Source organism: Microchirus variegatus (assembly GCF_963457635.1).
Source record: "Microchirus variegatus genome assembly, chromosome: 17".
NCBI lineage: Eukaryota > Metazoa > Chordata > Actinopteri > Pleuronectiformes > Soleidae > Microchirus > Microchirus variegatus.
Window position 1 is genome coordinate 12,988,319 of NC_139818.1, and position 121,896 is coordinate 13,110,214.

At 42.2% G+C, this 121,896-nt stretch overlaps 5 protein-coding genes across 5 annotated transcripts; 1 reads left to right on the top strand and 4 right to left on the bottom strand.

Annotated features, from left to right (window-relative positions):
* Nucleotides 1-10,520: 10,520 nt before the first annotated feature.
* mmp21 (matrix metallopeptidase 21) lies at nucleotides 10,521-15,276 on the bottom strand (the record flags this gene model as incomplete). The annotated part of the gene is made up of 7 exons (XM_083903359.1): nucleotides 15,121-15,276; nucleotides 14,134-15,025; nucleotides 13,611-13,750; nucleotides 13,390-13,531; nucleotides 13,019-13,276; nucleotides 11,842-12,014; nucleotides 10,521-10,826 (listed from the first exon to the last, which is right to left on the bottom strand). Exons 1-7 carry the CDS (start codon nucleotides 15,271-15,273, stop codon nucleotides 10,521-10,523), a joined length of 2,064 nt encoding a protein of 687 aa, XP_083759485.1. The 5' UTR covers nucleotides 15,274-15,276.
* A 385-nt stretch (nucleotides 15,277-15,661) lies between these two features.
* On the bottom strand, nucleotides 15,662-18,982 carry uros (uroporphyrinogen III synthase). Its single transcript, XM_083903434.1, has 10 exons — nucleotides 18,948-18,982; nucleotides 17,671-17,760; nucleotides 17,408-17,491; nucleotides 17,223-17,319; nucleotides 17,055-17,129; nucleotides 16,617-16,691; nucleotides 16,423-16,506; nucleotides 16,203-16,288; nucleotides 16,032-16,130; nucleotides 15,662-15,948 (listed from the first exon to the last, which is right to left on the bottom strand). Exons 2-10 carry the CDS (start codon nucleotides 17,731-17,733, stop codon nucleotides 15,826-15,828), a joined length of 786 nt encoding a protein of 261 aa, XP_083759560.1. The 5' UTR covers nucleotides 17,734-17,760; nucleotides 18,948-18,982; the 3' UTR covers nucleotides 15,662-15,825.
* A 355-nt stretch (nucleotides 18,983-19,337) lies between these two features.
* Nucleotides 19,338-22,533, top strand: bccip (BRCA2 and CDKN1A interacting protein). Its single transcript, XM_083904249.1, has 7 exons — nucleotides 19,338-19,510; nucleotides 19,834-19,908; nucleotides 20,534-20,614; nucleotides 20,706-20,792; nucleotides 20,877-21,064; nucleotides 21,631-21,799; nucleotides 21,972-22,533. Exons 1-7 carry the CDS (start codon nucleotides 19,370-19,372, stop codon nucleotides 22,140-22,142), a joined length of 912 nt encoding a protein of 303 aa, XP_083760375.1. The 5' UTR covers nucleotides 19,338-19,369; the 3' UTR covers nucleotides 22,143-22,533.
* Nucleotides 22,534-23,313: 780 nt separating this feature from the next.
* Nucleotides 23,314-30,315, bottom strand: dhx32a (DEAH (Asp-Glu-Ala-His) box polypeptide 32a; the record flags this gene model as incomplete). The annotated part of the gene is made up of 11 exons (XM_083903666.1): nucleotides 23,314-23,512; nucleotides 23,742-23,932; nucleotides 24,017-24,207; nucleotides 24,710-24,850; nucleotides 25,052-25,243; nucleotides 26,344-26,493; nucleotides 26,627-26,720; nucleotides 26,801-27,040; nucleotides 27,135-27,510; nucleotides 28,165-28,358; nucleotides 30,055-30,315. 11 exons carry the CDS (start codon nucleotides 30,313-30,315, stop codon nucleotides 23,314-23,316), a joined length of 2,229 nt encoding a protein of 742 aa, XP_083759792.1.
* A 4,179-nt stretch (nucleotides 30,316-34,494) lies between these two features.
* Nucleotides 34,495-121,602, bottom strand: adam12a (ADAM metallopeptidase domain 12a; the record flags this gene model as incomplete). The annotated part of the gene is made up of 23 exons (XM_083904303.1): nucleotides 34,495-34,564; nucleotides 34,660-34,841; nucleotides 43,307-43,567; nucleotides 45,557-45,671; nucleotides 45,934-46,069; nucleotides 46,287-46,395; nucleotides 47,396-47,473; nucleotides 48,029-48,227; nucleotides 49,548-49,656; nucleotides 49,757-49,952; nucleotides 50,331-50,420; nucleotides 54,244-54,421; nucleotides 63,978-64,126; nucleotides 65,986-66,070; nucleotides 67,744-67,913; nucleotides 68,341-68,412; nucleotides 69,820-69,885; nucleotides 75,053-75,239; nucleotides 76,502-76,578; nucleotides 82,177-82,255; nucleotides 103,580-103,653; nucleotides 108,128-108,249; nucleotides 121,497-121,602. 23 exons carry the CDS (start codon nucleotides 121,600-121,602, stop codon nucleotides 34,495-34,497), a joined length of 2,910 nt encoding a protein of 969 aa, XP_083760429.1.
* Nucleotides 121,603-121,896: the final 294 nt, after the last annotated feature.

Genomic DNA, 121,896 nt, shown 5'->3' on the forward strand with positions numbered 1-121,896 from the left:
CCACTAACCCACCTCTCCGTTTCCAGGATAGTGTGCAGAGAGAGTGTGGTGTACCTTCAAGGACGAGTCGAGCAAATGAGAGCTAATAGTGTGTTTGTATTGTCAGAGCTCATATGCCCACAGATTTGCTTTATTTATGGCCCCACTTCATCTGTCAGCCAGCCATTGAATAATTGAAGGAATTATCAGGCCAGGGAATCCAAAGCCCCTCAGAAATGTGTCATGCCCCCTAAACAAAGCCTGCAGAAAGAAAAAAAGTGAAAGAGGGGCCTCCTAATTCAGACCCGCATGTGTACAGCCATGCAACACAACCCTCTAATGTTCCTCCTACACACACACACACACACACACACACACACACACACACACACACACACACACACACACACACACACACACACACACACACACACACACACACACACACACACACACACACACACACACACACACATAAAGTTAAAAGACAGCGGTTGATGATGCCACAAATGGCAAGCTATGACTGGCAGAATATCAATAGCTCATAACAGCGGGAGCCCATGCCTGTCAGATAAATTTCTGATTCTCACCAAACACTGTGCTCCTATTTTTCCTCTACATCAGAATGGGTGATTTTGATGTAGCTCGATTCCACCGTGCAGTTTTGGCGAGTGTCCCTGATACAAAGAATGTGACTGACGCAACATTAATCTCCAAACAAAGAGACTGGCACAACTTCTCCCCGCACAATTTCAGGGCTGTGAGGTGGCAACGTCACTCTGGATTTCTCACCTCTCCTTCTCGGGGGCTGTTCCACTTTCCCCCCCGAATTCTCATTTAGATCAAACAAACAAACAAAAAAAAAAAAACACTCCAGAAAGGAGGTGAAACGAGTGGCGTTTAAATCTGTGACACACATGCACATCGGGGACCTCCTTCTCATTTTCTAAACACAGAGTTGTGGCAAGAACTTTTACATTCGCCATAATAAGGTGTGACCTACATGAGTGGGAGCCAAAGCTCAGACTCCGGCTCGCAGCAAAGATCCCTGCTTATTGAGTGCTCCAAAAAAAAAGAGGAAAGAGCTGCTCCTCCACAGAAATAATTCTCTCGTATAGCTGACGTACACACACACACACTTCCTGGAGCATAGGTTTGGAATCCATACCACATCCTTCAAGGTGAAGTGCATGCAATATTTATTTTACTGATGCACTGTTTGCTGTATTAAAAAAAAAATGTTCCCAACACCAGCCAGAGTTTGTAACATAATATAATCTCTCTGACACTGACGTATGAAATGCATTCCTGCGCTGACATTCATGAATAATGGCAGCTGTTTGGAGAAGAACAAGTCTGAGATCTATTTTCAAATAGCTCTCAGCTACGGTGCTGAAAAAACAACTACCCCGCTGTTTGTGTTGAATGGAAATGCATCTTTCATGAGCACAGGGTATACTGTAATGTGTACAGTGTGTTTAATGAAAATACATACATGTATATAAGGAAGGAAGGAAGGGAGATTTGCAGGGAATGATTTCTCGCAAAAACAAAGAAGTGGGCGCTTTACACCGGAGCATGGATTTTTTTTTCACCTATCACAGGATGAAAACGTGTTACATGATATTTTTATTGCTGAGCAAATGTGCGAACATTTTGTGAGGCTCCCTCAGAGCGTAGTCTGTGGGTGTGGTGGTGATAGTCTGTGTCCAGGGTGAGTGTGAAAGGGTGCTCTCTTACCCGTGAGGGCCGGTGTGGGGCCTTGTCAGGGGTGATGAGCCGGGGCACATCAGAGGAAACTGACACTCTGACGAGACCAAGTGAGGACAACGCGACAGCTTTTTTTTTGTTTTTCGTCACACTATACCGTGAGGCTGTAGAGCTGGTTTTGTTGTTATTTTTGTGCATAATTCTTGTTGGCTGTACTCACAATGTTCACTCATCATCAGCGTTGCGGGGACACGGTAACACTGAGTCAAAGGAGCATGTTGTACGATCGGACAGGTTTTTCCCATGTCATCTGACTCATTCATTGTCAATCGTTTCCAAAAACTATGATGAATTACAGCTGGAAAGATAAATCTCATTCACGATGGAAGACAGTGGGTCATTTGCTCAGGCTCAGTTTGATTAAGGCCGAGTCAGGATTATAAAAACATGTTGAATTAACACCTCGTTAAGAATATTTCCGTCCTGGATTAAACTGCTGTTCTTCATCCTTATACTTGATTTATGTTTTTACTCTTGCTTTAATTCATGTGTTGTTAGACTGTTCCATAATTTCACCCCTGAGATTGAAATACACATACTTTTTAAAGTTGTCCTGGCAACACTGCCTTTTTAATTTAATTTCCCTCTTAGATTTTATCCTCCCTTGTCTAAACTGGACATTTTAGAGCTTCACTTCATTTGTGTGGTCTCTATATCCTGCGTTATGTATTAATCTTCTTGCCCTTTTCTGCGTTATATATATATTGTTTGAGTATTGCTTTTGTTTCCCCCACACCTCTGCACAGTAACTCAAATATGGCAAAAGTTACGGGATCCTTGTTGTCATGGTTACAGTAGGGACCACTTCAGAGGTAATTTGCAAGAAACAGAAAGCACACTCTTGTCCTGTGGCAAAGTCTGACTAACATCTGTGGTGTTGCTTGACTTCCTCCTCTGTTCGTTTTTGACACAGTCATAATTGCTGCCACAACAGGACTTAAATTATAACAAATATAACAAATTGTGTTTTCAGCAATTTTCTGAAATGACTAATCTTGTTGTTTTCCCTAGGAGAGCAGTAACACTTAGGTAGTTTATACAAAGCACTTTGATTTGAGGTAAAAAACCAAAGCAGAGCCCACTGGAAACGTTGTACAGAAAACAGACAGTTTAATTAGTTTAGCTGTTCGTCCTCATTTTCTCCTCCGCGTACATTTGATTAACTTCAGGGTTTGTAGCCAACGTGCTTTTGTGTCTCGCCTTTGTTTGCCAGGGTCACTGTGTTCACAGATGTCACAGCTTGACAAATATGATGTTATTGTTATGATGATAAAAATACAACCCTCATTTGCAAGAAAACGCTTGTAGTCTTGATCAAGAAACGCCGCTGAAGTCTTTATGGCTTCAGGAGCTGAGAATTAGTGCGGGAACACATGGACACAACAGCTCACAGATGCTGTCAGTGAGAGGAAAATCTTCAAATTTGTTGTAGACACTGATGAAATGGAGGGCTAAAATGGAGGTTTTGTGGAATTTCACATATTGGCTTTTGAGCCTGCGGGCTGCGGCATTGTACATCAATGAGGGTGGATTGAAGGAGAAAAGAAAAAAAGCTGAAAGTTTCAATTCAGTTAATATTCCAGAGAAAATGTTTCTGTAAATCTGGGGACGACAGCAAATGTGATGTTGTTAAAATATGCCATTTGCTTACATTTGGAATGGATCTAAATTTAGGCCATATGTGAAACCTGGACACACATGCACACAGACTGTCATGTGACAAAAAAATGTGTGACACCGATCTGACCATCACATCTCCTCATCCCCTCCCCTCGGGTTCAACTCCATCTGTTCCTCTGGTAAAAAAAAAAAAAAAAGGGAGAGGAGAGGAGAGCAGGCTGGAGGAGAATGGTAGGAGAGAGTGAGAGGGAGGGGACAGAGAGAGAGTGGGGGGACGGAGGGAGGAGGAAAAAAACCCCGAAAACCCCATTGCTCGGCCACTTGACAAATTCCTTGTTCTTTCTTGTGCTCCTGAATGTTTGAGTAGTCGCTTTAAGCAGGTGTGTTTTTTCTGTGGCTCAGAGGAGAATAAAAGCACCGCTCGCATGCAGACGGTTTTGTTGACAGGTGGTAACAGCAGCACACACACACACACACGCACCACATTCTGTATGATCACTGCAAAACACAACATCCATCCATGCATTGTCTACTGCTTTATCCTCCACGTGCGGGGCTGCTGGTGCCAATCCCAGCTGACATAGGGCGAAAAAGGCCAGGGGTGCACCCTGGACAGGTCACCAGTCCATCACAGGGCCGCCCGACACACACACACACAGAGCTCACATTAACACCCGCGAGTGATTTAGAGCGCTCACACACAGACATGTGAAGGTAAATTAAAAGACTCCACTCCACAGCGAGTGGAAGAAATTAATCTAAAAGGCTTATAGTGGCAGCAGTCGTCCGTGTCTTCTATCGGGCTAATTAAAGGCTTGCTTCACCTAAATTACCAAAACCAGAAACACATTTTCTCATTTAGTGCAAGTGTTATTTAGCTCAGGAGATAGTATTGATTTCATTTGCCGGCAATAATATGTGGGATTCGCTATATGCTTCCCGATGGCTTCCCATCAAATTTGGGATCCAGTGCCAGGTTTTCATCGTCACTTCCAGAACTGAGTTACTCCTGCCTTGACCCTGTGATCTATGGTGTATATTTAATCACATTTACAGTTTTTGTTGAGTTCCTTTTATTTAGTTTTAACAGCTTTAAACAGCATACGTCTTATTACCTGTAGCTTTAAAAAAAAACTAAAAAAAAACAGAGAAGGTGCTTGAAAGATAGTGTGTATATACAGTATATATGTGTGTGTCTTTGAGGAAAAAATGACAATCTGGATAAGGAATAGTAGTAAAAAAAATTGTCCACACAGCTCAATACCATTGAAATAAACAAGCAGTTAATATTGACCAATTATTAAGCACAGACTCTTCTTATTTGCCACTGGTACTCAGGACTTTCAGGATGTCCAGGCTTCTTTTCATTGGTGCTCTCCCCTTTGCCATGGCACGCACGTTTCCTGTCACTTTCCCAGGCTTGAAACCGAGGTGGCAGCCAAAGCTGTCCTCTTCTGTGTGGCCATGCGTGGGACAGCCTCCTCTTTGTGACCTGTGGCTGTCACTCAACGCCGATGTTACCAGGGTGACCCCTTCTTATTGTCTCCTTAAACTCCTCCTTAGCCCCAAAGGTCAAGGTTCACGTTGCGGCGGCGGGTTGGAGAGATTCCTTTTGCCACATATGGAGGCAAATTAGCGGTGGCGCCGCCTGCACTGACCGGGCAGATTGCTTGTGGTATGACAAACAGACAGATCCTCTTCCACGCCCACGCTATTTGTTTACCAGGTATTTAGTCGATACCTAAATGCTGCATTATGCATGAGGCCACACAATGCTTAATTACACTAGCATGATTCGGATTCCTCATTCAAATTAGTCTGTTTGATAAATGGACTATTCTCTAGAGAAGACATGTAATTACTGTACCATTTTCATTTGGCATGGAGACGCCTGCTTACATATGTAATTGAGGAGGCATGCAAAGTCAAAGATGCTTGTTGTGTTGTTTAAAAAAAAACAAAAAAAAAACTTGCCTTTCTGCAGAATAACACATTTTCTTTCACCACGCGAAGATTCTTTTTCTTTATTCACGGTATAATGGCTGGCATGAAAGCAGGGCTTCTAAATCCTATTTACCTCTCACAGTATTAAAGAGCAAGCTCTTGGATTGAAACTATTTGATGATAAAGCTTTTGAAATATTGATTTGAATGTTGAATTGAGAGACAGTCATGAAGGCGTGAGTCTGTGTTTTTTCCCCCCTCTTTTCATCCCAACTTTTTTTTCCTGGGGAATCAGGGAGCAAGAAGAGAAGCAGAGAGGCAGAAGGAGAAACACGTGTGGGGAACATCTGTGTGTGTGTGTGTAGAGAAAGTGCATGTGTGTTTCTGTGTGTTTCTGTGTGTGTGTGTGTGCAGCTGTGCCTTTCCTCCATGTCTCTTGCTGAGTGAGGTGAGAGACTGCTTGATATTTGAAGCTCTGTAAACAAGCCAACAACAAGCCTTGTTAACGACTCCACTCAGAGTTAATGCGCAAAGCAACTTTCAGCTCAAAATCCGCTTTTCGGGCAAAGTCTGAATTCCACGCTTATTACTGCAGAATAAATGCTGATCTGCACTCTACCCCAGTGTGGCTGTTGTGTTGAGTGTTTGGCAGCAGCTACAAATTCCCTTTCAAACACAGTGAATATATAGTGGGGTGTAGGAGACGGTGTATGTGTGTGTGTGTACTTGGGTAAATGCATTTCCATAAAATGTCATTCCAAAAGCAGACACAGACGCATCAGCATTTCCACAGTAGGCCTCTGACAACAAGTACAGGAACTCTGCTTTCTGCTCTCAAAATACACCTAAAAATATTCAAAACTCAAATATAACCCTGACACCCACACACACACACACACACAGAGACGTACACAAAAACACATTAACAACCCCGATGTACTTGAATTACATTTCGTAAGCATTGTTCCAAACCCTAAATTTCTCATTCTGAAATAATTATATTAATAATAAAAATGCAAATTGTGATTTGTTTTCAAAACCAGAATCTTATTAAAACGTCGAATGCTTCACTGGAGTAAATAAGAAAGCAAAAGATGTTTGCCCTGAATACTCGGGAAAAAAACACATGCATCATATATATACTGTATATATATAATATATATGATAGAAGTAGCTGAACCTAGTGTGTGATGAGATTGTGCCCCCTACTGGCTTTTCTTATGCATGAGACGAGATTACCTACATTTTCCTGCACCACAGTTATAGAAGATAGTGCTGGTGAATGTGTATTTTTACGTATCAACAAGTACTTAAAGGTTGGCATGGATGCATGAAAACATCTCTTTTAATTCCTGTCATTATTATGCATTTTTGTTCGTTACAGAATGCAGAGAATCTATCGAACATTGCGGTTTCAGGTGTCTTCTTTGACAGCTGTAACACTAAAAAAAATACTAGATTTTTTAGACTCCATTTCAACAATAATAATTAAAAAAAACACTTGGTTAAAGTCCAGCTCATTGTGAGGCAGTGGTTGCCATGGTCGGGGTGCATGGCACTGGCCTCGTCCTGTAATTGCTGTTGTGTTGACAATTCATGACAGGATTCAAGGTCAAAGTGGCGAAGAAACCAAGTCAGGTTTTGCAGATTTGTCACATACTGCAGCTGCAAAATGTGTTCAATCCCCCTTTGGTGAGAAGACACAAGGAAAATAAATAGATCTGAATTTCATTTTGAATGAAGGGTTAGGAAATACCAAGGTACATAACGGGGAAATAGAATGCAGGAAGCTCTTCTATCCTCATGAGTCCTCTCCACTGTTACGAATCAATACTCCTGGAGTAATGGAATTGTTCTTTTCTTTTTTTGTTGTTCCTTTTCCTGATGAGGTTACCACTTCACTTTGCTTCATTTCTTCAGAGGCGCAAACTGAACTTGACTACAAAAGATTTGTTGTTGTTGTTGTTGTTGTTGTTGTTGTTGTTGTTGTTGTTGTTGTTGTTGTTGTTGTTGATGAGTGCTGTGCAAATGTGGATAAAGCCAATAGTTAATAGAAATGATTCACCATCCTTCCCACAAAGTGTGACTCACAGAGAGATAATGTCATTAGTACTATCACAGAGGAAATGCAGGGATTGTTTTCTGTATAAATAAACGCACACTGATGCGATTTTTCATCCTTGAACTTGTTGTTAATTCAACGGCAGAGATAGAAGTGGAAGAATATCTCAAGCTCTGGAGGTTGAGTGTTGACGGTTCATTTAAATTCAATGTTATCGACTCTTCTTGGCAGAGTTTTTTTTTTTTTAAGTCATATGTACGTGCTGCGGGAGATTTGTCTCATTTTTCCTGTTTCTCAAGTGCCTCCCATGTGGATTGTTGTGGCATGACACAGGTTTTTTGGTATTTCTCTGGGGCTGCTGCAGCTCAGGCTCCATCAGCATGACTGATCTCATTTATCCTAGTCGCATCCAAAGAAGCCCGCGGTGTCTTCGGTGGCAGGCAGCACTGTTAGTGCAGGAAAAAAAAAAAAAAAGCACAGATCATTGAGCTGTGCAGCGTGGCAGCTGGGGACTCACATTCTCTGTATGCAAAACTCCAGGGTGCAGGAGATGTATGGCGCTTCATAATGGGATAAACAAATAGATCACAAACCTCCACTGTACTGCATTATTATCCCCTGCACTGCGTTTCATATTAGTCTATCAATAATTCTTGCTGGGATGTCAACCACCCAGTAATGAACTTCAGCAACAAACATATTTGGTGAATCACAGTCAAAGACACGAGAATTCATTCTCAATCACAATATGTTTATCATTTTTCATATAGAAATCCCTGTACGAGGAGACGGAACAGTGTAGGCCCCAAGATGAGAGGGGCAGCCCCTGATGAGGGCTTATTTCTGTCAGTCCACAGCAATGATTTTGTGAAAACCCCGTTCTATTTTATGATACACTGGACTGTTGTGACACTGTAGTTGGAAACCCCCTGACTGGGCTTTGACAGATATGAATATTTCTAAAGCCCTTGTTGATACCAGTCTTTAGATATTATAGGGCTGCCAAATGCTGATGTATTAGGTTGAATTTTTGGCCCGATATGTTTTGGTGGTTTAAAAGGGCATAGGAAGGTCATTCATTATCCTCAGGTGTGTGGAGGAAGCAGACATGGTGTTTGTGTATGTGTATAGTTTGTATCCTGATTTACCAACGTTGTGTAACAGAAAGTAATGTGGATCTGAAGTGTACCTGTGGCCGGCATGTTCAGGATTAGGATTAGACATTGATTACTTATTTGATACTGAACACGCGTTCTGGAAAGTTGGCCAAATCTTCACACAAAGGAGCCAACATTTTTAATGGTAAAAAGACCGTGCAGATGGGTTGAATACAGAGGTCAAATTCACTATCATTTATCGGTGCGTGTGTGCAAAAAGTTTCTAATTCTAATAAAATTGCTTTAACATTTATAGACCACCAGTTATCATCTGTCTCTTCTGCTTTCAGGCCCAGTTGTTTATGCATCAATTCAGTTCATGTTTGGCCATTTATTTTATAATTGCCTCTTGGAAAATGCCTCTCGGTAATAATGGTTCTTTGCAATGCCAGGCTTTTCAGAATATCTTTATAGCTCAGATAAAATTCAATCATACTCACGTTTTCCCTTTCCATCGTGTAGCTGAAGCCCCCCTGCCTCTACCTGAGACCTCAGAGAAGGTGCGCTCAATGTGCTTAGTGCGCGCATACTTCTTCGCCACAAATTAGTATTTTGTGTATTTTTATATGTAAGTAATATCAGTCAATTTCCAGCATTATAAAATGCCAAAAATCAGTCTACCTCAAAACTAGGCCCAATGCCTCTAGCTATTTGTTTCTGTTGAAGACCCACCACACATAATCTCTTGAAATGCCTGTGTATATATCCTGATACCCACTGCTACTTAGTATTTTAAATGTTTTACCAAACCCTTGAAATGCCACGAAGATACAAATGTATTCGCAGAAGAAAACAAGTGCACGTTCTTAGCAGAGAAAGATTAAGGACATGTATTTGTATGCTGTTGCTGCCTCCGCAGAGAAAGAAACTCATTCTGTAAATGTGCGAGGAAAACTCATCACCTCGTGACATCCATCTCTGTGACTTACATTTTCACCCCTTTTACTTGTAATTGATTTCTTCTTCAATTTATTAATATAGCCTATGGAGTGCCTGGAGCACAACGCTAGTTACCCGAGGTCCACCAGGGCCCAGATCTCCTCAGATGAGCTGCATTAACAAGAGCATTCGAGTCACGTATTGATTACGGAATCAATGTCTGTTTCTCTGCACCGTGCTCACATGATTACTATAAAATGAAGCAGCATTAAGCCGTGAGATGAGTCTCCCTTTTCAATCTAAATTTCAACGGGCTCTTCTTTGATTGATTGTGTGTAATTTAAAAAAAAAAAAAAAAAGTGTCACCAAGTAGCTGTTCTTCATGACCAAGTTTTGTTTAGTTTTTTAATTGATTAAGCTCACATCAAAGCATAAAACATATTGCACTGCGAGAAGTTATATTATTGTCTGCCTGCTGTCAGATATGGATATATATGTTTCTGCAGGTGATTTGAAGGAAAGTGAGACTCATACGTTCTCTGCAGATATGAATTCAGATAGTGAGGATTGTCAAGGGACCCTTTATATCTGCGCTTCTGTCATTGTCGCATCACTACGAGTGGCTCTGGTAATAAGTTTGTATCCTTCCTCGCAGGCACTGAATGATTCTCAATCATAAATCATTGCCTGGGATACATTTGATGATAAACGTCATAAATCACGACAAGATACTTCTTTCTTTTCTTTTTTTTTTTTGGTGCACATTATGTCAAACGAGCACATGCATCAGTCTGTACGTTTACCCATTTAAGTTTATGAAAACATTTGATTAAATCACGTTCCTTCAAACGATATAGGCCCAGTGTGTAAGTGTGTCACAGCTTTAATTGAATTTCTCCACTTCACAGTGACGCACGTCAAGTTTTACAGAAAGCAGCTCGACAACAGCATTGATAGCTTTCGGCTACATTAAACATTGATAAGTAAAACTGTGTGTTTAAAAAACTGGATTCTGGATTTCTTTATCAGTGGAGGGTCCTTGAGATTGTTTTCATGCTCGTATGCACGCAGTCGAGCTCATCGGAACACATCAATGGAGTTTATTAGATTTCAGCGGGTTAGTTTGAGTGCAGTGGGATGAACGTTGCAGATGTCAAACCAGTGCTCATCCAGCTCCTTGTGTGGCAGCAGGCCATTTCGTGATAGAAAGGGCCGGCGCCAGCGATTGCGGCCGCCCACCACCTGCCAGAAACGCGTGCCCTTAAGTAGAAAGATGGCATTGTGGGTGTAGGAGAAGTAGGCGGCGTCGATGTTGCCATCTGGATGGTCTCCGCTCGCCACGGGAGGGAAAACGTCTCTGATGTTTTTGGGGAAGCCTCTTGCCAAGCTGTTGGCTTCGACATTGAATGCATACACCTGTTTGAACAGATAATTGTTTTCCCTCTCTTACTGTAATCAATTCAATTACATCAGGAAAAAAAATCACAGAAGAGGTGTTTCTTTGCAAGAATAAATTCCCTCACAATGCAGAGAAACAATAAATCCGCTTGGGCTTTGGTCTCGTCACAGCTTTGGTTATTGTGCATCCAGTTGCTCTGCAAATGTTATTGTTATATTCCAAGGAGGACTTTGCTGATATGACACTTAAGTCAGAAGCAAATTAAAATTGACATACAGATGTTTTCTCTGCGTTAAATCTTTCTGCCTCTGAGCTGAAGTTACATGGCTGCTTCATTATGTGCCGTAGAAACCAACTCCCTGTGCTGTAATAACAGGCCCCAGCTTTCCTGTGTGTCCGTTTGTGGTAATTTAATTAAAAACAACTTTAGAAATTTTTTTTTATATGGCCCAATAGATTCATTAATTGTGAGGTAACATGACAGGACCTGCCTCAAAGCTGTAGTGAGTGTCTTTTAAATAGGAAAAAGCTGATTGAGCTGATCAGCTCCACATGACTTTCTTTCTTTGTGCTCCTCGGCAAAGTGGTGTTTAGAGCTCATGTCGATTTAGTTTATGTCAAGACAGACGGAGGCAACAGCAACATTGCGCTAGTAAAGCAGACAGTTGCAGATGTTAAACCCAGTCAATCAGCAGTTTGATGGGTTTAACATCTGCACATGTGCTCCGTACTACTTGACAGAGCCAACAAACCTCACCAAAACGTACACACTGGGGGCTTTAAATAATGTTCCCTGGCAAATTTGCAATTAATCAAGTAATAAAATAATTGTAAAAGTTTCCTTTTTATTTATTTATAGATTTTATTTAGAGCTGGAGCGTACTTGACATTGCCCGATAAGCAGTTGATTTGACCCACGCTGTCACTTCACCGCTCTTCTATCTAACCTATCTAACAATCCCCCCATGTTAAACCCTTTGTGCCGTTCAGTTTTCAATTTGTCAAAAGAGAAGATAAGGAAAGCGTCCTTACTAGTGTGTTTTTGAAGAAGTAGATGTGGGAGTCTCTGCGGTCATAAAAGGCTGTGTCAATGGGACTGGCGACGCCTGGGAAACCACCGGAGATCGACCTTGGATAGCGATGCCCTTCTGAGTCCTGTTTGAAAACCTTGTCATTCTCAGTGTCGTACCGCCAGAACTGAGTACCTGCACCAAAGAGAAACATTTTGTCAAGATCTCTTTATATCAGTGGGTGTCAAACTCAAATGACCTGTGGGGCCAATGGGTGTCGAATCTGGTTAAGAGGGGGTCTTTCTAGAGAAGGAAATACACAATATTCCATCATGATATCGCAATTAAGATATTCATGATGATATCACACAGAATGTGGAATGATGTATACTTACATTAATGGTGCAATGTTCATATTAAGACAATTATAATGTGGACAACTGTAATTAAAACAAGCTTTGGCCACTTGCCACTGTGTTTAAAGCAGTGGTCTCAAACTCCCGGCCCAGGGGCCACATGCAGCCCTTCCATCGATTTCATGTGGCCCGCCACTGAAATGTTTGTTTTTGATATTCACATATTAATTATTTATTATTTACATCATTAATATTTTTTTATTACGAATAATATGTCTTTGCGTGTCAAAACAAACACCTTTTACCTTGAAATGATGTCAAATATTGTCCCAGATATTTGGGCAAATGTTGTTGTAGCATGATCGAATAATGTGATATCATTTTAAGCTAACGTCGCCCACCCAGACTCAATAGTTGTTATTCCTCACACAGTAGGGCTTTTCTTCACTTGACTGCCGCCTACTGATCAGACTTGAACCTCACATATGAGGTCATATGAGTTTGAGACCCCTGGTTTAAAGGAAGACGAGGTTGATGTTTTCATTAGCCTCTTTTCCACCTAGAGGGGGCGGGGCTGTGTGCTGAAGAACGCTGATTGGTGGAACACATGCACGTCATCAGGAGGTGAAGTGGAAACGGCACCTCCTATAAATAAGTTCCTGGAAATAAAAGTTCCTGGATATGTTGGTGGAAAAGGGGCTATTGCAACATGATATTAAGTGGTGGGCCGAATGTAATCGATTGAGGGGTTGCATGTGGCCGTGGGCTGCCAGTTTGACACCTCTGCTTTCCATAGATTTGCTGCACCACTAAGTGCAATATCTACAGGTTAAATCATGTTACCTTTAAAGAAATAAACAGCATCTCTTGCTCTGGACCACACATGGACATATGCATCCACTCCATCCACAGGAATCCCACGCCAACCAATCTGAAGTGTGACCGGGTCACCATAACGTGTCCGGTTATTTCTGTTCTCATACAGCCAGTACCAGCCGTCTCTCATGAAATACGTGTTGAAGCGGATGGCGACTTCCCCGTACGGTGTCTTCTCCTTCCTGATCCAGTCAAACACAGTGTTGAAACGACCTTTACAGCCCCCTGGAGTAAAGAAAATCAATATTTATTTGTGAGTGTATGTGTCTTTTTAAAGAAAAATCCTTCTTTGGACGTGCATGTCACTGTGTCCACTAGATGGTGTTGTAGCCATGTACCATAGAGGTGCTGTATTGCTTTCCTGTCCATCCAGTCCATCTCAAAGCCAGAGCCATGTGGCAGATAACTGGGCTGCATTATAGATCCAGGTCGGTATATGTGAGGGAGGCCTAAGACGTGACCGATCTCATGAACTGCCACCTTACAGATGGGGGGGGGGGGAACATATGTCAGAATAACATCACCTTCAAAGATTACAGCTCTACTGTAGTATTCTTACTTTGAGAAGACTGATCCCACTGGCAGCACTGGGAGCAGTGAAATGTTCATCATCGTCAAAGTGTATGTCACCCAGGAACCACGCGTGAGCAAATTCTTGACCGGTGCCATCAAACTTCTGGTTACACCCAAGATGTCTTCCTGTGTGGGACATGGGGACAAAGAATTTTAAAAAGGGTGGATATAACAGCTAAAAACGTGTTCATTCTCAATATTCAAGCTACTTATACGCAGTATACACGGTTATATACGGTTATAATTTAATCACATGATTATTTTGGAGATGGTACTTAATTCATTTCGATGCACAATTATTTATTTATTTCCTTTTTTCAGTATAGATTCTCCTCCACTATTTGAAGGGAATGGTGAGGAAAGAGATATTCAGCTGCTGCATTTTTATTTCACTGTATGTTCATGAGCAAGTGAGTTTTAAGAGAACTGCACGTGCCATTTATGTAGAAAATATACATAATAATATCTTCCAGACCACATGTGTTTCATATGTATTGCTTAAGAAGTACCTGTACCAAAGCCCAGCCTGATGTCAACATCCTCCAGTGGAGAACGTGTGTCCTCCACAAACTCCAGCGGAGACACTTCGCTCCACATCCTGAAGGCAAGTCTGAAGATGTACCTCTGCTCGTCGACAGACAGCTGACTGCTGTAGCCTTCTCCAATGAGCCTCCACCTCAGCACTTTCTTAGAAAAGGCCATGTAACCCGTCTCGCTCAGGTCTCTCTTGCGTCTTCTTTTGGACACGACAGCTGCGAGGTGACTCTTCCTGCGTCGCACTGCTCTGCTCTGATGCACGATTGCACCGGTATCAACCACTTGACTGTCCTTGACAATGTCATGCGTGCTGTTGAAGTTGAAGTTGTCTGTGTAGTTTGTGCTGGTGTCGTTGAAAATGCCTGTGAGGACACTTTCTGTGTCGTTAAAACTGAATGTGTTGTCTTCTGAGGAGTTTGCTGCACCAAAAGATGTAACACTGGTTATGTCATTTTCTGTACTGTTGCTGTCAGTCTCATTAAAAGGATCATAAGGATTGCTTTCAGTATCTAAGACACTGCTATATTCAGAGGAATTCAGGTCCACCTCCTTGTCAGGGACGCCACATCTTGGTTTGTTCATCGCCAGCTTTGTTGCCTCATCAAACACGCCTGTGACGGGCAGGCCCGATATCTTCTGGAACTCTACAAGTGCTGAAATAAAAGCTTCGCTCTCTTGATTCTTTTGGACATCTTGATCATCCTCTTGAGGGGAATCCCTTGAATGGGACACCGATGTTCCCTCCTGGATCATGACTTGAAATTCATCTGGGAAATCATCATCATTGAAGTCTGTGTGTGCACCTTCAAACTGGACCTCCTCCCAGTTCACTGGCTTCATAAAACCATATCTAGAGAGAAATAACTATTACAAGACATGGGTTTTAGTTACACTCTGGATCCAGTCATGTAACGCACAATATCAGGTGTAAGAAAGCTTACAAGACGGTGAGCAATTACCTCTGCTGAGTACTCATCAGTTATAACCTCAGCCTCGTGAGAACTGAGTGTCCGGACGTCAGAATGGTCCCGATTGTGGAAGAGTTTCTCTGCACCAGCTGAGCTGATGCTCGTCAAAAAAAGCGGAATTATCAACTGGTTAAATGTCAGCATCGTGGCATTGGATAACTACTGTGAATAAATACGTGATAAGTGATGTGGCGGCTTGTGAGAAGCCAGTGTTTTATAGGGCTCTCCTGACACACCTACCCAGAAGGTGCGACTCACTGGTGGCATCCCACTTTTCTCACCCTTGAGTGAAGAGCAAACAGGGCCTTTTACTGTCTGCAACTGATCGACCTGAGTGCATTGTATGAGTGTGTGATACGCGCTCCATTGGTTTTAAATGCACTGAAGAAAGAAGTGAAACCTTTTGCTTTCATGTGAATAATGACAGTGTTTCAGGGCAATCTTGACCTCCGCCAACACACACACATAAAACCGAATAACCACTTTACAATAATCACACTGTGCAAACTTTATTTTCCCAAATATACAAAACTGACGTGGCATAATATTGACAATACATTCATTTCCATGTTTTTGGCTTTTATAATTTCTCAGTGTAAATACACATGATAAAACGAGCAGATTAAATAATGCAGACAAATAATAAGACAGATAAATAATATACAAAGTGGACGGGATTCGATCTGTGGTGGCTGGTTACTGAAGAGCTTTGGCCACCGCTGCTGCCAGGTGTTCTGCTGTCGGCTTTTCCGCAGTGCAGCTGACACACAGGCCTTCTGCTGCCATTGCATCTCGTGTGGTTGGGCCTATGGCTCCAAACTGGAAACACAGACATTTGATTTAAAGGCACTTTCAGAGACGTTTTGGAGCTCTATTCATCGCTTTTGATGAGGAGGCTTTACCTTTATCTGACTCAGTCGTTCACCCGACAACCTCCGCACCACTTCTAGGCAAAATTTCACTCCTGATGGACTGAAGAAAGCTATGCTGGCAGGAGTTCCCTGTCAATGCACAGACAAATGAGCATTTTTGACATTAAAAAAAAGTATTATTTTAAATGTTTTTAATTGTACCTGCTCCGTGAAATAGTTCTTCAGATTTTTCTCCAGATCCGGATGTTCCGCTGTTTGATAGACAGTCAATGTCTCTAGGGGCACTCCTGGAAACAAAGAAACCAATCCCTGCTGTGTTAAAAGGTACCGCAATTATTATTTTATAATTAATGTAACCCTGTGGGACTCTAACCACCTTGAGTTTTAATTGTGGAACAAAAAGGGGGGAAAAAAATCTTACCGTTTTCCCTCAAAGCCGTAGGCAAGACTTCTCTTTTGATTGAGCCACAGGGGAAAAAGAGTGGCAGAATATTTGTGTCCTCTCCTGAGGGTGTGAGGAGAATTAAGTGAAGGGTCATATTAGTTCTCTGATCCTTCACAAACCTTCAATTAAAATGTGCCGCATTGATGTAAAATTACAAAATCATAGCGTACGTCCAATTATCACGCGCGAGAGCACGTCTGCCGTCCCCGTGTCCTCACCCACAGGGTTCAGACCTAGATTTTGTACTGTGAATAAAACACAAAAAAGGTATTAATGAGATATGTAATGGTGAGATCAGCACACAAAACAATAATTAGGAAAACTGACAACAAAGAGATCAAACTGCTGACGTGTGTACCACATACAAAGGTGAAACACACGTCAGGATTGCGCTGCACCTGCGTCGCAGCAAACTGTGACTTGTGGACAACCCATTTCCAAATGACTGAGGGCAGTAACATCATTTGACACAGTCCTGTGAGCACCAGGTGCCTGCAACTCTCTAACTCTACTTTTAGAATTGACATAGGTTTAAAAGAAGCACAGTGCAAAAAAAGATGGACATTTAAGAACGGACAGAAGTGTTTTTCCAAATGTGAATTAATTACCTAATGCAGCCGTTGCCTTCCCGACCACATAGATGGACTTAGTGTTCCATTTATCTTTCACAGAGCTGTTCCACTCTAAATCAAAAGTAGGAAACAGAAAACCTTTTTTATCAAAGTAGAAGTCATTGTTAAGTTTCAGTTATCTGTCCGAGTATTGTATCATCTCACCTGCTCTTCTTTCTTCCGTCTCTAAACACATCCTCACAGCTTCCACTGCTCTTGGACTGGTAAATACAAGACCTCCATGTTTCTCTGGTTGGAAAAGCTGTAAAAAAAAATACAGCCAAGATCATGAAATGTGAACACATAAATAACGAAGAAAGAAATTATTTATTTTAAACAATATCATTTACCGTATCTGATAAGGTGTTTAGTGAAACAAACTTGAAGGACAGCACAGGAATAAGGGTGGCTTTGTGACCATGTGACGACAGCTCCTAGAGAATTGAGATGAGAGTCAAACAATGCAGTACTATAGTTGTTTATACATGTGCTTTTCCAACTCAAATATCCCTAAACATGTCAACATGTTTATATGATGCTCATACTGTGATACTGCAATATATGTAATGTAAATATCATTTAAAACATGTTAACGTGGAAAACCTGCATCTACCTTGATGTAAGGATCAGGTCCAGACTCTCCATCTCTAGGCTCCTTCAGAAGCAGCACGTGCATCTCGATAATGTCACGTGAATAGGCAACCTGGATATGCAAGTAAACAACACCACAAACAATTATGGAGTATGAATGCTGCAGTCAAACACTCAGCTTAATACATAAACACTGATGAGAGTGGGTGTGAGATACACAACAAGCTCAGCTCCACCCTAAAACTGTCATATGCCTCCTGCTGATAACATTACTGACTGCAGCCAAGCTATCTGTCACAGAATTTTAATGCGCTCCTTACAAAGGCTTTTACAGTAAAAAGCCAGCGATCCAAGCTGATTTGTAAAGGCATCGCCATCCGGTTTTCAAGATAAAACACTGTATCTCTGAGTGCACGTTTTGCACACAAAACAGAGGGTTTCCATTATTTTTCCATTCAAAAACTTTTTGAAAGGAAAAATAATGGAAATCCTCCCAACTATGTTTTTAGAGACCTATGGTTGGACTTTGAGTAACTCTGTAAAGGTGAGTTCTGTCATTAAAAGTCCAATATTCACTACTGCCAAAAAAACATCTAAAACTGTATGGTACAATTGTGTCATTTATAGTATGCTAGTAGTCATCATAATGTCCTGAACTTGAACATTTTGATTTTTAACTCAAAACATCTCAAAAACTGTACTTTCAAAATGTCTGATATACAGTACACTAGTAGATATTAATGTGCTGAACACAACTTTTTAATTCTTATTCAGAACTGTCAGAGAATTGACTTTATACAGTTGCTCAAAGTCCAGTAATAAGGTCTCTAAAAGATAGCTGTGAGGATTTTCATTATTTTTCCAATTCAAATAGGTTTTCAAACGTGAACTCTGAGACACTGGGGCTCTCAGTGTTTTATTTTGAAAACCGGATGTTCGTGTCCTTTACATGATCGCCTGCAAATTTACTGTTAAATCCCTTGTAAAAATGGCGTTAAAATTCGGCGTCAGATAAATAAACGAGTGTCGTAGCTTGAGTCATTAACTGTTGTTACAAGTACTGCACTGTATGTAAGGAACAAATAATAACCAACAAACCCTGAGGTGTGCAGTGGAACATCTAATGTCTTCTCGTGTTATTGTTTACATTGGTTAGACTGACTGACAGATCAGCTAAAGAAACCACCCCTTTAGCTGTACATACCCGTTATGTCGAGCGAAAACAATGTGTATATTTCGGTATAATAATAATAAATTTTTGACAAAAGCAGACAAAAATATTATACAAAATGCGTGTACCTTGAGTTGCTAACACAGCTGAGCGGATATCCGACTCCGGACACTGTAGGAAGGGTACACATAACAGTGGGGATTTGACTAGCCTCTAAAAAGATAACGTTTATGTACAGATAAACACGACTAGATAGACGATTGTTGTAAAGATTTTAATGATATATTATGCGAATACAAATGTATAACACCAATATTGTATGTCTGTTGTAGTTTGAAGAATTGCAACCCCTCTTTGTAAATGGTTTGTTCCATTTTAGTACTGGGTGACAAGACGACATTCCGGCTCTGACGTTAGCTGCGGCAAATAGGAAGTCGTCGGTATTCAGAGCCGTAATGGCGGCTTCACTGTAGTATATTCTCAACGCTGTGTTGCTGAACTCTCACCTCGGCCCCGCCCACTCCGTTGACACGCGTGTTATCCCTGCAGCATGGCTTCGTCTGCTAAAAAGAGAGCGGTTGGTTTGGGTGAAAATCCCGAGGAGAGTGATAACAGCTCGGATGAGAATGTGGAGGACGATGGCGACTCTGGAGATGAGGACAGCGAAGCATCAGATGAAGAGATCAATGAGGTAAAAGCACTGGATATTCGTTGGTTGGCCTTGCTAGGTAGCTGCTTAGCTAGCTTACCCAGCTGTCGACATGAGCAGTAATTACTGTCAGGCAGGTTTGAAATGTGTTTATTAGATACAATGGGATAACTTTTTTAAGTTACATTGATGCATGAGTGTAATGTTAAGTTTGCAACTTTGCATTGTAATAATTTGTATAAATCGACTTTGCTTCATTTGAGTGTAATGGGATATGCTCGAAAAAGTACATTAATAACAAACACACATGCCGGTTTCAGTTGTTAATGTTGTTCTGCGTTGTTGTTGTTTTTTTATTTATGCAGGAAGTCATGGTGGACTTTGAAGCCCACACAATTTCAGACGGTGACTTCAATGGCATTAAGAAACTGCTGCAACAGGTTTGTACTGACTGGTCACTTTATTAGGAACATCAGGCAAATTCAGAGCTGTGTCTACTGTTCTTCCCAGAAGTTTGATGCACTTGAAAGGATGCTAGTTATGAATGCATCGTTAATGTACCACTTTCCATTGGTTCTAATCGACTTCGATTTGGTGACTGAAAGTACAATGAAGTCTCTCTGATGTCCATTCAATGAAGTTGATTTGTGACACCATTCCTAATCGTACTGGAAATAACCATTCGATTAGATTTTATTGATGTCACACTGTGGAAATTCACTGGATTATTTACTTTTTTTTTCTTACACAAGGCTAGCCTCAAGCTTCAAATTAAGGATCTAGGCTGTTTTTATTAAAGAAAAAAACAGCTCATAGTGTAGTTTATTCTCAGATATGTAATTTCTCAGTGGAGCCATTCTAGCCATTCTCCTCTGATCTCTTTTCAGCCAGTTGTTTCTGTCACTGAATGCTTTTTGATCTGTAGCAATTGATTTTCAAATTGCATTTCAGAGGTTTTCCTTATTATGTGTTTAGTCACTATATGAGTTTAGTACTTGATCAAATGTAATGAGTTTGGCCAAAGCATGACCCCACTGATGTTACCTCTGTCATGTTTGGATGCAGCTCTTCCTAAAGGCCCGTGTAAATACATCAGAGATGACGGACATCATCATCCAACAGAATCATGTGGGAAGTGTCGTTAAGGTGAGCTGCTAATTTTTTCTGCGCTCATCTGAAATCTAACAGGTGAACTTTCAGATGTTTAAACTCTGCCTGTTCTTTTACTTTGCTCCAGCAAGCTGATGTACCGGAGGACAGTGATGACGACGACCCGAATGAAGTATTTGGTTTCATCACGATGCTCAACCTAACGGAGAGAAAGGTAGAGACAGAGATGCACCTTCCTGAATAATGAACACCGTGAGCTGCGGCCCGTTTTATTTGAAGTGTCTTATGTTGTTGACAGGGTGTGCAGTTTGTGGAGGAGATGAAGGAGCTGATCTTGGATCAGTGTGAGAAGAACTCCACCCCCAGCTCAACGGTACAGCTGGAGCAGATCCTCGAAGACACCAGCAAGCCCGTGGGCTTCCTGCTGAGTGAGCGCTTCATCAATGTACCGCCACAGATCGCTCTCCCTCTACACAAACAACTCCAGTAAGTTCTGCTCTGTTGACGTCGGTGCTAAATCTACTACGAATAGCCAGCTGAATGACCTTTTTATAGGAATGGAAATAAAAGGCATCACCATATACTTAGATTGTGTCAAATATATTAATTTTAATTATACAACATCCATTTTTACTGCTTGCATCTGAGCTCTGCTGTATTTATATTCAAGCTGCATGTATGTACTGAAATAAAACTGCTTCAAAATTACTTTTAATTTGGGATGCTATCATTACTAAGCAGTCTAATTCTGAGGGACTTGACTTTGTGCTAAGGTGGTGTTTTAGAATAAAGAAACTCAACTGTTTTTCCACATTTGTTTTCATCATGGAAAATTAATGTGACATTTCCTTGTCAGGGTCCTTTGTATGGTCTTTATTTTCCTGTGTAATATTCATGAGGTGATAATTTGTGTTCAGTTTGTAATGATTGTGAGTCCAATTGCTGAATAAGTATCTGTAGTGCATCGGTGCTTTTAACTGTCAAAATTAAATTGGTTTTTGGAAACCTTTAGTGTTCAGGGAAGTAAATGAATACTTCATTTTGTCCTCCAGGGAAGAAATAGCTGAAGCTCAGAGGACAAATAAGCCCAGTGAGAGATGCCACTATTGTCTCATGATCAGCAAGACCTGCAAAGAGGCAACCAAGAGTATTCCAGCGAGAGGAGGTGCTCCCAAAGAGGAATACATATTTGTTAATGCAGAGGAGGAGTTCTTCTATGAGGTAAATGTTTAAGAAATGTTTATTCATCACGCCCCATTATCGATTTAGCTATTTGTGAGTTAAATTGCCAAATTTGCTCTGTTGCAAATTACCTTTTCAATAAAATAAATAAATAAATAATGAAACCTTTGCATTCATGTAGTAGTAACCGTTTCCTCAATCCTCCATACAGCAAGCCATCATGAAGTTCCACTACTCGGTTCAGGAGGAGGCAGACACCTGTTTGAGTGGCCGGTGGTCATTTGACGACGTCCCCATGAAGCCTTTCAGGACTGTGATGCTGATACCCGCAGACAGGATGCCTGCCATCATGGACAAACTCAAAGAATATCTAACGGTGTGAACTTAAACAATAAACCAAGTCACTTATGAACACACTGAGGACTTTCAGGGTCATGGAAATGGTTCACTGCTCTTAAGACTCAACAAGAAATATTTGTAATGGTTTCTTTTTTCCCCCTCACATATCGTAGATTTAGATATTTAGAAATTACGCAGGAGAAAATGACAGTATATCTTTGCCCACAGTGCAGATTAAATCACAAATATAAGCATTATGTTAATGACAGCTGAAATGGATAATGAGTCTAGTCTCATACAGTAGATGAAAGTGTGTCATTTACTGACACTTTACTACAATAAATAACCGTTCCTGATATCTGACATCACCTGATTGACAGTTAATTTTCACAAGTTTTGATGTGGTTTTTTGGACATTAAAATATCTACATTCATTTGTTGTGCGTTTGGGCCAATAACGCCAGTCTCTTGCTCCCATGATACCGATTACCTTGATAATCACAGGCTTTCTTATGTGAATTTAACTAATCTGCAATGTCGTACTACTAACCTGAAGAGAAATATGTATGGAAATCTGAAAGAAAAGTCCTCTTTATATAAAGTTACCAAGGTGAAAAGCAGGTGAAAAAGGAGACAAAAGACTTCTCCAGCAGCTTGCATTAATATATCAAATCTAGGCCATCTATTTGAGTCTGCATCTTCCTGGTTATGTGCAGAGGAGCTTTAAAAGGGATGTCTTATTTTAAAAAAGCAACAGAAAACAGCCATCTGCAACACCTCTGCTCCTCTTCAATGCCTAAAAATCTTTGAGCTGCTGGGATATTGCTATTTACACAGACAATATTCTAATATCATCCTTTAATGAAATGGAATACAGAAGAGAAGACACTGCTGTGTAAACAGCATTTTCTGATTAACCCAAATAAGGTCATTTTTATTATGTAAACATGAAAAAATCGTATGTCTTATAATCTTATAATGTCTTATAAAGTCTAGCAATGTTATTTCAGAAGTTAAAAACCCATTTGTTATGTTTTTCCACCGTAAAATACCTCATCAGACAATTACTTAACCCACTGAATGCGACGGAGTTGCATCACATCAACTTTCAAGTCATAATTCATCAATATCACAGTCTCAGGTTTGCTCTGACTATAAGTATTATATGTGCATTTTTGCATTGGAGTCCAGATTCTCACAAGTATCTATTCAGTTCATTGGATCACACATCTGTCGTACGTCTGCGGTGTCGCTCCGCAGCCGCTATTGGTGTCGCCGCCGATTGCTGCCGCTTTCTCTTTCTCCTCTTTATGTTTTCTGGATGTGTCCGGGTCCAATATGCCTTGGAGTATGTCTTTGCTTTCACTGGGCGGAAGGTTGTAGAAGAAGTACATCGGTGCCATTTGAATGAACCTGAAATGCCAAATACGAATGAGATTATTTGGAAAAGATGGAAAAACAACAAAACTTATTTCTTTTATCCTAAAATCAAATTGTGGTAGAAAGACTAAAATTAATCTGACACATTCTGCAATAACAGAAATATATCTCCAGCTTAATGCCTATAATCATTAATAATGTAAACTAAAATATATTATTTGTGGCGTGATCTGGCAGTGGTCTTAAAAAGTGACAGACTTACACTTGAGGGGACATTTCTGAGACTGTTCTTATGTAGTTGTTCTCTGACAGAGTGTACTCGTGGAAAACAACCCACTCTGGCAGTCCAAGCTTCTGCGACTGAGCCCCGTAGATGGAGAGAGGGTGCACCTGGGCCATGTGCTTGTGTGTCAAAATGAAGTAGTTTCCCGATCCGTCCACATCTCGAGCAATCTGTGAAAAAAGTGCGAACATCTGTCTGTGTGGCTCAACTTCATCACAGGAAGCAGATTCATCAATAATTTAGTTTCCACATACCTGCATGAAGAACCCGGCCATCAGAGCCCTTTTGACGTTGAGGGTGTTTGTCTTGGTTCCAAAGGAGGGCTCGGAGATGGGAAGTTCAATCCTGTTCAAAGTGTCAGTCAACTCTGATCTAATGGCCTCGGATGTTTTCAGGGCAGAGTGATCCAGGAAATAGGTGTCACACCACTTCTCAATGCTAACATCTGGGGGAAAAGACAAAGTCGATGTTTCTCAAATGGGAGATCAGATCCACACTATGGATAACAAATTTAAACCTGATGCAAAAAAAAGTATGACTGAATGGAAATGATAATGAGGATATGATCAAAGTCGTTGCAACTTTTATTCCAATAAACAGTTGCATTAGCTTTTTGCCAAGATCTTGTATTTATGATGCCGTTGGTCCACTGTGTTGAGTCTGCTCCAGCACATTTCAAAGATTCATATGTAGCAGCCAATACGCCTCCTGAAATAATTTGAGTCTGATGAATTCTGACATCTACATCCTGGATTATGCTTGTCAAACCTGGCTAATTCAGTATATTTAAGTAGTCAGCTGACCTCACTGTACAGCAGACTGGCTCGTACTGTAGATTGGAAATATTAGAGCATGGCCAGTGTATGATAACACTACTTTCACTAGGCTTTTCAGATCACTGCTGTGAGGATAACTTGGATCACTTCTGTTCCTTCAGAGTGTCTTACGTTGATCTCTCTGGTTTTGTTTGAAGGCGTTGTAGATGTTAATGAGGGTGAAGTGATCGCCTTCAGGGTGCTGGAACTTTCTGTGGCACCGGACCGCCTCCAGGGTCAAACCAGCAGATGGCTTCAGGAAGCAGCTTGGAGCTAAAGGACAAGGAAATGATGACACTCGCCGAGACAAACCATTCAGACCAAATGCCTTCTGGTTCAGTGTCCTGATGGGAACGGCTACTTTCTACATCATCCACATGGTGAGTCTATGAAGTAAACAAATGATCTTTATGCTACGTGTTACCAAAACTTGTTCTTAGTATTAAACTAGCTGACCACGCGGCACATACATACCAGACAGCATTGCTGCGATTGTCAGCATCTCACTCGCACAGTCGAACTCGCACGACGCCAGCAGAGCTTTAGCCATCTGAGGGTCCAGAGGGATTTCAGACATTATGATGCCAATCTCTGACAGGTTGCCATCATCATCCAAAGCTGCGAGGTAGTCGAGCTCCTCTAATGCCTGCATGAGACCCTCAGGATCTGCCAAAATTAATGCAGAAGTATGGTTGTGTTTTTTAACAAACTCACAAAGCAGTTGTGATGCCACTGAACCAGTTGGATCAATTAGCTAAATGTCTTTGGTCAGCACAGCTTGAAGGTCCAGTGTGTAAACTGTAAGCGATATTATTTTCATTTGGCAGAAATTGAAGATAAAATATTATGCTTAAATTGTTTTAAGGAAAACCCTTAACCAATAATCATTTATATTTATATCAGGAGCTGGGTCAGCACTACAGAAACTGCCATTTTGGACCACCATGTTTTTACAGTAGCTCACATTGGACAAACTCAACATCTTTTGAGTTTTGACACTTGAAAATGAATGGTGAAGTGAGGGATATTCAGCTCGCAAAATTTTACACACTGTAAAAATACCTAGGATTTACTTTGGGTATTACTCATTCTTAAAAGTCACTGTGGCAAATTCTTCATTTCCTGGCTTAAGCGCCTCCTAGTGGTAGCATAAAAATTATTGTATTGTATTATTTTATCAGGTCATAGTTTTTCAGTGCTTCAACATTGAAGAATCTTCTCAGATGAGAGGTGAAACATCCTCAAGAAAAACTTTGTGTTTTGCATAAAGATACATGTATGACATTCTTTAGTCTGCACCAATTTCTGATTTTGTTTCCCATAAACAGACATGTGTCCTCCAGATTACAGTTTGCAGCATTAACATTCTATTTCCACTCCAAAAATGATCCATGCATATTTGGGCATTTGTCATTGTTGTTCCAAGTTCTGCAAGAACCAAATGAATGTTGTGTGTACTATCTCTTCGTTGCACTTGTTTGACGCCATCCTAATGAGCGACATGTTGTGTAATCGTTAATGAGTTGGCCTCTTGTGGCCTTGTGCTGTTCATGTGAGTTTAGGTCAGAGCTCAGACAATAGTTAGCAGCATGGTCTTGTCAGCTCAGCTAAATCAAGGCTGACTGGGCCCAAACAGCTCCACAGAGCAACTCATCTCTACTTCCTTCTGCCAAAAAACATTACTACACATGCACACACATTTCTGGTTTTGTTTCAGGGTGGGAACCTGTGACCCCAAAATGTTTGTGTGCATTCTGTTCCCTCACCTGGTTGGTCAATAAATTCACACTGTCCAAGGCCAGCAATCTCCATCCTTTTTAGGAAAAGAACTGTTGGTGTAATGTTGGACTCTAGTATCTGTGAGGGATTCTCTGCAGGAAGCTCACTCTCCTCTGGATACAGGCAGAAACATTTACCTAGGGGATAAATAACCTACATCAATAACCCCAAAATACCCAAGTTTCTTTTGTACAGTGTGAGCTTAACTTTAAAAGAAACAGAAACGAATGTTTATACTCTTTTCTTCACCCAGCAGATTGTCATACATACCTGTAGGTCCAGACAACTGCTTGCGTATGCCAGCCTGACATCGACTGATGGGTCGAACTACCTCTGAGTTCGCTCTTATTCTTGGATTGTACACCTACAGTAGATGATAAAGTCAAAATACTATTTAATATCAGCAAAAAGAACTCTGGCCTCTTACAGAAAGTAGTAACTTACCATCTTTTTCTGGACTCCTGTGTCAATGACAAAGTTGATGGACTCAATAGCCCACCACATATCCTCCCCTTGTTGTGTCGAGAGGAAAACTCTCCTGGGCTTCTTGGAGCCTTGTTGGTTGGTCATGAATGGCAGTAGCCCTTCTTGGCCTGGGTTCACGACCAAAGGCACCATTTTACCCAAATCTGCTCCTAGTCTGGTGCATTCTCTCTCAAGTATGCTTTGGGCACAGTCCACCTCCTGCAGCAGAAGAGAACATTTCATAAACACATCTTAGCTTGGAGCCCAATTATACCACAAATGGAAAAAAAACATTGAAAATAATGTGTTTTACCTTAGCGGAGGCAAAAAACACAACCACGTCTCCATCCTCTTTGGCTTGATGTATCTCCAGCACCAGTCTCAAGGCTAAGTAGAAATATTCTTTGTTGTCGCTGTTACTGTGGACCACCTCGGCAGGATGTGAGGCCTCCAGCCTGATGAGCGGGATTCTGCCGAAGTGGCCCAGCAGCTTGTCCGTCATGCGCTGGACGGCGGTGATGACCACCACTCTGAGTTCGGGCCTCTGTAGCAGGATGCCCTTCAGGAGACCCAGTAGTATGTCTGTGCTTACTGTCCTCTCTTGGGCCTGGTCAATAACTATGGCCCCGTACTGCTCCAGGAAAGGGTCTGACATCATTTCTCTGAGCAGCATATCATCAGTGCAATATCTGAGAACATTTCAGCGGCACAATTGTCAACTTTAACCTTTTCACATCTACAATAACACATTTTAATCTACTTTGGTTGTTGTGAATACTGATATAGTGTTCACATCCAGCATTTCTGGCCATAATTCATAGCAGAGTTGTGTTTCTGTCCTGCGGGTGAGATACAGATTTCACTCCCTTAGCTCTGTTGTTAGTCTCCAACCAACACCTCAGAGAAATGTAACTGCCAAATACTACTGTTTATGAAAAGCAAGTGGCTATAACGGTTTAACCTTAGCTTTTTTTGGCCTGAAACAAGGTCATGGCAGTGCTGAGACTGAACAAACAAGACAAAGGCGGCACAAAATATTGGTTCAGTTTATAATCTTCTCATGAATGTACCATTTAGGAATGAGGCATTTTATTATCTGTTGGGAGAAGGGGCACAGGGTTACTGTGGATTGTGCATCATAATTTATCATAATTTCATAATTTATGTTGTGAAATTTTATCGGCACTGAAGCTAAATCTGTGCATGTACCGTGATTGATGTGAAGGAGGAGCACAGGCAAGGAGCAACTCGAGAGCGACAGACAGTTTGTGGATGATATTCGAGTGTCAAGTGCTGCTGCTGGCTGCATGTGAAGCAAGACACACTGAGAGCTAGTCACAAACCTGAGAACAGTGTCAGGGGAGCAGCAGGTCTCCAGGGGGATGGTGTACCCCACTTCATGGCCTATGTTTACATCCATTTCATCAGCAACACGCAAGGCCAGATCCACAGCCTGCTGCCTGTGGATCTGTGTGCACACAACCATGCCGTGCTGGTACTGGGCTGACAGACAGAATTCTGCACACCACTGAGGGATCTGAAAGAGAATAGCCAATAACTGTTGTTTACCTTGCCTCACTTGGTCATGTCTTTAAAAGGCTTTGGATGACTAATTCCATTTAAAAACACTTTTTATGTACATCAACTTGGCATTGAGTGGCAGGCATCTTTTTTTTCGGGATTGTGCCAAGCTTTTGTTTGAGCACACACAGTGACAGGAGATATCCTATGGTATTATCCCCTCATAATGTAAAACTGCTTTGGCAGCATGTGTCGGCTCCAGCGGATCAGGGCTTAGCAGCAGGAGGTCCCTCTCTAACACTGATGCTGAAGCCTTTGTGTCGGCTGACTGGCAGGCATCTGCCTGTGGGCAGCTTGTTCACGCAGGCTCATGCCATTGTGACACTTCAGTGTTAAGTAAATTTAAAAAAATATAAAAAATCGAACCTGTATGAAAGAAGTAGTCTGAGCAACTGTGATAGAAACAGGGTTAAGCTTTTGGTATGTGGATCCAGTCTCATGAGGAATGTGGGAAAATAAAGGGACATGCCATTTATTGTTATGTCTTACAAGCCCAAGCATTTTGATAATGAGGGTATATCAGCTGAATATACACATATAAAAGTTTTATAAAATCCTTCTGAAAAATATGACATTAGCACCTGAGACCATGTTTAATACTTTATATTTACAGCACTGTGGTGGTACCCTAAAAGTCTAAGGGCACCACCAGCTGTGCCGGTCTCATTCTGTAATCTCTGGCATTTGGATGTGAATGGTGTGACTGGAAGATGGTGTTATTTATGAGTCCATGAGTTCAACTCATACAGTATGTTATGCTCAGAGGTGGAAAGTAATGAGTTACATTTACTGGCATTACTGTAATTGAGTAGGTTTTTTGTGACAGGTGAATGGTGAATTGGCATTAATTTGGAGATTAGAGTCACTTTATTGTTAATATCAGTTCTCCTACAACAAAATTGAGTTAGACATCTAACCCTAAAGTGCAAATAGTTACCGTCCAAATCAATTCAATAAGTGAAACAAGCAGGTCAAATGTAACTAATTTGCAAAATTCAGGCAGAGCCTCGGCCGCCATCTTTAATGACAAGAAGGCTGTGACCTTTGGCCCATTTTGACTGATACATTATGTGTTTACATATTGTATTTCGTCAGCACTTTCATTTGTAAAGGTTTGTCTTTAATGAAAAAATAATTAATGTGAGATTTGTGTCCCCTTGTCCTCTTTGCGCGACACTAGAAAGAACCCCAACCTTGTTGTTAAAGTAACTAAGTAACTTTTACTCTGAGTACATTTTAAACAAGCTACTTTTTTACTTTAACTTGAGTACATTTTTAGACTTGTACTTTGATTTATACTTGTACATTTTCAAAACAGTGGTACTTTTACTAGAGTATAATCTTGCAGTACTGCAGTATCTGATAATGCTCCAGGATGTCTTGAATAAACCTGGTGTTATTGATTATTTCTAGACATAATAGTGGGACAAACACGGTCCCACGGTTTAATGTAATCCGCTCCAGGTTTGTGTTGTTTTTGTTATTCTAGAAACTGCAAATTTCCAGGATTTCCTATATGTGATCTAATAGTGAATGAGAAATAATATGATTGTATGGTCATTATAACATTGCTTAAACAACAAATCTAATGGTGGCCTCATACTTTTCCCCACAATACTGTATTTGACACTTGATATTCAAACACCATTTACCTGTGTACTGCTCCCAGTCTTTGCTGTCCCACACACGACAGTCAGCTGGTTGTTTACCAGCGCGTCCTCAAACTCGCACCTGACCTTCCACACAGGCAGCTTCCTCCTCTCCTTCAGTAATTTGTAGTAACGCGAGGAAAAGGGCAATCCGTCGAACTGATTTAACTCCAGCTCATCGCCAAAGCCAAACGACTCTTCCCCGGGACATTCGACATTCTGGGTGTAAAAGTCTCCCTCCGCTGAGTTATTGTCCTCAGACATGTCACATTTATCCTCAGTGGGAAAAGAGCGCTCGACAGTTCTGTAAAACAAAAAAAAACAACAACCTCAAACTGCGAGTCCATTCATATCAAAAGATTTACTCTAATATCCGCGCTTTACTGCGGAAACTGTGTGACTTCATTAAAGTTTTTAAAGAGTCCAGTTGAAGGCTGTGACTGACGCGCAGTGCGCACCGGTGCGTAATTTCTCCCCGGCGTGGCTTCACATGTCTTTTGATTCGCTCATAGCTCCGTGGTTCTCAAACTGTGGTACGTATACCATCAGCGGTACGTGAGCTTCCTCTAGCGGTACTTGGAGGAAAAGCAGAAATACTGTTCTACTGTATTGACTATAAAATAATATACAAAATAAATAGTACATTCAATTATAATAATTGGAATCAACTTATCTCATCTGATTTCACTACAACAGTGTGTGACGTTTACTGAGGAAGAGGATGATGATGGGAGAGAAAATGATTTTATTGGGAATAAATCTGCCTCCTGTGAAAAGTCTGTCATTGACTTTGCTCGACCTATTAGCGCCGCTGTCTTTTAACGTTGGTGATAATGGTGTTACTTCAAGAGTTCAATATTTTGGGCTGAAAAGTTTGAGAACAACTGCTTTGACATATTAATATTTTTTTTTGTGTAAGACACATTATGCAAATCGATAAAGAAAATACAGATGATGACCGTCTTCCTGCAATAGTGCAATGCACAATTTCCATGAAATAAATAATTTATAGTCCACTTAGTCACAATAATGAGATAGTGTCTTACATAAGAAGGGACTTTTTTAATGATCTATTATGAAAAACACCTAATTAAATCATAAATTGAATTCATAAATCATTTAATTTAATTTAATTCATTAAATCATAAATGTGGATTCTTAAAATTCTCAAATTCATTTGTAAAACCATATCATCCATATAATTCTTTATTTTTTCTTGTTAGATGAAAAACACTTCCTGTATGGATCGACCAAATTTGCCCTTTTTACTTGTTCCAGGCACTATTCCATAGCTCTTAATTTCATTATTGCATAAACAGAACCCCTTAAGGTACATGAGAAAATAAATATATATTTCAGTTTCTAATTTTTTTGCATTTTTTTCACCTCTTGAAAGGTTTATTCTAGCATTTATTTCCTCTTTGTTATTAAGGGCTTAAGAACAAAGGGTGTCACATTTTATCAAGTCCTATGAGACATATTTTGCAGTATGTAGGTGATCATGGGCTTTACATTAACTGATTGCTGTCCAAACAAAGTAATCGTTTTCATACAAATATAGTTGAGCCATTTATGATTAAAATACTCAGATAAAATCAGTTAAAATCAGATGTTGGCTATTTGCATTCCATCTCCCTTAATCCCCCTTTTTAATGACAACTACCGCTCTGAGTGTGATGGTGTGATGTCGTCCGAGGCAGGTTTCGGTGACTGTGTCCTTGTTACTGTGTGAACGAGCTTTGATTTGATATCCCCACATTTATTTTCTGTACTGCATCCTTTCATATTACTTTTAGACATCTTCAGATTGTTGAAAAAAGGTCAGATCACTACAGTTGTCAAATTAAATGGTTAAACCATAAAGAGACTGCTGTAAAATGTTAAATTAGACTTATTATATAAAGTACAATACCATGGTTAATGGTTAATTTCCATGTTCTGGTTGTATTTCAACTCAAGCTGAAAAGAAAGCCTAGAAGCTCTTGAGAGAAAGGTTACCTTTTGTAGATACAAAGCGATTCTGGCTTTATAATTTGTAAGACTCCAGCTCCTTTTGTGCATCAGTTACCTTTATCATAGAGTTGGCAAATTCATTTTATTTCACTCTGCTTGAAAACACACATGTGGTGTAAAAAATAGCACTGGACACACATACACAAAAAAACAACATCCAAAAATGTTTGTCTGTTTTAAAAAAACAAACTGTTTTTACTAATACTGTTGGAGTGTTCAAAATACCACGATCAGACACCGACACATAACGTGTTTTCTTTACATATAATGGTATCAAACTGTTGCCATTTGAAAAAAAAAAAGAAAAAAGCATTCCATTCTATGAAAACGTGTCCAGGAACATCATTTACAGATGTAGTGTACAGACTCAAATGCAGTCTGGACACAAAGCACCGAAAAAGCAAAGTAACAAAGAACTGAATGTAAAACTAATTTGCTATTCAAATAAAACAGTATCAAAAAGTTAACACACATCCCAAGTTTAGTCCATGTCAGTTGTCGGCCGATGTGTTTATAAAAAGCAGTGCTTAAAGGAAACGTTGCTCATTGTGAATATGCCGCATTGTAATCCAGAAAAAATACAGTTCCACTGCCACATCTGATTTATGCATCAACAGGATGTCAATAAAAAACTAATCCCTACAGCTAGAGACATAAAAACTGCAGTGGATGATTCGGACGGACTGAACTCAGTATCAGTGACAGAAAGATCTGCAGTGTGTCCTTGATGAGTGATTCTGTCCTTTCCCCCATCATCAAAAATTGAAAAACCTTTGGAGCCAGACACCCGGTGTGGTGTTACATACCAGTGCCTCAGTGACATAAAGATGCCCACAGCTTTGAAACAGTCCTTCAGTGGTTCCATGATACAATCCTGGAGGCACGCAGACGAACATAAAGGGAAATTTCCAACGCACGTGAACTTCTTCCTCGGAGCGCTTTCCTCTCTCTGGGGTACAAACGCTTGCTTGATCTCGGCTCATTTTAGATCCATGTTCAGTTCATACCTCAGTACCCAGAACCCTCAAGTGGGCTTCTTGGGTCTTGTTAATGCAAAGGACATGGCAGATCAGTGACATTTCACAATCCCACTTGTCACCTTTCTGCAATATTAATGAAGAAGGAGTCAGACCTGCATGACAGCTACATTTCCAGGCCCCTCCGATTCCTACACAGTCACATTGCAGAGCTGCTAGAGTAATAATAATAATCATCCATCCATCTTCAACCGCTTTATCCTCCACATGAGGGGAAGGCGGGGTACACCCTGGACAGATCGCCAGTCCATCACAGGGACACATATAGAGACAATAATGACAATAATAATAATAATAATAATAATAATACAGGTGTTTTTCTTTTTCAATGGCTGTAGCAAGACTACACACAGCTTCAATTAAAAAACCATTGAGCTGCAAATGAACGAGAGGTGTAAACTCTCTGTTTTCATCTGTCGTGGCACAGTTTCCCTTCTTCTCCTCCACAAATACATGTCAGGACCACATGACAATAAGTCTACCCTTATAGAGAATGTAAACGTGGTATATAATTGGATACAGCCGAGGTGTGCGAAGGAAAGAGAAGAGGGAGGCGGCACTGCGACATTACAGATGTCAACCGTCATAAAACATGAAAGAATCATGGCCACACAGGACAGAGAAAGAAAAAGAGCAAGTTGAAGGGAAGAGGAGGCGGAGGCAGCAATGTAATATTATGGATGTCAACTGCCATAAAACACCAAAGAAGAAGAAAGTATATCATTTGATTTGTTCACTTTATAAATAATTAATAAGATGTATAACATGATTGATAAAAGGGGCAACAGTGAGTATTTGTTGCATGCCAAATAGTGAGCTTGTTTGCTTAACCTTTTATAATTAGTAAACATTTTCATGATTCATTGTGTGGTAAGAAGCCACATAATCTTGCCAAATAGTGAGACCATAAGGAGTGAAATCTGCCTAAACTTTATTTCTTTATTAATTATTCATTAAGTGTTGTTGATCAATTTGTAGACCGTCTATAAAAGGTATTATTGTTGTAAAGTGGTACCGACATTTTCACACATCATCTCCAGTCACTCTCCTTCATGAAGATCAGTTGACATGGTTAACAAAAAAAAGAGAAAGAAAAGTGAAATAGTTTCAAACAACAAATTTAAAATTTCTACATCACTTCATGTAGTAAAAAAGTGTCTGGCACAGTGCACTGCGTGGCAATAAATACAGAATATAAATACTTTACATGTACCTGAGCTCAGACTCGTAGCACCATTCAGAGACAGAGCACCAAAGGGACACGGCAGGTGTCCTGATTCAAAAGTTCAGGGATGCCACCATACGTTAGTTTTTTTGTAAGGTTTTCAGAGCTTTTGTATAGTGCAATATCTTTAGTGTCTCAATTACAACAATGTCCCTTTTGGCCAAAGTCTCAGCTGCTGTATTTGACGTTGGCAATTTTGCAAGGCTTTGGTAGTGCTGGAGGTTTTTTGGGACTGGGTCTGGAGAGAAGGAGAAAAGTATCGAAATGATGTCTTTTGTGAGGTATACAAGCTTCATTGTTGTTTACATAAATTCAGGCAAGACGAGTACCCACCTGTTGGGGTGTGGGGTCGGTCGAACAGGTCTCGGTACACAAGGTTTTGGTGTTGGGCCACAAACAGCAGAAGGCCCTTGGACGATGGTATGGCCCTTCATTACATTTGGACTTTGAACCAGGCGAGAAGTCCTTGGATCAGCAGGAAGGGGCTTTTGAGGAGGACTGGGCTTCTCCAACTCCTGACAAAGGAGAGCCACACAAACATAATGACAGAGATTCTCCAGCAGGTGGCACTCACAGTCAGACAGTGAGCACAACTTGGTCAATGGCTTGTGTCCTTGTCTCAGATGCTTCGGGGCAGTTCTGCCCAAGCAACTAATTTGCAATGTGGTTTTAATCTTTCCTAGAGGACTGAGGTCACTAAAAAGCCCTACTACCCGGCCCCCATCTGGTCTCCATTCACTTCCTTTTCACCACGGTTGGAGGAAAACCCCCTAAAACATCACAGAGAGGAAGGAGCCTCACGGTCAAATCTCAGATGTCTTACCTTTTATATCCGTAAGTTTAAATGTCAACAAGTATCATGCAGTTTAAAATACTGTCCGGCAGTGGGGCCTGGCTCGTGCTCCAGTCTAAAATACCAGGACAATACCAAGTGAAGTGAAGTGCAGTGCAGGGAAATGAATGGAGCATGTGCTATAAGGTGATTAAAGGCCAAAAAATGTTCCTGCAGGTTCAGCAGAGAGTAACTAAACCCATATCTCACGAACCCAAGTCGAAAACCTGCTGGCTCCATCAGGTTTCCATGCCCCCAGCAGAGAGCTTCCTGTGTGTATGTGTGTGTGTGTGTGTGAGAGAGAGAGATGGGGGAATGGTGGAAAGGCTTTGTCAAAATGTCTCAAAGCTGCCAAACAGCTGCTAAAGATACTGCTGGTGAAGTCTGGAGCCAACAGGAATCACTTTCCCTTTTCGACAATGAGCATCTGAGAGCAAAAATCAACGTCTTCTTGTCTGGGGGTCAAAACACAGCCAAGCACCGCTGCGTCCTCACCTGTTTTACAGGTGTGGCAAAGGCAGCAACGTTTGAAAGAAGTGAGTGTCGGTGTTGAACGTGTATATTCAATGCAAAGCACAGAACAAACTCGGAGAGCTGTTCATTCAGGGAGTATCTGTTCATTCAGTGACAGTGGTGAGCACTGGTGACTCACAATAAGAAGGTTGGTGGCTTGAATCCTGGTTTGATTGGGGCATTTCTGTGTGGTGTTTGCAAGTGTGCGTGTGGTTAGGGGCTAGGTTAAATGGAAACTCTAAATTGACTGTAGGAGTAAATGTGAAGGTGAATAGATGTTTGTCTGCCTCTCACATCAGCTGGGATTGGTTTTAGCTCTCCGTGCAATCCTCAAAGGATAGAGAATGAATGTGTTCCACGCTTAATTTGGACAATCTAAATTGACTGTAGTGCGAACGGTTGTTGTGAAATAGCCCCGTCTTGGACCGGGGACCTGTCCGGTGTGTAACCTGCCTTTCACCCTGTGTCAGCTGGGATTGGCTTCAGCTTCCTCCATGACACCCCAGGGTGGGTTTCAAAATTAAAAACTAATAATGCTAAAGTAAAATGTTACCATGACCATTTAGAAATAAGCAAATAAAACAATACTGCACTCTCTTAAGCCTCTTTTACACCAAAATGAGTGGGTATACTGTACGCGGGATTTGAAACCAGGGTGAAGCAACAAAAAAAATGCAATTGATACCATTCCTATTGTCAGGTGGCATTAGTTAGTAAGGGAGGACATGGTGGATCCAACTGAAATAAACGACATTTAGTGCTGTCCCAAAATAAGGGTTGCTATAAACATTAATATCCACAAAGCAGACAAAGAAGAATTCAATGTGCTCGCTCAGGTCTCACTGTCCAACTGAGGCTGATAAACATCCACATGCGTGTATTGTACAGTCATTTGACCTGGAAGTGTCAATTCAACACATTGTCACTGGTAAAAAAAAAAAAAAACCCGTTTAAAGCCAGAATGAAACAGGTTTTTTTGACCTGTGGGAATATCACAGCAATGCTCTTTGTGTTGTGTTTTAAAGCTAGCATCTGTGATCCCCATTCATTAATGTGGACAGGACTAAAATGTCTGTTTAACACACCTCTAATTAGCCTGATAGTGGCGTGGCATGTCTTTGACCTCCGCTTCCCCGTGGCTTCATTCTCAGTGCGGTTCTTAAAGACGAGACTATGCTTGCTGACATAAATTGGAGTCAGCTTGGGGGTTCGTCTCAGTCTGGAACTCATCACTGATCTTTTGTTCACGTTTTGTCCCTCTCTGTTTTTACTTATTTGCTTGTTTGCACACCCTGCAGCTGATAATTACTTTCGTTTGTGCCAAATCTCTTTTTTGTTGTTGTTGTTGTTGTTGATAACCGCATTTTTACAAGTTAACTGTAAAAGGCAGCGTCTCCACATTTGAGGGCCTTGAGCAAGTATGTAAAACACATCAATTATCTCCGATTATCAAACTCTGCCAATCATTATCTCGTGCCTCACTTTGTCCCTTTTGTTACGATTCCACCTGCACCTTCTCCTCAATTTTATTATTAGTGTTGTTTTTGTGGCTGCTGCTCTTTCCCCTCTCCTCTGACTCTGCAGGGGGCGTGGCTGACCCAGTTCCCAGACACCGGTGATCGTTTGCACCTGCGTGGCTCCTCCTCACCTGCACCAGATGTGTAATCAGCGGGGCTTAAAGGCGGAGCCATTTCTCCTCACCGGTGTCAGATCGTTTTCGAACATACATGGGTAAAGTCATGCTGCCAGCTCTCTCGCTGTACTTACCTCACAAGAATACTTACCCGTTCGTCTCCGCTCCAGGTCGTCACGTCTCCTGCTGGTCTTCAACTCCCTGGCTGTTCCGGTCTCCCTATTCTCCTGGGATCTCCTGTGCCACGTTCGTGAGTTGTTTCCACTCTGGATTTCCACCGACCTGCCGAGTCACCCCCGCAGTAGCTGCAAGGACAATTTTCCTCCTTTCTCTCCATCTATCCCCTATCGCTTCCCACTTTTGGGAAGTCGTTTTATGTTATACGTTTGTTAATAAATTTATATTGTTTTGAAATAGCCACCTCCGTCTCCGTCTGCTTTCGGGTCCACGCCACTTAATCATTACATAACGATCTGACCAACATGGACCCGGCGGACTTTGACGCGTTAAAGCAGGCTATTTCCGCCCAGGGCGCATTCATCGGGCGCCATAGTCAGATGCTTTCCGAAATCTCTCTTTCACTCCGCGAACTCTCGGCTAATGCTGCTAGGTCGGCTAACCCTCCCGTAGCCTCCGCCACTTCCGTTTCCGCTAGCGCGGAGCGGATCATTGCGACTAGTAGCGCTAACATAGCCACTTCCGCTAGTTCGCCACGGGAACCTTTCGTCCCCATCCCCGAACGATTCTCCGGGGAGATTGGCAAATGCACAAGCTTCCTTTTTCAATGCTCGCTTGTCTTTAGCCTTCAACCACGCACCTACCCCGATGACAATGCCAAGATTGCTTTCGTTGTAAACTTGTTGTCGGGGCGAGCCGCTCAGTGGGCAACGGCCACGCTATCCCACGCAGCCCCCGCTTCAGTTAGCTACTCGTCGTTCACCATCCAGTTGTGCAAAGCTTTCGATCACTCTCCTCAGGAGTCCGACATTTCCTCCAGATTAATCAACACCGAACAGGGTAATTCGTCGGTGGCCGATTTTTCAATTCAGTTCCGCATTCACGCTGCGGAGAGTACATGGAACGACGCGGCGCTGCGCGCTATGTTCATTAGGAATCTGAAAAGAGAAATACGCGATGAACTAGCGACACGGAACGACGCCCACGATTTAGATTCACTCATTGCCTTATGTATCATGCTTGATAATCGCATCCAGGAGAGAGATCGAGAAAGAACGGCGAGTAGCCGGCGCGTCACTAGCTACTCACGTCCTCACAATCCGGCTCCCATTTCTCTGCCTCCTTTTCCTACCTTTCCTGGTTCACCTGAACCGATGCAGCTGGGGCGTACTCGACTCACCTCCGCGGAGCGGACGGTGAGGGTGAGAAGCGGGGCCTGTCTCTACTGCGGCGAACTGGACCATCAACGGGCAAACTGTCCAGTACGCCCAAAAGGACTAAGCTCTCCAACACACGCCGGAGTGTTGGCAGGCGGTGCCGCTTCCGGTGCCACAAAGAAACGTGTGATCCTCCCAGGTCAACTCCGGTGGGACCAGAAGTCGGTCACGCTCCCCTGTCTGGTCGATTCTGGCGCAGACGACTGTTTCCTGGACTTGGACACTGCCCTCCAGGCCGGGATCCCCACGATCCCGCTCGAGACACCGAAGGAGATCCACGACCTCGACGGCAAGATCTTGGCCACAGTCACTCATCGCACCAGACCCATCGCCCTGGTCCTGTCCGGCAACCACCACGAGCTGCTTCAATTATTCCTGATTCCGTCGTCTTCCTCCCCGATCGTGCTGGGCCTGCCCTGGCTGGCGCTCCACAATCCCCGGTTCGACTGGTCGTCTGGGCAACTCTCCAGCTGGAGCGTTCCCTGCCACTCCCGCTGCCTCCGCTCAGCACTGCCCGCTCCTTCGACCACTCCGGTTCCGGTTCCCAAGCCTCCAGATCTTTCCACGATTCCGGCGGCGTACCACGACCTCGGGGAGGTGTTCTCCAAGGACTTGGCTCTCTCCCTTCCTCCCCATCGACCATACGACTGCGGCATTGACCTGCTTCCGGGGTCCACATTACCTTCCCGACGGCTGTATAATCTATCCCAGACCGAACGCTCATGCATGGAGGAATACGTCAACCAGTCTCTGGCCGCTGGTCTCATTCGTCCCTCTTCATCCCCTGTCGGAGCCGGTTTCTTCTTTGTCCAGAAGAAGGATGGTACCCTGCGCCCTTGTATCGACTATCGTGGTCTCAATGAGATCACGGTCCACAACAAATATGCTCTGCCTCTTATGGACGCTGCCTTCAGCCCTCTGTGCAAGGCTAAGGTTTTCTCCAAACTCGACCTTCGCAACGCGTACCATCTGGTTCGTATCAGGGAGGGAGACGAGTGGAAGACCGCCTTCAACACGCCAATGGGACATTTTGAATACCTGGTCATGCCGTTTGGATTAACGAACGCTCCAGCAGTCTTTCAGCACCTAGTCAACGACATTCTGCGTGACATGCTGGACAAATTCCTGTTCGTGTATTTGGATGACATCCTCATCTTCTCGGAGTCCGAGCAGGAACACGTCCAGCATGTCCGCATGGTGCTGCAAAGACTGCTGGAGAACAAACTATATGCCAAGGCAGAGAAGTGCGTCTTCCACGCATCATCAGTTCCTTTCCTTGGTTTTATTATCGACCAGGGTAAGCTGTCTCCAGACCCGGCCAAGATCAGCGCGGTGAGGGACTGGCCGACCCCCTCCAACCGGAAGCAGCTGCAGCGGTTCCTAGGTTTCGCGAACTTCTACCGGCGATTCATCCGGGACTACAGCAAGGTGGCTGGACCCCTCACTCGACTCACCTCTCCGCTGCAACCATTCTGCTGGTCCGATGACGCCGAGAATTCCTTCCAGAGACTCAAGGTACTGTTCACGTCTGCACCAATCCTCTCCCACCCTGACTCTTCCCTACAGTTTGTCGTCGAGGTCGACGCCTCCGACACTGGAGTTGGAGCCGTTCTTTCGCAACGCTCGCCTGCCGACCAAAAACTGCACCCATGCGCTTTCTTCAGCCGACGCCTTTCCCCTGCCGAGGCGAACTACGACGTGGGGAACAGGGAGCTGTTGGCGGTCGTGCTGGCGCTTCAAGAATGGCGACATTGGTTGGAAGGTGCGTCTTTTCCGTTTATCGTTTGGACAGACCATAAAAATCTATCATATTTACGAGACGCTAAACGTCTCAACTCCAGACAGGCACGTTGGGCCCTGTTCCTGGGGAGATTTGTGTTTACCCTCACCTTCCGACCTGGGTCAAGGAACGTTAAACCAGACGCATTATCTCGACTATTCTCACCTGATCCACCTTCTCTGTCTCCCGAGCCAATCATTCCCCCAGCCTGCATCGTGGGAGCTGCTTCCTGGCCGGTGGAGGAGAGGGTCCGTCTGGCCCAACGAGAGGAACCAGACCCAGGAAACGGCCCTCCCAACCGGCTCTTCGTCCCGGGCGCGGCACGATCTGAGGTATTACAATGGGCACATGGCTCTAAGCTCACATGTCATCCCGGCCACAATCGCACTCTCCGGTTCCTCCGCCAGCGATTTTGGTGGTCCTCCATGCCTCAGGACACTGCCGAGTTCATCCGAGCCTGTCCCGTCTGTGCCCGAGGGAAGACCTCGAACCGCCCTCCAGCTGGTCTCCTGCAGCCGCTCTCCATCCCACGTCGTCCCTGGTCCCACATTGCGGTGGACTTCGTTACCGGGCTACCACCGTCTCGCCTAAACACCACGGTCCTGACGGTGGTGGACCGGTTTTCGAAGTCCGTCCACTATATACCGCTCACCAAGCTCCCAACTGCCATCGAGACGGGGGACCTCCTAGTCGAACACGTCTTCAGACTCCACGGGTTCCCGCAGGACATCGTATCAGACAGAGGGCCTCAGTTCGCTTCCCAGGTCTGGAAGGCGTTCTGCTCGGCGTTGGGGGCGTCCACCAGCCTCACGTCCGGGTATCACCCCCAGTCTAACGGCCAAACAGAGCGGGCCAACCAAAGTATGGAGAGTGCCCTCCGTTGTGTCGCCGCCCGCCACCCCGCCTCCTGGAGTTCCATGCTTCCATGGGTGGAATACGCGCACAATTCCCTGGTCTCCGCATCTACCGGCATCTCCCCATTCATGGCGACCCTGGGCTACCAACCACCCCTCTTCGACTTCCAGGAGGAGGAGGTCGCCGTCCCTTCTGTCCAGACCTACCTTCGCCGGTGCCACGCGGTGTGGAGACAGGTCCGGTCATCCCTTCAACGATCTTCCATCCAGAGCCAGAGGCAGGCCAATCGCCACCGCATCCCGGCTCCAGACTATCGCCCAGGACAAAAGGTATGGCTGTCCTCTAAAGACCTTCCCCTGCAGGTCGAGTCCCGGAAGTTGGCACCTCGTTTCATTGGGCCGTTCATCATCGAGCGGATGGTCAACAGGTCCGCCGCCCGCCTGAAGCTTCCTAGAGCTTTACGAGTCCACCCGACCTTCCACGTCTCACTCCTAAAACCAGTGGAGGAGTCGGACCTGGTCCCACCCTCCAACCCTCCTCCTCCACCCAGGTTTATCGACGGGGGGGAGGCCTACACAGCCAGGCGTATCCTGGACAGCCGACGCAGGGGCCGGGGTCACCAGTACCTCGTCGACTGGAAGGGGTACGGCCCGGAGGAGAGATCTTGGGTCCCACGCCATTTCATCCTGGACAAAGACTTGCTGAGGGACTTCCATCGGACCCACCCGGATAAGCCTGGCCTAGCGCCAGGAGGCGCTCTTTGAGGGGGAGGTACTGTTACGATTCCACCTGCACCTTCTCCTCAATTTTATTATTAGTGTTGTTTTTGTGGCTGCTGCTCTTTCCCCTCTCCTCTGACTCTGCAGGGGGCGTGGCTGACCCAGTTCCCAGACACCGGTGATCGTTTGCACCTGCGTGGCTCCTCCTCACCTGCACCAGATGTGTAATCAGCGGGGCTTAAAGGCGGAGCCATTTCTCCTCACCGGTGTCAGATCGTTTTCGAACATACATGGGTAAAGTCATGCTGCCAGCTCTCTCGCTGTACTTACCTCACAAGAATACTTACCCGTTCGTCTCCGCTCCAGGTCGTCACGTCTCCTGCTGGTCTTCAACTCCCTGGCTGTTCCGGTCTCCCTATTCTCCTGGGATCTCCTGTGCCACGTTCGTGAGTTGTTTCCACTCTGGATTTCCACCGACCTGCCGAGTCACCCCCGCAGTAGCTGCAAGGACAATTTTCCTCCTTTCTCTCCATCTATCCCCTATCGCTTCCCACTTTTGGGAAGTCGTTTTATGTTATACGTTTGTTAATAAATTTATATTGTTTTGAAATAGCCACCTCCGTCTCCGTCTGCTTTCGGGTCCACGCCACTTAATCATTACACCTTTATCACTTTGCATTTCTACCTTTACTCATTTGTCGCTCTCCTCTCTTGCCCCTAGAATATGACAAACCGGATCAAAGGCAAATAAGAATCTTTGAGAATCAGTAAGTGAGGAGATTTAACACAAGGAACCTCTGGCTTTCTCTTCCCCTGAACTTTTACAGTCGACAATGCTATAACTAAATCCTATACTAGGGCAGCAACTTTATCACCAGGTCATATTTGGACATACTTGCTCACTCCAGTCACTGTTTCATCTTTGTCTCCCTTCTCCTTTAAGAGTTTCTATTATTTATGTGGTGGTTTGTGTTGTACAATTCAATTTGGATGGCACTACTCCCTGGGTTAACCTCGTTATTTTATGGCACCGTGCATGACTGTCAACATGCATATACTTTTATGAGGCACGAAAGAACCATGAAAACAGTTGACATCACCATCATCTGAAGGTGGAGTGAAACATGGTTTGCCTGCTCTGTTGTTATAAACTGTAATAGTGAGTGAAAGCCCCGAAGACCCAGTGGAGTTATTGCAGCGAATAACATCGTAAAATAAAACGGTAAACTAATGGTAACGTCAGACGTTACTCACCATGACCATCCTGCAGGAGTTTTGGTGTGGTGCACTGCGAAATGATGCCCCCCTGTGTGCGACATGGTTATGTGGTGGAGGACCTCGGTGAGGTGGAGGCACCAGCGGTCTCAGTTGTCCAGGACCGGGAGACAGGGACACGGAGAGAGAGAGCGGGACAGGGTGGCTGAGGTGAACTGGAGGGCACTGGGGCAGTCTGCGCAGGCTGTGGGAGGGGTAGGATGCTGGTGGGTGCACCGCCTCTGGCCCTCGATGAGGAGGCTGCAGAGAGATGAAAGACAGCGCCCAAGGAGTCAGTCAGACAAGAGCACGTCTGCTTTTTATCAGAAACAGACATGTTAACCTCCTCCTCTTCCTCCACTCGTCTTCCCAATGCTGTCAAAGATAGATAAATCAAACGCTCCTGTCTCCCTGCATGCATTTCCTTTCTTTAAGCTGCAGTGCTTAACTGCGATTTTTGTTGTTGTTATTCCGTCTCTGTTTTGTTTTACTTGTATGTGTCCCTTTGTGTGTTTAAGCCATCAGTGCAGGGTGAGCAGCAGTTCAGTGTTTATCCCTTCAAACTGTTAAACAAACAGGTTTTTGGACCCACAGAATTCACCTCTGAAGCTTTTCCTCTGCACTTTTTTGTGTTTTTGGTCATACCATAACCTCTTTGCAGTCGTCTCGCTCTCCTATAGTGCAAAGTTACTGTCTGTCTTGACATTAAAGGTCCCATATTATGGAAAATCAACTTTTTAATAATTTAAATCCTTATATTTGGGAAAATGTGAAAAAAGATGACTCACTCATGTTTTTGTGGTCCTCCTCAGTCTAAGTACAGGAGATAAAACACGCGATGTTGACTTCTGCACTCATTGGGACGTCACAGTGTGCTAAATTCCTGGAATTGTTGTCTCGCGGAGCTCCGCTTTGTCCGTACAACACGTGAGAATGCTGGCGAGGGCAACGGTGTCCGAAAACCGGAAGTCCGCAAAGTACGTGAAAAGTTCTATTCTTGGCTTCACAGTGCAGCACAGAGTTCTACACAAACTTCCAGCCTCAGGGGATTTATCTGTCCAGTGGATACATGTTATATATGACAGCAATGTGCCTGCAAGAGCCTTCAAATTATCACTTTTCCAAATGCTAACTGCTGTTAGTAGCCTCTGTGGCTGATGTCATTACCTGTCCCTTAAGTTTCGTTTGACTTTTTTTTAAGGTGGACCTAAACAGGGCTGTTTTGGCAGGGTGATTGAGCTGCTGTGGTGCTTCATCCTTATGGTGTTTTGACCAAAGCATGTCACAGACATGTTCATTAGGACACCAGGGAACTAGGTTAACTTGGAGAAATAGTGTATAACATGACCCCTTTAAAGGATTCATCTGAGATCTTAACACTGCTATACTGACCAGATCAGACATAAAAACTGAGCCATAATATGAGTCCGCCTCGTATTCAGACCTGCTGAGAATTACACAGCTCAAAACTTGCACAATATATCACAGAACAGCCATGAACACATGCAGTCCTTACGCAGCACTCAACTGGAAAATGACCTCACTTGCGCCATGCTTACATCAAGCAGCCTCACATCCCTTCCTCTTCTTACCGTTGACCCCAAATGAAAACCACATGCAACTATAACCGAAAACACCAATCTCATGGTAATGTACAACAGCTTGCCACCCACCCTTGCAACACAAATGTCAATTTTGGTCTCATTTCAGCATCCCCCAACTCCATCGATCACAGGTCACTTCCCATTATAAAGCATGTCAGGGCAGTAATGCAGTAGTTAAGGCCCACAGCGATGTAGGCACACCAGTCATTACAGCAGAAATCCTTGCTCCGTCTTGCAATTATCAGTGACAAGATGATTTTATAGCTCAAGTAAGCGGCCACCATTGACATTGCTTATATGGGCAAAGACGCAGACTTAACAATTTCCCTTAATGCACAGCTGTTAATGACAAGAAATATATTCAAGTGTCACAAACACACTGTTCACCACACACTTCATTATCACTACCTCCTCAACGTGTCTATATGGAGGGGGATGATTTAATTGGATTTGAATGAGCTGCCACTTGTGTGAAAACAACACGTCAATCCTGCGGAGAATGATTTGTGGCGTGGAAACAGCTGCGGCTTTCAGGAAGAATACAGCACTGATATTCCTGTGTTTGTACACGTTGCAGTGAAGTCTTGTCTGTCTGCAATGTAGTTGTGTCGTTGAGTTTGTGATGCGCTCTGTGCGCTCCACTGACCTTAAAGATGGCGGCTCTGTGTGGCGGAGGCGGAGCTGGTCCAGACACAGAAGTCGTTCTCACTGATGGAGGCTGGTAAGGAGTGGATGGTCCGCTGACAGCTGCACTTACTGATCTGGAATAGCAATAACACATTAGAATAATGCTAATTACACACTGTATCACATTAGTTACAAAGCTAATGTATTCCAAATTATAAAATGAAAATAAATTATCTACAGTAATTGACTTCAAACTGTGACCGGTTGAAAAATGTTCCAACTCAGCAGCAACCGTGATGGATATTCAGCAGTTTCAAACATGGCTGCGTTTAAAAGGTTTTTTGGGATACAACAAAAAAACCCTGTTTATTTGTCAAGTTCTGGAAAAGAAATTACCTCAGCTTCTCGATTGGGTTCTTTTTAGTGGTGAGGAGCAGGCCCAGGAGATTCTTTCTCTTAATGCAGATGATCAGAGCAGCACCCAGGACTGTGAGGAGAGCCACCAGGATGCCCACCGTCAGGATCCCACTGCCTGTTTAAAATATACACAGAAATAAGACTTTGTCTGTCAGTATGTCAGTTTTGCTTTCTGCTCTGCAATTGCTGTAGATTCTTAAGACTCTTTAAAAATATTTTCGTCCTTAAAACACGATTTCATTTGAAATGCTCCAGCGTCCCGTTCTCGAACTATGACCTGAGCTGTCATGGATCATCCGTTTGACATGTTTTGTGTTGTATTGCCGAGTTACCTGTTAATCTGACAGGACCACTGTCCACACTGCCTCCAAAACCTGTCTTGTCACAAAATGGAGGCGCCCAGTGAGCCTCACAGTGACAGTTTTTGTTGTTGTTGCACACCTGTAATATATTAAAAAAGACAAATAACTGTTGGATCATTCGCTTTTTCACACTACAAACAAGGTCTTACATGTCTGAATTTGAGCCACTGACATCCAGTAGACCAAATTCAGAATCTTCACCCTGAGAATATTTTTGAATATTTGCTTGATAAATGCGATCAAACAAAATTGATACACTTTCAATAAAACTAGAAATGTTTTTCCTTCTGTGTCAATTCAGCTCACAGACCCCACGGACAACAAATACTCATGGAGCAGATTGCAGGACTCCCCAGCAGGATAATACAGAGCAGGTGAGGGCCTCATTCCAAGGCAACATCTTGATCTAATCTGTGCATGTGTTGGTGCCTGGACTCCTCGAGGAGCAACATCTTTTTATTTCCCCGAGTAAAACTGTCCTTGGAGCTTAACAGAAATGTCTTAATTGGAACTCTGCTCACATGAATGTATAACAACTGGAGATGTTTCATTTCAAGAGGCAGTAAAAAGGGTTTCCTCTGTAGCTTTGATGAAGGGAAAAACTTCACCAGTCGCAGAACCTGTGGGACCTAATGCTAAAAAATACACATTTCATTTTTAATAGGACCACCCATAGATGTTTCGCATAAGTTCAATAACCACGCTCCCCGGCTCAAAGTCAAACTGTGTGTCACTGCTCCCAGGATTTAGCCAAACAAAGCATGGCCCTCATATTTCAACACAAGTTTGTGGGACAAGGACAACGGCTTGAGTGGATGATGAATGGCACTTAAGGCCGAACATAAATAAAGCCATTATAACTAATTGATTGAACCTTTCAACATTGATTGATTGCGAGGCAGTGCATGCATGTCTCCCTGCTGTCAGTATAACATGTCACAGCTCAACAGATCTTGTGTATGAAGGGAGGTCGGGCATTTTAAGTAGACAGCTAAACCTGGTGAGGGTTTGTTTGAGATGGACACACATTACATTCGTCTTTCATGCTGCCAGAAATTGAAAGGTGTCCTAGTACTCACCCCGCGTCCGCTGCACTTGGCTGAACAGTCGTGCACACCGAAAACACTGACGTTCCTGCACTGGCGATTGAGACACATCTAAGAGAGATAAACGCATTTGAGCACAAGAATATTACAGTATAATTTTGAAATATTTTAAGATAAAGTGCGAGCAGATCCAACTTGTAGCGTTTTTTAATTTACCACTAAAAGACCTCTTCAGGTGTAAGCATATTTTTTAAAAACCTGTTATTATATAGTGCCGTAAAGAGTTCTGGATATATTCAGGCTGTGTCAAGACTTAACAAGACAGTAAATTAGACTAAATGGAGTTTTTGTATCGGTGAAGTGACAATGTTTAAATTAATGAGCAACGGATGATGCCAAATAGACTATAATCGTAGATCAGTTCAAGCCTGAAATGACAACAGGACACACCCCGAAGAACCACTACAACATCTTAGTCATGACTTCTTCAGATGGTAGTAGCAGCTGTGGTACAGCTACCACCACGCAAGTCAGCCATGATAGGAGAGATATATTAAAGGGGTCATATTATATCCTATTTCTCCAAGTTAAACTAGTAGTATCTCTTTAGGTCCACCTTAAAGTTAAATAACGGTGATAAAAACCATCTCAGGCGTCTGTTCTCACCATTTCCTCTCCACACTTGGTGCCCGTCAGCACCAGGCCAGGGTCGGGCATGTCATCGCCCAAGTACACGTGTGTACCTCGGCACAGTATCCTTCCCCCGTCCTTCAGGGGAATGTTTGTTTCTATGGAAACCGCGTTGGTGCCAATTACCGGGCGGTTAGCTCCTCCTTGACACTGGATTTTGCCACATTTAGCATCTCTGCAAACAGAACAAACAACACGGGAGACGAACAATGTGATAATTGAATAACATGTTCCGGTGTTTCTACCAAATGCATATATATGAGATTATTTTTACTTTCACTATTTCTATACAATTAGGGAGGTGACAGAAGAGGCTGCGTGTTTGTGTTGTTTTCAGACCACAGACTATGTAACTTGCTGCATTAAACAAAGAGACTAGGACTGACTAATCAATTATAATTTGGATAATTTAATGGGATTTTCTTTAATCCTTAGTTTATGACCACATGTTGCCATAGCTCAATCTTGCACAGTAAATAACATTGTGTATTGTACAGTCAGAAAAGAGAGCAGTTTAAAATAGTAAAAAAGCAAAGTAGTCCAGCAACTTCTCACATTTTAGAGGTCGCTGCCAATTTGGCAGTTTTGCTCTTTTAATTACTTAAACAACTAATCGCTGAATCAGCTGAATGTTTCAGGACGAGGGTCAATCATATATAGTATATTAATACGAGTCTCTTGCAATAAAAAATGTGTGATTTAAAGGTCCAGTGTGTAACGCTTAGGAGGGTTTACTGGCAGAAAATGAATATAGCACTTATTGGTATGTTTGTATACAGTCAGTCTAAAATAAAAATGGTTAGGTTTTAGTAGCCTTTTCCATGTTCTTAAGACAACTTGGGCTTTGTGTTACGGAAGCGCAATAGCCCGAATGGATAAACAAGCCATAGGGTGTGTTTCGGAGCTTGGGGGGAGCGCCACACTGACCCTGCATGTTGCATTTAATCTGGACATAAGACCTTCTTGCCCTGGAGTTGTTCATTATCCCTGACTGTGGGAGACTGGCACCATCTGTCCCACAACCTGCGCTCACATGGCGTCATCACCAATGTACTCCGTCGATCTGTCTGGTTATTCACTGTAGACAACTAGGTGCAGTTTGTGTGCACCTTCCTGTGATTATTGCTGTTATGTGCTGTCTTGGTATCTCCGTCATCTGCTTTCTTCACCTTTGCGTTCAAATTTCGCTCTTGAAAAGGCATGTCGTCCGAGGGTTTTTTTCTCCCTCCCTTGCCCCCCACTTTTTTCCTGACTAAAAATAAAAATCCTATCATATCATAACAGCGTGCATTTCGCATTTTGAAACCGGATGGTCATTATGCAGATGAAGAAGGAGGAATGTGATGTCTACCATAGTTCCCAGAAATACTCAGGGAAGGACGGGGTGAGCAAAGATGTCACTAAATGGGTTCACTTGTGCTCATAAAGCCAAATTCTTGTCGCAATATTCTCTTCTCTCCATTGCTGACATACAATTGCAGACATCAGGTCTTACCGTGCTTCACATTTGCCAAAGGAGCCTTTGGAGTCCTTGCCACAGTTGCCATAAGGGTCACCAGCTGAGTTGACCTTTTCAAAGCAGATTCCTGGAGCTGGCTTGGCTCCTATCACACACAATAATACCATTTATTTGGAAAAATGGGCGATCACAATGAAACATGTGTACTCATTGTGTGAGCGAGCAATGGAGCCCTCCAAGTGTACCTTGTCCCCACAGTGTGATACACTGCTGCTCGTGGGTCTGGCAGATGCCGTTGTAACAGTAGCCGTCCACGCCGTGGCAGGCGTGGCCGTCATGCAGGTAGACATTGGCGGGACAGTGAGGGCTGGTGCCATTGCAGAACTCTGGCAGGTCACATGAGTTACTAGAGTCACGGCATGGCGTGCCCGCCGGCTTCAGCTGCAACGTTAAAAGCGACATGAAGGAAGCTTATAGACACACTGGTGTTGCAACAATATAAGCAAAGCAGGCACCCAAGCCTGCAGCTGATTACATTAGTCCACAGCAATGACAACTTTGTGAGAAATCCCCTTAAATTTTATGATAGGCTATGAACAAGAGACTGCAAAGACACCATGGTTGGAAAACTCCTAACTCAAACATAAAACTCAAATAAAACTTGCAGGGAGCTGAGAAGAGAACTGGAGATCTATCCTCTAAATTTTATTAGTGGTGTTGATTTAAGACTCAGGGTAATGAGACAAAATATCTTAATGCCAAGATGCTTTTGAATCAACTGTCATGACTGGCTAGTATTTGATGTTTTTTATTTTTTACCTGACAGTCCTGGCAGCATTGTCCGTGTGCACAGACAGCATCCCCCTTTAGAGTGCACGTAGTAGCGTTGCAGCAGGGATTCATACATTCCTACAGATGGGAAAGGAAATGAGAAAGTACGTTAAAATTGAACTCAAAATAAAATGGATCATATTTCACCTCAGAGTCAGCGCTAAGACTTTGTTAGATTGCAAACTAGCAGGACTGCGTTCAGCAGCAGGTGGGAAAACCTTGGCAGGGAAGAGAAAAGTGCATTTTCTACTTCTCTAAAAAATAACGTTTCCATCTGACAGGACCAACGACTTCATTCAGACCTCTGTAGCCGTGACCTGGTGGTAAAGGAAATTGAAAAACCGGGAGAAAAGTAAAGAGCAAACGATTTTAAATGTTGTGTAACCTAGAGGAGTTGGCTTTTAAAAGTAATGCAAAAGTCACGCCACCATGCCAAGCACTATGTGATGTTAAAACCAACTATTTATATCTGTTTTTGGATATAAAGTTTGGAAAATGACTAGCAGGTTTGTGCACTTCTCCTTCACAGTGGATTACTTAACCTCTGTGCAGGTATAGGTAGGCAGATACAGATCCCATACATGTTGTAGTGTCATAAACATAGATGCAAATAAGTCTATCAGTCTGAAAAGCAAAGCCTCCTCCAATGATTTTAAAGGAAAATTAGCCTTCTTCTCACTTTATTTTTATCGTCAGTAAACATTATCCTGAGGAGTTAATGATCTCAGTCGCTTGGTATAGATCCTCTACAACAGACCCTGATGTTATTTTTAAAATGATGTTACCATTTAGAACAATAAGCACATACGAGTGGACACCAGTGTGACAGCTTTTACTATCCCATAGGTGAATTTCCCAGCTCCTCCAATAGCATCTTCTGTCCGAGCACTTCCCCTCCCCCTCCCCTGCAAATCTCCTTCTGCACTTGGATCCACCTCTGCACTCTTACCACCCTCTATCAGTCCACTGTTCCTATCTAGTGGAGTTCTTTCCAAGACTACTTCTATGTAGCTTATTCCTCTTTTGTGAGTCGCTTTGGATAAAAGCATCTGCTAAATGCTAAAAATTTCCAGACTCAAGGCCTGAAAACTTTCATTTTGTAACTGAGAGACTATGTCAATTGTTAAATATTAAATTTCCATTGTTCAGTTATTGTTTTCCTCATAAAAGTCTGCTCAAGTCATCCATCCATCCATCAAACCAAGCCCAACCTGAGGATAAATCTCAACATAAAATGTAATTTCTTTCTTTATAAGCACCCACAACAGTGGGATTGTAAAAAAAAAAATATTGTTAATACAAGTTTATTTGCATTGCTGCGTAGCCAAGTTGTCTGATTTTAATATCTGTTTAAAGTATTAGTGCTATAACCATGAGATCAGCCATTCACACCTCTTTCTTTTGAGCTGTGGCCAAATCTCTCTCAACTATCTCTATAAACTATCTCAAAGAAAAATCAAGACCATGAAACACGTTTAATATTAAATGTGAGAGGTGTATCATGTTTTTTTTTTTTTTTCTAAGATATTGAATCATTCTAAAAAAGAAATATTTTCTTCATGCCGGCTTTTATCATGAGCCATGCCCTGCACCAGTCTCTGCAATTCTCTGTGTTCTGATACAGGTGGAAGCAGGCACTCAGGGCTCAGCGTGTGAGCTCACAGAGAGTAGGCTGTGTGCACCCGAGGGTCAGCTCTCTTTCCCTCTTGCCATTAAAGTCTGAGCTCACTGTGCGGCTGAGTGAAGTAAGACGTCATGTAGGGCCTTCCAGACCCTTTTTCAGCCTGAAAACCATTAGGGCCTTTCTCATGGACTCTTGGGCCAAAGGACGCAGATGAGTCACGCTGAATAGAAGTAGTTTGTGATTGTGAGGACTAGAACCCAGACTTTTTTTTTCCTCCCTTAATGAGGCTTTTAATGGTGGCGAGAGGTGTTGTTCATTTTGCCTGTTGCTGCTCAGCTCTGTGGAGAGCATTATTATCGCTGCTGGGTCAGGCCTGTGGGACTTTGTTCTTTGTTTTGAAGGACAAGGCCACTTTCAGTCTGACCCTGGCTGGAGCCTGAACAGCTCACAGAAAAGAGAAACAAAGAATGGCTGGGCATGAAGGTGTAAACAAAATGATGAAAGAAAAAAAAGAGACAAAGAAGCTCACTCATGTCATGTCGGCCATTATATAATTCAAACTGTCCTTCCAAGTCATAATAGATGGCTCCTTCATATTTCATGGTTTGGTTCACGTCTCTGTCGATCGCCGTCACCATTATCTGTTCTATCGTCCCGCAGTCGGAGCTGTTGGCAACATGTGCCATCATTACGTATGTGCATGCCAATGCAAATTCTTTTAAATAATTCATAAGTTGATGGGGTGAAGCTGTCAGTGATGTTTCCACTCAGTGAGTTGTACCACGATCATACAGTCCTCCTCCTCCTCCTCCTCCTCCTCCTCCCAAACACTTCCATCAGAGCAGAGAAGGAATAAATTCACATGCTTATCTGGATGTTTATTTTCTGAAGCCTGTGTTTGTGTAACTAGAGAGCAAAAAGTAAAATCACATCAAAAAAACACACATTCAATTTATGTATAGAGAGTCTGATTATCAACCATAATCGTGCAACCATTTAGACTCGCCATCAATGACAAAATGGTACACTTTTAGAAATAAAAGTACTAAGTAGACCCATATAAGGTTCTTCGGCTTGTCCTCATAGGAGAACCTTTTTTGGCTCCAGGTAGAATCTTTCTATAAAGGTTCCACCAATAACTCTTTTAAAACCTGTTATTCAGGAAAGGGTTTTTAAAGGGTTCTCTGGATCAAAATGGTTCTTAAAGGAACCATTAGTGTTACCAAGAACCCTTGAAAAACCCTTTCTTCTAGAAGCAAATGGTTCCAGGTAGAACCTCAGCCCTTGTAGAAGGACCATTTTGGAACCCTCATTACTGAGAGTGTATATGCTTCTGTAAGAATCCATAAGACCATGTGAAATCAAGTATATTTTAAGGGAAACATGTTTTGTTTGTGATGTCAAAAGGGAAAATACTACGCCACTAACAGTCCTTAGTTGTAACAACATCATTGAGTAGTGGAATCATCATATTGGCTCATGTGTGCTACAATGAGATTGTTCAGCTTTATGTTGCATTTACCACATGCAGTACAAAAAGTCATTCCCAGGTTGCAGGAGATTTATTTTGGGGTCTCCAAATAATGTTGCCAATGTAATGTTTTTCCCACCCTTTCAAGTCAGATTTATGTGTTTATGCTTTCAACAACAAGCAGAAATCACAGATAAAGTATAAATAGCCAGAGACTTTTATATATTATATTATTCAAAACCTTTCGCCTATCATAATTTAAATTGTGAACTGGGTCATGATGGCTTTTTTCCACGACGCAAACCTATTACCAACAAGCTTAAATTCAAGAAGAAGAGAGCATTTACTCTTGGAATAATCATGTACACTTTTTTTTAGCACCTTTGCTTTTCTTTTGGCTCAGAATCAGATGTTTAATTGTCACCTTTCACTGTGTTGCTGGCTGGTTTGGTTCCAGGCTTAAAATGTTTTTTTTTTTTTTTTACAAGGATTTCTGAGATTTCAGTGAAGCGAATTATCGATGGAGCCGCAGTCGTTGGCAGTCACTGCTGTGCTCTATTTGTTTTTGCTTTGGGAAGTGTTAGTTTGTGTCAGGCAAGTTACAGAGTCCCACACCACTGCTTCTGCTTGGATCATTTCTCAAATGTGGTAGATGTAATTAAAAATGATTCATGGCTAGTACTTACTGTATAGGAGAGATTTCCTTTCTGGCAGAAGTGACATACAGTAAAACAAGAACGCTCAAGACTTATGGGATGTCTGAGATGAAAACAAAGAGTGTTTACCGTGAGTTATATCACCCTCACCTCCAGTTCGCCACAGTCGCACTCCTCTCCCTCCTCCACGTAGCCATTGCCACATTTCTGGCCACCATAGAGCACTTTGACCTCGGGCATGTTGAACAGACACATCCCCACGCCTTTGTCAAAACTGGCCGTGAGGTCCTTCTTGCTGCAGCTGCTGAACACCGTCGGGAACGGATACCTGCGAGCGACAGAGTCAGTTTGGGATTTAGGACAACAAATGCGTTCCCCTCTTCAGTGTGATGCAATCAGAGCTAATTGCTGCTTATCACAAAATCAATTAACCACTCGAGTTCAATACACCCTCCAAAACTCAATCAGCATGTGAGACGCACAGGGCACCTACTGGCGTTCTCCCTCCTCAGGGAGAGGGAGATCTGATAAGACATATTTTATGAGACAGTGAATCATAAAATCTCATACCAAAAAGTGCTTCCTTTGCAAGACTTGCAACACCCATAAATTTGGCAGAAACAGGGGGTTGTGTGTTTTTAATATTGTTTTTGGAGCAGACAGAGAGGGTGGTCTGCTGGAAGGGGGGAACGCACACAGCCCAGGGTTCTGTCTGCCAAAAGCTTTGTTACATACCTCATGTGGCTTTATTGAGCTTTTCTGTGATAATGTAGTGCCTCGGTTGACAACGTGTGCATGTGTGTGTGAAGTGTACATGGATATGCGCGGCTCGTATTTTGCTCCCCATGTGTCTCTTCATGAAAAAAGAAAACAAAAAAAAAAAAACACCATATGAGGTTTTTAATACATCCACCCACACCAGGAACATTCGGCACATGCAGGCCAGAATGGGTGAATCAGTATGTAATATTCACACTTACACTGTATCTGCGCTGAGATGAGATGAGAGCACGTGGGAGACATTAAGTGGGAGATCCAGGGCAACTTACTGTATAATCCCAAATGTTTTCTTTCACTTGGCTCTGTGAAAAGCACTTGACTTTTCAAAATGCATGCTGTGAAGTGCACCATCAATTGTGTCTTTACAGCTCCAATACCTCTGCCACCCACTTGCCCGTTTGGCCCCGTGGGCTCAAAAGGCTCATTTTCTTTCCTTAGCATGGGTCAGAGAGGTTTTTATTTTTTTGGCCCCCTGTCACAGCAGTGAGAGCACTAACTCTGCTGTAGTCAAGATAATAAATAAACTGAGCATGCAGCCAGCAACAGCAGCCGCAACCCACCCACAACAGATGGTTGTCAGGAGAAGGGAAGTCCAGATAAGCAAACTGTCAACATAGTAAATCAAACACACTCCATATATTCAGTGCATAATGTATTTTTCCAAAATGACAGCAGTGGAAATTGGCTAGTTAGTTTGCAAAGTGCTTCTGCTCTCGAAAATGACAGTGTTCAAAGGACAGCAAACATGTCATGATTGTTGCAGCACTGGCCGAGATCAATGCATCTTTTATAAAGCATGTTTCACTTGTTGTGCTTTAGAGTCGGTTTTATTCAGCCTGAGCTGCTGTGGCTTCAACGAGCAACACAAGGTCCTTGATATAGTGTGACCATATTTTCACTCCCCAATTCTGGGATGCTTACATGTGTTTTATTCGCATACACGAGCTAGACCAAGTAATCTGTCTACCTAGTCTGGGCTGATTTTGACCATCTTTTAATAATTAGAATAGGCCAGTTATTACTAATTTTTGTACGTTTATGCATTTTGGTTCTCGGAAAAATAAAATCTAGTTCATTTCTTTTTTATTTCTTGTATTATCTATTTATAATTTAGTTTCAACTTTATTTTTATAGGCACAAAATACAGATTAAAAAGGCAGATCAATTGTTGACTGTGTTGCTTAATAACTGTTTGTATATCATTTGTCATATTTTGTCAGCGATAGAGCAAAGAATAATCATATATCGGCCAAAAACAATGGCATTATACAATGATTTCTAATGGTCCGCATCAGCCAAAGACCTCTTTCATGAACCATGGAAATTTGCGTCTGACTGTTGATCAGTAATTCCACCGTGTGAGCGACCTGTCGATCGAGTGACACACTGACAGACAAACCAGTGTGGGAACATAAATGTCGTGCTTTGTGTTTTCTTAGTTGTTTCGGTATTTAGAGGCGTGGCAGAAGAGGATAAAGCTGTACATTGGATTGCGATTAAAAACTGGGACATTTTGGAGTTTAACAGACAATCCTGAAACAAACCAAGACACATTGGCACTGTACCTTTGCAAGCTGATTAATGTGACTCAATCAGAGTGTTTTAAAGAGTGCAACGTGAGGTTAAATGGGGCGTAGTTCCACTTTGTTTTCATCTCCGAGGCTCTACCTTGAACTCATGATACATTTCGTCTTGGGCGTTTTTTTTTTTCCCCCTTTCACAGAAGGAGGCATTTTTATGCCGCTCACTGTTAACAACAAGTGGTGTTTTTCTCCCTGATTGGGTTTCACATCGAGTATGAGTATGAGTATGTGTCACGACACCCTGTGAGTGTTTTTGACATGACCTCATTCCCGGCTCGGCTTTCTGATTTCTGTCACGTGTGCGGGCAGTTTACATCAACTCCTGCTGTTGACCCACAGCCCCGCTGCTCACTAACGTCAGCACTAACCTGAGGTTGTGTCAGGTGAAAGTGTGATACCTTGACACAGATCTACAGGCACTCTGGATTAAAGCTAAATATCAGAGTGGATTTGTACTGAAGAGGAAAGAGCTGTAAGGAATGTCGTAGTAATTCCTGTCTGTGCACCTCAGGGGATCATGCTGTGATGAACAGCTGTCAAGGCTGCAGTTCCAAGCGTCAGGCCACTTCCTTGACCACCGTTCTTCTTCCTGTCCCCTTTTCCCCCAAATCCTGAGCCAAAATTGCTTGCTCAAGTTGCACCCACTCCTTTTGCAGCATCCATTCTCTTAGCCCTGCTCTTCAGTTGCCAGCACATGCACTACATGACAAACATTCACATTCTTGTTTTTGTTGGGTTTTTTAGAGTTAGATACATGAGCAGCTCGGGATCCAGCTGTTCTTTATGAGAGGCAATACAGAAATAATTGGCCTACCCTGCAACAGTGTGTGGGGGTGAGAGCAGGAATAATGACTGTGAAAAGTCAGAGGCATCGATGAATTACAGTCGATGGCATTTCACAGCTGCATTCCCCTGGGCTTGGAAAGCAGTTCCAGGGCCAGTCATAGTGTGCACATCTGGGGCTCACAGCAATCTAAACACTCAAGACAACCACTCATCCCAAGGGAGTCTGCATGGGCCCCCCCCCCCCCACCTCAAAAGAAAAGACCTATCATGACCCTGTGACCTTCAGGGTTCTTCTCATCTTGTTCTACTTGTACAAAGGATGAGACGAGTTCACCTCTGTCTGATCCCAAAGACCGCATCGCAGACGTGGGATCAACATCCTCCCAGTCATCCATTCACTGGCAGATCCTGCTCAGAGGAGTTCAGAACACTCCCATTTCATCCCATTCATGTGTCCTCAGATCTGATCAAAGAAACCACATTTGGAAGTGGTTTGGGGATGCATGTGACCACTTTCCTAAACATGCATGAATGCAATCCATCCTCAGGATGGATTAGAGACCACCTCATCAGCTGACGTCATCTGACTTACTGCAGTTTCATATTTTTCCTCCACGTGCTTATACCGTACATTCGTTTATTTGCAGCAGCTGCCACAATATTAACACTGGTTGTCATCGTCAAAAACCTAATTTTGTTCTTGCAACCGGTCATTACATCAGTGTGAATTTGAAGTGTATGGATGTCAGATTTTAATCACATGTGGTCACAGGAGATGCATCCAGGATGCACTTTAATGCCAGGTGTAAACGGTCCGACTTTAAGGTCCAATGTGACCCCTCCCTTCCCAAGGGATCTGCAGTTTTGTAGTGGTTGGAGTAGTTTGTCCATTCAGGCTGCCGTAGAAACATGCCTGCACTAGAAGGTCGCCTCTGTAAAGCAAAACCTTTGCCTAAAGCACATATAAAAGGCTTATTTTAAGGCAATGAATATCAAAATGTTTCTATTTTTATTTATTTTTTACTCAGTGAATCGATTATTAATTGATTACTAAATTAATCGTCAACTATTTTTCACAATCGATAAATCCATTCGTGTTTTTTAAGGAATTAAAACAAGTTTTCAAACATTTTCAGCTTCTTAAATGTGAATATTTTCAGGTTTCTTTGCTCTGTATAACTCAAATCATTAAAACTGAATAGTTTTTTGGTTTTTGGATGAAACAAGACATTTGAGACATCATCCTTTCTTGGCATTTGAGAAGACATTTTATGGACCAAACAATTACTCCATTAATCGAGAAAATAATGGACTAATTAATCGATTATGAACATTTTTTTTTCCAGTGTGTAACTGTATGTTACACACTGGACCTTTACGGCTGGCCTTGTGCAATGGGATCCCTGAGGACAGATGTTAATACCAGGTCAGTGTTCCAGTTCTTCTCTATACTGACTTCTGCTGTTCGTCTCTTACTCACGGTCAGTGTTTGACAGTTGGTTCCTGTAGACTGTACAAAGCCATCACTGCGACTCATTAGCAGACAAACGGCCAAGCAAGGCTCACCTGGTTCAGTGGAAGGTCTGGTGATAAGAAACCATAGGACCACAGAGCTGACGTTTTTCAAACATCTCACAGAACTACTTCTTCTACGAGTTAAAGAATAAAAAGAAAGAACCCTGGAAGTGGAATGTCTGACTGTTCACAACAGCAACAACATACTTCCCTTCATGTCTCTACTATCCTTTGGTCTGCTGCTTGTCAAACACCACAGCCTCGTCAGCAGCTATTGTACGTTTCTGAAAGTTTGAGCACAAGCCACAATTGTGTTATTTAGTAACACGTCTACAGATGTGCATCACAATGCTTTTACTGCTTGTGGCACTTTTGGCAGAAATGTAGTAATGAGGGTAATGATAATCATTTCCTGTTTATAAATGTGGCTCGGTTTAAACACAAAAAGCAACTTGTTAGCGCCAGAAAAAAAAAAAAAAAAAAAAATCATGGTTTCCCCTCATTACATCGCAACATCCTCTCCACAAAAAAAAGTCAGTCAAACATCCCCTCGACATGGAATAATCCACATCAAATCTGCAGTTGTTTGGACTTCAACTATATTCTGCTGCTTGACAGATGTCATGTTATGTTACATGGTTTCTTCCGAGTTGAAATGTTGCCATGAATGTAAAATAAATTTAGCCACATCTTATTCAAACGTTGTCAGAGTCGGCACTGCACACACTGGTGCCCTGAGTAAAATCACCTGCCAAGTGTGAAGCCTGTCAAGCGACCTGTTGCACAGTTATGTGATGAACATTACACACATTCCTTGCATTTATAGACAGATAATATCGCCAATGCGTGTTTATGTATAACAAATCCAGCAAATCAGACCAATTTCATCAGCAATAAGAAGCAAATAATGAGATTTAAATACACAACTCCCTTCAGCCCATATTTAGTTGGGCAGAGCTCCTTGCTTCAGGAGAAACCCACCCAGCGTATCCAACAAAGCCAATGACATCTTTTCTGACATAAAACCCTGATCGGGCTTTAAATCAGATCCGCTGGCCGCCCCAGTGACACATTCTGCCAAATAAGTTTCCGTCATGATGAGAACATTTTCAAAATACACAACACCAAATGTGCAAAATCTTAATTTTTTTCATCATGGTTTTATGATGTTTTGGAGTGGACCTCAATCTTCTGGCATGAATCTCCATAAAAGCTAAATTAAACCTGACAACTGTGACTATGGCAACTAATTCATTCTTGCCTCACAACACTTATTGAATATGAATTTTTACAGCTTTCTTTGTGCACATAAGGACTGGGATCTGGGCAATGACATTAGGTGATATGATCTGTTATGGCCTTCGGTGCCTGCCTGTCTGTCCTATGTTTTAGATACTGAAGAGCATTTTTACATTGATTTCCCTGTGGACCCAATCTAACAAGGCCTACTAGAGAGTTCCTGTTCTTCAGCAGGGCATGGGGTCATGTTTCCATGGCATGTCTTGGATTCTGGTTTTCACTCTCTGTGATTCCTGATTATTTTATGACACAATACATCAGTATCTGTGAAAATGTGCTCCAGTCGTCACTTAGGACCTGACCTATGAGTAAATCAACCCTGGTTGAATAAAGCGTTCCTGGAATCTGTTGTAATCAATTAATTAATCAGTCTTTGTGACATGTGGCACAAATAATCAACATATTATCCATCATAGAACTTGAAAATATGTATATATACATTTATGTAATAGCTCTGTTATGCAAAGTAGTTCACTAAGCCATACGCTGTGTAAATTATGCTACATTTCCACCACTTTTTGGTGTGAATTGAGGACAGAAATGACATCATTGTCTGCATCCACCTGGGCACCAGCTCCATTGTTCAAGTCTGTTGAATCATTTATAGGGCTTTCACACTCATGTTAAGCCCATTTTCTTTTGAGTATCATAAACCAGGCACCTGATTTGTTTCCGGGTTCACATAGTTAACAGCCAAACTTTGTTCATAAAAGACCGTCAGAATAATAGCAAACGAGTAAGACAATCGACCCTAAAGACAGGTAACGATGGAAGTGAAGATGCCCTGTGGAGTTCATGTGGTTGCGCACATTATTTGTTCCTGTGTGCGTGGAGTAGCCAGCGGTGAGTCAGTCACTGTACGTGTGTGTTTTATAGGGAGATGTAATCTCAGAGGATGAGACATGCCAACATGTTCTCATTTAGACATAATGGGGTAGAGCGATGAATGATGACGGGGGGTGGGGGGGGACGACGCAACAATTGGCTGTGACCAGTGTGAGCAGGAAATAAGCAGTGCTCTGTGCAGATGTGCGGCTGGCACTGGGACAGCCAACGCTTTTATTGCCCTCCCCTCCACCGCCGCCACCTACCCGTAACCCCCAACCCCCTGCAAGCCCAGTGAAATAACAATGCACTGGATCTCATTATCTCCTCTGCTCTGTTTCTGGAGCTACAGCAAGCCCGCACGACTTTGACGGGTCGGTACATAAAGCAGTGACAATGAAGAACTGCTTGTATTCTATTTGATGAAAGGGAAGCGTCAGCGAAAATAGCCCCCCCCCCCAAAAAAAAACACACAAAAAAAACAAACCAGGTACTTGTCTCTGGCTGAGTGCAGGCAAGTTGTGCCAGCATTTTTCAGATAGGAACTGCAGGTGCTGATCATCAGTGGGATATTTGTACTAATGCATTCAAGTTTAAGAGCCTTTATGCACAATCACATTGGGCCTTGCAAAGAACTCTGCTTTTTTGGAAAAACATGGCAATCAATGCTGTGAAGCAAAAAAAAAAAAAACAGTAACTGTCAGTGATGAAAAGCATCCAGGGGATTGCAGCAGTGCCTGTGTGTGTCCAAGGATTTTAAAGCATGGAGCTTTGTGGGCTGGACCTATGGATATGGTATTGAACTAAGTGTTGAAACAGAAACAGGGAATATAGTTCCTAAACATCCTTATTTCAATGAATTGCTTTCTTAATCCTGGATTTAAATAGTACAGCAGCATTAACGAGGTGAAGAGGGGTTTATTTTTGAAACCAAAGATAAGACAAGGTCTTCCTTTTGTCAGCAACAGTGGAAAAACCCTTTATCTGTGCAAATTGCAACCAACATATGTTTGGCTTTGGCACAAAAAAAAACACTGTGACGTGCAGCTTCACACTCTGATGTTCTGAAGGAAAGGTGATATGTTATTACCAACATAGAAAAACGTATAATGGAGGGTTTTCAGATATATTTAACTATTTAACAGGAGCGGCAGATAGATTTTTCAACATTAAAATTGCATGTACGTATGTCAAAGAATAGCATCACTCAAAATGCTTGTGAATATGGAAGAAAGGGCAACAGCAGGAGAGCGACAGAGTCGAGGAGAGAGAAAGAAATCCCTTTTATTTCTACTTCTTCTATGTTTTCATTGTGTTGCCATTTTTGGACAGTGTCCTTGACCAGGGATGCCCTCAGTCAGTGCTAAATTACAAATCTTAATGTTACTGTGTTGTTTTAAGTCTATAATTAAGAATAGTGTGACCCTGTGTTTCATGAACCTGGTCCAAACCAAATACAGAGGGATGTTTCCAGCATAACCACCAGTCTGTGGCTTTCACACACCACTAGACTTTGGCTGGAAATGAAACCCAGTGTTTCCACCCAGAAGATACTTTTCACTCCGCTTGGTCAACTTTAACATGGCAGACGTTACAATCCAATGTCTAGCGATTATTCAACGGCCGCACCTCACACTTGATAAACTGCTTGAAGCTTCTAATAGTGATGGGACAATATACAATATTCTAAAAGCACTTACAGTAAGTTGTTCTCGGTGAGTTTCTATTATCCTGTTAATCATGAATGAAGAAAAACATCAATATTTCATGTGAGTGACTTCTTGAAAAATCCAGTCTAACTCATCAGCATACAGCGTTTGTGATCTATGTGTCTGTGGGGAGCTGCATCGTCCCTCATCACGTATTACTCATATATTCATCATTTTCACACAAAAAAATATGTATCCTATGTGCGATGTCTCGCTCTGTTTAAGAATCTAAAAACATTATATTAAAACACATTTTTATCAGTCATCACAATAGTGTTGTTAATCGCAAACATCTTGCTCAGAACAATCGCAAATTGTCCCATGCCTACTACAGAGTGCAAAGTATTTGTGTGAAAATGATTTGTGAGTTGCCTTGAAATATATTGTCAGTAAAGTAAATGTCATGAGTCATAAACTTTTTTTTTAAATCGTCTCACGCCAAGCTTTTTGGCGATTTAACCATTTTCTTGTCCACTTTAAACTCACATTAAACAATACACAATAACCCAGAAATCATATTTCCAAAATCAATGCACACCACATGTCAGATTTATCTAATTTCATAGGATTATTATTATTATTGTTTATTTATTTTTTATATCTGACTGTAGGTAGAGGTAAATTGTCAACTGCTACTGTTTGCTGTTTCTGTTCATTAGTCTAGTAGGAAATATCACTGTTCTGGGGGAAGAAAATTATTTTTAAAATTGTCCAAAAATTATGATGATTATCGGAATTCAACGTGCAATATGGGGATTAGTTAAACTGGACACTCTACATTGACCATAGGTGTGAGAGTGGATAGTTGTTTGTCTCTATATGTGTCCCTGTGATGGACTAGCCAACTGTCCAGGGTGTCCCCCGCCTATCGCCCTATATCAGCTGAGATTGGCACAGCACCCCCTGCGACCCTCATGTGGAGGATAAATTAGTAGAAGATGGATGGAATTCAATCTTTTTCCCCATTCCAAATGCGCTGTGTACAAACTGTCTGCATCGTGTTCTTTACTCTGTCTCACAGATCATCTACCTTGTGTCAGTATTCATAAGTGCATTTCTGCTGTTCTGGATATGCACCGTCACTGCGCCACTGGAGTCCTTTTCAGAATGAGTCATATTATTACCTTAGGGCCTCAGCACAGCTGTTGAGTCTTACATAAACCCAACAGCCAAGCTCGCCCAAGGCTCATTTTGCTTCTTGACTGATAGAAAATACATTATAAAAGTTAACGATGGCTTGACATCATGATGCAGCTCGCACCGGTTTTTGGAGCAAGACGTCACCCTGTGACTGATGAGGGCTGAAATAAAACTCCTGAATAAGTGGATATTGCAGTGGAGGAGTAAAGAGTCGGCAATGTGTGCCAAGAAAGACACTGTGACTCACCCAGTGGAGGGAGTCATAATGCAGCCACCTCGATCCACTGTCACCCTGCAGCCACACCCCCTTTCTGGCGTGTCGTGGTTCATTCCAAAGTTGTGTCCGAGCTCATGGGCCAGTGTAACTGCGGCACCCAGAGGGTTGTCAGAATGGTCCTAAAAAAAAGGATCACACATGCAGAAATTAAACTTGCCATGTCATTTAATAATTACTATGAAACACTTTAAATTGATGACACTGATTTTCAAGTATATTTCTAACCTAGAAATGATGCAATAAGCAATGTCCCATAACTAAATTTGTTCCGTTTGCAGTTCGGTTGCATGCAAACAATAGTTAATTAAAAACAGACATTTCAGATTACATACTCTGAGGAAAATGACAAAATGTTTTATGCAAGCCAACTTATTGTTCCCCACTGGACCCAATGCAGAAACATTACTCAAAACAAGCGATTGTAATTGCATATTGCCAAGATTACAAACAATGCTGCTGGATCTGTGCTTATCAGAGCGTTTCCACAGCTCCACGGTGTGCCACTGAAATGAGGAATGAAAGCGCAGAATGCAGGCTGTCACATTTAGCTTGTTCTGCAAACTTTCCCGGAGCCAGATGTGTGGCTTCATCCTCAAAAACCTCCCAAATCGAGGAGTGAGCAAAGCGAACAAAGAGATCAAAAAAGACTCTCAGAGGGCATCACAAAGATCACACAGGTAATCAGGTGAAGATAAGAGAAATTGAAAAACGGTGTGAAGATGAAGCAAAAGTAGCACACAGGGTGAAAGCTGCTGCTTACTAGAGTTTTCCTGCACGGTGTGTAAAACTTGGAGACACCAAGAGCTGGGATAAATAATATATCGACAGCTATCAGCCCTTGTGGATGCAGAGCTGTGCGTCAGAGCACCTTGTCTCTGGAGTCGTCGTCACTGTGCATTATTCAGTAGCGCTGTGCAACTCAACTTCAGATTGATGAACTGCGCTCTTGGGGCTTTTCAAAGTAACGGTCATCAGCTGTCAGCACTCGCTGCAATCTGACTACACGGCCCCGAGTTCATGCAAAACAAAACAAAAAACGGAGAAAGACCAAACAACTGATGTAAATGAAGAGCTCACGGCATGAAATTGTCTCCGTGTTGCTCCACCTCACTAAAAAAATTAATGTAACATTCAGCGATGGTAAATAGAGATTCCAGATGGTCTGGAAATGGATGTTTAAGATTTAACTGTCTGGAAAAATAACAATAAGACCCACAAGGGAAGACAATTAATGACTTTAAAGGCACTTTGTAAACAAAAGACAACAGGGTTGCGATTTTTCCAAGCTAAAGAGTCTGTACTTGAGACGGATCCCCTGTCTGTGACCTGATGTATGTGTGTATACGGAGCTTTATGATAATGACCAAGCCTTTACTTTACCATCTGGGAGGACAAGAGTGAAGAACCATCTGGGACAAGTTGTAAAGTTTACCATGAGCCAGCCAGGCTACAAGACAAATATCCACTCAAAAGCAGAGGACTGAATAATAGCACGGATTGCATTAATACAAGATGATTTGAGCACAAACTATAGGGTTACAGTTCTGTAATGGCTGATCATTTACGACATGCCCCTGCATTTTCATTCAGGCTGCCTAGTTTCTATCATTTGTTCCATTTGTTGAACCTCTTTAAGAAGCAAAGGTTTCCACTCACATAATCAATACACACTGGAGTTTATCAGCACAAATTGGAGGGTTCTATATAACTGTCTTCCTGCAGAAAGAGTCAATGATGTGTGTCCCCTGAAGTTAATATTGGTTAATATCAAGTCTGGAATCCTCAGCTCACCCCTTACACAAGAGACTCAGGGGGAGAAATATGAGAGTATTATGTCAGACTGGAGGGAGGTGGAGAACAAGGCAAAGGGTGCAGAGCAGGAAAAGAAAATAATGAAAGGATGAAATGAATCTTTCTCTTTCGAGAAGTCAAGACACACAACAGCACAGCAAATATAGTAGAATCCCCGTACACGTACCATGACTATTCCTCCAGATTGGTCAGCTGTGCACATACTCATGATGGGTGCCATACCGATGGTGGTGCCCTGGAAATACACCCCGCTAAAAATGGATAAACAAAGGTTATCATTCAGCATTCAGTGTGTCTGCACATGGTAAAGGTCCGCGGTGCCACAGGGAGCTGGTGTAGAATTTCAAATAAAAATATTGTAGAAGTTTCTCAAATGGACTGGAAACATTTCATTGGGTTTTTTTTGACAGGCCTGCACATCAAATACACGTTTAAATGTCGTATTAAAGCAACTTTATTCACCTTAAAATAACAGCTTGCTGATGTGTAATAGGGAGAATGAATCCAAAACCTTTGTTTAGGAAGGAATTCAGTGAGAAGTGTGCGACTTAATTATAGTCAGCAACTAAAACTGTCTGAATCAGGCCTCACATTCAAGGGAAATGCTGAACTGAGGTCAGTTAAAAGCAAATCATTATGGTGTGTTTTAGAGCTGCAATTAACGATTATTTTCTCGATTAATCGATGAATCGTTTGGTCCATAAAATGTCAGAAAATGTTAAAAAACTTGATCAGTGTTTGTCAAAGCTGGAAATTATGATGTTCTTGAAGTCTTGTTTTGGTCACAAACCAAAATGATTCAGTTTTAATGATTAATTTGTTATGTGGAGCAAAGAAACCAAGAAAATATTCACATTTAAGAAGCCAAAACAATCAGAAATCTTGTTTTAATCATGAAAAAAGCTTCAAACCAAGTATCGATTATCCAAATAGTTGGCGATTAATTTAGTAATTGATTAATCGATTCGATCGTTTCAGCTCTAGTGTGTTTGCTACATGTCTTGGCCAGCAAAAGTTACATAGTGCTGCATGGAAAACATGCTGGACAGGTGAAGCAGGTGCAGTGATGCTTCCAGCTCAAAGCTAACACATCTTAATTTAGTGCATTTTGCAAGTTTGTCATCCCTAGTTGCATGGTTGTACATTTAAAACTTCGTATTATAATTTTTTCCATAAGTTCTGTATATATTCAAAATATGTGAGCATCATTTTATACATTTCTATGCTTTATAAGATTTTATTTCCGTTGCAAGGAAAAGGTCAATCTTCACAGGAGTGATCCTAGCTGGAGAAAGACCCAGAGCAAAGTGTTCCCTCCACATTTATACCTGAGCAACTCCCCTTTTGCATTCCTCCAATAGACAAAGAGTCTGCCATTCCAGACAGTGTTTTCACACCTCTTTGTCTACTGTAGATATCGGGGAGCCGACTCCCTGCGGATGTTGTAGGAAGGTGTCATTTCAGGCTAGACACAATATACAATACACTATACACAAAGGACCTGGTATTCTGTGTTAGGCAGGTATGGGGTGATGGGCAGTTGTAGCTCTGAGACAGAGCAATTGAATTTATACCCTTATAACATTTATCTTATTTGATTGTTGTCAATCCAACACATCTAACCGCAAATTGTTAATGTGTTGTTGTTAATTAAAGTCACCATTTTGTTCTCTTTAATGGGGCTCTATTACCATGCAAATCACTAAGATTGATTAAATTTAATTTTTAAAAATCCACTCTGCATCTTAACTCAACTCAAGAGAAGAGTAAACAGCTGTCATGCAATAAAATGTTTCATTTCCACAAGATATAATAATTCGGTCTAATTTTGTGCTGTCAATAACTTTTGGAATTCATCCATATCTTTCAAAGAGTGTGCGCACTGTACTGGAAACATGTAAATGCTACTAAAAAAGAGGTGTACCTTATCAGTTGGGCATTGTCATGTGGCTTCTGAGGCAGCAGCTTGACCTTCCTCCAGTCCAGAAACTCGTGCAACGTGCTGAAAGGGTCCTGGCTGACAGGACACTTGTCCACGTCACTCCACACCTCCAGGCCAACCAGAGCCACTCGGATATTCAAAGACCTGTAGAACTGAGAGGTGAGAGGAGGACGGGAGAGAGCTTTGGATTAACGCCAAAAGCTTAAAAGCTGTTTCACTTAATATTTCTTTTTACTCTCTTCACTTTGCGCTACCTATCGAAACACAAATGCTTTTTAATAGTTATTTTAAAAAGATGAGTGGCTCTGAAGGATTCCTTAATCATTAATCAGTGAACAACTTTCCCAGTGAATAAATCATCGTGTGCTTCTGTTTTATTAAACCAGCGCCCACACTATGTTTTATTACTGCAGCCTCTTCATAACATTTCTCATTCACGTTATGGAATTGATCATGCATTCATAATCCAATCAGCCTCGGCTCGGCTCTCAGGTTGGTTCATTCTCACCAGGCTTGATATGACCTTGAATTAATCACATCACACAAACACCACTTCCTTTCTGTTGATTTGATTGTTACCTTGTCCACGTAATTGGTGATCTCAGCCAGCCGCTGCTTGACCCTCTCCATGTCCTTGCCTTGCTTCTGAAACTGAACAACGCAAACACACACGCGTGATGAAGAGGTGATCCATGTTCTTGCATATTAACTATCTTCATAAAGACATTATTACGGCCATATGAACACCGTAAACAGCTCTGTAAAGTTTTTCACTGGCATATTCACAGCTTTTACTTTGTTTCCAGTGGTGCTTCTGCTGCAGTTACTGTCATCTAAGAGCTCCAGTGTCTGTGGCTCTAAAGAATGTAACATTGACTTATATGCCTGATGACAGTGACGGGGCTGTCTTTTTATCCATAATTCAAATATCAGCTAAAACTTGTGGGAACGATTAAACAACAGCCTAACAGCCTAGAAGTGTACCAGACCACCTGAAGTCATAACAACAGAAAATCATCGATCAAATCAATCAATCAAAAACATCAGAAAACTAGTACTGAGGTAGTTGTCCTGCTGTGAAAATAGTGCACACAAGCAAGTTAAACCATCAGCTTAGCTTTTAGCTCTACCTGACCGAGGCAGCAGAGTTCAACCTTGCTTGACAATTCCTGTTGGGAATAGACCTCTTACCTATTTTTTTTTTACAGTGAGCAGTGTACGTCTCACAGCATAAATATGCATGGAAAATTACATTTCCAATAGAAATAGAAATAGAAAGAAATGGGTTAGAGATAGCGATAGAACCACTGCTTCCCCACGTTGAGAGGAGCCAGTTGAGGTGGTTCAGGCATCTGGTTAGGATGCCTCCTGTTTTGGGCATGTCCTTCCAGGACGAGACCTTGGGGCCAACCCAGGACACGCTAGACATATTATATTTCTCGGCTGGCCTGGGAATGCTTTGGAATCCGCCCCCAGAGCTAGTGGAAGTGGCTGGGGAGAGGGCAGTCTGGGCTTCCTTGCGAAGGCTGCTTCACCCACGAATCAACGTCAACTCTATGTATGTAAAACATACTACACAGAAGCTCTGCAGCAGACACTCCCTGTACGAAGGACAGATATGGACAAGATGCAGCAGACGCAGCTGTAAGGCGCTACACTCGCATCCTATGTGAAAACGAAGTAATGACAAAGAATGTCACATTTCTGAATATTTTCAAAGGAATGGTATGTCACGGTATTTGTTTGAACTTGAATTCTGAAAAAAAAAAAAAGTGACAGCCCGAGTCACTGAGGGTCACTTTCTCTTATGCCGCCTTCAGATCTTGAGACAATTCAGAATGTGCATAATAGATAGAGTCTCATTTGTGAGTCAAGTGGGAAGAGGGATGAAACTGGTGCTAGACAGTGAAATAGATGAGTAAGCACACGCACACATCAGAGGCAACAGTGAAGGAGTGGGAGCACTCTATCTGCTTCTCATGGGGATGTAGGGGCCTGTGACCTCTGAACCTCATTCCTGTGGGATAAGGCAACTGAGGTTGTGTGACCTCTGCTCACCTCTCTGTTATCAGCCACAATGATCAGCTCCACATACTTGGTCGTCGTCTGGGCATTGCGTTTGTGCTGCAAAAGAGAGCAGACGAGGGAATAGGTGGGTGTGAAGGAGAAACAATGTAAAAAAAAAAAGGAAAAAGGTAGAGGTTAAGTGACAAAGAGGCCAGGAAGAGCAGTAAATGGGGGAGGAAATGACAAAGTGATAAACCAAGAATTGAGGAGAGAGAAGGAGGAGGAGCAGAGAGAAGAGTAAGGACATTAGGTGGACGCACTTAACCGCAGCTAAGTGGAAAGAGCTGTCTAAATTTAGCAAGTGGCCACTCAGTGTGGCTTTTTTTTAATATACCGAAACTCCGCTCCATACAAAAGGAAGCTAAAGTGAGAATCAGCAGAAAGCTATCAGCCACTCTTTGAGTTTGACTCGCTGAGAAGAGCCACACAAACCTCTGATAACACTCAGGAACAGGAACCGGATTATTAACTAATAAATCACTATAGTGGACAATAGTTTTGCCCTGTTTGCAATGTACAGTAAGATATAAAGTCACTGTATATGAAGTTGTTGTACCCTTGTTTTTTTGTTGTTTTTTTTCTCTGCAAAAGTCAAAGAGCTTGTGACTCCACCTGCACACTTGGATAGTGGAGTATGGATCTGTGAGTGTATATGTCCAAAAGAAGCAAACTGAAAAAATCTTACAATTGCTCATTGCTGTACATTAATCTAGGTTTACTTATATTTGTTATGTCCCATTTCTGGCATAAACATTGACCTTGTCAGGACCAGTAGTCCTCATGGAGACCAAAACGTGGTTCTTATTGAGGCAATACCGAACTGAACTGTTTAAATTTAGGGCTAAGATTTAAAATGTGATTAACATAATGTTAATGTTGGACGTCAACTGGTTATGGATAAGGTTAGGGTTAACGCATATCACGCAATAACAGTGTCTTAAATTAATATATATTACCAATGTGTTAATATACTAACTTTTGCTAAAAAGATCATAAATGAACAGAATTTCATGGCAACATCCATAGTAGTTTGATTTAGATAGTCTAGTCTGGACCAAAGTAGTGAACTAGTAAACTGACCGATGGCCAGTGCCATCCCAACAGCTATGCTGCAATTGGGGTACAAATATAATGACTGAAAAGACTGAAAATGATTTAAAATGTGTAAATGTATTCAGGAATCAGAAATAATTGGAGAAATTTAAGAAATAGACCTTATGCTGATATAGTTCAGAGCTGTCTATGAAGCAGGTGCTACTTTTGTGCTGAATTAGCACCTCACTTTTGCCTCAAACTGATATCAAGCCAGTTTCACCTGCACACACACGTGCACACGTGCACACACACACACACACACACACACACACACACACACACACACACACACACACACACACACACACACACACACACACACACACACACACACACACACACTCACTCTATCCACTCACACACGCTTGCAGATCAAACTGCCCTGCTGGCTAAGTGTCACACCGTGGCCTTTTTCCAGTCTGAGCCTCTTTATCCTCGCGGGCCTGGCAGCCCAGATCCTCTCTGCTCTTATCTGCCTCCTCCATAGATAAGCCGGGATGGGCAAGTGTGCTCTAAATGCACCCAATGGTGATAACCATGTTTCTCAGAGGCCACTGCGAGGAGATGCATATGGACACTAATAATATCAGTGAAGTGATTCCCTGTTTGTTGAATTTGTGACTAGGTGTGAATTTGTTTGTTTATTTACTTGAAGCTAAGCTCTGTAGAGCTAAACCTGCCACAGGAAAATGGATACATTTGGCTTTAATGAAATAAAAAATATAAAGGAGATATACAATTTTGAATTGTGAAACACTGTACCCAACCTTTTACAATTTATTGTGCAGTGTGTAACATTTATTGATTATTGTTGTTGCTGATGTTAGTATTCCTTTATTTGAAAACAGACTCTGTCAAGCAATACTATCAGACCTGACTGAGGCAGCTTTGTCTGTATACAGCGGCTGATGGGAATAAAAAGTGGTAGAGAATTAAAATTAAATTAAAAGAGTAGTAGAATTAACTTATCAAGGTTTTTGTTGGTGCTTCTTTGTGTTTAAAAGTCGTACTTGTCAACCTGTTTGCAGCCGTCTTGCTTTACTGGTGTAACGTTGTCATTTGCCTTGACATAAAACAAATCTTTTCATGTGAGATAATGTCGCCGGGTGACACAAGATCTGTTATACTGAGATACACAGAGTTGTGAGGAGCTGATAAGCTTAATCAGCATTTTCTGAACTCATTTCTCAGTGGTTTGAATGCAACAGACATTTGTCTATATTTAGAACTTGTGCACTAAAGCCTCAACTTCACATAAATGGCAAACAAGAACAAACTGTTCTTTCCTTTGTTCATGCTGTACACTCAGCAGTTTAATATCAAAGAAATAACGTTAAGCGCTTTCATACCGTAATTTATGCAAAAAATACAATAAACTGTACAGTGAAGAGATTTTAAACAAACAACCGTGACCTTGCAGCTTCAGAGCTTTCGACCACATCTCAGTCTTCATTAAGTAAATGGAGCTGGCTCAGGTGTGGACGAGGATGAAAGGGGAACAATGGAGCTTTGTGATTAGCTTCTCTTCCTCCTCACACAGAACAGACAACCACCCTTAGTGCTCGAATGTTAGTTACTTTAGGCTTCTATCCAATCAAGTGAACTGAGTCGTTCAATCCATACAGTCCACTTCAGAAACTATCCCACCGCCGCATATATTATGTTCCACCCTGTGGTATCCTGTTTCAACCATAGAAGATAAGTCTCTCCCAATCTGCCGCTGCATGTTGCGCTGAGGTTTAACAGCTTGGACTGAAACATTTTGTGCGACAATAGAGATTTGCCGAAAGTCCTGTTGTTGACGTGAATTTCCTGTCATCCAGCCATCGTATCTCGGTAACCTTCTCTGCCCAGTGTGCCTCTCATCATCACGGGGCTCTGAGCCAACATGCCTCGTTCTCGTCAGGCCCTCGAGCGGCACACGTCGCAGCTTATCAAAGCGGCAGCAGCACACCTCAGCGCCGCTACGCGATGGGCAGAGGTGAACTTGCCCTGCGTTCATGCCGCCAAAGTCCAGTAAATATGATGTTACGTGCCCACTTTTTGGCTTAGAGGACTACGAGCTCTCATGTGGACATTCGAAAAGAACTGCACTATCTTATCGGTTTTCACTTATTTCACCACCTCAGGGATTATTATTGTGTTTGACCACCTCCCTTATTAATCACATCTGTTTTGGTTTATTCTCCATATTTTACATTCTAATGCTGACAACTCTCGCTGTGCTATGCAGGGCGTAGTATTTTAAACAAATAAAAAGGGACACTGTGATCGCATGAACAACCCACACATTTTTTTTTTACACATTGGTATAAATCATCATAATCTTTGTCTGGTTTTGTTATCTTATCCCTCCTGTGTTTCTGCAAGGTGATAATTGTGCTGTAGTCAGGATTTGTTCCCCTCTGCCAAATCTTTGCAGCCCTCTTAACACCAAGGACAATAGCAACTATTGATGCCAGCAGTGTAATCACCAGCAGGAATCAAGATGTACAATAAAACATCACAAAAATCACTGCATGCATAAACTAATAGGGAAACTGCAGGATGATTTAGCCAACACAGCCATATGCTTGGTCTGCTTTCCAAAAACTATCGACTCCCTCTCCATGCGCCCATAATGAACTGATTAAATTATTGCAAAAATAAAAGTCAGTTTTCCGAAAATGGAAAGTCCCTTACATTAACTCTTTCACACATATGAGATGTGTGCTTTCGGTTCCTGGAACATGTGTTTCATCTTTCAAGCCGCCTATCGCTGTGTAATTGGACTGACCTGATAAATCACCCGTGTCCAAACCCCAACACCCCTGCTACCTCAGTCTGTTTTCCACTTACAGGCACTCATCATCTTTAAAGCCCAATTCCTCTGGGGATAGAGACTCTGTGGAACCATTGCCCGTACGATTTATCCCCATGATGGGTGAGGAAGTAAGGAACTGAGCGCAGGCTGTAGGACGGGGTGGGGTTTCTCCAAAGCAATCTGTTTAATTCTGGATGGACGGGTCCGACTGGAGACATGATCTACAATCCTGTATTCAGATCTCGCTTTCAGGGAAAGTTGTAGCCACTTAACAGCCAATGTCCTTTTTCATGAGCATTCATCAACCCTAGCTCTCCATACACTTCAGATCACTAATGGACACAGTCAGATAAGATGGAAGGAATGAGTGAATAATTTAATCAGTAGTCGTTTCTAAAAGATATAGCCGGCCACTTACCAATATTTACATTGCAAATGAGCTTGTTAAAGAGGGCTGAGATAAGTGATTGTTCAGATTGGGGAAAAGTCAGAATCCAAATGCAGTTTGCAAAAAAGAAATACTGTGGACCACATTTTAAAAACTGCCAACCATGTGGTGAGAATATATTTCTCTTTGACTGTGAGAAATTGATTTCTGGCTTCACATCCTTTTGACAGCACTGCTGGTAAAAGCAGCAGTTTGAACACAAAGACACTGTTCACAAGTAGAAACTCAAGTTGAGCCGATATGATTTTCAGGTTATTGGTCAGAACTACTGGTTTGGATAGTGTTGAATGAAAAAGGGGAAGGTTTGTTATGATCCACAAACCCTTAACCTTACGTAAATGGTTTAAAAAGCCCAGGCTATAAAGACAGACATGCGCCACCAATGTCTAATTTTAAGATAAAAGAAGAAGAAAAATAGACGCATGTCATGTTATATCCATGGTGTGATCAGCATATAATTTAGCATGTTCACATTTGCTAATGATCATTATTTGAAACCTGAGGCTGAAGGTAATGACACTAGTTTGAAAGAAATGACTGGCAATAATTAAAATGTTGACTATATAATGACACTGCATGAACAGACTGAGGATTACACCATCTACACCACATTTTTATGACCAGTTTTATAACCAATAGTTATTATAATTTCAATTCAAACCTCATTGCGGCACTAGAAAAAAAAAGAAGGGATTATCAAAAGTCCTCTGGGGGGCTGCAAAATTTCATGGCAATCAATAAAACAGTTTCAGTCAGGACCAGATTGATGCTCTGACTAACATGCACTGCCACCCACAATGACAATGAACTAAATAAAACAATTGGGTTCTTTCAAACCACATTGTCAGTACACAGTTGCAGTTAAAAAAAAACCTTACCCTTGTGCTGAAAGACCTGAACGGACTGTCGTCTGCTCGCTCAGTAGGAAATGATATGTTGAAGTCGTGGCCACAGGTGCCAGGAGCAAAATTGAGATGTTCGGCTGAGTAGATCCAGTGAGTACCATCACTGTGATCGGCTGATGGTTCCAGTACGTAGGATTTGTCTTCAAGAGATATGAAACCCCTGCAGAGACAGATCTCTCTGTGGTTAGACATGATGCAGAATCATTTGCCATTGCAGTCAAAGAAATACATCATTCTCATTATGAAAGTGACCCTACACCATTATTAATAGTCACTACCTCTTGAATTAGTGCTTGGTGTGGCAGACTTTCGGCTCAAAAAGTAGCCGTATCTCTTAGTCTTTCCATTGTTCCAGCCAGTCTTTCCTCTTTCTTAACTTTTCTCATCATTTAAAAGCTCCGTCCGTGATTTAAGTGACAACCCCGCGTCTGATTCTCACAAAGCTTGCACAATATCCACAACCACATGGACTCGTACTAAACTCCCAAACTCCCCCAAAAGTATTAGCACTGCCAACCCAAGCCAAAGGCAATTTGTCTCCGTGAGAAGGCCAAGCATTTTGCAGCTCTGTCAAAAAAAAAAAAAGGGTCCCGTGCATGTGTCTTTGTGAAGATAGATTCAAGCAGAGCTGAAATACATTTACGGATCAAGGTCAGAAGCAAAGGTGTCACAATCAGGCAAATCACTGTGCAGACGGTGTATATAGACACTTGGCTGGTTTGTGTAAACACTCTTGATGGTGTCCAGCGATATTACAGCAATGATTTCTCCTGGTTGACATCTGCAAACACACCGTTTCCAACACTTAGACCACTCACTTGTCTTCACCTCCACACATGTCGGTGTTACTGGATTTCAACACAGTGTATAGGGTGTCATCTCAGCTTATTAGTTCATATAGAAACACGGTTTATTAAGCCCTGTTGGTACGATATCTCCGAAAGCAACCGAAAACCTAACGTGAAATCCAATTTATTATGATTTTATATGTTTAGTTGCGTCATGGTTTCCATTGGTTTTCATAACAAAGAATAAAATAGCTGATAAAATCGGAGGAAATTTAAAACATAAGGTTTTCTTTCAACTAAATTTGGGATTTGGCGTGATTGACATCTCTTGTGTTTCCCATCTGAGACAGTTACAAATGACTTGGACTTGACTACAGTGACACTTAATTCATTTGAATCTTAAGAGAAATGAAATCACTCTCAGCCTAATTTGGTAGACTTTGGCAGGTACGCCTTGTGACTATTTAGTTGCACATGCTTTTCTGTAGAAGATACTGGAAAAGTTGTATCTTGATTTTTCTTGTGAAATCTTGAATGTGAGACTTGAATTTCTCATGATTGATATTCAATTTGACCTGCACTGCCCCAAAAGTACACAAAGCTTTTGCTTTGGGCTTCCTTGCTGCTCACTTACTTAATCCCAGCACAGGTGCTGAGGCTGACGTCTGAGTTTACGTGACCCTCCACCTCACCGTGGTAGTAGCAGTTTGCCTGAGGAATCACAAACATAAAGAAGTGAACTAACGTGGAGGAAAAAAAATGTGTTTAGTTTTGCATACATTTAAATAACAACACTTCCAGCAGATAACAGTGAAATAATAGCAGGTTAATGTTGGGGGAATAGCCTTTTGTAGTTTAGCAGCAGGAGTCATTCCCACTCATCACCGCAGGCTAATGGTGACTGAAACCTTTTCCCAGCACGGTCTTTTCATGCTGTTGCATTCCCAGGTCCCCACTTTCATGGACCACCTGTCAAGCTGAAGCAGCAAGTAAAGAGAGTGAATTAAAGCCATGTTTAGTGAACCACTCCTGGCAGCAAGAAGGCCTGGAGGAGGAGGAGGAGGTGTCTGGTTTAGAGTAAAAACAGACTTTCTGCAACAGTTAGGCGACCTCGCTCAGGTGAGGTCTGCACAGCAGCCTCTCTGCCACCCTTGTTCTGGAAAAGTAGGAAATGTAAGTTTTCCACTCCTCTTCCACTCCCTCTAAATATAGAGTAGAGGCAGTAAATCTCAATGTCCGGGCTCCTTCAACATGGCTAAGCTCCAGAGGCTGCTGATTCTGCACATTCACAGTGTGAATGTGTTTCTGGTATTCAAAGAAATCCTTGCTAAATCTTGCATCACAGTGCTTTTTCACAGGGATCCTGCAATAAAAGGATGATAGGCCAATTAGTGTTCTCTCATTTCAGACTTTACTTCATGCAGAATTGTTAAATAGTCTCAATTTATGAGGTTGAATTTTACATTTTGACTTTGTCACAAAAGCTGCTTTTATCAATATTTGTTAAAAGGTATTTTGTGAGGGATGTATAGTATATTTATATACACTATGGTTTGGTATTTATCAATATGAACGTGTAGATTTAATAAGCAAATAAAATATTTACAGGTTGTTCCAGTGCTTCAGTGCAAGTCAATAGTCAAAGAGCTTAAATGTGAGTTTTATGAGACATATTACATCTTTGCTAATTAGATGAATAAAGTAGCGATGCATTTTGCCGTTTGCACATTCCATAAGAGTTCATCCAAAATAGCAAGCAGATATTACAACATAACTCATTTATAATTGCAAGCAAAGCACCAGAGATATTACCAGAATTTACTGTATACCCTGGGTACACCTCCCTTTGCTCTCAGGACAGCCTCAGTTCTTTGAGACATACACTATATGGACAAAAGTATTTGGCCACACCTGTTATGTAATTCAGGTGTTTTAATCCGGCTTTGGGCAACCCTTCAGCATACCAAGACATTTTGGACAATACTATGCTTCCAACTTTGTGGCAACAGGAAGGTCCTTCTCTAGTCCAACATGATTGCGCCCCAGTGAACAAAACAAGGACTATAAAGACTATAACGTTTAGTGTGGATGAAGTCAATTGGCACGAACAGAGCCCTGACCTCAACCCCATCGAGCACCTTTGGGAGATTGCGTGCCAGGCCTTCTCGTCCAACATTAGTGCCTGATCTATTAAATGCTCTACAAAATTAATGGACACACATTCCCATAGAAAGTCTTCCAAGAAGTGTGGAAGTTAGCTGCAAAAGGGGAACCAATAATATAACCATATTAAAGTCATGGAGATGTATTTGAATACATCTTTACAGTCCCTGTTGGTGAAATGGTCATCCGTCCATATACTTTTGTCCATAGTGTATATTTCACAAGATGTTAGACATGACTGCCACACATCACCTCTGCAGAACTGCACATTTAGATCACGCTAGGAGTCACCTGTTCTGTCACATCCCACAGGAGTTATATTAGATTTCACTTTTTCATGAAGCTGTCAACGAAGTCCAGAGTTCAGGCCTTTATCATGATGGAAGTAATGTTTGGAAGATGGTTAACTGTGGCACATGCCAACAACTAGACTCATGTGGATCTCATTTTAAAAAAATTGCCACACATTACAGCCCCACTTTCAGTCTGGCTGGTGGCTTAAGGCAGGATGGCTCTATTGATTCTTGTTGTTGACTCCAACTATGACTGTGTAAAATCTGCAGAAAACATCGACTATGCATTCTGTGTCTTCCAGACACCAGTGTTGGTGTGTGTGCCATGTACTGTAAGTATCAATGTGTTGTGTATTCCATCCTCACTGGATGCCACATGATTGATTCAGTGGTCTCCTATTATAGAAACATTAGTTTTGGAAAAACAGGATACTGTATAAAGGACATAAAGAAAACACAAAAGCATATTCTGGTAGATACTGAAATAATAGATCTAAAACCATGAGTCTTCCACCATGGAGCCTCTTTCCATATCTACACCTAGAGGTGCTTTGAAAGAGAATAATCTGTTATAGTGAGGTGGGGGAAAAAAGTGCAAAGACAGGACAATCCTACATGAAATATGAAATTTTTGTATAGTGGGGGAGGAGGAGAAGAGCTGGTATTATTACACCGGGTTAATGCTACCACCTCATGTTTCTTTGATGAGATCATGACTGTGATGCATCGATATAAGGGATAGGAATAGACTTTGTTTCTGAGCTTTTTGCAGGAAGAAATGAGAAGGCGAAGTGTCCGCCCCTTCCAACCTGAAATAAGGAAGATTAATAACAGACACATTATGGTGGGAGGCATCCTGGGTTTGAACATTCCGCAACAGAACTGAACTATACATTGTTTCTTTTTTTTTCAACCTAATTCTCCGATATTCATATATTCCCTGTAGTTTTCTTTTGTTGCAGCACGTGGCAATCATTTATTGTATTAAACGTGCATGGAATCAGTGGGAAAAGGAGACGATGTGAAACAGACAAGGGGAACCAAGGGAGGGTTGACTCATGCTGAAGTCTCTCCCGGCAGTACCTTGCCTTTGACACACAACTGAACACTGCAGATCACTATATCAGTCTCCTCCCTGCCGGCAGGACAAATAAATTAACCGCAGATCAGTCTCTGCAGATCTGCTTTTTTCCAAGTAAAAAGACTCTCCCATGTTGTGGTCATGAGAGAGGAATGAGAGGAGGGATGGAGGTCAAAAGATCGCCATTATTTCCCAACCTGGTAAATACAGGTTGCTGGCAGTGATCCTTTTGGTGCGTCCATCTAAATTCTAATCCGTCTTGTGTAGAATTGATGAGTCGATTAATCAACGTGACACAAAATCACTTGGAAGTCATTTGCTTCCATTTGCTTGAAGTTAATTTGCTGGTTCAAGCCTCTCAATTTGTAGCCTGTTGTCTCAGCGAAGCGTTGCTCTTTTTTGTCATCTGCAAACTATTTTTAACCCATTGACGCCGGGAAAGCATTGCCGCATTTCTACCATTGACGCCGGGAGAGCGGCTGCGGGTTTTATTCTCTCATAGACGCCAGTAAAGAGGATACGTCAATTTTCGGGGGTAAAAGGGTTCCTCGCGACATTGTTTTGAAATAACTTTGCACGAACATGGAGGACTTTGACAGAGGAGAGATTTCTGAGGGCAGTGATTTTGAGGAGTTTTGTCTTCGATGACGTCATTACTGACGAACGCGCTGAACAAATCGACCGGGATTTATGGTTAAGACATAATTATGTTTGAAGACGACGTGTTCGGCGATAATGACGATAAATACCACCGTAATTGACGGAGTGTTTACAACCGCGCACCAGGGGTGACAGTGGATTTACCTGCAGATGCCGCAGCGCTGTAAGCACTATCACCTTCACATGTGAAGCAGACTGTTACAGTCATTACATGCAGTTCTAGTTCTTCACACTCCATCAGGACTAAATCAAGGCACTGACACAAGTTGATATTACTTTATTTTCTTACTGTTTTTTTTAATTTAAAATAGTTATTCACTTTAAATGTACATTTTTGTATCTAAATAAACCAAATTTCACAGGAAAGCCACAGGTGTGAGCTCTCAAATACTTTTTGAATTGTGTTCCTATATCTGCTACAGAGGCTGAGAAATCAGTCATTTAGTCAGCATTGAAGCTCAGGTTTTAGACACATTTTTTCCAGGTGCTTCAGGCCTTAATGGGTTAATTTAAAGAAAATGTTTGATGATTGGCAAATGGTTTTATACTTGCCATAATCATACACATTTTCTGAAGTGACAGTTCACAAGTAGAGGCAATCTTGTTCGTAGGAGTTGGCTGGTTGGAGTGCTGTGCATAATGCAATGTCCTTGAGACTTTTTTTGTGTATTGTCGTGGACATTTCGGTGTGTTTTTTATGTTGTTCATGTTGTGTTGTAACATCCAAACTGAATGAACACCTGGTGCATGGCAGAATCAGATAAACGATGAAAATGTCCACACACCAGTTACTGCTCAAAAAAAAAAAAACATTTGTTATTTATGATCATGGGTTTTGCAGATATGAGCGATCACAACATATGATCCTGAGTGGCTGAGTTATAATTTTCATTCCCATTCACATACTGATCAATATTTTCATAATTATGTTACCAGTTAATGAGAAATATAATTAGTTTAGTCCTAAGGTCTATGCATCTCATGGACTCTCAGCATACCACATCGATCCCTTTTCTGACCTGCTCCTCCTCCATTGTGTTTATGCCCGAGAATGGCAGCAATTACCATCAGCTGTTTGAGCTCAGCCAATCACGGTCCAGCACCAGATGTTCATTTTACTGCGTGGGTTGGCCATTATTGAATTACATTCATTGCTTCTTCTTGTACACAGACCTCACATGCTGTCTATTAAAATGCTTCCTTGTTATCAGAAGAAAAATATGATATTTAATTACTTTCCAAACTGCAGATAATCACATCCTTCAAACTTGGCACGCAGGTGGAAGCTATGAGGCAGAGAAACTGTTCCACATGATCCAACCACATCATGGTCATTAATTAAGGTGTGCTGCATATGTAGTTTCCTAATCGTCTCTCTGTTTCTGAAGCAACGGAAAGATTATTTATGGGCTCAGTGGAGGATGTTTTCTAAGACCCACTGGAGAACATTTAATGTAGAGCTTAATGAAAATGAAAAATATTAATCTATAGGCTGACAACAATGAGGCACAGTACAAACAGAGAGCACTTCACTTCCACCCTGTTGAAACTGAAGACATTTGTGAAAAAAATAATGTGACGTAGATGTAGGTTTTATAGAAAGTGCAACCTCTATTTAACAAATACAATCCTAGATCGGTGCTGTTTTTTTCACAGCTAGTGTGACTTCTTTTCAAACCTCCATGCCAAACCAGTTTTAGAGATGGGTTTTAAGCTTATTTATTATAAAAGACTTGCACTAATCTCTTAAACCGAGTCTACTCGCTGACCTCTGTCCACCTTTTATTTCATCAAATATTCATCTGCTGGCAGAGAACAAAAATAGGTTCACTCATCTAACACCGGCTGCTTATTTCGCAACACTGCCCAGTTCTCTGAGGTTTAAAAGTGGGTCTAACTGCAACATACGTTTTTCTTTATTTTCTCACTGACCCCCCTAAAGGGCACACAACGAAGCAGAACCAGACATGATATGGAGTTATACAAAAGGTCAACACTCATAAAGGTTATTATTTTGGGGGGTGGGGAGAGGGGAGAAGAAAACGTCACAGATTCAAGATCAGATGTTGTATTGTGTCTCAGCTTGAAAGTAAATTGTTGTTAAAAGCATACCGTGAAGTTGTGAGAGCCCGTGACCGCACTGCCATCCTCCAGGTAATGGGTTTCTGTGTAGTTACTTGCAAATAGCCCCCTAAATGGAATAAACAAAGATGACAAACGCTCAGAAGTGACACTAAGGGACTTTATCCACACACACACACAAATCAATTACAGGATCTTCAGTCATTCCATCACTGTGAGAGCTGCTAAAGTGATGAACAGTGATTTAAAAGCGAACCCTACTCTTGGAGCGCAAAAACTAAACTGAGCAGCTGTGGACATGCAGACAGCAACAGGACACAGAGGCTGCTCTGGCATTTTTCTATTATTAAAACCCACCTTCACGCCACATGCATGCATCATGAAGACATATTCAATACAAATCTATAACTCATTCCATGTGATACGATATAACAGTAATAGACTTACACATCACTAGTGATGAGCATGAAAGCATGATCTGATAAAAATGAGACAGGTCCGATTCTGTTGACAGGAATATAGTAAATAAATTATTTTGTGTTACAAATGGGAATCGATAACGGAATAAAGTTCCTTTCGGAGGTTACCAAGTGATCCATTCACAGTTTATATGTACATAGCACAGTAAATCAACGCAGCAATGCTCTGCTGCAGGCAAGCAGATTTGTTTTGCATGCTCCCTCTCCTTTGTAATGATTTCTCTCCAGTTTCGGGGTCAATAACTATGTCAAAACACGTGCTTATTGCCTAACTTGTCAGTTGATACCCGCTAGATGATTTTGGTTTGACTGCATCTTTCTCTACGGTTCAACCGTCTTAGCTGTTGGAGCAAATAATGCACAAATAAATAAAGTGCGCTCCATTCGCTTTGCTATCGTGCAAAAATACTTTTGGGTCTTTTAACATAGAAAATAAGAGCTCGGCAAACACAGGCATCACATGATTTCTTTGGCGAATAAAAGGAATCCATGATGTGATACATGTCTTTTAATCCATGTAGTAAATTGTCATATATTAGCCAAATATAAATATATAATTAATATTAAGTATCAGCAAGATGTCAGTCTTAAATTTACGATGATTGTCTATACCAATCACTGAGTTTACTGGATATAAAATGAAATATTGCAGAAAGAATAAATTGCACACATGATGCCTCTGCCCAATGGCTGTTACCAGATGTGGACGCATGAAAGTCACCTCAGATGTGGTGAACTTTTCCCATGTTGATATAACTAAGCTTGCCGCTTGGCTTTCCTGTCATGAAGAGTGAGGCGTGATGTAGAGGAACCGGTTCGCTTCGCTCTTGGGGGAACGATAAACCGGCAGCAGAGAGAAAGAGATTAACAAACAAGTTAATATGTTGTTTCTGTTTCAGATGAGGTTCAAAGTGTCTCGATGTGTCGATGCACGTTTCATATATATAGTGGATGCATGTACTGTATTACACTGCAGGATATTAGTCGAAGGTTGGCCGGGGCCACTCCACAGCAGAGTGGAAACCTCAGCAGGCAGCTGGATTCTCTTACTGACCTAACCGCTGACAACCCAGCTGGGAGTGTCAGCTGTAACAACCTGGGGAGGAGGGGGGGTTATTTTGTTTGGGAGCTGTCAGCATGAGACACAATGCCTCCCCACCCTCAACTCCTCTGCAGAGCCAAAGAGCTGGTAATAATCATTGGATCAAAGCGAGGCCAAAGAGTCGAAAGAGCCAAATAAAATGATGTGTTTCTTCAGTCTTAATTAGGTCTGCGCTCGCAGTCGGACACATAACCTCAACATCTGCCCACAACAGACAATCCATTGTGGTGAATGTGTGTAGGCCTAAGTATCTGCTTCGTTGCTTGTGTGCAGCATTCAAGGGGAGTGTGCGGACACGAGAACACGTTGCAGACACCCATGTGTCGTCCATATGTGTGCGTTTCTGAAGGGTGGAGGGGGGGAGGGGAGGGGCGTAAAGAGGACACGCAGTTGTCCCAGGAATAAAAACCACTACAGTGCTTTTGGATCAAATCGAAGTGGATTACGACAAAGAATATTAGCTAATGTCAGCCGTTTGTGAGGAGAATGCATTTCTGCTTTTGTGGTAGCCCTTGGAGTATTCTCAAAACAGACACTCCACTGTATTTGGGTGTCAATCAGTACCCCAATGAATTCTACAAACTCGGCAACAGGGACACTTTTTCCAGACAGAGAAACCAGTAAACCACTAATGATTAATCAGCTCAGTTCCAGGCCCAATGCCACAAGCGTAATTCTGTTTGGTTTGATGTAAAGTTTTCCTGGTCCCTTCTTGCCTCATGCCCACAACGTGTCTTGAAACACCCCTAAAGAGAGGCTTCTCACTGCCATCGTTTGTTTGGTTTACTACTGTATACTAGCAACCCCCTGGATTTGTAACCGACTTGGCTTGTTGCTCGCTTCTTAGAGGAGTCACTCATGGAGTCAGAGATTATGAGTTTTCTGGCAACTGTGGAAAATAAGTAAAACACATGACGTTTTCAGACATGAACTCCGGAAAATGTTCAGATGTTGTCTGAGTCAGACGAGTTCACAATGGACGGAAAATGTCCATGATAATTAAACGAGACGACTTGGTCAAGCATGCAAGAGGCAGAACATACGTTTTTGTTTTGTTTTTTCTTGTTGTATTCTCACAAGGGTTCAACCAAAGAATTTCTGGAACTATGAGCTGTGAGCTCCATAACATGTCAGGATGCAGTTATTTGTGTTTGTCTGGATTGGAGTGCTTTTCTGAAAACGGAGATAAAATGGATATAGTGGGACATCTCATCTCATCCCCTCAGAGCAATGAACCCCCAGCCAAATATATCATGTGTCTAATTCCAGCAGGCACCCACCCAGCATGCCAGTCACAGCTCACCATTTATCAATCAGTGGGAAGTTAATGAGGCAAGTGAGAAGGAAGTGGACAGGGGTCGTGCCCCCTATTTAAAATGCATTACCCATGGGACGGTAACTCCAGCGTGAGCTCCACCTGACTGACAGAGATTTGGCATCAGGGAGAGATACAATGAGTCAACAAAAAATGCCACTTTTTTAACTCTTAATGCCTCCATATCTGCCCCAAGTGTCTCTCTCAAACTCTCAAACAACCACTACAATAGCAAGTGTGACAAGCAGGAGGTAAACATCACTGAGAGCAGTGCTATATCTCAGGAAATATGACAGGAGAGATAATTGTTAATGTCACTGCATCAGTTAGACAGGTGCAATAGCCGATTCATAATTACAGTTGCCATCATGTTTACATTTCATGTCATCTCAAGGCTGGGGTGGGGGATATTTGAAAGGAAATACATAAGGTGAAGAAAGGTTGGTAGATTAGCCGACATATATCGAGAGACAGTTGAAGCCACTTCCAGCTTATATCGAAATGCCAGTTATTAAATGTCACTTCTTTTCTTCCTTTCTTTGTTGCGTCTCATCAACACTGACAGCTCATTGTGTCCGTCTTCCCCACAGGGAAATAATATGAGGATTTATGTCTTATCTAAATGGAACAGATTAACATACAGGAACACTGTACACACCCAGACTAACAAATCCATCCCACTCCCTGCTATACATTTTAATTAGGAAAGTATGACCATCCTAAACTAGAAAAATGACTCTCTGTGGTGATTTATTGACAAATTCCGCGATCTCTGCGTTACACGTTTACTACATTGTGCTCATTTAAAAAGGGAGACTAACCAGAGAGGTGGATGAGATATATTAATTGCAGCAGGCTTGATGAATTGGAGTTGGAAGCCAATCAATCAACAGCAAAGAGGGCGGCCCCGTTTGTAGGTTAGTGCTGTATATGACCTAGAAAGAAAGTACCTGTCTGAATGTCAAACAGACCACTCAGTCGCACAGAAGAAGGAACATTTCAGCGTTTGAATCTTAAGGCAACGCTGTTTTTGATTGATTATGACACAGGATTGTGCCTATAATGTCTGCCTTGTATTGCGATTATGGAAATATAACACCAGAGCAGAGAGAGATGTAAACAAGAGTTGAGATGAAGTCACGCACATGGACACTTTTGTTCAAAACTTGGAGGAACAATAAACGGCTGAATTGATTATGTGACAACAGGCCAAAATTTAGATTTCGGATTGTTCCATGCACAACTATTTTCAGGTGCTTCAAATACAGACGCAGTGTGGCGAAGAAAATGCACAGTGGTGTATGTAGAGTCGAGCTTGCTTATGCTGTGGGCATCCTAACAAGTAGAATACCCTAAAATATTGACTAACTTTCTTTCTTTTTGGAGTCCGAAACATGACTATTAGTTGACTTGCTGTGGCCAGTACATCGACAATGCAGACGTTGTGTCCATTGGTGGAGCACAGGCTGGATCAATGTGTGCAGTGAATTCCCAGTCACATGCTCCGATGTGTCTCATTAAACTCGGACAACCTTATCAGGGAATGCTAAAGTTAACGAAGATAAATGTGAAGCTGGTGAGGATCGAGCCTCTGGAGAGCTTGTAGCTCTCTAACACTTGCGAGAACTATCCTATAGCGGCAAGCTACTTTATACAGATAAATATAAACATTGAGAGTCGATTAAATCTTCATCAAAGAAACACTTTTTTCCTATAAAACCTAATCTAGGAGCTCCAATTAGTAGCCCACATTACATTTCAACAGAGCAACTCAATGTGGTAGTAATAATGTCCCTATGCTTTTATGTGGCAAGTGGCAAGATCCCAGTTTCACTTGAAAAAGTGGAGGAAAAAGTGGGATCATGTGCATGAAAACCTACCATAGAGCCAACTGCTCCAAGCCAATAATGAAAAGAAGAGGAAAAAAAACTTGTCTGAGTGTTAAAATTTTTTCTTTTCCAGCAGCAAGGGAAGAGGGCCAGTCTTCCTGGCTGTGATCTGTCTGACATCAGGCAGCAATGCAGGCCAGTGCCAAGTAGAGCAGGGAAGCAGAATTCCCCCTGCTTTACCCCAAGCTCAAATGCAACTCCCAGTCTACATGAAGCATGTCATGAACAGACCCGTTACAGCGTGCCGGCCAATGATTTCTGCTCAGGAGGGAGGGGAGGAAGTGGAAAAGAGCAAAACAAAAGTCAAGGCAGATGGTTTTGACTTTACTCATATATGCCATGTTTGGTACAGTGATGTAGCTCCACGAGCTTCAAGGTCAACATTCTGGCAAAAGCATGTTTTGCCTTGTGTGTTGAAAACCCATGTGTGTTTCCAAGTGCAAATATGAGAGGTCCTTATTATTTATTTCACAAACAAAAAGGCAGATGTGGCTGGGCTCTATGTTTCACCGCATCACAACAGGCTCATTATGATTCTATACACTTGTGTGGCATCCCGGGGTGGCTAATTGGTCAGCAAGATGGTCAAACAGAATAGCCATTAGCAGTGGTGGCACGCAATTACTGCAATGACTGTCACCTACAGATTGATGTGGTTAAGCCTAGGCATGCCCCGTGAAATCAATAAAGTGTCATCTCTGTGAAATGTCTGCATGATGGATGACTCCACAGGATCCAAATTACAGAGACGAGATGATGAATGCCGCCCCAACAATGGATGAGATAATTGGAATTAGGACTGAAGTGCAATGCTAATCTTTGATGAAGTGTAAAGAGTAAGGCGTCGGACTATACCGATAAACACAAATCTATGGTTACAATTGGAAAATAGATCATATGTATTCCACTGTAGGAAGTACACTGAAATGAAATGCCTGTTTTGAAAGAGAATAACAGTGATCCATGTGCATCACTACAGCTCACTACTACATCAAGGTAGACAGCATAATCAGTAGACCAAGAAATAGAGAAAGCCCAGAGAGGAAACAGATGTGATGTTAGCAGACTCCCATCTCCAGGAATCATCTGGTTTGGACGTACAAATCAAAAGTCTATCACAACCAGAAAACCAAAACGGCGCCTGTTGTTTATTCAAATGCTTCGAAAGATCTGTGGTCACTGCTTTCCATCAGGAAGTGTCCAACCCTCGTGAAGATAATGACTCTCTGAGTAAGGAGGGGTTGAGGTGAGAGAGGTGTGATGCTGTCACACCACCACAAAAGGCTCTGAGGCAGATGTCACAGTCAATAGCGGCTGATAATCACGACCGCAGTCTCACTCGCCTTCACTTAATGAGATTTTGACCACAGCGCGGTGAAGAACAGGAAACGCTCAGGCCTTGTTTTTTTGGAGCGGTCACATGTGTTATGTCGCGGACTATGAGGACTTGTTTTCGATCATCTGGCCCTCAACACAGTCGCATTCTGCCTCACCATATTATGGGAACACTGGCTATTGCTGCGGCACACATAGTCTGATCATTCTGTCAGACAAGGACAAATGCAATAACAGAATAATAATAATAAAAAACACAACTAGTGGTTGTATGTCTCTCCTGAGTTTCAGTCGACCCAATTTTTTTCCACACTCATACAGTATAAAACACTTGTTATATAAATTTGATATTCAAAGGCCATTTGTGCCATTGACCTGTAGTCACCCAAATCTAAGCATTTAATATTTCAGTCTAAGTAAATAGAGACGTAAAGGGACTGCAGCGGGGAGTTGTGACAAAGCCATTTTTAAGCATTTTTAAAACAATGTTTTGATGATGAGTAGCAGTGCATCCACCATTCCAGAGGGGGAGCTGTGCCTTCTGAGGGCTGACGTGCAAATAACGTCACTTCCGGGTACTTGGCCAATCACAAGACAGTTGAGAAAGCTCTTGTTGGCTGGCCAATCACAACACAGATCTGTCTTCTGGAGGGAGATTTCGGTCTGAAACAGTTCGGCTGACGAGAGCTTCAGTGAGGAGAGATTTCGATCGGCTGGTTTGAAGCAACTTGGAGGTTTTTTACCATATAACAAGATAATGTATTTAAAGGTGAAGTAAGTAGTTTATAGTGCCATCTAGAGGAGAGACTGAAATGAATTTACAACAAAGACGTCCTCGTCTTTCTCCGTGTCAGCAGATGAGGTTCGTGAGGCGAGGGAGAGGGCGAGCTACCGCGGCCGTAGCAGACGAAGCGGAGAGAGTGGAGGCGGGACTTCCGCTACAAGTAAAGCGACGCTTGATTTGTTCTCTCGCGTTTGTCCTTACAGGCTCCTGTAGAAACATGGCGTCGTGGCAATGCAGTAGCGGCCCGCGACCATGTTATTTTACATGACTTTTTGAAACACTACGAAAATGAAACAAAGAATATCATACAGCGACTAGACAATGCAGGAGCACATATGTATAAAAAAGTGGATTTTGGGTTATATAAACCCAGAAATACTACACAGTGTCCCTTTAAGTAGACCTCCATAACTCACATGTGTGATAGGACCACTCTATGGGAGCTTTAAGATCAAGATTCGATTTAATTCTCAATCTTTTTTTAATTATCTCTCTTTTAGCACAGATGGGTCTGCCATTTTCAGACTTGTCTAGTTAAGTCTCGGATCATTGGTTTTCTGTCATGATAACACATTTACTTTTTTCGATTGTCGTGACTGTTATCCATCCATCTTCTACTGCTTTGTCCTCCACAAGAGGGTCGCAAAGGGGGAGTTGTGCCAATCTCAGCTGACATACGGAGAAAGGCGGGGCCACACACCGGACAGATCGTCTGTCCATCAAAGGGTTAAATCGTGGTTGAATCCTTTCCTTTCGAAGGTTGAGATTGTGACGTCATTTCCACCAATATTTGATGTATGAATCTTGTGACATTATGAAGCTTTATGAAGTCACAGTGTATTTGACACTGACCACCAAAAATCTGATCACTTAATCCTTAAGTTTAAAGGAAGGTTTAAACCAAATTGGAAAATATTCCTTCATGGCTTTCTTGCAATATTGGATTCACAAGACTGAGACTGGCGGACATCTTGAAAACACATTGCATCAAACATGTTTATTTAATTTAATTTCTCATTGGTTGCCTGGTTTTGTGGCTTATCGTTACACACACACACACACACAAGTCACTTTTCAAAGCTTGACTGATGTGAAGTGTGCTGGGTTTTTTTTTCTGCAGTCCAGTCTCTCCTCTGGTTTTCTTTGCCTGTTGCCAGTCATCGATGTGTGACATCATGACACACATCTGGCTCTCTTGTGTTTTACTTACACCAGAACGTCTGTCACCCTAAGGCGAGTGTGCACATGCCAAATGGAACAAATGGTGTCCATGACAATGATCAAATCATGCACTCGCTCTTGGTCTTTCTTTATTCTATAGGACATTAATAGTCATTTTATTGCTCATGATATCACTGATCCCCAAGGACAAAGGGAAATGTAATCACATGTGACTAATCAACAGCGGTTGATTTGCACAGTGAACTCTAAATCCTCCACTAGGGGTCAAGTAGAATACAAAGCTTTAAATGACTGCAAGTAATAATTCGATTGAAATGAAAACAAAATAATATACATTTCTGAGCAACTCTACCGCTGCAGACCGGTGTTTTTGGGGGTTTTTGTTCTTTCTTGCGACATTGGCCAGTGACATCTTTGTCTGAAACTAATTATACTGGCTGCAAAAAGCAGCACTCTGTAAAATCGCCTTTGTTGCTGTGGATCACTGGAGGGGGAGATCCTTCATCCTGCTTTCTACTGCCATCAGCCCCCAGGGTTTCTGTTCCTCTGTGGCAGAGAGTGTGCCTCTGTTCTGCCTCTTCATCTCCCGCTTCGTTTGTGTGTGTGTGTGTGTGTGTGTGTGTGTGTGTGTGTGTGTGTGTGTGTGTGTGTGTGTGTGTGTGTGTGTGTGTGTGTGTGTGTTTGCGTGGTGCCGGACTACAGGAGCGATGGATAGAGAGAGCGAAAGAGTGTGTCCTTGTTTGTGTGCATCAGTGACTCCATGTTCTGGTAGCGCCGTATGATTAATGTGTGTCTGCGTGAGCATGTCCATACGCATGCATCACTGCTTTCTCTGTTTTTTTTTCCACAACACGGATTGTGTTTGCGCTCCACACACAGCACTGCTGGTGTATCTTGCAACACCTGATTTGCTTTCAGTACCTCGAGCACAACCACAACACAAACAACTAATCTACACAGTACATTCTATGTGGGGAAAATGTATTCTGCAAACTTAGGAACTACTTTTTTACAATTTAATTGACCCAATTAAAAGAAAATCTGTTGACAGAGAGGAAGGCTAGGTTGTAGACAATAACTGGAATAAAAGATAGTTGCTTGTTGTTCACAATATTGTTACTGTTTCCATTTTTATGATATATAGCAGTGGTCTCAAACTTGCGGCCCACGGGCCACATGCAGCCCCAAAATCAATTGCATGTGGCCCACCAATTAATATCAACTTATAATGAGTTTAGAGTTAAACAATTAATCGATTATTAACCGATTACTAAATTAATCGTCTATTTTGATAATCGATAATCGTTAGACAAAACAAGACATTGGAGAACATCGTCATTTCCAGGTTTGACAAACACTGATCAACTTTTTTCAACATTTTATGGACCAAACGATCGATTAATTGAGAAAATAATGGTCAAATTAATCGATTACGAAAATAATCATTAGTTGCAGCTCTAAGTTAGTTATTTCTGTATGTTTTTATTACAATGTTAAATTTGAATCATAAATATGTTTATATTGTCAACTTTTTTTTGTTCCATATCAAAACAATCACTTCTAATGTGAAATGTCATCATAAATATTATTATTTCCATGTCTTTTTCTCAAAAAGTTGGCCTTTTTTTTACTTCACCGGCACAGGTCATTTGAGTTTGAGACCCCTGATATAGAGAGAACTCCTGGAGGTTGATATCTCAGAGCCTGGACTTGTTCCCATTATTATTTTGAATCCGTTGTGTGAATCAACCCTTTAGACACTTTTCGATATTTGTGTCACAATCTGATCCATCAGGAAATACTGAAAACTCAGATGTGAGTTTACCAATTTAATTCATATTCCACTCCGTGAATACATTAATATGGGATTTACATCCGGCATCAAAACAATTAATCGCATCACGCGTCTCTGTTTTGTTTGCTCCTATTTTTTTTCTCCAAATCATTATGTGGGTTGTAGTTGAGAGGGAGAGAGGCTGAACTGAGAAAGAGCTGAATGTAAAGTCGGTTTTTTTTTTTTTTTCAGGACAGGTCATGCAAATGCGCCCGGCTTTGAGCTCTTCTCGCTAATTCAAATGCTTCGCAAAGAACTGGCCCAAAGCACAAAGCTCATGCATCTATATCCATTTCAACATCGCGCTTGAACTAATGAGCAACTGGGGAACTTCAAACAGTCAAGTCCATCATACTTTTTTTTTTTTTTACAAGGTGAAGACGCACACACACAAACACACACACACACACAATAGACAGTATATCAATTAATTAAAGCTGTCTGCATCGTGTGCCCTCCTCCTCCTATTTTTCTTGCCCTCCTCCTCCGCCTTGCGCGTCCTCAGGGAAATCAAACAATTAAGAACTGAATACAGATTTACTCTGCCTCCCTTAATGTCTTTCACCCCTCCGATTGTCTTGGTGAGTGAGATGTCCTCCATGTTGCTCGTAAAAAAAAAAAAAAAAAGTCTGATTTTGATGTATTAGTTGGAGTTTGGTTTTACACCCTGACCCTGAGCTCTGTTCGGAGGAGATTGACAGGAAGGGGCCACAAGATGAGAGCACGGGGAGACGGTACAAAAACAAGTGAATTATTTAAAGAGAAATTCATATTTAGTGTAACGTGCAAGGTCCGAGTCGTGCATTTTTAGCAGGTGTGGTCTTCCCTAAGACAAGATGTCCAAGGTGTAATTTATTAGGCCATACATCCCCCCGTTGACCCCGCAGTGCTCATAAATCTCAACCAGCTTTCATTACAACTGATTTCCGCAGTGAAGATTCTGTTGTGTCACGCTTCCTTAAATCAGCGCTCAACATTATTTCACTCCATTTCTAAAGTTGGTGATTGCTTTCCCAATAATAATGCACCGCTATAGCTCATCGATCATCCATGTGCCGCTGATCCCTATAAGGACTCGGGGCTCCTGTTGATAAGCAGCCGCGCCGCAGAGTAGAACATTATTGGTTTTCTCTAAGAGTCTGTTTGTAAACATCACATCAGACCCCAGCATGTGCAGATGGAGCGCGGGGGCTGGGGCTTGTTCGCTTTTACGGCCGTCGATAAACCATCGAGCGTAAATAAAAAGTGAGCGCGGTTGATTTGCATCAACACAACAGAACTTCCATTTATTAATTTTCATTTGGCATTTTGAACAAAATCAATGCCAGGCCAAGGCAATAATCAAGATTATAATAATTCTGAGGCCATGAGTGTTCTTTTTTTTCATTCTTTTATTTCCCCAACACAAAGGCCTGAAGGCTGTTTCACTGTAGCACTGCTGACAACACACTGAATCACTTTAACTATTACTTCAAGAGCTAATTTAACTATACAGCACAGTATATGCTATATAACATGGACGTGTAAAGGGAGTTAGCTTATTGATGATGAGATGATTGTACATTTGGGGTAAAATCGAGTGGCAAAAACCAACCACAACAAATAGCTTTTCTCTCCGCTCATGTGTCAACACATGCAGTTTCCTGTTTAACCCACTGTGAGTTTACAACTGGCCTACGACCCCTGCGCTCAGAAACTCTGCTGATGATTTTAAGGAGGCCGTATCATGGACTCGAGACTTGAGAGTCTCTGCAACCCGAAGCAGTCCACAGCCTCTTTATCAAGCCCAGGCAGCTCTATTGTTGTTGGCAGCTCACTCCTGTCCCCAGAGGCCGAGGGATAAGGTGAGAGTGAGTGAAGAGGAGCACAGGGGGGCAACCGACGGAGATCCTGCCGCGGCCCATACCTCAGCAGAGAGTTGCTGATGGCAAGAAAATAAGTGAGAGGGGAGATATGTGAAGGCATGGTCGACAGAGGAGAAGGCCGACCGCTTTCACACCTCATCTGACAAAGCAAAAACGCTCCAATCCAGTCATCACACATCCTTCCTCTGCCTCCATCCACTCCCTGTGTGTCCATCGCTCAGCACTGTGGGGCCTCAAAGTCATAACCTTAATGATGAGTGGGATGGGAAACAAGAAGCATCTGCTTTCTGCATGACATGGAAACGGGGGAAGACTCCGTGCTCCAGGTCCCAGACTTTCTCTGCACCATTTCCTTTTATCGCGAAAGCTAAATTTAGCAACGACAGCAAGATCTGAACCTGAACTCCTACACGGGTTTCCAAAGCGAGTCACGTTTGGATTTGTAGGTTTTGAATGAGTCCAAAAGGAAATAAACAACGATTATTACACCATTTTTCGAGAGGTTTATCCGCACAGGGACAAGAAGGAGAAACCGTTGCTGGTGTTGTTTTTTGCTGCGTTGGTCGGCTGCAGCAGATGCTGGGTTTTTTCTTTTTTTTTGTCCCCATCCACCATTTATTCTTCACACCACTCTGCATGAGCATGAGGAGGACAACAGAAGAAAAAAACCCTCAATCAACTGAAAGAAACAGGCTTCCTTCCACCTAAATCTGACCGTCTGGCTGATGACCACACGTGGCTTTTTTCCTCAGTCAGTGACCCCCTCCCCCCCACACACACACAGGGAGTGTTGGTCTTAGGAAGGTTATTTGACTGTGAGAACAGGGAGAAGGTCAAATGGAGTGAGAGTTCCCTCTGACATGAATTCACACTGTAAGTGCCGCAGATCTATCTGTCAGACTGAAGATGGAAGCCAGGACTGTTGAGCTTGGCTGATTATCTTTATGGTCAGCATCCACATGGGTCAAAAACCTTGGCTGCATTTTGTTTATTCCCTTTGGCAACACAGAGCTTTGAGAAAATGAGATTTCACTTTGAATATTAGAGAATGTTTGCGTCATAGGAGAAGGGAAGAGAAAAACACAGACTGATGATTTAAGGGAAATAGGAAAGATGAAACTGCTTTGACTACAGGACTTGTAGATTCAAGTATTTACTTCATCACGGGTATTTGTAGTCATTTATGGATGTTCATATTAAAATTACTGGGCCGTGCACACGCGGAGAATAATCCACTGTGCGGTGAAAATTCAATGATTTGTCTTTTAATTTCGACACGAGGAGGCACAGCAGAAAATGCTGTTTGCAGGGTGAACGTTTTATAATTAGAATACAAATTTTGAAAGCAAACGAGGGAGTATCCAATTTAATCTTGCTCCAAGTGTAACTGTATATCACTTATGTAAGACCAATAATGCTGGCTCATTGTGGAGTAAAGTGCAGACGTACAAAAACAACTTACTCCAGAAAGAGAATTTTACACATAAATAGATGGAGACATGGGAATGATTTTGCAGATAAAGCCATTATACTTTAATGCAACTCATAGTCATCTACCCTCCCAATCAAACCCTTTAATGCAGTCTCGTTCTAAACGGCACGTATAGGTGCTTGTTTAAAATGAAAAAGTTTGTCACTCAGCCTGTGCAATTTTGACTTCAAACACAAAAAAAATCTCACTCAAGTCATGAATAATGCAAGATAGTATCATCAAAGATGTACAAGCGATAAAATGAACAGGATGGATGACTGTACAGTTGCCCTGTAGTTGTTTTCTGTCACACAAATAGTCATCTTGCTTCGAAAATCCTGAGCACCACCTACACAGCAGCAGCCTGGTTAGAGTGTTTAGTGTTTACACGAGGCATGTTTGGATGCGTTTCCCTCACCACCTATCATCAGGGTGCCTGTAAGCAGAGAAGCATATTTTCCAGTTTGGATATCACTGTGAATGCAGCAGTAGAATATATTTTGGTTGTTAAAATTGTGCCAAAATGAGCCTGAATAGCAAAAAAGAAAAAGAGGGAGAGATCTCTATCTACAAGACCCTAAGCTCTTAGGTGAAGTTGAGTGATGACACGACTGTCAGAGAAAACTGCTGCTTATAGTCGGTTTCATTTGGCGCTGGAATTAGAGGTTAAGGAAAGAAGGATGAAATAAATCCACCAGCTGGAATCCGCAGACCCAGTATTCCATCTGGAAAAAGGCTCAAGGTGGAGGAAGGGTGGGGAAGACCCCTATCAGGCACAGAAAGTCTTTTTTTTTTTTTTTTCTCCAACCACATCACGATACTTATTCTTTTTTTGAAGTAGAACATACATTTCCCCTCTGCTCGTGGATCATCTACTGAAGCTTCTCTGTAACGTATATCTGAGTAAACAACTGAGTCATGAGTCAAGTGTATGGTGTCAACTTGAAAGCTCCAGACAATGCATATATTATTGTTATTACATTGTAAATACTTGAATATGTATTAACCCTTAGAACACAGAGCATTTCGGCTGCTTACTATACATACAGTATATACAAAGGCTATAAGAATGTGCAATATAGAGTGTCTTATATCCTTTTTTTTCAGCAATAGCGAGGCAATCTGATTGAACTTGAGCAAAAAGTGCTAAAAAGTTTAAAACATTTGATTGCATTTGTGAAATTTGGAAATATGTCACAGTTTAAAGTTCACTTGGCTAATTTTTATGAACAAAAAGAAAAGAAAAACAATCTAATCTGTGACTTCTGTGCAATTAATATTACTTTATATCACAACTAAAAATGTGATATAAAATGAATCATAACTTTGACAACAGCTTATGTGACCTTTAACACACACACCCAGGATGTCCCTATAAGGAGTTGTGTATTATTCCCATGGCAAAATACCATGGGGGCACCTGCGGCACAGATCCATCCTGCCTGTTGTGGAAATTCTTAGTTTTATTTTCTTCTGCAAAGAAAAGGTCAATCTGCACACAAGTGATCCTAGCTGGAGAAAGACCCAGAGCATAGTGAACCCTCTAAATTTATACCTGGGGAACATCCCTTTGAGATCACTTTGTCTGGGAAGGGGTCTGCCCCTCCAGGTCGTGCTTTCACACCCCTTTGTCTACGGGGGGCGACTCCCCACCGAGGTATCCTGCAGATGTTGTAGTTAGGTGCGAGTTGGGTCTAGACAACATAATTTAAATACACAAAAGGTCCTGGTATCTTGTGTCAGAAAAAGGGAGGTTAGGCAACTCTGAGACAAAGAAATTGAATTTACCATTACATGAGCACGAAGGGTTAAAGCATGAGACATGATGAAATAAAGTGAAGATATCTCATAAAGGGTTCCCATATGATAACATATTGTAACACAGGAATTACATCTAAGATTTAAATTTATGTTTCATATTATTTTTGTCTATGGGGAATACAAATGAGCTCCCCAACTGTTCCAATCAGGTTAACTTTTCTTTTCTAAATTACATACATCAAATATGTGGATGAAGGAGAGCCACACACACTTTTTTGCAAGCCTGAAGGGATAATTTGTGTTTTAACCCTGATATGTTCTGTATATAATTAAAACATCACTGTTGGGGGGGATTTGAATGTCACCCTATAAGAAACAAATAGAGAAACACACACACAATTGAAATGATGCAATCAGTTTATAATGCTTCTGAATGATTGTGCGCAAAGAATATTTAACGCTGTGGGCTTTGATTGTCGTGCATTACAATCCCTCCTGTGGTTTTTAATCATTCATTCATTTAAATAATAAAAATAACCACATATCTTATCAGATATTCAGTTAACTAAAAACTCAACTGAACAAGATGGAAGGCGTCAGACTTTTCAACACACACAAAACCGAAACATTGTGCGATAGTGTGCATTTGCATCTCACCCCTCTCCATCCTGTGGAAGGGGACAGGCCATTCTGAATGCCTCCTAATTAATTAGAAACATGGACCGCTGAGTCCACCTTATTAATTACTGCTCTAAGCTGAAAAATAATTGGAGCTTTTGAGAAGGTAATTCAAAAGAGGGAGGCTCCAGCCAAACAAAAATCCCTTTTGAAGAGAGCAGTTAAAAGACACAGGGTCTGGACAGAGAGAGACCAGCCCGATCCCAGGGCTTGTCGTTGAAACTAATGAATCACAGTGTATCATGGCCTTGCAGCCACAAGGGTAACAAGGAAGGTATAAGGCTGGCATTAACCTCAGTGCAGCCTTCACTGGGAAATAAGCTTTAGTGAGTCTGAATGAATTTGAGAACATGTGTGTTTGTGTCAGGCATATTTTTGTTACCCCTTTCTGACCTTATTTCGAGCACAAACACTGACCTTGTCAGGACTTATAGTCAGCATGGGGACCAAAGCTTTGTTCTAATGAGGGAGAACGTCATTTACAAGGCACAAGTTATAAAATATGGAGTATGATGTGAAGTGTGGTCAGGATAAGATTAGGGTTAGATTTGACTGATTGTGGAGGAGGTTTCTGATAGACTGTAATGGAAGTCACTGGATTGTTCCAACAAGAAGCTGCACAAATGTGTGTGTGTGTTGTTGGTTGGAAGGAAGCTTATGAGTGTGTTTGTCTGCAGCAAAGTAAACGAGCAGTGGTATAAACAGGCAGTATCCAGGGTTTGTGTGTCTATATGTCTGAGTTTATCTGCTGCATGCTGGTGGCTCGTGATTAAATGAACTGTTTCTGTTTTTCACCAAACTGTAAAGTATACCTGCCCATGACTCATGATTGTAATTATGAGGTGAGGCAAACATTAAAACATCTGAACACACTCATTTCACTAATCCTGTGCACCGCTAGTCAATAGCTGATTTTACCTAAATATTATGAAATGGTCTGACACCAAAACCGCAGAGATCTGCAGCAGTGGAAGGAGGTGAACTGAATAACCGCAAGGCAAATATAATGAAGTCGTAACTACAGACATTCAAATCTGTAATAAATACATTTGAAGCTTTCGCCATGAGTAAGCCGCGAATCCCAAATGAGAAAAAAAAATACTTTCTATCCTGTTTTATTTCTGAAATAATGACGTCGGGGAGGATTTGAGACACCTCTTGTTTCGCTCCGAGCTTAATGACAAGAGGAAGGATTTGATGCACATGAATGTCTTTGGGGTTGACATCCTTTAAATAATCTGTGTGTGGCTCAGCAGCCGAAGACAATAACCCCACAAAGTAGATCGCAGAGACGCCTTTTGTTTTTTTCTTTAAAGAGAGAGATGGTTATTTATGAGTTGCCTTCCTCTCCCAGGAGAGCTCTTTTCCTGTCAATGCTTTCAGTGACAGACAAGAGCATTTTCACTCAGGGACACACAAGGTCACTGGTCACTAAGTCCAGTTTGAGATATGGAGCGAAATAACATCCCCATAACCAAACCCTCAAACTGGATACTGTCCAGGTTCAATTTTATTGTTCTTCCAAACGCCAGAGAGATAGCAGACGTTCGTATCGAGGAAACATATCCTCTTCCTGCCCTTTGTCCGGGGAAAAGGTCAGATTAAAGCGCATATGTGCACATCTGCTTGATTACCCTGCAGCAAAAAAGACTCAAAAAGATGGATAGCCGACCCCTCAGGCCCCTTATCCTTGAGGCTAAACATCATGATGAGCAGAGATTTCTCCCCCAAGTGCAGGCAACCAAGAACATTATCCGCCCTGCTGACAAGCCCCAGGCCTCCTTTCACTGATCCTGCACTCCATTAGAAAAAGAAACATGGATGGAGAGCATGCTGCTTCCTCAGCTTGGGACTCGTCTTGATATGCCTGGAGGCTTTCCATTCAAAGCCACAAAGCAGCAAGACATGTGAAAACAGCTTGGTTAGGAGCGGTCAAAGCTCAACCAATGTCCCCACTGCTCTCGATGAGGAGGAATGATAACAAATGAAGACACTCGTCTTGTGTATGACATCGTAATTGGATGCATCTCGGGCCAGTGTTGCTCCAGCCGTCAGGCAAATGGAGGCACATCTCATTGTCCTGCTGCGGCTGTGTGGGCTGTTATTCAGGTTGTTCAGAACTTATACTTCATCTGCTGATAATTTACCTGTGCTAAACATCTTTAGTCTGAGTAAAGGCTCGTTTCTCCAACAATCACCACCAGGATGTTATCATCTCCTCCTTGCGCTATGACCTGCGTTTGACCTGGGATTTCAAATAAAAACATTTCATTGTAATCCCCCCTCTACCAGTTGAGTTGTTGTGCCGATAGACAGCCCAAAACATAACCTTCTTAGTGAAGGTAACAAACACAATCATTCATTTCATACAGGCCTCTTTCCTCGGCTTGATATCTAGAATTCATCAGGCAGTAAGCGTTAAGGTTGTTTTGTTGGTGGTGCATTAATAAGATGGCAGACAAGTGGAGCCTGCTATTTCCAGACTAGTAGACCCCAGTGTGAAGTGGCAGGCGTGGTTTAAACGGGTAGTTTGTTGTCACCAGGAACATGCCATTGATCAATATGATAACACAATACTACTATGTCAATATCAACTATGTGCTGATTTCACAGGTGTTTTGCAGAAAAGTACTGGTAAACACTCTGTGTTCCCCTGACTGTCTGTGTTCTGTTCCCAATGTCCACATAGAAAAAAGTTAAAAAGGTTATTTTTAATTAAATGCTTTTAAAATCAAGGGCTGGACATGGATTCCCGAATTTGTCAGTCTTTCAAGATCAGCAAATTATGAAACTGTTTATTTTTCTGTGCTGTGGCCATTTATGTCCGCAACATAATGTTTTATATGTGACCCTTGACAAGCAGGTTCTTAAACTCTGGTTAAATAATAAAAATAAAAAAAAACCTACTCATAGGCCAAAATGTCAACATATTGATGGGCAGCTGCTGTGATCACTGCAAAACTGGTCTCTGGTTTCAAGCTGTTTGCAGTAAACTTTTCATGCAGCCCAGCCTCCCTCTGCTATAACTGCAGGGGTGATGTGAGTTTAGACACATTGAGCGCATGTTTACCTCTCAGTTCCAGAGAAACAGTCATGTGCAGCTGTGCGGCATGTGCACACCTCGCTCGCGCTTTGCTGCCAGCGATATTTATTGACGAACGCTCAAGAAAACACACATTCATCCGGTGGTGGTTAAGTTCAAAATCATTTTATTCTGGACCTTATTTATGTCCTGCTCTCGACTGATGCTGGCTGTGTTTGAACAACTGCTATTTCAACAGCAGCCCACAACCAAGCAGTCTGTCTGCAAACACAGACAAGAACCTTCACAGCATGTCAGCACAGCAGGTTCATTTCTAGGCGGGTTATAGTGACGTGCAGATCAAACTTTGTCAACAACACAAATCTTCCACGTGCTATTTTTGACTCGTATTTTCAAGCGTTCATAGCTCAGAGTAGCTTCTGTTTACATTTCACAAAGTAGTCTAATTACTTATTGGTGTCAGGATTAATGGACACTGATAAGTCGACATAACTGTTATATATATGCTCCTGGTCTTTCTCTTCTATCTCAACCTCACCTCCCCGATTATCCTTTCACCCCAACCGTTCGAGGCATCTTTGAGTCTTGTTCTGTCAGAGATTTCTTCCTGTTAATTTCTTTTTTTTCTCTCCGCTGATGCCTAGCATTTAGTCATTGTGTGAATCGTTGGGTTTCTCTGCTCTCTATAATGTTGTCTATGTACAGTGCAGATAATGTACACTACCAGTTTTAGAACACCCCAATTTTTCCAGGTTTTTTTGTGAAATTGAAGCCATTAAAGTCAAATGAATTGCTTGTACAAAGTTTAGTAGTGACCTGCTAGAGGTAAAAAAAAAAAAAAAAAAAAAAAAGGTAAGGTTAAGCAAAACAAAAAGAAGAAAGTCAAGGTGTCAGTGAGTACAATTTCCTTCACAACACGTCCAACGTCAACAGCTTGAATGATAGGCGGCTCATCATCATCACCATCCTTTCGCCGACTCGACGGCTTACAAAACTCCTGCGAGATGAACACTTCTTCCAGACTTCAGTAGTCCATTGGCTGTGTTTCATGGCCCAGTCAAGCCTCTTCTTATTACTCTGACGTCTTAGCAAAGGCTTTATTGCTGCAACTCGACCGTTCAAACCTGCAACTCGAAGTCTTCTCTTCACAGTTGAAACTGAACTTGCTTACTACGAACACTATTAAGCTGTGCTTTTAAGCTGTTGTCTTGTGAGCCGCCTATCACGCAAGCTGTTGACCGTTGTGGCTTTGGGTCTGCCAGACCTCTTCCTGTCAGAGTTTCTCCCAGTTTCTGAGTGCCTTTTGATGGTGAAGGAAACTATACTCACTGACACCTTGACTTTCTTCTTTTCATTTCTGGGTAACCTTACCTTTTTTTTTTTTTTTTTTTTTTTTTATACCTCTAGCAGTTCACTACTTACCTTTGTACCATTTCAAGCTATTCAGTGGACTTGAATGGCTTGAATTTCAACAAAAAACTGGAAAAATTGGGATGTCGATCGGTAGCGTATGTTTTGATTTGGCACTGTACAAATAGAGTTGAATTGCATCAATCACTTAAGCCTTTTTGTACAGACTTGCACACAGTGTTCTGAGTAAATTCTCACGTTTTGTTTGACAAAAGTCCTTCCATACCATTAGAAGAATCTCCACTGCACCTCCATATTGTCCCCTCTGTTTTTGAAATTAAATGGTGGTGAAAATTTGACAATCTGCACGTCAGCTTTGCTAAAATCCCCACCTGCGCAGAGCAGGGATGTTATTCAACGGTGAGAATGAGTATGATTTCCCATCAAAATATTTTCTAAGTAGGTAAGCCATAAAATTGTGGTCGCTGGTGTTGAAAGCTTTGTCCCACAGTCTGCAGGTGGAATTTACATATATTAGGCGTCCCAGAAAAAACAAGGGAGATTCATGGCTGACTGTGGCATAAAAACCTATCCTCTCTCTCTCTTTCTCTCTATCGCTCCGCTTCCTTGTCCTTTTTTCTCTCTATCGCACTGAAAGCTCTGCTTGTTCCTGGTTGCTCATGTGTGGCAACAGAGCTGGGTGGAAAACATATTGCCCCATCAATCAAGTCCCATTCTTCTCAGCGATGCACTCGATTTGGTGGCTGTCTGAGACCGAGGCCACATCCAGTCGGGTATTTTTTTTCTGTGTGAAAAATGCAAAGATGACAAATATTCCCGCTGAACAGATCCAGAGCTGCGCTCTCTGTCAAAGTGTACCTATTCCGATAATTTGATTTCTTGCAAATGATGTTCCCCCTCTCTGACAGTACCTGACTGGCACTGTTTTGATAGTATCTTACCACAGAGAGTCAAGCGTGTGTGTGCTGTGTTCACACAAAGCCTCTGTCTCCCCTGTGTAACACCAACAGATCAAATGAAAAGATAGAGCAGAAGAAGGAGGAAGACTTCACTTTTCATCAGAGTCTGGCTGATGTATTCAGGAATTCCTGGCTTTCAAGTTTCTGTTTCACCAAACAAAAAAACACCAAAGCACAGAGAACACTGTCATGCTTGTACTATAACTGTGCAGCAGAAGGACTTCCACCCTCCTTTTTTCATGGCTATATGTTACACACAGCCTGGCCCTACAGTCTCTGGGCAGTGTGTATGTCACCCATTTCTACTCCATACACAAAGCACTCAGGTCTGAGCAAAGGCCAAGTATGAATGAAGCGACACTTACTCGTTTTTCTCCAGCGCCAAGAGCAGCTGCTCACCTTCCGCTTCAATCAGGAGCTTCAGTGATGCAGGGTGACTCTGAAGAGAGAACAGACAAGAGAGGAGATGAGAAAAATGACTTCTGGAGTCAAGCAGGCAGCATTTTGATTGAGGAAAGATGCTCTGGTTGCCTTTCAACTCTTGCAAAATGTATTCATATTTAAGAAAGATAATTAAATTACTACTATGTGTGGCAGTAAATTATCAGATAGCAAATCAGCTTTTAAAAATCTTTATTCAAGTACGGATGAAACTTTGCCTAAGCCACCCAGGACTGTGAGAAAGCACATAACGCTACTGTTTTCAATTGATGAGAGCAAATCCCTATGAAGCTACTTTGCATCTAAGAGCAAGAACAGAGGGGATTAGCTTATGTTTCGCTTCCATTTGACATTAATCCAGCTGAAAAGCCATGATTCTTTGCACCCGCGTTACAGCACTGAGAGAAACCATGTGTCTCTGTTAAGATTCAAATGAAGTGGCACAGAGTCGTACATTACTGCTGTCACGCGCGCACAAACACTCTAATCTACATGTCAACGCATAACCTCTCCGTCCTCCTGTGTGTTGCGCTCGCACAAATACGTTATGTTGGATGGAGACGCGCGTCAAACGAGAGCAGCGCGGCCGTGACGCGCACCAGTTGCAGCTTGCTTGTTTTTCCGGGCACATCCGTGTCGCTTTGAGATATAATCTCTTTCGCCTCTTGACACTCAGACCAAAAAGAAGTAGGTCAAACTGGTCTGAAGTTCTGAACAGTCCACAGACACATTCTTTGTTAAATGTAATTAAGCTGCAGTAACTTCAGTCGTCACAGGAGTTTGCATGTTCTCCCTGTGTGTGCGTAGAATTTCTCCTGGTTCTCCGGTTCTGTCCAAAAATATGCAATATGAGGATTAGGTAAATTCACTCTAAATTGACCATCGGTGTCAGAGTGAATGGTTGTTCGACCCGCATGTGGAGGATAAGGCGGTAGAAAATGGATGGATGTAACGATGGCCCCTTACTCATTTAAAAGTACGCGAATAAAATCCTCTCTCTCACACCCTCCGTGCCACTGGGCTACCACACACACACACACACACCAATATAGTTTCTTGTGCGTAGTTCAGCCTGGGTCAACTGTGCTCTTGGTTAAATCAGCCATCACCCCATGTGGAGAAGAATGTGCAGTGGATTAAAAGAGGATATGGAAGCAGAACACTTAAGGTTTAAGGCGGTATCATTTCACAGACCGAGTGGGACTAAAACTTCCCGCTGTCTTCTGTTCACACAGCTGTCTTTATGCATGCTGCGACCTCCCTCGCTAAAGTCCATGACATCTGCCATTTATAACTTCAGGGCAAATATGCATTGCTCACTTGCATGTTTGGAATTGCAATTAAAGCAGCAATATATTCACGTTATCACTTAATTCCATCTCGGTTGGAGATATTCTATTGGCTGATTTAAGTTTTTTTTGTTTATCAAGTGATGAGATCCCAATCAAACTTTGTGGCTCTGTGACTTTTTTTTTGGTTATGTCAGAGCAAAATTAATCCACAAACCAACCAAGTCAATAATGCAAGCTGAAAACTCAAGCTGTGTTTTTAAGTCTTCCTGGCAGCCATGTATATTATTATGAAGCATGGGATTATAACACCAAACAGAGCCAAGCATCCCCCGATTTCAAACATTTCATTAATATTCTAGCGAGTCGTGTGATGTTTTTTTCCCCTTTGCATCAACTGTACAGCTGTCTGTGCCGGAAACATGCTGAAGTAAACTGTCTGTATGTTTTCCTGTACACTTCAACTGAGCTAACACTCAGTCCTGACACATGAGCAGGATTCATCACATTGACACTAAGATCCATTTAAAGCGGAACTAGACAGGAAGTTCCAATTAACGCTGTTTTTTAGTGTGTATCTGCGTCATTACCTTGTTTATGAAGCCCTGAAGTTTCGAAACAGCCATTGCTGAGAACGCTGTTTTATTGTAATCTCAGATCTCTGAAAATCCCGTTATAGTTACGTAAACAGCAGTTCTCCGGAACAGCCAATCGTCCTGCTCCGGGCACTAGTCCGGGCACATCCGGTTGCGTACATTGAACCGCAGAAGAAGAAAACGTCCGTTGTGGAGGTGTTTCACGAGCGACAGTGTCTTCTGACTCTGGGTCTGACTCCGGGTCAAAGTCATAAAAGGGACTGCGGCGGGGAGTCGTGAAGAAGCTATTTTTAAACATTGTTAAAACAATGTTTTGATAATGAGTAGCAGTGCATCCACCATACCAGAGGGGGGAGCTGTGCTTCTGAGAGCGGGTGTGCTGATATGTCACTTCCGGGTTGAGAGATTTGAGTCTCAAGTCTTGCGGCTGGGAAACACCGTCAGAAAAGAGGATCTATATTGGATCGTTTACAGCAACTAGGAGGTTTTTGACCATAAAAACAACTTAATGTATTTAAGTAGACCTCCATAACTAATATGTGCAACAGGACCACTCTATGTGACCTTTAAGTGTAACCTACTGTATAATGTTTTACTAATTTGCATCCAGTTTAAACGGCAACTACCAATGTCTGGTTACAAGTGATTTAGCTTTGCTAAATGTAAGATTTGAACAACTTTAATCTTGTATTGGTTGAGATTTGATCCACCTTTGAAAGTTTATGCAACAGATTTGCAAAAAAGTAAAGGCGTCTTTTCTAAAGCCCAATTTATACTTCTGCGTAAAGTGCTCTGCGTAGGCTACGTAGAGACTCTGTGTCGACGCAGAGACTGTCGAAGAGCCTCTGCATCGTCTCCGTCTGCACGAAATATTTTTTAAGTGTCCGTCACTCCGTCAAGGGACAACGGAGACGGCAAGAGCTGCGATTGGTCCTCAGGACAGGCTGAGCGAAGCTGCTCTGTGCCGGCTCACAGTGCGCTCCGGGCGTCCTGACAGAGGCGGAGCTGATCCCCGCCGATAACGCCGCTGCCGAACTATAAATACGTCATATCTTAACACACACAGCACATGTTTAGACCCTAAATGGCCAATTTCTCGCCTCAAATTATCTTAAAACTGCGTTCCGTCACACAGAAAAGTGAGAAACGGCCACTGTTTCAACAACAACAGTCTTTCTCTCTCTTTCTTTCTCGGACGCCATTGCTCACTGTAGCCAGAAGCACAACAACCTTGCGCAGCGACCCCTACTGATCGGGCGGGGAATTGCAGCGAGTGTCCGTCACCACGACGCAGAAGTATAAATGCTCGAGGCGTCTACGTGGTGACGCAGACGGATAACGCATACGCAGTCGGAGAAGTATAATGTGGCCTTTAGAAACTTTCCAATTGTGAGGCCAAAACATTTTATGTTGCCATGAGGGTGCTGTTGGACAAATGGCCGCAGGGTCCTTGAAACCAAAGTGGTTGGGAACATGAATGTGTTTTACAAGTCCTTGGCATCTTGCCTGCTGGATTATGAAACACACATAATCTGAAGACGTGTGCAAAGTTTAGACCTGATGATGGTGCAAGACCAGACTTTGGTGTTTTGGCATTATATTTGAAAGATTTCTTGCCTTCATTACAAGGACAGCATTAGAATAAAAGGGGGGGGGGAGAGATTGTGGAATAAGACACAGATCAAAGAACCAATGTTAGAAGAGAATCCTGGCTGCTGTAAAAGACTCAGACCCTCAGACACGCTGGCTTCGGAAGCTTCTCAAAGTGCTGTCCACTGTCATTCGGTGCTCGTGTTAATCAATTCAAGTTGTTCACACGGTGTAGTACAACGAAGCTCTTGCTCGCGATCACACACAGTCTGACAAGATAAGATCAGATCTAGTCATCTGGTCGATTTCTAGTGCTTGCTTCGAATTAATTTGACCAAAGAAATCTCTTAAATCTATCACAATCTCTGCGTGATTAGGGCATGTATTGTAAATGATAAACAGTAAATGATTGGATTCTATTAAATGATAAAATGTGTATCCAATCCCTTGCCCCTCCTCCTATCCTCTACCCCAATCCCTCCCATCCACTGTATGAATCTAATCTGGACTTTTTCATTTATATGGAAATAATCTACACGACTATTTGTCCCCTCTGCTTCTGGTGTGTAAGGACTTGCCTGCCATTTCGGCTTATTGCAGCAATTCAAGGTGTTTTTTAGCTAGGTGAGCTACGGGCTTTGACCCGATTTGATATATCTCAGTCACAGGTCTTCAGTCGTTGTTGGCAACTGGACTCAATGTATGTGGATGAGTGTGAGGACCAGCAAAACCTCCTCATATAATCCTCAAGCAAGTTACCATGGTTACTGTCTTCTTCACTGTCTCTTTTGGGTGCACCACCAACTGGACTAGAAAATAATACACGACACGGAGCATGCACATTTGCCGTGTACAGTCATGAACTGTAGATGTGCTCTTGACCACCACTGATGATGAAAACTATGTCACGCAGACCACAGTGGACCTCTGTGCACATCTGCATCTACAAGTATGAGGAGGAGGAGGAGAGCAAAAAACTGAATTTAATCGTCTTCACCTGAGGCTTAAGTTGGCTGAGTGGTTTCCAGTATTGTCCATCGAGCAGGAGAGGTACTGTAGTCCCGTAGTGTTTCTGCTTTGCTGTCGGTGTGTGTAGATCAGTCGTACTCAGATTTTTCCCTGTAAAAGAAAAAAAAAAAAAAACCATGTCAGACTATAGCGAAAAGTTCAAAGTGTTCGTCCTCTAGATATAATTCTCTCATCATCTGTGAAACCCGACCATGTCCGCCATTGTGGACACAAAGAATGGGAACTTTTTCCAAAAATGATTTCTTACCAGTGGCATTGATAGTGAATTCTTCCCCCATATTAAAGGAGTCTGGTGTTCATTAGCAACATCAAAACGCAACCTGACAGTGCAGCTGCCTTTAATGTGACGCGTCGCCTCAACCGTCTGCATTTGATGGATTCTCTGTCACAACACACAAATAATGCTCCCCGAGTGTTTCTGTTGTTCATAACTGACAATTATTGCCGCCTCCGACACATCCACACCCTTCCTGAACATTATGTTCAACTCCTTCCTATAGGCTGCCAAGAGAATGGAGTGTGTCTTCTCAGCCGTAAAGGCAGGGATACATTAGTGCTCACAGATATCGAGCAGTGAAAGGTGTTAGTCTGTAGCCAAACTGTAACCAGCCCTCTGCCACTCAAACTGCATAAATCTCAGAAGTTGTCAGGAATGGAGAGAGTTGTGAGAAAAGAGGAGCTCGGCTGCTGCTGCTGCTGCTGCTGTGATAACTCCTTCCACAAGGCTAGTGTCCAGGATACAGTGCAGGGATTAGACATAGATTTGGGGCAAGGTTCCCAGCATGCTTTTATCTCCTCTCTCTCTCTCTCTCTCTCTCTCTGTTCTGACAGGGTGTTAACTGAGCCTTCGAATGGCTGCAATTCCCGACGCTCTGGTGAGTTGCTAGTCATTTAAGAATATATTCATCCCCCAAATCCAATACTGATGGCCCTGAGACTGCTGTTGGGGGTTGAAACGATCCTGAAAAACCCTATACAACTCATAAATGAGACAGTAGCTGAAATGTCTCTTTAAAAAAAAAGTATATCATGAGCACACAGAGAGGCGGAAAGAAATTGTGAGCCACAGGAGAACATTGCTAACAGGGTTTATGCAGTAATCACTTCTTCATAGCGGGGGAGCTATTTCAGAGCTTGCGTCTCTTTACCGAAGCAGCAGGGGTTGTAAGCTCCATTTGTTTCAGTGCAAACATCCTAAATCAAATGTTTTCTCTCCTTTTTGTTTGTTTGTGTGTTTTCTCCCACTGATGCTCCAGCAAACAGCAGGGAAACAGATTTAGTTTGAGGATGATGTCAGCGTCTTGTGAGAAGTTATGTGCCGCGTGTGGTTTGAATACAATTTATGGAGCGCGATTTTGAAATTAAAACTTTTGTTCCTGCCTAATTGTGAATCACATTTAAGACGCAAACACAAAACACACTCGTCAGTGACGATTACTACCAGCAGTTTCTTCCTTTGACGTTCGCATCCCTTCTGCCGCTCGCATGACTCTCCCAGCTAAATTGCTGAGTCTGCTTATTATCCAGCCTTAATAACCCGGGTCAGGCACAGCACTCCCCAGCTGAGCTTTGTTCTGGTTATCCTCTGAAGAAACCATCACTCTGGAGTTCATCACCGAGCCGCTCCAGCTGATAGCGGAGTGCCAGAGGTGACCAGCTCAGCAGTCCTCATCCAGCTCCAGCATGCTGATGAGAAGCAGGTTCTAGCAAGGAAGGGACAGGCATCGCATACACAACAGCGAGAGACCCATCCTGTCCTCATTAGTCTTTCGAGAATCACACCGTCCGGGGGAGGTGGGCATGCTGAGTAAGGGAATGCATGACAACCTCTGAGAAAAGTAAACACGGATAAACACAGAGGATGAGGAGGGAGAACAGAGAGGCTTAGACACAGCTAAAAGCCCAGATGGAGGTTAGCCGATTTATGAAACTATCCAACCCTTTATTCCGAAATTGATGTTCCCCCACACCTTACTGCATTTTCTAATTACATTTCCAATGGAATGTGTTTCCTCCCAGAATAAGTGAGGGGTTGGTGGTGTTGTGTTATAGGAGCAAGAAAACCAAACTCTGGATGATTTGTTGTGGCTTGTGATAAGGACACCTACAGTAGGTGCATTCAAGCAATTGTTAAATAAGCTCACACAGCTCTGATTAAGCCAATCAGTCCATACGACTCACTCTGTATGTCTCTGGATAGCAGTGTTTACATCTGTGTCACCCAGCGATTGATTAATTTTATGTCGACACACTGCTTTGTGCATATACAGTAGCTGAAAACGAATAAACAATAAAAGTATAATAATACACAGTATATATGTTTTCCCCTGCGCTCAACTGCAGATGTCATTTAGTCTCTTCTGTGGTGAAATTAACATATTTTGCCTTCTCATGCCACAGCAGATAAATAAATAAAAAAAATAGATGTAGAGGGCGCCAGCATAGAAGTCAAGTAGGTGGCATCCTACTTAGCCTTCTGTTGTAGTCATTAGTCATATCGGCACATCTAGGTGTGTTTGCCGATATCCAATAGCATTTTTTAAAGCCTATATCTGCAGATACAGATATTGTGCCGATAATATCCTGCATCCCTAAACTCAACCTAATCACAGTTCAAGCCCAAAGCCTAAACCTAACCCGAGGTTAGTTACTGTACCTAAACTTAATCACATTCATAACAAGGTAATGCTTATCATAATTTCAGTCATAAGTGACACAGGCAGTGGCAGAACCATTACACACACATGGCTGGAAAGACTGTCGCCCTTTTTTGTCTCCTGCTCCACGTCAACTTTGGAAGATGAGGTTCACAGCACTCGGTTCCCCGACTTCAAAGTGCGCAAGTGAATCGCCATGTTGTTAATGTGATTGCGCTCTGTGGTTTAATTCCCACTTATAAATGGCATTATATTAGTGGAAATAGTCTGCAGGCTCGTTTCTTTTCCACATGCTTGGGAGAGGCATTTAGTCAAATTTGGAGCGTGGTCGCACTGCCGCGGTGTGCTGTGTGTAAGTGGGATTTTTGTTTTAAGGGCGACCAGGAGCATTAAGGGAGCGGTAAAAGTGGGGACCAGAATGTGAAGCCTTATTTATACGTTCAATAAAGGGCAATATAAACAGAGGTCTTAATAAAGCAGCAGTTCTGGCCATGATCTGTTCCCTTTATGTTCAAGTGTACACTCGGAGAGCTTGTGCCATTTATATAGCCCCACTAAGTCAATACTAGATGGGAGGATTGGATGCTTATGTACATGGGAATGTCACTGAGTGTGTGTTTGTTTGAGTTTAGGCCACTGAAATATGGCACAGATTAATGGCTGTGTTACAGCAGTGTCTTAAGACATGAAAACATTTGATTTGTTCTGCATGTTCAGCCATATATTTGTTGTTTACACAATTGCAATGCTGTATTGCTGTGGTTGGCTGGCTGAAGCACAAAGCATAGATTTGGGATGGAGGCTCTCTGCTCTCTCTCTCATCTCCAATACATGTTGACATTGTTTTAATTCCCTTTATTGTCCAACTCTCTTTTAATCTACCTACATACTACTACTACAAATGCTTCTGTAAATACACCTACCATCCACAATACCCCCAACGTATTAGAGCCCAAAAACAGAGTTTGTAAAAATGCTGCCGGTTCCATTTTTGTTTGCAAACTCCAAAGCTGCATTTTAGTATAGGCAGGCCAAACTGAGACCTTTAGAAACCAAGACTATGACCTTGAATCAACAATCACACCGAACAGTCCACTAGACTCGGTACGATTGGGGACTCGGTTCAGTTGGGGGTTGCAACATTCATCAGTAATAATAACGTATTCCCCTCCTCGCCTGAGGCGGCGCTGCTTCATGAATTACTGAAGGAATAGACTAGACAAACTCACAGTTCACAGTTGATTGAAAAGATCACTGTTGTGATATATTTTCGTCTGAACATATTTCTATCGGAGCTTTTCCCTCGTTCTCTCCCTCGTGAGGCTAACCAAGACCAACGATTTTAGGCTGACCAGAGTTCACTATTTTGGTGCGGATCACTTTCGTTGCACATTCACACCTTGAACCAAACAAACTGCACTTTCCAAGCAAAGGAACTAAAATTCGATTAAGAAAGGCTGGTGTGATGCACCCGAAGACTCATCATTAATCTAATAAAAAATGTCCTTGTTCTACTTTTCACCATTTTTGTTTCTGGCTGGTTATACTCTCTGAAACTAATCACAAACTAAACAGTCAACTTCCAAGTTCCAAAACCTGCTTGTGGCAGTTGTTTCATCAGCATGACAATGTTTCATACATTTTTTAATGACATTTTAGCCAGTTTAAGTTTCAACGTGCCACTATTCTCTGACTTAACTCTCATAAGTCTGTGCTTTGTGGAGCACAGTACATTTCCCGATGGTATTTCACAGTGAATCACTCCCTGGTTTTATCAACGTTTGCAAACTGATGCGTTTTCCACAGGCTGTGAGCTGCCGGTCCCAGGGAACAGATGAACTTCCTCAGGTCTGTGCAGATCTCAAGACATCCTTTCTTTCTTTCTTTCTTACTAGCCTTTTTTAAAAGCACAGTCCTTCTCTTTTCCCCTCTCTCTCTCTCTGTTCCACCAAAACAAATCAACAACTGTTCGGCTTTATTAAACCCCAGAGCCCGATTTCTTGCAAACCAACCACAACTCACTTCCTGACAGGCAGCCATGAAATAATGTATTCATAATAGTCTTCACTTTTCCAGCACAAATGCCATGCTGTTCTTTTCATCTGCAGCCTTGATGAGGCCATGCAACCCCCGCACCACCACCCATGTGTGCAGGTCCTCACTGAGATGTGGCCCAGGCTACACATGTGTGTCAGTAAAGTGCACTCATATTCATGGCCACCTCTGTCTGATGGTTGGCACAAGCAAAGCACACACTCCTAAGTCACTTTCACAACACTTCTCTCCAAAATTGAAAGTGGAGAATCTCTAACATGCACACATGAGATTATTTCAGCATTGTTTGACATATATGGACACATTTTACTTACTAGTATGACATTGGCTTGAAATAAGAGAATATGGAATTAACCCTTTAACGTCTAAGCCTCAAAATGTCCATCTGGACTTTTTTGTTGTTGCTTATTTTAACCATAAAAAGGCCAGAAAATGTCCTGTGAATAAATGCTTTTGGCCATTTTTCCTGAAAACTTTCAATATCTGGCAGTTATTTACAATTTATTGCATGTTAATATGGTATATTGAACATTGAACATATTGAAAATTGAACAGTATGAAACATATTCATCTTATTCAACATATTTACATTTGTTTGATTTTTTGTCTCAATGTCATAAAACAGGCCAAAAAATGAACAGGCATTTTTCCAATTCTCTCCTCTCTGGTGACAAAGACGCTGATTTGCTGGCTGACCTGCAACAGCGCGAGTGATATTACCGTAATAACCACATGTTGACGTGCAACTTCTCAGCTTTCAGAAACCGTTGGAATTTTTCCAATGGCACAAACCGTCGTGTACCTACGGTAATGCCAAGTGTCGTCGTGATATGCTCGGCGTTAAAGGGCAGAACACTATTTTGCTGGTTGTGTGTTTCTTAAAAAGCTTTTCCCCCTGCGTCATGTGTGCTGTGAGCATCCACAGATATTTACAGTATATCCGGATATAGGAGATGGTTTTAATCAGAGTCCAAACTGAGCCGGAGACCTGAGCCAATAAGTCGTTTCTGACATCAGCACATATGTGGGGAAACTTGCTGGAGGTTTGTGGCCATTGTTCCTTTAATAAGGGGTGATTGACAGGCATTTCACGAACTCAATTTATCCCCAATCAGCGAAGGTAAATTATGCTAATTCAAACAGAATGGTGATTGGGAATAGAATGATGAATGATACACTGGAAGAACCATCAAGCCGTCTCTCTTTCAGTAATGACCTTGAAGACAAAAACAATGAACTCGATTGCCTCTCACTATCTCATCGTCTCCTTTATCGTCTGTAGGCCTGTGACTAATCATTGTCATTACTGACTAGCATTTTTAATCAATTATCATTATTCTGTATAATGACGTCAATATGAAATTCCAAAGGCCCAAGGTGATGGTGTCAAATCGCTGGTTTTGAGAGACCAACTGAAGGGGAAGAAAGCAGCACATCTTTGGATTTGTTACATTGTCATGTTGTATTTGTCTTCGTGGTGAAAGGATCTATTTGGTTCTGCTGGTGAGACGCAGGCGTTCATATTCTGCTGATCACAAAATCAATTCATCTCTACGCTTTCATTTGTTCAGTCTCTTGTACTTATCCTGTTAAGGTCGTGGGTGGGGGAGGGGGGAGCTGAAGCCCACGGTCACTTTAGAGCATCCAATTAAAAGAGGCTGCAAATAACATTTGTGACCCTAGCAGTTTCTGTTTGGTCATGACATAAATACATCTGGTGTTTTGTCGTAGCGAGCACCCGTGTGTGAAACTGGGTGGACACTCTTCTCTTCTTTGGTATGGATCGGAATAATGTGCCACATAGTGAGTTGTTTATCTGCAAAAAAAAAACCTTTTGGCTAAGAGAATAACACAGTAAAAGCAAGACTTATAGCTTTAAGATTTAACATCATAATGGCCAGTTCAAGACACATTTCACCTTTAACCCAACATCAATCTGCATGATGGGAGACCCCCCCCCCCTCAAAACTCAACACATGACAAGGTTCATATGGATTACAGAGGAAAGGTCTCCATAGCAAACATCTGACCCAGTCGAGGGAGCTTATGTCAACAACCAAAGGGTTGCAATAAGAAAAGAGAGAAATGTGTAAGTGACATAATGGTTATAGGAATCTGCAATAACTGGAAAGAGTGTGTACTTACATTAAATCTAATTAGTTAATAGTGTGAAAACAGTCACAGTGGTGACGGTTGTTAACAGTTATCGCTGGACATTTCTTTTCTTTTATTTGGTTACTATTTAACAGTTAACTCCCTCTGCTGGTAAATTGTGCTTTTTTTTCTCTCTCTCTCTCCCTCTTTCACTGTCTATATCTCTCTACCGCCACCTTGTATATTGAACTCATTTACCGTCACACTAGCCTCGTGTCAGGACATAATTACTCTCTGGGAAATAGATGGCCCTTGCAGCAAAAATTCCCTCTGGCTCAGCAGGAGGTGCATGTTGTCTGCAGGACCAGTGTAGTTACTGTACGTCCCCGTGTGTGAGCCACACTGTTTCCACCCCCCCCCCCCCACACACACACACACACACACATACACACACCGCCTTCCAGCTGCAAAGCCTGTGCTCACTGCCTTGCATGGTGTCTTGGCAAGAAATAGTCAGAGTCAGAGATAGAGCTCCGGGAGCAGATCAGCATCATGGAAGGAGATGTCTGGTGAAAATTGAAAACGCACCAAAAAAAGAGAAGGGACAGCAGGGACAGCGGTGATCCTGTATCATCTCCATCATACTCCATATTGTGGCAACCAGTGTCTTTAACATACAGACGGTAACAAAAATGACCGACAATACAGATTGATGAAACTGAAATAGCTCACTTTTTTAATAATCTATTGTTTTATCTTCAGAAAATTATGCATACACTAATTTGATACTTAATGCCCTGGTATACTTTTGCGGATCCGTGAACTGATTTTTCCGTATTAAGCCCCGCTAAACAAGCAGAAAAAAACATTTCGGCAACAGAAGAAGTCGTCGCCAAGGATCGTCATCCGAGCCTCGACCTGGCAACCCTCCAAACTGGCCGACACCCCGACTCGTCTTCACTACGAGGCTTTCAGCTCTGAGCCGCTCGAACCAGCCATGTCTGAGGGAGCTGTAGCGTTGGTCTCTTCTTCTTTGGTAGGAGTGCATCCTATTCCCTGCGTTCAGACTTGTGCTGCCACCCGATGGTGAAGTGGGATACAACCGGACCCTGGCGCACGGGTACGCGTCACATATCACGGTCATGACTGTATACCAGGGTCTTTAAATTCCAGAGAGTTATTAAAGGTCTATTGAGTAAGAATTAGTGACATCTAATGGGGAGAGAACAGATTAGTAACAAACAAAGGACTCTTTTTCCAAAGCACATCCCCGGAACTATAGTGGCCTTCATTTATTTCAGAATAAATTCTGTATTCCTAGGTGTGTAGTAAATGTTTGCTTCAAAATGTAAAACTCAACACTCTGGGTGGTCTGTCCATTTGCAAGATGGTGGCCCTTAAAGCAAGGGCCTAGTCTGAGTTTATTGTAAAGCTCCAAAAAACATAAGATTTGCATTTTAAAGTGATTATACACACTGATACAAAACGTGTTTATTTGCAGTGTAGTCGATTTCTGCCAATAAACCGTCCTAAATGTTCCACATTGCACTTTAAAGCAGAAGTCCTGTCTAATGCAGTCAATGTTTAACTTGAAACTCTCTATATGAAACGGTTTACCTCCAAAGTAAATCACAGGTCGGCCTGTGGGACATAACTCAGACGGATTCAGACAAAGCAACTGGCAGCAGCAGAACTTCCTTTGGGCCAATTTGTTAGGAACTCACCAAGGTAGGAGGTGACCTGTCTTGCTCTTGTTAACATGTCTGAGGATTTGGAAACACATTGCGGCTTGTCACTTCATGGTAGAAGGAGGTGAAAACTTGGCAGATAGTCTACACCAGGCTGGAATATAGATTATATGGAGCTTAAACATCATTTGCAGTTTCACATCTCATATACTTATGGAAAAAAGTGGTGGATGTTCCCCTTAGCACCTACAATGCTGGACAATGTGTCAGTCTGGAATTCCATTTGGTTCTCATTCTGCTAAATAAGTCTTACACGGCGGTGTTGCAGTATGGTAAGATGAGATGCTGGCTGACTATATTAGTTGAAAACCGACAATATATTTGGGCGACGGTATCTCAGTGGTAGAGCGAGTCGTCTTCCAACTCAAAGGTCGTGGGTTTGATTCCCAGCTACGCCAGTCGACATGCAGATATGTCCTTGGGCAAGACACTAAACCCCATGGTGACCCTGACAGTTGTGCTGGGAGAATAGGTTGCAAAGATGCATAAAACTAAACTACTAGTCTAAAGTATCTTTGAGTGGTTATCAAGTGCTACATAAATACAGACCTTTTACAAAGTAAGGTTGAAACAGGCTTACTATAGAAGAAATTCGATTTTCTTCTCGGTGACGGTGTAGTTTACACTAATAACACAAAAATACACTCCCTGATGGATTTAGGATTATGTCTTCAAGAGATTTTAGCTCATACTCACCCACATTTTGTGCCTCTAGGACTGAGGGCAGAATACAAAATGAGTTGTGCATTTTTCTTCAAAGTTCCATGAGTTTTTGTGCATGTTTTAAATCCCAAAATTGTCATCGCAATGAAAAAAATAAAGGGATAAAATAATCTTAGCCGTGGCTCTACTAAATCCTTCAATTATGACTGTAACTGAGGGAAGCTTTACTAAACACATGGTGCGTAAAAGTTTATAACTCTATTAAGTGAATTCTTGTTTTCTTTAATCCAGGGTATTATAAAGAATTTAGTGGAAAGTTGAACTTTTGAATTAAAGAAAAAGTGCACTGTGTTATTTTCAGCTCCTCATTAATAATAAAATATCACTGCTGCAGTGTGATGTTGATGTGTTGGGTCTTTTCGACCAGTTTGGCCTCAGTAACTGGTTTAAAATCTGCATTCAGTGTTGACGGTTGGGCAGCTCTTGCGTTTCTACGTTGTTATTTTTGAATAAATACACAGAATGTTTACACTCAGAAATGCACAATGAAAAATGGAATGAATGAAACATAAATCTTGAGGATTAAAGCCAGTTTTTTTGCAACATATGTAGGGTCAGGACATTGGAGCCAAGTCCAGCCATTTCCCCCACCTACTGTAGATCCCCACTGCTCAACAACTGGTTGATCAATCTGTCTTCATGCACGACCACACATTGGCCGCCTTCTCTTACCAGCCTCCTGGGTCTTAAATATCCTGAGCAACTCATCTGGAAGATCTGTGTCCAGTCATACTGAAAAGACACTAAATGCCTTCGACTTAAGATTGGTCACATCATGATGAAAATGTCTCTCTGGGGGAGAACACCGTTTGCGGAAGGAATGCTTTACTGTCGTCCAAAAATACTGTATATTCTCAGCTCAACTTTCATTTGTCTGAGCGCGCAGCACACGAGCTGCTTGCAGCAGCTTGGCTGAAGGAGTCCAGCTGCAGCGTAAATACCGGCTGACACCGAGCGTGTCAACCAATGGATGAAATCAATCACAGAGGACTTCCAGCGAAGACAGAAGCGCGGTCAAGACAAAAGCATGCCGAGTTAATGCCGGCCTGACACCGAGTGTGTCAACCATTGGAGCAAATCATTCACAAAAGCGCCAGGACAGAAGCATCCTCAAGACAAACAGGGAGGAGGAAATGGACAAGAGTGCAAGAGGCAGTGTCATGAAATATGTATGCAAACACATGACAATCCAAGGAGATCTTTTCTTAGCAGCCAGGGAGTCTGACAACACAGAAAAACGTGCTCAGTCTGGAGACCAAGAGTAGGCTCATTAAAGGCACTAAGGAAGTACATAGATAGTCAGCCTGGGAGTGATTATTTTTTAATCAGTGGAACAATCTTTTTTGTCTATTACCATTTTTTTGTTATGACAAATTTCAAAACAAAAACATTTGTTTGAAATGACAAAAACAAACATTAGCACATCATAAGTGTTGCTTCACAGACTATTATCAATGTAACCACATCCCCTTGAGCAGTAATTACCACAACGTCATTGTTGGAAATACAACAAATTTAATATAATATTTACAGATTGCGCGACGGTAGCTCAGTGGTAAAGGGAGTCGTCTTTCAACTCCACGGTTGTGGCTTTGATTCCTGATTTCAAGACACCAAGTTGCTCCTGTTGCCTGTGCTGGCAGCGTGTGAATGGGTATGAAAGATGAGTGATAGAAAATGCACTGCACATACAAGAGATGTGCTGTTTGAATGTGTGAAGTCGTGGAAAGCAGCTTTGAGTGGTCATCGAGACGAGAAAACCCCTACATTAATCCAGACCATTTACTTTGAGGTATAACAGAAAACCCTTAGATGTTTGACCTCAGGCTTTTTGAGTTGAGCAACGTTTCTCCTTTCACTCTGTGATAATATTCTTATCATGACAATTATCATGTCATCCCCACACCCAATCCCTCCATCTATATTATCCGTTTTCCACAGTCGCACATACACAACTGAAGTTTAGTTGATGGCGTTCAACGGGTCTGGCACTACGGGGAAAACACATCAAGGCCAACTTCTGATGATGAAGATGAACTGTTGATGAATAAATGAACTTTCTCATGCCTCAGTGCTACTTTTACACGTTTGCCCTTTCTGGTAATTAATTCCCAGGATTCCACATTTGAGTATTAAGATTGCCAGTGTATTCAGATATAAAAGTTTCAGGCACTCCTGCGCGGCTCCTCCACTCACCACTGTTTCTATAATGTTCGCCCCCTTAAGATGTGGTGTTAACATCCGTCCTCAGTGTGGACAGCCCGTCATAGGACTGTTCACACCTTTAGGATGCTTCTTCTGTGGCTGTATAGGATGAGATCAGAAGTCCATCCATCTTCTACCACTTTATCATCCACAATCGCCAAATATGCAGGTTTCTTTTGGAGTGTCGCGAACCCAGGTCTTCAAATCGGAAGTCTCCATCCTTTATTCAAACACAGATTTGCGTTGTGACATGTTGACACATTCGTCTGGAGTATACTAAATAGAATTTCCCAAAGTTGGACTAACACACCCAGATAATGCAATTTGTTGCACACTGGTCCTTCCCTCAAGGTGATCTGTACACGTGCCACAGTTACCACACCCATAGAAGAAGACAGTTCACCAAAGCATGACAACAGTGACAAAAACAACGACTGATGAGGAGAGATGAGGATTTTATGCTCAAAGAATATACTCCATCAATGCCACAATGAGAGTGTTCAGACTATAGACTCACTTTATATAAAAAAGTGTACATAATATTTTGGTTTGATGGACACAGACAACTCTGTAGTAACAACTGAATAATAATGAATATCCACCAGGGGCGGCTCCACTGCTTGCTAATAGAAGTCCATTTTCAATCATGTCAGTTATGAAATGATGTTCCCATTAGAGGAAAATAGGCAATAAAGTGCACCACATGAGTGGACACCAGTGAGATTGGTATCATCCAATAGGTGCCTCTTGTGAACGTCTTGTGAATTTCTGCTTACAAAACCTCAACAAGGCACCGGTCCCATCTTCAATCTGGCGGATTCAAAACAGGAGTTCAGATTCTAATGGCTGATGTCACTACTGTACTCAGTGATCTACAGTATGTGTCGTGTCCTTGTTGCATGTGCAGCCAGCAGGGCGAGGCACGCTGGTGATTGGGATGTCATGAGCCACGGCCCCAAGGCAAACAAATACAGCGAGGGAGAAACCCATCAGCATAAATACAAACACACACTGACATCACATGTGCATCACACACAAGCAGCTCTTTCTCGTGTGTTGCCTGGATGTCATAAACACGGTTAACATAGCAACAACAACATACAGGTTTAAACAAAGCTGAGACTTTTAACTTGTGTTGTGCCACTAATAAAAAACCATGAAAATCATCTATGATTGAACATAGTGCTTGAAAAAACTGAAGTGTGCTTAGAGTGGCAGCCTCGAGTGTTACCACTGATTACCAAAGAGAGATTCAGCATCATCAATTACACAGCGGCTCCTCTCCTCTCCTCTGAGGAGCATGTTGGGTGGACTGCCTGCCAGCTACAGTGTAATGTTCCCCTAATGCTCATGATCACAGGCTGCAGAGTGAGAGGAAGGCGTGAACTGAGAAAGCATGTTTACACTGGAGATGGTTCACTCTGCCCAAACATGTGTTACAGATCTGGACTTCCATAAAACTTGGTGTAACCAAAACTGTCAGGGGGGGGGGGACACACACGAATGCAGAACGTGCAGAATAGAATAGAAAAGAATAGAAGTAAAAGGCACAATGACAGTTGAAGACAAGTTATTCTTAGTAAAAAACACGTGCGTAAAAGTCGTAAATGTCAAATGTTGACATGCAGCACTTAAGAAAACTATGATTTACTACGTTTACATACACGCATCGTTTACGCATTATTAAAGAACAATGTTGTATTTGCCATTTGTCAGATTCGTGTCAGATTCTGACAACAGACAAAAAAACAATGATTTACTACTTTTACGCACGGGTCGTTAACGCATCAGGAGGAGCAGAAGTTAATGTTTGTTTCCCTTGTTCTTCATCATCATCATCATCATCATCTCTTACCTTCAGCAGATGTGGGGATCACGCTGTCACGCACCGACAGAGAGACAGATAAAGCCTGAAGCGCTGTCAGAATAACAAAGTTCAGGCTCCGGCTCCTGGGGATCATGATGTCCGGCTGAAGCGTGGACGGGACTGGCTTTCTTTTTTTTTACTGTTTCACTGCAGCGCAGCCATCACACAGTTCACAGCCCGGCAACAGCTGATGTGTCTGAGTCCTCCACCACCTCCACCACCACCACCGACACCAACCCACCCACCCAAAATAAAACGACTTCCTGAAATGTGATCAAGTAAGTGTGCGCTTTCGGAAATCCCGGCAACAGCTGATTCAAGTCCGCGCACTTTCTCCATTCAAAGGTTTCCAAGTCACAGAGCTGGAGCAGCTGCGGCTGCAGCAGCG

Bases quoted from the DNA above. Each gene is read 5' to 3' on its own strand.
- uros (XM_083903434.1), bottom strand. From the start codon at position 17,733: ATGCACGTGCTGCTTCTGAAGGAGCCTAGAGATGGAGAGTCTGGACCT. The intron at 17,320-17,407 runs GTAAATGATATT...TTTTTTTTACAG, and splicing joins TAAACACCTTATCAGATACG to CTTTTCCAACCAGAGAAACA. The intron at 16,692-17,054 runs GTAATTAATTCA...TTTTATTCACAG, and splicing joins GAAGGCAACGGCTGCATTAG to TACAAAATCTAGGTCTGAAC.
- bccip (XM_083904249.1), top strand. From the start codon at position 19,370: ATGGCTTCGTCTGCTAAAAAGAGAGCGGTTGGTTTGGGTGAAAATCCC. The intron at 20,615-20,705 runs GTGAGCTGCTAA...ACTTTGCTCCAG, and splicing joins ATGTGGGAAGTGTCGTTAAG to CAAGCTGATGTACCGGAGGA. The intron at 20,793-20,876 runs GTAGAGACAGAG...TGTTGTTGACAG, and splicing joins TCAACCTAACGGAGAGAAAG to GGTGTGCAGTTTGTGGAGGA.